General features: G+C 39.2%; 1 protein-coding gene across 1 annotated transcript; it reads left to right on the top strand.

The window, feature by feature from the left end:
* Positions 1-61,468: 61,468 nt before the first annotated feature.
* Positions 61,469-136,884, top strand: TRPC6 (transient receptor potential cation channel subfamily C member 6). The gene is made up of 13 exons (XM_083361476.1): positions 61,469-61,678; positions 62,159-62,222; positions 106,230-107,004; positions 110,477-110,656; positions 112,868-113,032; positions 117,595-117,811; positions 122,288-122,521; positions 124,029-124,293; positions 127,305-127,500; positions 128,773-128,976; positions 130,904-130,981; positions 132,057-132,132; positions 136,510-136,884. Exons 1-13 carry the CDS (start codon positions 61,573-61,575, stop codon positions 136,659-136,661), a joined length of 2,712 nt encoding a protein of 903 aa, XP_083217602.1. The 5' UTR covers positions 61,469-61,572; the 3' UTR covers positions 136,662-136,884.
* The last annotated feature ends 7,295 nt before the right edge of the window (positions 136,885-144,179 follow it).

Genomic DNA, 144,179 nt, shown 5'->3' with positions numbered 1-144,179 from the left:
TAAGTTGTGTCTGATTTTATAACCTTTTTGCCATATTAAATGAATCACTGTAGTTGTTAACTGAATCATACAGTTGTTAAGGGACTCTGCCTTTCCCCATTGACTTGTCAAAAGCAGGTTGTAGGTACAGGCCAGTAACCAAGCACCCAAATTTTGATCAATAATCATGGGGATGCTGCAATGGTTGCAATATGAGGACTGGCCTGTCAGTCGTTTTGCAATTTTGAATGGTCACTAAAATGAATGGTTCTACCTGTTGCCTTATTTTATCGTATTTTGATCCAGGGTAGTCTGAGGAATTTTGTATAACAACCTAAGCCAGGCATGTCAAACTGTCGGCCCGTGGGCTGGATGTGTCACTTCGAAACTGCACACACCCCATTGCCAGCAATGGGGAAAGTCGTGCAATGTCACATGACGTTGCGAGTTTGACATGCCTGACCTAAGCTGCTTGTCTTTCTTGTTGCTCCCAGCCCTTCCTGAAGCCAACTCAAGAAACTTCAATCCAGACTGCAGTGATGTGTCAATGGATAAGATTGGTGCTCAGTCCTCTGTGCATCTTGATTGTTCATTTCCCTACTTCTTATTCATGTCATCCATGCCAGGAAGGCAAACCCTGTTGTCTGGCCCATGTATGAATGGTCTCCCATTGTCTTCCTTTTCTCTTTTCCTTCCACATTGGTCCCTTTTCTTTGCTTACCAAGATGTTTGCACACATAAATGTCATTATAAGCCTTTCTGACATTTTCTCCTCCCTCCCTCCCTTCCTTCCTTCCTCCCTCCCTCTTTCTTTCTTTTCCTTCCTTCCTTCCTTCCTTCCTTCCTTCCTTCCTTCCTTCCTTCCTTCCTTCCTTCCTTCCTTCCTTCCTTCCTCTTTATTTTTCTATGTTTGCTTAGTGAAAAAACAAATATCAATTATGTGGGGTCCTTGATGCTTTCTGAGCTTGGTGGTTTTCTTGCAGACATTTCATTATCAAAGTAGGCAACACCATCAGTGCTAGAAGAGAGTGCAGTTTTTATTATTAAATGCTAGTGGCCTGCCCTGTCAGTGTTGGTGGAAGTGTTCTTGATGGTTCATTGATTATTGTAACTTTGTTTATCTGCATTGGTCATTTCTTGACTGGGGTATTGTTTACTTCTTGATTGTTGGTCTAGTGTTAATCTTGCTGTTAATTTCTGCTCATATGGGTGCTGATTGAGAGTGACATGGTGGCTTAGTGGTGAAGATGCTCATCTCCCGCTTGAAAGGCTGAGAGTTCAATTCTAGGTAGTGGCAGATATTTCTCTCTCAGAGTGCAAAGAGAAAATATCTGCTGTGAACTTGGCATAGGCATCAGGAAGGGCATCTGGTCAGTAAATGCTCAGCTCCATTCAGTTGCCCCAACTGGACCTCGAATTAAGAGATTAGAGGGTCATTAAAAATACGAGTGATGGGGAGGTATTTTGTTTTTTTATTTCCTTCCTTCACTCTACTGTAGGTCTATAGAAACTTTGTAGCAATCAAGAACTGATGGTTGAGGTTCATAGGAAAAAAGTAGCATTTATTCAAACTTCATTCCAACACGCAGAGAGAAGGAGAGAGAGATACAGGGACAGAGAGACACACACACACAGAGGTGAAAAGGGAAAAGCAACCATTGCAGTACATAGGGCACAAAGTTGATGGTGGGAAAAGAGAGAATTTATTCATCCAGCCTGAGGAAAACTGGACATAATGGTCTTTATGAGCCCTTATTGGATTAATTGGAAGGAAAAAAAGAGAAGATGGTGACACCAGTTGAAAACAAACAGGAGTCCAGGATGAAATGGCTGTAGAAGGCAGCAACCAGCCACAGGAGGGGAAAAGTCACACCAGGAACTCTAGCCAATTGGAGTTGGGAATATTGGTAGAATGGTAGGTCAAAGGCCAATAGCTTGCAAGATGGTTTTGGATAGAAAACAATACTTTTCAAACAGAGCTTCAAAACATGGGTTGGGATGCACTTGCTGGGGGGATGAAAATGAATGGAGGATGTTATTCATTCCTACACGCAGGGAATTATATAAAAGGCTTGTTCTGGCAGTGGAGCAAAGCAGAAAATGAACCTCTGTTTTATTCCCATTCTCCCCTTGCCCAGGTTTTTTTCTTCAACATTAACACTCAGTGTTCTGGGATCTGAACATTTAAACCATCAAGGAAACCAGGAAATTTGGGGGAAAGGTAGTCTGGATGGACATTGACTGTAGAGCAATCCGAATCATAGTTTTGCACATTCTTTCATTTCAACACAGAGAGAAAATTACATCTTGTGCATAAATGGCAGCTTATTAGCAAAGATCTTCTGATCAATTGTATATGTAGCAGTAACAGACTCTGAAGGATTCTTCATTGACTCTCAGGTAACATATACTTTGGTGACATGCTGGATCATTTACAGATACTTTATTTTTCCTGAGAACTGATACTCAACCAACTGCTGAGAATCATAATAATTATGCAGATGATGGCTTGAACATTTACCTCAAGAGATTTTTAAAAAATGCCACACTCCAGTTAACTCTATCCTTAGAACACGATACCCACATATATGTAAACCAAAGGGTTTTCAAAGGATGAAATGCTAGATCCAATTCTTTTTAAATGCTATCCCTTTTACACACTTATTGGCTAGGCAATATTTAAAAACCTGATGATGAAATATGGCTACTTGATTTTACAAATAATGAATGAAATCACAGCATGTTATGGGTTTCCTTTCAGTTTAGTTGTGGGTGATTTAATTAAACCACAGCTGCTTGTTTAATGGCAAGAAATGTCATTGCCAGTACATAAAATCAGATTTATTGTCTTGTATATTATCTCATAGACCATCAGAACTACACTTACAACATTTATACTGCAAACTTCAGAGAACAACAGGACAGTGAAGACCGATCTTAAGATTTATGTTCCTTATACTGAGCTGTTCTCCCCCCCCCTATTTTTCACCTCTTTTATTCTTTCCATATTTTCTCTGCAAGTGCCAAGAGGATTTAAAGAAAGAACTTAAAGTTTTTTTCTTTACACAGATGAGAAAGTAATGGTTATGCATTGATTATGCAGAAAGTAATCTTAAGACATACATGATGGGAGAATAAAAATCTTTTTTTCTGAGACTGTCTGTATCTGGCCAGTTAAATCAGTAAGTTAGAATGAGGCTATTTAAAGCAACGATCCTGGAAGATCTGGTGTCCATTCTCCAATTTGGGGACCCATCAGAATAACAGAGTTCGAAAGGATCTTGGAGGTCTCTAGTTCAACCCTCTGCTCATGCAGGAAACCCCATACCATTTCAGATAAACGGTTGCCCAATCTGTTCTTAAAAGCTCCCACAACTTCTGGAGGCAAGTTGTTCCACTAATTAATTGTTCTAACTGTCAGGAAATTTCTCCTTAGTTCTAGGTTACTTCTCTCTTTGATTAGTTTCTTGTGCGACCTTCAGGTGCTTTGGAGAATAGGTTGGCCCCTCTTTTTTGTGGCAGCCCCATAGATATTGGAACACTGCTATCATGTCAATCCTAGTCTTTCTTTTTATTGAACTAGACATATCCACTTCCTGCAACTATTATTCATACGTTTTAGCTTCCAGTCCCCTAATCATCCACAATCTCTAAAATGTTGGAAAGTTTGGCAAGATTTCTTTGTCAGCATATATGAATACTGTTAACTCAATGACAATGTTAATAGAAGACTGCAAATACCCATTCCTTGTATCGGGCAATATATATATTATGAACATGAGTTTAATTCAGGATTGTTTATTTTAAGACGGATGCCTATATAATTCTACTTAGATATTTGAGACAATCATGAAGCCACTGAGGATATTTTTATGGGACATTTAAAGCTCTAGATTCTTTTCAAATGTAGACTCTGAAATGAAAATAGGAGTTTTAATTTTCCAGATGTTCAATTGTACTCTTGAGCATATATAATATTTTCAATATCTTGTTTGTTTTTGGAATGTAAATGAATGTGAATATTAACTACTCTAATAGTTTATTATTTGGAAAATCTGTGGAAATCATATCAAGTGCTTGCTTCTAATTTTAGTTGGAATTTAGATGTTTTTTCAGCATTAAAGTCAACAAGATATATTTGGATGTTATTCGGAAGAAAATTTAAGTTTCATCCTTGTTCTTATGAGAAATTAAATCTCTGGGATAATTCTTATTTATAAATAATGTGTAAAGTGTTTTTGTTTTTATCTGGGTTAAAATGGGGTTAATAATTTAGAAATGCTTATTGCTAATAACAATTTAAAAAATTTGATCAGTCACCAAAAATAACCTGCCTAATACTGTTAAAACTAAATTAATGACAACATGTAGAACAACCAGCCTTAGAATTTACAGTAAAGACATTGAAATGGTGGACAGTTCCTGCTTTTTAGCATTAACCATCAACAATAAAAGAATAAGCAGTCAAGAAATATGCCACTGATGTGCACTTGATAGAGCAGTTATGAAGGCCTTGAAAAAGATATTCAAAAGTTGGGCTGTGTTTACAACCTCTAAAACAGCATTCCCCAACTTTTCCGGGTTTGCAGCCTGTAGCGGGAGGAAGGGGGCAAAGAGGGGATGGTTTCGCATGAATGGCAGGTGCATGGCCTATTTGCAGTCAGGCCACGTGACTGGTGGGGTAGCACTTGTGCATGTGCACACGGTGGGTGCTGGCACTTACAACCCCACACAACCCCACCGCTCGCAGCCGCACTCACATGAGCAGTGACTACTGGTGCTCATAGCCCCACTTGAGCAAGTGGAACTGCAAGCACTGGCCCCTGCTGCTTGCGTGAGTGGGGTTGTGAACACCGATGCCTGCCGCATGCACAAACAAATGTGCCGGTCCTCTGTTCACGTGACCCAACTGCAAATAGGCCATGGCCTGGTAGTGGGCTGTGGCCCCACAGATTGGGGACCCCTGCTCTAAAGAACAGAATCATGCAAGCCTTGGTACTCCCTGGGACATATATGAAAACAAAAATTGAGCTTTGGAGAAGCAGGACAGGTATTGATTTCCTTTATACAAATGTTTGAGGTATTTTATTGTGTTTTTATCCCCAATTTATATTTGGCATGTTTTTTCCCCTCGTTCTAATTTCCTTGCCTGCTGTCTGCCTTTTGTTTTCATTTGTTCTGGATTAAATAAATAAGAGCCAGTTTGTTAATGGTTAAGGCACCAGCCTAGAAACTGGGTGGCATGAATTCTAGTCCTGCCTTAGGTATGAAAGCTGTCTAGAAGACTTTGGACCAGTCACTCTTTCTCAGCCCCAGAATTATTGTTGTGGTGAAAATAGAAGGACGAAGGAGTTCACTACCTTAAATTATTTACAAATGTAACGAAAGCAAGATTTTTAAAAAAATATAAAAATTTTTAAAAAGTAAAAATTAAAAAAAATGAATTCAAAAATATTTTCAAAATAAAAACTTAGGCACCTAATGGTATCCTCATGAAGTAAGCTAGCATGAGAGCAAGTGAATGGTCTTTCTAGACTGAAGACTGAGAATTCAAATGTGCTATTTCCTTATTGATTTAGGATGGGATCAGAATAGAATGGCATGCTACTTTTTTTCAGTGTACTGAATCTGCCTTAAATACCCCAATTCTTTTTCACACTTTTATAGTCAGCATTTTAGTGATTGTTGTTTGAAACAACACAGCAGTGAAGCCTCTTTTCTATTCATGCAGTTAGGCCCAGGAGTGCAAGACAGATAACAACAGCCTTAGACTTATATACCACCCTGCAGTGCTTTACAGCACTCTCTGGATAGTTTACAGTATCAGCATATTGCACCCAACAATCTGTATCCTCATTTTACTGACCTTGGAAGGATGGAAGGCTGAGTCAACCTTGAGCCCCGTCAGGATCAAACTCCAGACTGTGGGCAGAATTTGCTTGCAATACTGCACTTTACCCACTGTGCAACAACAACAAAAACTCAGTAAAGTCTTGGTGAGAAAGTTTGAAGAATCATATGTATTTGATCTGGAGAAGAGAAGATTGAGCTATAAACAAGATGCATTTCATCAAATATTAGAAGTGTATAATTCAGCTGGAGTGTCATGAAGACCAGTGGTGGTCAAGGTGTTATGTGCTTGCTACAACAGAGAAATTCAGTTAAAGGATGGAAGATTTGAGTTGAAGATTAGGAAAAAAAATAGTTGAAGGAAAGAACTTGTGAGGATATTGAATTTAGTAGCTGGAACAGTAAAGTGTACAATAGGCCAGAACATGCAATTGCAGTTGATTAGGTAGAGACCATGCATGAGGCAATCTATGCTACGATTGGTTGCTGTAAATATAAAGGGAAAGTTTCCCTTTCTTCCCTCCTTTTTCTTCTGTGTGCTCTCTATACTGTTTTAGATTTACCTCATGATATTCCTGTGTTCCTGACTATCTTGTGTTTTTCCTTTTCTGGATGATGGCACAGATTGCTGTAAATTTTAATATTAAATATATTTATATGAGGGACTGCAGGTTTGTGTTAGTGTCCCCAACTTCATCTGGACAGCTGCTGTGCAATTCCTTGACAGAACTGGCTGCATACCTAAGATGGCGGCGCCTGGAATAGCTGCGGCTGCATTGGCTCTTGAAGGCGAATAGTTTTTAAGGGCTAGTATAGGCCACATGATCAGGAAGATTTTAATGTGTTTGAGCAACATGGTGGAACTAAGGTAACATACGACATACAACCAACAATCTTTGCTGGCATGGCGAGTTTCTAGTTGTTTTGGAACTGTTGGTGAGACCGTTAAAAGTCGTTGGCACTGTTTGAATTTGTTCTACCAGCAGCAAGATCTGACTGCTGGCCCAGTGATGGATTCTACTGCAAATCAGGGCTGTTTCCAGAGGAGGCAGAGGAGGAGAGGACCTGGAGCTTATGGAGCGAAGGAACTGGATGAGGCTGTCAGCAGGCCCAGAGGAAGAGAGAGAGGCTTTTGGAGGAGTTGGTGGCGGCGGCAGCAGCATGCTCCAGGGGCGAAAAGAAGCAAGGCCTCTTAAAGGAAAAGGTGGAAGAGTCAGGATCAGAAAAAGGAAAGAAGGTGAGGTTGTCAGAATACAAGCTAACCTGAGGGCTAATCCACATGGAGCCCCATTTCCATCTGTCCTGTTTGCCATCGTTCACTCCCTAGAGACTAGGGGGGCTTTTGCCCAGGTTCGCCTGGTGCGCCAGTTGCGGCCCTATCTGGACCGGGAGGCCTTGTGTACGGTCACTCATGCGCTCGTGACCTCTCGCCTAGACTACTGTAATGCTCTCTACATGGGGCTTCCCTTGAAGACTACTCGGAGACTCCAACTGGTACAGAATGCAGCCGCGAGAGTTGTCTTGGGAGTTTCCCGGTACTCCCATGTTACACCTTTGCTCCGTGAGCTGCATTGGTTACCAGTTGTCTTCCAGGTAAGGTTCAAGGTCTTGGTTATGATCTTTAAGTCCCTACATGGCATGGGTCCGCGATACCTCGAGGACCACCTGCTGCCGGCGTCAACTCCCCTCCGCCCTGTGCGTGCCCACAGAGAGGGCCTCCTCAGGGTGCCTCCGGTCAAGGAATGTCGACTGGTGGCCCCCAGGGGTAGGGCCTTCTCTGTGGATGCTCCGGCATTATGGAACCAACTGCCGGTTGAGCTCTGGATGGCATCGGACCTCCGATCCTTCCGCCGCGGGTTGAAGACCCATTTATTTGAATTAGTGGGTCTGGCCTGATGGGGGGTATATGGGTTTTTTATAGGTTTTTATTATTTTATCATTCTTGTATTTTAATTGGGCATTGGTTTAATTTTCTTTTAATTTTTGTACTGTTATTTATATATGCCCTGTGAACCGCCCTGAGTCCCTTAGGGAGAAGGGCGGTATAGAAATCTCAATAAATTAAATTAATTAAATTAAATTAAATTAAAATGGACAATGTGAAATTTGAGCGGGCCACGAACAAGGAGTATATATTGGAGGTGGTGACCCTTTGAGAGCTGTATGCAACGAAATTTCATTTTGATGTATGCCGATTGGTGTACATTCAAAGTGACAATAAAGTTATCATCATCATACAACAGCAATTCCAAAAAATAATCTATAGAGTACTTTATCAACGCTCAAAAGCCCTCTTTGATCAGTACCAATCTCTAACAGCAAAGCTGGCCAACAGAAGAGCTTTTTAACAGCTGTGTTTAATTTATATTCTGTCATACTATTCATCATGAGGAAATACTTGGCTAGAGCATAGGCATAATGAACCTAATAATCACAATCCAAAATGAACATATAGTTTTCTGTTAAGGAATGGCTATATTGTTTCAAATATAAGCAGGCAGAAGAGTAGTTGAAACTGGCACAGGATAAGTCTATGGACAAATGAAGCTATTTACTGTATCTGAATGAAATAATTCATTTATTGCCTATTTCTTTCTTTTTCATTAGAGCCAATGTCCACTGTTCTACTGCATTCTACAGCGACTCATAGAGACTGAATTCACATAAGGGCGAGAAGATGACAAACTGGCACTATCCAGAGAAATGCAGATTTGATTCATGGCAGCTGGCATCAGAGGGAGCAGATTTAACAAATTTAACCTTTATTTTCTCCCATAGGAGCAAGTGGTTTCTATAGAGCCTTTCTCAGTTGTGATATACAGTATTGCTGTGGCAATATATACGCTGTCTGCATTGGTGATGTATTGTCCCCAGGATGACTGGGTAAACAGCTCATACCTCAAATTGGCCCATTTGGGGAAATTTTCTGCTGGGACCAAATGTTGTATTCCACTGAGAGAAAACTAATAACATTTGTTAGTCTGAAAAACTGCTACTAGATGACTCCTGATTTATTTATTTTTGGCCACTGTAACTAAAAGGTCTTCTCTTATATAATAGCATATCTGAGGTGTAGACGGGCCTCTATATATGTGTGCGTTTGCATACATATTGCAGGTACTCAATTGAGGACTGGTCATTTAGCAACTGTTTGAAATTATGACAACCCCCATGTTATGTTTCGGGTTCAGACGAGCAGGAAAGACGCCAGGCAGATGAGTACAGAAGAATACTTGCTTTATTCATAACTATAACTGTACTGAGGGTTAGGGGTATCCATGCAGTCTTTATATAGTCTCTCATAGTCTTAACAACCAATCAGATTGAACCCATCATTCCCGCCAAGTTAACTGCAGCCTGGACTGGAAAGTCCTATCTGTGTTGCTGGAGAACCGTTAGCTTTCCAGCGTACACGTGATAAGGTATTCCCAAAAGCTCAATACATAACACCCCACTCCAAAGATATTTATGACCCAGTCATAATTTCAAAAGCCAGCTCCTCTCTTGCAGTCCTATGACTGTATCTGGTTGTTTGGCAACCAGGCTGATTTACAGCTGTTTGCAGTGCCCCATGGTTACATGACTGCAATTTATACAGTTTTTGCCAAAAACCAGCATTTACTTCCAGTTTTTGGGCAAAAAGGCCCCATAGTCAACAATGGATTCACTTAACAACCACAGTGATTCTCTTAATGATCACCACAAAAAAGATAGGAAAATCAGATCGGTCATATGATGACTCACTTTACAACAGTCATGAATTTCAGTCATAATGGCAGGCAGCCTTATAGTCATGAGGACTAACGTATACAGATATGCTGTCAGTGTTAAATTGTTTATAGAGCAGACTTCTTTAGCCTGGAGGCCTTTCATATATGTGGATTGTAACTCCAAGAATTTTGGCTGAGTTGGAATTGCCAAAATGTATGTGGAGTGCTAGACTATAATAGCTGTACAGTTACTTTTTAAAACTTAATTCTACAACATTCATATTCCCAAAGTTTTATTGCAGTGCTTCAACTTTTGGTGTGGAAGAATGTTAACATATTCTTTCCTTGCTATTTTCCCAATGATAAACACACCAAGTTTCTTCAATCGCTTCTTTTTAGTCTAGTTTTCTGAGGGGTATGTGTGTGTCTCTGGAAGAGTTTAGGGTTAGAGTTAAATAGATTAAATAAAAAGTCAAAATAGCATACACAGGTAATAAAGATTTAAAAAAACTGAGCCAGTTTGGTCTAGTGCAGGGGTAGGCAACCTCGGCTCCTTTATGACTCGTGGACTTCAACTCCCAGAATTCCTGAGCCAGCCATAAAAGAGCCAAGGTTGCCTACCCCTGGTCTAGTGGCTAAGGCATCAGGCTAGCAACAGGTTACCATGATTTCAAATCCCTCCTTAGCCATAAAATTAAACTGGTGACTTTGGGCCAGTCACTCTCTCTCAGCCCAGCCTACCTCACAAGATTGTTGGGATGAGGAAAACAGGAGGAGGAAGTGCTGGATATGTTCACTGCCTTGAGACGTTTGTAAAAATAATCAAGGCAGGATACAAATAAATAAACAAATAAATAAGGGGCAAAAGGTCTATCACATGTTTGTGGCTTCCATACTGAGTGTTTTAGTCCTTCTTCCTCATGTAGATGTCCCTGACCCCAAGCTTTGTATTTTTGTGCTATATACAGGAGATTTTATTTATTTCCTTTTTTCCAAGTTAAAAAAAAAGTTATATTCATTTCAGATCTATATATTATGTTTGGGGCCTTTTCTGTAACGTATCAAATTCATGATGAATTTTGCTTCTGTCTCCTCAGATATTAGCTGAAATTGTGCCATCTGAAGAATTGTTCAATATTATCTCTACTTTATCAACCAAGTCTTTTAAATACTTTGGGAAGAACCCAAAGGTTAAGATAATGAGATTTATCATTCAGTTAATAATGTCCTAATACTCTTATTCCAGAGAAGATTGCACCCCTGACATAATATTTCTAAACAAAGGAATAGAAAAAAAAGAACATGCTTAATATATTAAATTAGTAGAACATCATAGGAAAATGGCTGGTATTTTAATGTTGACAGTTGCAATTAATGGTTTATACAAATTTAGATTTCCTCCCATTTTTATAGTATAGATATAACACTAATAGAATGTGAACTGTGACACTGTACTTATTTTAGTGGAAAAATAGGTATTTATTCTAATACTTTATATTTAAATTGCAGGATAATCTTAGATGTATTAAAAATAATAATGGATAAATATAATTTGTCAACCTAACCTTTCTTTGCTTGGAAAGGGAGATAATGTTAAATACAGAATCACTTATCTTTTGGGTAAATATAGAATCTACCAATAACTGGTCTTCACTGGGATATAAAGATATACATTTGCTATATTTAAACTGATTTATTTCACATCTTGAACTCAATTAAGATTATACAGTCTGTTTTAGAAGTTATTTCCTAATAACCCTTAACATGGTTTTTAAATATTGGATTGTTTGCAATGATATGACAGGTTGATTGAACTGAATTTCAAAAAAGGTTTTTGTGGCATTATCATGACATCTCCTTTCTTATCCCCTGTCAATTCAGACCTCAAAACTAAATAAGGATTCCCCACCTCCAGGGTATATCATGCTCTACCTATATACACAGATTTTCTCATTCCTTCCTCCCAGCAATAACCAGGCTGGCTGGGTTACTCTGAGAAGCAAAGTCTGCACATCTGGAAACAGCCAGAATGAGCCTCAAGTTGGTTCTGTAGGCAAAATATTTGCTGAATAGGTATGGGTGTTAAAATGAAAATAATTGATTATTTGCTATGGCAATATTGAAGATTAAAAACAGATTACAAATAGTTCTCAATTTCCACCCATTCTTTTAGTGAAATGAAGTTACAATGGCACTGAAAAAGAGTGATATATAACTCTTCCTTGCACTTATGGCTATCATAGTTATCACATAGTCATGTGATCAGAATTTGAGGGCTTGGCAACTGGCATGTATTTATGACAATTGTAGTATTCCAAGGTCATGTGATTGCCATTTGCAACCTTCCCAGCTGATTTACAACAAGCAGAGGTAATAGGGGAAGCTGGATTCACTTAACAACTGCAGTGATTCACTTAACAACTGCAGTGATTCACTTAACCATAGCAAAACAGTTAGTAAAATTAGGCACAACTCATGTAACCACCTTGGTTAGCAATGGCCATTCTGATCCCAATTGTGCTTGTCGGTTGAGAGGTACCTGTATGCAATCCATATATTATGTTGTTTTTATTTGTGGTTAACTGGTGGAGCCAAAGGAATCAAGTGATGAAATGAACATGATACAAAAGTCCACCTATTTTGTAGACACATCATGAAAAATATCGCATTTCATAGATGCCCCTGTTTCTGTTATGGTAATGGACATAATATATTAATGTGTCTTCCAAGAGAGTGGGGAGGCTCACATGGTTAGGACACTGGGCTGATGATTGGTAGACTTGTGTGTGAGACCTGGTTGCTGCTTTGGAAGGGGTTGAGCTCCTGCCATGTGATCCAGCTGCTGCCAACCCAGCAGTTGGAAAACGGGTGACCGCAGTAGATAAATGGGTACCACTTTGGTGGGCAACTTAATGAGGATGTGAAAGGAGCTCCAATTGGGCATCCCCTGGTCAATCATTCGATCCTTTCAACCCCGAAGTGCTTTGACACTTCTGAAATGACTGTAGTAATAGTAGTAGTAGTAGTAGTAATGTGTCTTCCACAATTGGGTTCCTTTTTAATGTTAATATGTCAGACATTCTGTAAATGTCTGGCTAACAATATGTAACTATTTATTAGTTGTTAAAAGGTAACTTTGCTTGAAAATTAAGAAATTGAGTGAAATGAAATGAAATTTAAAACAAAATGGCATTATAGTAAAACTAAAGATATCATAAGACCGGAACAATGATTTTATTTTAAAAAAATAGAAGGGACAATTAGACAAAGTATCAGTCATCTGGCCAGCAAGATTTTGATTGAGTTGTGCAATCAACCATAATAATTATTATAATAGGAAGCGAGTCAGGTGAATCAATAGTAAGATCTAAGGACTCATTCTTGGAAACCTTCACTAAATGAATAAATACAGTGAACATATTGTACCCATTTCTCAATTCCTCCAGTATTATATGTAAAGCAGAACTTGCAATTTTTGCACAATAGAACAGAACAGAACAGAACAGAACAGAGTAGAACAGAATTCTTTATTGGCCAATGTGATTGGATATACAATCTTTCATAGTCCAGAATTTTCTTGTAAAATGGGCAACCAGACCTCTGACTTCTCTGTGAAATAGGTAATTGTATAAATCTGCATTAATTTATAATAATAAATGGATTGAGTCTGCCAGTCCCCCATGACAATGAAGTTATTGATATACAAAAGTTTATAAGATGAAATTTAATTTCCAGTTTCTATCCTCAGCTGTCCTTTCACTGAACTTATCTTCATCTATTGGAGAAATACAGATTCTTGGAATGGATATGATCTCATTTTTATAGTTGACAATGAAGCCAGAGATGGATGTGTCCTCCAAGAACAGCATATTAACCTCAAACTTCTGAAATAGATTGGGGAGCTATGTCAAGTGCCAAGATACGGTTGTCAAACCTCTCTGCTTACAATGGCTTTCCATGTCACAGTTTATGAACTATAGCAAGATGGAAGGCCTAGGTTTACAAACACATAAAATGAAGATGCTGTATAAGATGCAGCATACCACTCTCTCTATGCCATCTGGATGCATTCAGAATTGCATAATGAAATAATTCATAAGCATTAGCGAATACAAGAACTTTATATATCTTGTTCTTTATTTTTTTAAAAAAAATCCATTCCCCTTTTCTATATTTTTACAGAAAGACTTTCTTTACTATATTTTTAAACAAAATGAATGAAGCCACATGGGCTTCCTGTATGTTTCTACTTGTCAGTGTGTTTCTATTCCTGATTCCATAGATATAGGATGAAATTTAGCTAAGTCTCTTTGGTTGGCTGACAACTGAGTAATCCACAAATGTCGCTACTTATTCCCAGGAACACAGGTTTAGGTCTGACTGGATCAGCAGCTAAAGATGTGAACTTAGCAAACTTTTGTACATGGTATATTTTTTTATTAATATTGCAGCAGTTTAAGCCTGTGTTTGGGGTTAAAACCAGAATTTCCATTGCAATTGTTCAATTGGTCACGCCAGATTTTATAACTTTTTTTTTGCCATGGTTGTTAAGCAAATCACTGCAGTTGTTAAGTGAATCCAGTTTCTCCCATTGATTTTGCTTGCTGGAAGCCAGCTGGAGAGGTTGCAAATGGCGATCACGTGACCTTGGGATACTGCAACCATTATAAATACATACCAGTTGTCAAGTGCCCAGATTTTTTTCATGTGACTGTGAGGGTGCTGCCACAGTTATTAAGTGTGAGGACTGGCCATGTCTCTTTTTTCAGTGCTATTGTAACTTTGAAAGGTCTCTAAACAAGTAGTTGTAAGTCAATGAGTAGCTGTAGGAGGGCACCCTGAAAAACAATCAGCATAGTTCTTAATAGGTCTACAAAATATTCATTATTAGTCAATAATATTCATTATTATTCTACAGTTATACTCTAAGCACAGCTTCTATAAGCTAATAGCATACAATAATCATTAAATTTCCCTTCCTATATTCGGTCTCCGTTTTATCTAATCTCTGCACTTGGAGGAATCTTCTTCTTTATCAGAGCAAGTCATAACATTGAAGCCATTATCTCTCTTCTCACCTTTCAGTCAAGTTACATGTCTTGATCAAGCTAAGGAAACATCCACAACACAAGCTAAAAGATATTTCAGAGTATGCAGGACATCAGTATAGCACTTGTCTGAAACTCCTAGAGCCAAATATGTATTTTGCCCACATCTTGCAACAATAGCATCCATATGATTCCAGGAAAAGTGGCTGATGTTTTCAGGAGTTCCAGGAAGTGCTACGTTCGCCACACAATCCTTTTTGCCTTCAACTCTGAATAGCTCCCAACTCTGCATTTATACAGATTTATTTATTTAAATCTTATGTATATCAGCCTCTCATTAAAAAGATCAGAGCAATTTATAATGAGTTAATATGATTATTTAATAGAGTTAAAACAATATACTTGCTCTCTACATGGGGCTTCCCTTGAGGCTCCAACTGGTACAGAATGCAGCTGCAAGAGTTGTGTTGGGAGTCTCCCGATACTCCCATGTCACACCTCTGCTCCGCGAGCTGCATTGGTTGCCAGTTGTCTTCCGGGTGAGATTCAAGGTACTAGTAATGGTGTTTAAAGCCCTACATGGCAGGGGTCCGGAGTACCTTAGGGAACACCTGCTGCCGGCATCAACCTCCCTCCGCCCTGTGCGTTCCCACAGAGAGGGCCTCCTCAGGGTGCCACCGATCAGAGAGTGTCGATTGGTGGCCCCCAGGGGGAGATCTTTCTCTGTGGGCGCCCCGGAACTATGGAACCAGCTACCAGTTGAGCTCTGGACGGCGCCCGATCTTCGCTCCTTTCGCCGTGATCTAAAAACACACTTGTTCGAACAAGCTGGCCTGGCCTGAGGGGGGATTGGTGGGGTTTTTACTGTCATTTTATTGGGGGTTTTTATTATGTATTAACTGTTTTTTTAATGGGCATGTATTTAATTACTTTTTAACTTTTGTAATTCTGTATTTTTATTCTTGCCCTGTACACCGCCCTGAGTCCTTCGGGAGAAGGGCGGTATAGAAATATTAATAAATTAAATTAAATTAAATTAAATTACTTGGACAAGGTCTGTAATAAAATCCATTCATTCATTCATTCATTCATTCATTCATTCATTCATGTAAAATATACCAAACACAAACCCAATAAAATAACTTAGAGATTAATATGTGCGTTAAGAGATAGAAAATATAATGGCAAAAAGTACAATTATGGGATTTCTTTCCATCAAAAGCTGCATGGACTAGGATCTACTGTATAAAGATACAATAACACTTGGAATGTCTGCAGAAGAGACAATAAATAATCAACATTACTGTTTTGATGGCAAGGTTATGGCTACTGTCTGGACTATTTTTATCTAGTCTGCAGATGCCCCTGATGTTATGCAACATCCATTCCTTGTGATATCAGGTGAAAAATAATTTAGGAACAATTAATAGACTTCTAGGTAAATCCATCTTCACGTAACATAAAACACACATAAGGTAAATTGGAGAGCCCAGGAGAAAGAAGTAAAAGTGGCAAGTCAGACTTGCCAGTAGACTTTAAAATCTTCGGTCTATCACAATTCTTCCAGTCATAATATTGTTTTTTCTTGAGCACAAAGAAAAAGGGAGTTAAAAATCCGATTGGTCTATTCAGTTCAAAAATTGCAAGGTCTCTTCAAGCAGGTATCCAGAGTGATTGGAAGATAAACATTCTCTATGGGCCTCCATAAACCAATTTTCTGCACTGAGATCTTTTGTAGAAGAAATACATTAACTGTCAGGGCTGATTAATAAAATTAAATCTCCAGTGAATTCTCTCTTGCTTTCTTCATTTCTGATGTCCCTTGCTTGGATAAAAATGGTATCTGCTGCCTTTATTGCGCAAGTTCCTGTATTTTTGGCCACAGCAGAACCCCAATCACCGGAAGTGAAGTGATGCCAAATGTGTGAATACAACCCACATCCCTATTTTTCCTTTAATTATAGCCATGCAGAATTCATTTTTCAGAAAATGCATGTGTATGTGTACATTGCCTCCTGTATAAATAATTGTAATTCTAAAACATGTTTGGGGAGCAAATCATTATTAGGGCAGAAAGAACTATATAAAGATTTTTTTTTAAAAAAACCAGTTGTTGTGAATTTATATATGTGAATTTTGATGCTTTAACTTTATGAATTTAATTATATGTAAATGTATGTATGAGAGCCAGTTTGGTGTAGTAATGAAGGCATTAGGTTAGAAAATGGGACACTGTGGATTTTGGACTTGCCTTAGGCAGAAAGCCAGCCAGATGATCTTGGGCCAGTTACTTTCGGGAAGAAGAGACAGAACCTGGGGGCAGAGTCAAGATAGGACTCAGCCTAGAATCATTACATGTCTACAAATGCTCCAAGTCCTTCCCCCCTTTGAATTCTGCTGGAGATGTTGGCTGGAGAATTTTGAGAATTGAAGTCCACACGTCTTAAACTTACCAAGGTTGGGAAACACTGGCCTAGAAGCTCTGTGCACCATTTCCTGAGTCAAGACTGATGGAATTCGGTCAAATAAGCTTCATCATGTAAATTGTTATTTGCACTATGATAAAGTAGATTTCTAGGTTCCTAGAAATTTATAGAAATATGGGTTTATTTCTTTCCAATGTAGGTAGGTAAGGATTTTAGGGAGGGGGAGTGATAGAGAGGAAGTTCAGTGTCTGTATTTGGAAAGAACTCTTACCTCTGCCTTCTACTCAGTTCCTGACTTCAGGTCATTTCAGAAAAATGTTATTTTCATGGCTTGCTAAGAAGCTTCCAATATTATAGAGTAAAAGAAAGGAGGTGAAATTGACACAAATTTTGTCAATTTCTTTTTTGACACATATTTTGTCAATTTCTTTTTTTGGGGGGGGTTGCAATCAAATAGATTTCCTTCCTTCCTTCCTTCCTTCCTTCCTTCCTTCCTTCCTTCCTTCCTTCCTTCCTTCCTTCCTTCCTTCCTTGAAGAAGGGATGGGGTTTCTTCGCTGCAGGAGGTGCAAAACAACAAAAAACAACACAACAATTGTGCATTTTTGTTCCTTATTCTCAGCATTTCAAGTTGGCAGAACTGAAACCTTAGGGATGCCTTTCAACCCACACCTTAGGCTTTCATGAATGAAAATGGTGGCATCATGGATCTTGTTATTTCAACTACTGTGAATTTTGAATCCAAAAGTCATTTTACATATAAATAGATCTTTCTTATACATAGTTCTAGCTCTAGAGAACTTTTAACATCCCACAGAATGGAAGAAATGGGTTGAACCAGCATTTGAATCCCAGTGCAGGAGTGCACAATTCTTTCTGAAATTCCTTGGCAACACCTCCCACACGACACATTTTGAAATGGGCATATGTAACAGCTATCCAGGAGCTTTATCAAAAAAAAGTGCTCCATCTCCCATTTTTCTGAGGTAAATAAACTTCTACTTAAGCCTGCTGAGAAAATAATAGGCTTTCCTGCTCTGATGTGCAACACCGTTTTAAGGCATTAAAGCAGCCCAGGGATCCTTCCTCTCAAAGTGTTGCCTTTTGTGGTAAATTGGTAATTGCTCTATTACTTAAGGGAGTTTATATATTGGATTTTGATGGTGATAAAAAGGAAAGTTGATAAAGCATAGCCCCAAAAATGCGGAGGGCAGAGGAATCATTTGGGGAGAATGAGGAGGAAAATATGATTGAATCTTGCCATATAATCAACTCTGTTTTATTTATTTATAATTATATGTACTTTATAACAAAGGAAAGAGGCTTATGTCCCTGAGCTTACTTTTTCTGCTGGAAAACATAAAGTAGTAATAAAGGATCCCAAATATAGCGCCCAATTATAGAAACTATTGTGCTATAAATCCTGAGTGATTATTTTTTTCAAGGCTAAGTAAATATGTAGCCCATGATTATCACACATACACGTATTCTGCACAAGTGACCTTTCAGCCTTTTTTTTTAATATAAAGGCATTACAAATTCATATGGGGAAGGTTAAAAAGAAAACAAATCTTATTCTTTTCATCCAACAAAGGGGGCTAGAAATATGAAAGATTTAAAGAAAATGCTACATTCTAGACAATTTGTTTTCTTAAAACAATTAGGAATATAACCTGGATTTCTCACTGTTCTTTGTACAAATGAATTTGTACAATTCCATGCACATGTCTTCACAACCTTAATACAGCAAAAAAAGCCTCCATAATACCAAATTTCAGTGTTGCCAAATATTTTCATTTGTAGATTATGGAATATACTGTATTCTATTACCTGGAATATAGTACCCAACTCTGCCATCTAAAATTAGATGTGATTGCTGGGAATTATTAGGAATAGACAAGAATACTGTGTTTACATGAGACAATGAATATTTGTAATCCCCAAATAATACAAATTGAGGATGAGAAAGTAGGAAAAGGACTCAGGATTTCTCCCTGCCCTGTCACACTTTGCTTCACTTATGGCTTCTGAAATTTGTCTTTCCACCCAGTCAATGTGTTATGTATGGGGGTTTAAGAGATACAGTAAGCCGCGGCATAGCCGATACCACCAGGTGGTGCTGTACCGAAACTGCTGTGGCCAGTTAGTTTTCGGCGGGAAACTAAGGTTTAAACTGATTGGCTGAGGGCGTACCTGGCCAGGTATATAAAGGTACAGGCAACGCCTATTTCCCCAGTACAGTTTCTACTACCAATAAAGAACCCCTATGCTGTACTCATCGGCCTGGCATCTTTCCTGCATTCCAGAACCCACTACACAATACAATGTGATACGCAGCCTTCCTAAAAGGCCACTGTGTACCATTCTGGAAGCACGTGCCATTTTCTTGATCTCTCACTAGGATGCGATTTTCCATAGTGTTCTCTGTTGCAGTTGTCTTGAAGGAAGAAACTAATTTGAAGAAACAATGCAGTACCCAATTCTGCTATCAAAAATAAGATGCGATTGCTGGGGATTATTAGGGATAGACAAAATGCTTTCATTATTGTTTCATCTCCCTGCATCATCTTTAGTTTGCCTGATGGTGAGTCTGATCTTGCTTAGGTCTACCAGATCTCGGCTGCAAAACACCACTTGATGTATGTTGCATTTTTGTTGTTGCTATCTAGTAGTTGTCTAGATTTTAATAGTCCATTGCTTCATGCAGCAGAAAAATCAGCGAACTCAGGGGTTGGTGAGGTCTCCTTGAATAGCATAATACATATGTGATAAAGTGGTAAAAGGTAAAGGTAAAGGTTCCCCCGCACATGCATGCTAGTCGTCTCCAACTCTAGGGGCCGGTGCTCATCTCCGTTTCAAAGCCGAAGAGCCAGCGCTTGTCCGAGGATGTCTCCATGGTCACGTGGCCGGCATGACTAGACGCCAAAGATGCACGGAACGCTGTTACCTTCCCACCGTAGTGGTCCCTATTTTTCTACTTGCATTTTTACGTGCTTTCGAACTGCTAGGTTGGCAGAAGCTGGGACGAGTAACAGGCGCTCACTCTGCTACGTGGCACTTGGGATTCGACCCGCCAAACTGCCGACCTTCTGATCGACAAGCTCAGCGTCCTAACACACTGAGCCACCGCGTCCCTGATGTGATAAAGTGACCCTTGCCCAAATATAGTCTGGGGAGCCTTAATGGAAGTACTTGATATAAGAGAGAGCCTTTTTTTCATAATGAAAATCAGTACTACTCTTCAGTAAAAATAATGAAGGCTTAGAGAAAGAGGCCTCAGCTAAGAATGACCTTGACAAATATAGTATTTCATAATGAGGGCTTATGGAGGTCTCACCTCAAAGAACATGAAGATGGAATCAAAGCCATATATTCTTCCTGGCCTTGATGTTAAACTCTGTTTCTAATAATGAAGTATTAATACTTCAACACCCCCTAGCAAATAGTATGGGATCAATGAAATCAAGTATCCAAGAGGTTAAATATTCTTAAGTATAGGAAAGTCCTTATGTTAGCTAGGCTCAGCTACAAAGAATGTTCAAGGTATGACATTCATGAATTTTTCTGTTCCTGAGCTGAGGGACATTTTATCCCATACATATCAAGTATTGAATTTATGCAAGGAGAAGAAATTAGAGTCAGCTTTAAGGAAATCTTAGAATGAATGAACTGGAGTTTTTATCTCAGGAAATAACAGAAATGAGACTGTGATGTTTGCAAACCACCTATTTGTTTCTGAACCAAATTGCAGTGTGGGAGGTAATTTCGGGAACAGATTTGCAGGTGGGGAAGAATCCATTTGGCCCCAGTGGGAAGAATGCTGCTACTTAACTCATATAAGCTGCCCAACAGTAGCACATTAGAAAAAGCAAGAGACCATTTCCCCACCAAGATTAAAAGGTTGAACAGAGATTGTTGTTGCCCTGTGTACCAGCTTTTCCTATGGTCTTGAGATGAGAGCAACTCCATTTTCTTCTGTATGGATTTTTAAAAAACAACAACCCTGCAAACACCACAGTTCCACAATCCTGCAAACTCCAAACACCTGCAAACTCCATTTTAGCAACTTTATTTATTGTTTCAGTTTCTAAGGCATCTGCTTGGCAATGACTCTGGGTGGCTTATAGAGGATTAAGACAATGAAAAAGACTAGAATAAGAATAATGAATATAAAGTGGTCACAGCAGTGTAGAAAATAAACACAGTAAATCACTTCTATTTCAAAAATCATTCCTACGTTGTTCTGGTGCAGTACCTGTGGAAAGAGCCAATTCTTTAATGCTCTCTTAAAGCAGGGTTGGAGCCATGCAGACCTGTTGGGAAGATGCAACATTCTCTGGACATTTTTATTTATTCACTAGGGTTTTTATATGTGCTAAAATCATATAATAAACTCTCTGAACCTTTGTGCATGGTTTTCCCTAATGTATACAGTGTAGTAATAGCAATAGCACTTAGTCTTATATACCATTTCATTATGCTTTACAGCCCTCTCTAAGCAGTTTACAGGGTCAGCATATTGTCCTCATTTTACTGACTTCAGAAGGCTGAGTCAACCTTGAGCCGGTCAGGCTGAACTCCTGGCAGTGGAATGCAAAGTTAGCTGCAATACTGCATTCTAATCACCGCACCAAAAACTTAGAGCAAGTGCTGACCGATTAAACAGAATAGAGTGGAAGGTCAGGACTATCAGCTAGACCAGAAAATTAAAAAAAAAACTTTTGAAGAAATTAATGACAAGTCATTTCCATAGTATTATCAAGATGACTACATGAATGTGTCTATGGACCTATCAGGAGCCGAGTCTGATTTGATGAGGTGAATAGAATTGAGCTGGAAGGGACCTTGGAGGTCTTCTAGTCCAGCCCCCTGCTCAAGCAGGAGAACCTATACCATCTCAGACAAGTGAATGTCTAGCCTCTTCTTAAAAATATCCAGTGATGGAGTGCCCATGGTTTCTGGAGGCAAGCTGTTCCACTGGTTAATTGTTCTCACTGTCTGCCCTCTGGTGCTTTGGTGAATAATGTGACCCCCTCTTCTTTGTGGCAGCCCCTGAAATACTGGAATACTGCTATCATGTGTCCCCTATTTCTTCTTTTCTTTGGACTAGCCAGACCCAAGTCCTGCAGCCGTTCTTCCTATGTTTTAGTCTCCAGGCCTTTGATCATCTTAGTTGCTCTTGTCTGAATTTTTCCAAACTCTCAACATCTTTTTTGTGATATGGTGACCAAAATTGGTGCAGTATTCAAGGTGTGGTCTTACTAGGGTTTTATAAAGGGGTACTAATACCTTGCATGATCTTGATTCTCTGCCTCTGTTTATACAACGCAGGATTGTATTGGCTTTTTTGGCTACTGCTGCCCATTGCTGGCTCATGGTTAAGTAATCGTCTACTAGGACTCCAAAGTCCCTCCCACAGTTACTGTTTTTAAGCCAGGTCTTGCCCAATCTGTACTTGTACCTTTGATTTTTCCTGCCTAAATGTAAAGCTTAGCTTTTCTCCACATTGAAACTCATTTTGTTGGATAGGGCCCATTGTTCAAGTTTGTTAAGATCTCTTTCGGATTTCTAGGTTCTCTCTGAGTTTGTTAAAGTCAGCTCTTTTGAAGTTCAAGACCCTGGTTGGATTGTTTTCTGTTGCAAGTGTTTACGTTATATTAAATTGCAGCATGATGTGGTCACTTTTGCCCAAGGTTCTGGCAACTTCAACTCCCTCTATCACTTCTTCTCTGTTAGTTACACTTAAGCCCAGTATGGCTTTACATCTAATTCCCTCCTCCACCTTTTGGATGACAAAGTTGTCAGCTAGGTTGGTTAGGAATCTGTTTGATCTCCCTCTCGTTACAGAGTTTGTCTCCCAGTTGATATCTGGTTAGTTCAAATCTCCCATTACTACTCTGGCATGCTTCCTACATACCTTTGTTAACTGGTTGGCAAAGAGTTCATCTATTTCTTCTGATTGGTTGGGTGCCCGGTAATATACACCTATGGTAATGTCACTTTTTTCTCTCTTTTATATTGACCCATATACATTCTGGATAGATTTTATCTTGGATCATGTGCATGTCTGTAGATATGTAGTGTTCTCTTACATATACAGTAGTGCAACTCCCCCTCCTCTTTTTGTAGACCTGTTTCTTTTGAACACTTTGTATTCATCCATCAGTTCATTCCATTTGTGGGTTTTGTCCCACCAGGTTTCTGTAATGTCAACTATGTCATACCCTCCCTCATGTACTATTGCTTCTACTTTGCCCTGTTTGTTCCCCATTGAGCATTTGTATATAAGACTGCAAAGAATATAAATCCGTCATTCCCCACCAGTCAGTAAGAAGAAGCTTCTTGGATGAGAAGAATGTTTTCAAAGAAAAAAACTCAAGAAAGTCCAGTTGCCTTTTGGAAAAAGCATCTTTGGGACAACCAGGATCTGGATGATTGAGAATATCCATAGACATTCCTTCTAGGAAGATGTTTCTTCCTGAAGTATTTCCCCTTAGCCCTGGCTTGTATCTTATAGAAAAACAGTAAGAGAAAAATATACAAGGATAAAATGGAAATAAATTATATAAGCACCTCCTTACAATGTAACATTGACGTATGCAACTAGGGAAAACAGTTCCCTCTCGTGAAATCAAGTGCACAAATAAAATCAACCTTGATTTTTTAAAAAGGAAAAGAAAAAAAAAGATTGTTCATGTTTAATTTTAAGCAGTCACATGCAAAATATACATTGGCGGAGTAGAAAAAAAATTAGAGAACTATTCAAATTACAGAGAATGTCTTACAAGAACCACCACTACAAAAATATAGGGGAAGATTATAAGCAATATTGGCCTGTCAGCTAAGACACATAATCACTGGGCTAGCATAACAATAGAAAGCATTAGCTAGCACAGGGGTAGGCAACCTTGGCTCTTTTATGACTCATGAACTTCAACTCCCGGAATTCAGGAATTCCGGGAGTTGAAGTCCATGAGTCATAAAAGAGCCAAGGTTGCCTACCCCTGGGCTAGCAGATCCAAAAGAGGAGGCAAACTTAGTGTAGTTCTTAGCTAATTAGAGAATATATTACCTTTGCAAGAGTTTAACACATGTCCATACCCAGCATGTTCCTTTAGAAATTAGGGACCAGGTATACTGTAGTTCCAAATTAAATTTCAAAGCAAGGGCTTTTCTTCCACAAGGTGTATTGCAATGATACAGGATGTCACTAGAGGGAGAATATGCTGATTTTATTGTCTTTGTTTGCTAATGAAAAGGTCATTTATTTAATCAGATTTGTATAGCTGCCCATATCATATAATGACTCTGGATGGGCATACATAATAAAACAGTCAACATACATTAAAAAAATCATTAAAACAACCAATTTAAATTAAAGTAAAACAAGATAAAACAAAAACAGAATGACAACAAAGCAGTGTATGCCACTAACTGTCATATTGTCAGGTGCAAACAACCAAACCCACACTTTGCAGAGTTGAAACAAGCTACTTTATTGTTTTATGCCTATTTCACAGGAATCTCCCCAGACTGGTAGCTTTCACCTGGAAAGACAAAATAAGACTCAGAGGCATTCTGGGAGGGGACCTGTCAGATCTAGCCCTCTTGTGTTTACATAATTGTTATATACTGGGTTCGTTGCTTGATTGACGAGACGAGGCGAGTGAGTTCAGCAAGAATCATTCTTTATTTGCTTACAGGAACTGAACTGAGAAACAGGGCTGCAAATGCAGCTATTTATACCCTGGCCTCTAGGTGGCGGCCAATAGGTTTAAAGCAACCTATTGCCGCCCTAGAAGCAGCCAATGGCAGTGCTGGAGACAGGTTGTCTGAGGAGCTGGGGAGCTGGCTTCCCTGCTTAAACAACCTTCCTGCAATTAACCCCACGTGATACTCTTCAGTAAGACAAAACCCAATACATTACAATAATTATTCTAAACTAATTTCCCAGTTGAATCCTCCTCCCGACTGGGATAGTTGCTTTCCAACATCTACAGTCATCTAGCAGGCTCCATCCTGTCATAGGATGCTCAAGGTTGTTGGCAGAACCATGTTTTATGGTACTTCTGGAAGACCAATAAGGTTGTGATGTCAGGCTCAAGAAACCAAGAATGACATGAGGAGTTACTCAGAGTATTTTCTTTATTGTTGCTTGCCTACATGCAGGAATCTTGCCAGACTAATGCACAAATCTACATAATTATAGATATACCCTTCTATCTGTCTTCCTGCATACCAAGGATTCCAGGTCATTTGTCTCTTAGTGCCTTGGGAAAGACCTTTCTGCAACTCTGTACTATATTTTGCCATAGGAGGCCAGTCTCACCGTGTGGGAAATGATATTCTGCAAAGTGGAGGCCAGGGCAGAAAAGGTTTTCTTCCAATGTCCTCCTTGGCTGATGAAACCTGTAACATGCATCTTTTGCTGCAGCTGGTGGGACAAGTAGATGTAACTGGGAGAGGCAATCTCTCAAATATCCCAGTCCCGTGCCATGTAGAGCATTTATTTATTTATTAAAAAGTGTAAAAGAATTGCACTGCTATAACTTGGTAGTTTGTAACTATAGCTTCAAGGAGATTCAGGACACTGCAAAAGAAAAAAAAAAAACAAATAAAAAACCCCACCAACCCACATGTAGGAGTTGCCCTCGTACAAATTTTTCTCCTAACTTTCTGTCATCAGGTCTTGTACTCAGCTATGATTGCAAAGAGATGAACCAGAGTATTTCACATGATTGGCAGCCCAATTAAAGTGAAAGAGATTTTCATGCCCATGATTCACGTTTTAATTTTGCAAACTGAGTCATACATTCTTGAAACAAATGCCCATGTTTAAAAAGAGGGAATCAATCAGATACTCATTACTAAAACCCAAACCAACCATCCTAAAATCTAATCAGCCAAACTCAACCTGTTGAATAGTATAAAGCATGGTTTGGTTTCTTCTAGATAACCTACACAGAATGAACATTTCTTTGTTCTTCACATAAATATGTATTTACTTATTTATTACATTTATATGCCACCCATCTCGCTATCGCAGGGGTGTCAAACTCAATTTCCTTGAGGGCCACATCAGCATTGCAGTTGCCCTCGGGGAGCTGGGTGGGTGTGGCCAGGGTGGGTGTGGCCTACTGGGTGGGCGTGGCTGGAGTGCATGTGGCCTACTGGGTGGGCATGGCCAGCTCTACATTCTTCACGTCAAGGGTACCTATGGGGGCCTGGGCAGGAGTGGGGCAGATCTGAGGGTCTCTGGCAGAAGGAGATGGGACTGGGGCAAGTGCCAAGCCATGGTCCACTGGAGGAGCCTCACTGTTCCTCTTAGGCCATGTGGGGGGGGGAGCTGGACGGTGGTGCAGAGGTCAAATGCCCAGCCCAGCCCTCAAGCACCCGTGGCACTAAGCCCAGCCCCACTTCCCCGAGGGGGCACCCAGCTGCACTGCTGCTGCTGCTGTGCTTGCTCTCCTTAGCCAGGTTGCTCATGATGGGTACGAGGACAAAGTCAAGAGGGAGGCCCACTCCCTCTCCATGTGAGGAGACCTGGCTTTGTATCCAAAGCTTCCTTAGCAATAGGATGGGAGACCAGGATAGGCCAGGAGGAGGGGGCAAGGGGATGGTGAAAGGGCAGCAGGGAAGGACTAAGGCAGGACTTTCCTCAGACCCTTCCTTCCTTCCTTCCTTCCTTCCTTCCTTCCTTCCTTCCTTCCTTCCTTCCTTCCTTCCTTCCTTCTTTCCTTGAGTGGTGGGAAAATATTTGAGATGAGGGAGGGAGAAAAGCAGGCAAGAAACGCAGCTGGGGAAGTGTCATCCTTCATGAAGAATGAAGAAATGCACCATCGCCTGGTAGTGGCCAGCACATGGCCCTTGCCTACTTCACATATCCAACGGTGTCCTCTGGTGGAGGGAATGCCATGAGCAGCATGAGAGTCGATGTTACCTGCGCAATGCTGCCCAGTCCCCAGCCTGCCCGGTTTTGGCAGGCAGCGGGGCACTCTCCTCACAGTGCCAAGAGGCTGAGCCGGGTGGCACGAATCTGAAGAGAAGCGGAACACTGCCCAGCCCCTAGCCTGCCCGAAGTAGACAGGGCCATGTGCTGGCCACTTCCAGGCGATGGTGCATTTCTTCATTTCTCACAAAGGGTGATCCCTCCCCAGCGTGCACCCAGGGGGCAGTGCCGACATGGCACGGACCGGTCCCTCACTGTTTTCAGATGGCCTTGTGGAAGTAAGACTGAATGCGTTTCAGCATAGAGGGCCACCATGAAATTGTACATTGGCTCCAGGCCTCCCTGGGCCAGGGCCAAGGCAGCGGGGGCCGTTCCCTCACTGTTTCCAGGATGGGTTGGCGGGCCACATGAAACCACTTTGCGGGCCACATCCGGCCCCCGGGCCTTGTGTTTGACATGTCTGCGCTATCCAAAGCAATGTATGAAGATGATATGACTTAATTTTCAGAAATGCTTTGCTTAAGGAATGATGTCCTGGTTTCTGATAAGCCTTAACCTAGTGGTCTTAAATCAGGCTTAGGATAATGTCCAAACCATCACACAGGGATTCAACAAATCAGTTTTGGTTTATATAGTTAATTTCTGTTTTCAGGTTTGTGCTTTCCAAAAAGTCAGCTACGCTCAAGAAAAAATATATGCCACAGATAGGGGCCTTGAAGTATACAGGCAGCTTGTAATGATAATATGGATAATTTAGAAATAAATACGGTATTAAAATTCTTTCCTCTTTCTTTTCCCAGGCTTTCACAATTGATGCTCTAAAGGCAGCCTATTAAGTCTGCAGACATATTACCGAATATTCCATTATGGGCCAATTTTGTTGTTAAACTTAAATCTAATCAACATCCTACATTTACTATTAAAAGAAATGACTGCACACACATATTCTGTAGAACAGATACACAAAGCATAGTATTTTAAAAGGCACTTCATGAAATTTTTGCTAGAGGAAAGGAAATAATTGATTTTCTTCTTTAACTGTAATAAATGACTTGAATTTTTTGTTTGATCAAACCAGCACCATATGCTATGCTCAATTTTATCTACAGCATGGGATACATTGCTACTGTGGCATCTGTGCCGCTTTATTATTAGTTATACAAAGTCGACTGAAGAGATTATTTTTCAATTTAGATATAGAAAGTCCTTCTTCCTGTAAGAAACACTTTTCTCTGCAGCAACCAACTTTGGGCTAATAAATAGAAGATGTTGATTAGAAATGTTCATTGGCCAGAGTGCATAAATGTTTGCATATCCACTCAGGCTCATTCTCAAACAGGAAACCATGTAGATTAAGTTGATGGATAAATTCAACAAATTCTTAATTTACAAACACAAATGGGACTGCAATTTCTGTTGTAAGTCAGTGTGGTCATAACATGAGCATTCATGTTACCAAAACCGGTTTCGCAACAATTTTATTTATTTATTTAGATTTATATACCGCCCTTTCCCGAAGGACTCAGGGAGGTTTACAGGGTATTTAAAAGAAAATCAATACAAAAGTTAAAACAAATTAAAAAAGATTAAATGAAACCCTGAGAAAAAATAAAAACCCAGTTAAAATTAAAAATTAAAAAATTCTCAGCCTGGGCCAGAGAGCTCAAAGAACCAGGTCTTCAGGTCCCGGTGGAATGAACGGAGGTCGGGGGCAGTCCTAAGCTCTGCGGGCAGCTGGTTCCAGAGGGCAGGCGCGCCCACTGAGAAAGCCCTACCCCTGGGTGTTACCCGCCGGCAATCTTTAACCGGCGGCACCCTGAGAAGACCCTCCCTGTGGGAGCGCACTGGACGAAGGGAGCTTGATGCTGGCAGCAGGTGTTCCCTCAAATATCCTGGACCCTCGCCATTTAGGGCTTTATACGTCATCACCAGCACCTTGAATTTTCACTGCAGTCGTTAAGTGAATCATCCTGTTGTTAAGCAAATCCACCTTCTTCAGCTGGGAAAGTTGCAAATCATGATCCTGTGGCCGTAAGACACTAGAACCGTCATAAGTGCAAGACGTTTGCAGGCACGTGAGTGTAGGGGTGACGTGACAGTCATAACTTCTAGGACAGGCTGCAAGTCACTTTTTCTGAGGCCATCGTAAATTCAAACCATCTTTCAATAAATGGTCGTACGTTGAGGACTATTTTTTTGTTGTTAGTTGCAAAGTCGTGTCCGACCCATCACGACCCCGTGGACAACGTTCCTCCAGGCCTTCCTGTCCTCTACCATCTTCTGGAGTCCATTTAAGCTCACGCCTACTGCTTCAGTGACTCCATCCAGCCACCTCATTCTCTGTTGACCCCTTCTTCTCTTGCTCTCAACCTTTCCCAGCATTAGACTCTTCTCCAGTGAGTCCTTCCTCCTCATTAGGTGGTCAAAGCATTTGAGTTTCATCTTCAGGATCTGGCCTTCTAAAGAGCAGTCAGGGTTGATCTCCTCTAGGACTGACCGGTTTGATCGCCTTGCAGTCCAAGGGACTCGTAGGAGTCTTCTCCAGCACCATGAGGACCATTAGTAGTTCATTAAATTAGAGTTGAGCTGGTAAGTAAATCTGTTGCAAAATGGTAAGACTTGGACTGCCAAGAGAAATAAGAAAATTAAGAAATAAGAAAATGAATACTAAGGAGATTAGAGATTAGGCAACTATGGCCACATGAGCTAATTCTACTTTATTTAAAGGTATGTGTGTGCTTCCATTCAATCGTATTCAGTTCTTAGAGACTGCCTGGATAAGTCCATGCACATCTCCTGGCAAGAGTTTTTAGAAGTGACTTTATTTTTTAATTTTTTTTATTTTAATTCCATTTATATCCCGCCCTTCTCCGAAGACTCAGGGCAGCTTACAAGCTTAGCAGTAGCCTTCATTCTATGTATATGCCTGCTTATTAGGGCTTTCGCCCCCCCCCAGTGGCATTTTACAAAATCAGCTTATTGCCCCCAACAATCTGGGTCCTCATTTTACCTACCTCGGAAGGATGGAAGGCTGAGTCAACCTTGAGCCTGGTGGGACTCGAACCTGCACTAATTGCAGGCAGCTGGTGTTACTTACTTAAGGAGGCATTAGCCCACTGCTCCACCAAGGCTCATATACCATTGCCTCCTTCCAAAGACTGGGAAAGAGTGACTAGCCCAAGGTCACCCTGCTGGCTTTGGGTGTAAGGGACGACCAGAACTCACAATCTCCCAGCTTCTACCTGGTACCTTAACTCCTACACCAAACTCACTCTCAAGTCTGAAAGTATGATTAACATAAAAACGACTAAATAATGAAAGTATTGAATTGACAGCCACATCTAACAATAATAAGCACCATAAATAATGGTGGAGTAGTTAAGCATCACCGGAAACAAAACTGAACAATTCAGTTTTGAACCTTCTTTTTTTTATTGAAAAGTTTTTCAATACATTTTATCTTTAACAATCCCTCCCCCCCTTCCCCCACCCACCCCTTCCTAACCCTCCCTAACCCTCCCCCCACCCCTTCCCCCCTCCCCCCTCCCCGACTTCCCAGAGCTAAATACAAGGTATAAAGATAAAAACAATCATAAACAACCATATGTTAACAACAATAAACTATTAAGTCTATCGCACTCTAGCTCATATAAAATGACTACAAGCAATGCTAATATCACATCAAAACTTATGCAAACACTAAATGAAACTTTTTAGTCCCATATTTGTTCTGGATGTAATCAATCCACTTTTTCCACTCCATAATATAACGTTGTTGCGAATGGTCTTTCAAGTACGCCGATATCTTTGCCATTTCCGCCAGGTCAGAAACCTTTAGAGTCCATTCTTCTATAGTCGGCAGTTCCTCCTTCTTCCAATATTGACCTATTAAGAGTCTTGCTGCCGTGATTAAATTCAACATCAGCTTAGTGTCCACAACAGTAGTATCAGTAATTATGCCCAATAAAAACAATTGCGGACAAAACTTTATCCTTTTCTTAAAGATCTTCTGCATATTCCACCATTTTTTTAATCCAAAAAGCCTTAACCTTTTTGCAGGTCCACCATATATGAAAATACGTTGCGTCTTCGCCACCACATCTCCAGCATTTAGGTTGGTAGTTCGGATACATACTTGCAAGCTTTTTAGGATCTAAATGCCATCTATAAAACATTTTGTAAAAGTTCTCTCTTAGGTTTTGGGCTTGCGTAAATTTTACATTCCTCACCCAGATCTTTTCCCAAGTGTCCATTGTAATAACTTCTTGAATATTCTGAGCCCACTTTATCATGCAATCTTTAACAAGTTCTGTTTCTGAGTCAATATCTATCAATGCAAGATATATCCGTTTGATATGTGCTGGACCCTGATTTCTAATTTGCTTTACCAAATTTTCATCAGTCATTGAGAAACCAGTTTTCTGGTCTTCTTTCCACCTGGCCCGTAATTGACCATATTGAAACCAGGTTTGAACAATCTTCTCTTCTCGTAAAAAATTGTACAGCTTCAAGCACCATACGTTCCTCTCCAAACTTAAGATTTCCTTGTACGTAGTCACATCATGTTTGAACCCAACGTTTATATTTTCTATTGCATGTTTCGGTATTGCCCATAAAGGTATCTTGTAATTTAGCTTATGTCTATACTTTTTCCAAACTCTCAGCAATGCCTGTCTTAAAATATGCACTTTAAACACATTATTTACCTTCTTATCATACAATAAATATGCATGCCAGCCAAATAACAAGTCATGGCCTTCAAGATTTAATAATCTCCCTTGTGTTAGATTAATCCAATCACTTATCGCTGACAACGCAGCAGCTTCATAATATAATTTAAAGTTGGGCATTTTAAGACCACCTCTTTCACGCGTATCCTGCATAATCTTAAATTTAACTCGTGGCCTTTTCCCTGCCCATACAAATTTATTGATACCCTGTTGCCATTCCTCCAAATTTGAGTCTTTTTTAAGGATAGGTATCATTTGGAATAAAAATAGAAATTTAGGCAAAACATTCATTTTCACTGCTGCAATTCTTCCCAGTAAAGACAATTGCAATTTTTTCCAACTCTCCAATTCTTTTTGAATTTTTCCCCATAACTTTTCATAATTATTTTTATATAGCTTTGCATTTGAGGGTGACAAATACACCCCCAAATATTTAACCCTTTTAACAATCTCAAATCCAGTTAATCCTTCTAAAAGGGCCTTTTGCGATACTGTCATATTTTTGGCTAGTATTTTAGTTTTTTGTACATTAACCTTAAATCCAGAAACCTTCCCATATTGCGTTATTATCTCCATCAGGTCCACAACAGAATTTTCTGGCTGGGTCACTGTAACAACCAGATTGTCTGCAAACGCCCTCAGTCTATAATCCTGATCTCTAATTTGGATTCCCTTAATTTTTTCCAAATTCCGTATTTTAATCAATAATATCTCCAATGTTAAAATAAATAATAAAGGTGATAATGGACACCCTTGTCTTGTGCCCTTTTCAATATTACATACTTCAGTCAAACTATTATTTACTATTATTCGGGCTGTTTGTTTTTGATATAATGCCCTAATTGGTTGTAAGAATTTATCCCCAAAGTTCATTTTATCTAAAACTTTCATCAAAAATTGCCAATCCAGTTGATCAAAGGCTTTTTCGGCGTCTAAAAAGATCAGCGCCGCAGGGATCTGGTTGTTCCTTTCCAAAAATTCCAACAAGTCTACTATATGCCTCACATTATTTTTCATTTGTCTACCACTAATGAACCCAGTTTGGTCCCCATGAATCATCTGTTGCAAAACCCTCATCAATCTCAGTTTTGAACCTTCTGATTGCTATCAAGGAAGGGGTTAGCCTGATCTCCAGCACCCCCCCCATCCCCTTTCAGAAATGTAAAGCCATTTCTTCCCAAAGAAATATAAGGAATTTATTTGCAAATGTCCTAGTTACGTAGGGACTGATGTAGATTGAAAAAAGTGATTCTGCAGGTATCAACCAATGAAGGGCTTTATAGGTTAAAAAATGGCACTTTAAATTGTACCTGGAAATGAACTGGTAATGAGGGAGAACTTGTAATACGCGGTGGCTCAGTGGGTTAGGACGCTGAGCTTGTCAATCAGAAGGTTGGCAGTTTGGCGGGTCGAATCCCGAGTGCCGCGTAACAGAGTGAGTGCCTGTTACTCGTCCCAGCTTCTGCCAACCTAGCAGTTCGAAAGCACGTAAAAATGCAAGTAGAAAAATAGGGACCACTACGGTGGGAAGGTAACAGCGTTCCATGCGCCTTTGACATCTAGTCATGTCGGCCACATGACCACGGAGACATCCTTGGACAAGCACTGGCTCTTTGGCTTTGAAACGGAGATGAGCACCGGCCCCTAGAGTCGGAAACGACTAGCACACATGTGCGGGGGAACCTTTACCTTTACCTTTAGTATCAGGAGCTAGATGTGTTCTGGAGCATTTGTAATTCCTGAGTAGCCTTGTAAAGCACATTGCAGTACAGGTAGTCCTTGACCTAGGCCCACAGTTGAGCCCAAAATTTCCATTGCTAAGCAAGACAGTTATTAAGTGAGTTTTGCCCCATTTTACAACCTTTCTCGCCACAGTTGTTAAGTAAGTCACTGCGCTTGTTAAGTTAGTAACAAGGTTGTTCAGCAACCTTGACTTTGACTTTGCTTGTCAGAAGGCTGCAAAAGATGAACACATGATGCTGGGATACTGCAACAGTCATAATTACATACCAGTTGCCAAGCATCTGAATTTTGATCATGTGACAATGGGGATGGCTGCAACAGTCGTAAGTGTGAAAAAACGGTCATAAGTCACTTTTTCCAGTGCTATTGTAATTTTGAATGGTCACTAAGTGAATGGCTGTAAGTAAAGGACTTCCTGTAATCTATCCAGGTGACAATAAGGACATAAATAATTCTAGCAAGGTCCTCTTGCAAAGGTAAGACCATATTTCGTGTGGCTTATCAAAGCAGGGCATAGTTTTCTCCTGTTGTTCGAACAGGGACCATGCATCCAGGAGGACTCCCGAATTGTGAACCTGCTTTTTCACACTTGATATTCGCCCATCCAGAGATAAACTTGGAATCCATAAGAACCCCGAAATACAAGCATTGCTTGTAAAATTAACATTTATTAGAAAACCAGCAGAATCCAGGAAAAAAGCCTCTACCCCAAAACTTATACCATTATTTAAAATTTTTGTACCATCAGTTTCAGAATAAGAACACATCATGTGTACAATTTTATGTGTTGTAGCTTTTTCGTTATAGAGTTTTTCTACTTATTTTAAGGAGGGAAAGCGATTTAGTCTAATTTCCTCAAGATTTGTTTCCTTCTATTATATCATTAGACTAGGAAACAATCCTTTGAAAACAGGATGAAGCACAGGTACGGATGATTAAATAGAAAATACTACTGTTAAATGGTACCCACCAGGTGCTAAGGAATTACTTAATTCACTGAATTCAAATAAATTCATAGTTCCATTATGTCTGCTGAAATGGTCTCTGATGTTTGCAATCATTGTCTTTGATTTGTTTCTTGATGAGTTACATCTGTAAAATGACAGGATAGTCATTAAAAAAGATAAGTTTCAAATAGATTACTGGCATAAGGTTTAATATTCCATTGTTAATTGAATCTGCATAAAATCCCCTTTCCTGTGTTTTAACACCAAAAACACCCTTTCATGGAACAGATTTTCAAACGAGTTGTTTTGCTGCTCATGCTACTCCTCTTTACTTTGAGAAGCAAAAGGTGCATTTCCAACACTTCAATCAACAGAGAGAGGAAAAAAGATCTTATTTAACTCCATTAATCCAGCACAAACACTGACTTATAAAGTGGTGTGGCTAACAGCACAGTAATGAGAAAAGGAAGTGGAATTTTAGGTAGCACCTAAAGTTTTGTTCAGTAATGGATGGTGAAAGTATCCAGATTCAGGTAACTCATTTTGAGAGAAGGGCCAAGTCAAGATATTTTGCTAACTCAAGATAGGAGAAGAAGATGTGCCAAAAACAAAAGTACAGTTATCAGTAAAATCTTCGCATTGCCCAAACCGAGAAACAAACTGTCTCACACATCACAGCACAGGAACATTTTGGTTCTCTTTGCATTCCAGCCTGTCAGTCTGCCAATGCATGTATGGGAGCTCAGAAATACTGGGACACAGTTTAGTGAGTATGGCTTGATAAAATGCGGGTATTAAGCAAAGTTGTGTAAAAATAAAAACAAAGAATGCACAAAGTCAACAGGGTGAGTTGGAGGCAATTTCTCATTCTCCCAGCTCCAAGCAGGAAACAAGGGCGTGCCACTTCTGACAAACTGGCCAAAAAACTGCAGGGACTTGTCCAAAGAGTCACCAGGAGTCAAGATTGACTCAAAGGCACAAATATACTGCATACTAAATAAACAGTAAATCAGGATGAGGTCATTCAACAGCAAAGGATGACTTGGGTCTATAACAGAGACCTGGCTGGAAAAGGTTGGGATTAGATTGAGATTTCTGTAAATTTCTTACTTGCCCACTGTTTGATGGACTTGCTGCCTGAGATCTGGTCTCAGACTGGCGTGCAATAGAGACCCACTGGGAGATCTCACCATTTTAGATCTGGTGTATCTTGAAGGGGTCATGAGTTTGTAGCAGACATAAAAACTACAGTATAGTCCAATTCCAGTTGATTCAATGCATGATGCAGGTTACAACTTGATTTGCCATTTGTTCAGAGTAAGCAGATGTTTCATGGCTGAGGACACCCTAGTTTTACCCACTGGCATTAGTAGAGTGGAAGTTAAGTTTGGATTAGTGGTCTCTGAGAGGATAGTGCATTTAGGATGATGTCCATTCTAAAAGAGCCTTGGTGGAGCAGTGGGCTAATGCCTCCTTAAGTAACACCAGCTGCCTGCAATTAGTGCAGGTTCGAGTCCCACCAGGCTCAAGGTTGACTCAGCCTTCCATCCTTCCGAGGTAGGTAAAATGAGGACCCAGATTGTTGGGGGCAATAAGCTGACTTTGTAATAATGCTGCTTGGGGGGGGGGAAAGCCCTAATAAGCAGGCATATACATAGAATGAAGGCTATTGCTAAGCACATTGATTTGTGCTTTAGATTGTAAGCCGCCCTGAGTCTTCGAAGAAGGGCGGGATATAAATGGGATTTTAAAAAAAAGGCTGTACAATCAAAGTTATTGTTGGATCCAGTTTGGATTACGAAAGACTTGAAATGATTTAAGGTTGGATCTGCCAATGATTCCATTTATTCTAGTGATCCTCTGGCTGGCTCCTACTACAGCAAGCAATTGCTTGTAAGTGGCCTTTCCAACCTGTTTTAAAGATAATCTTGGATAAATTAATTGTGATAGCTGAAGAGACAAAGTAGATAAGGCACAGTATATATTCCATTTGAAAGCCAATGCTGTCTCAGTAACTGAAGAAAAAAAATAATGTGTGGTTGTTGATGTTTGGGGGTGGTATTGTGTAGTGGGTTGTGGACTGCATGGCAATGAGGAGCCAGATGAGTACCGCATGTCAGCTCTTTATTTGTGGTAAACGCATACTGGACAAAGGGGATTACCTGGACCCCTTATATACATAGCCAGGTGATGCTCTGGCCAATCTACCCATCCATATCTCCCGCCGAAACCATTTTCAGCCAATCCAGCCACAGCACAGCGCCCTCTGGTGGTACCTTCAGAGCTGCTCACAACCCATACATAATGGGGGGGGTGTTGTGGGTTTTTTCTTTTTTATATATGACATTTCTCAATTCATAGTTGGCTGAGTTGTTTTCGGTCGTGAAGGGGCATTTTTCTCCTCTCTCATTTTTGCTACAGAGCCTTCACAAGCTTGTTATAACACCTTGAATTAGTTTTTTGCAGCTGAAATCTTTCATATTCAGGTTGATCTGGGTGTCAACTTTGAAGTAGAGTCAACTCTGGGGTGTATTTAGTAACTCCTCTTATATAACTAGACTGGAAGAATTCAATTTGTGATATTCAAGAATGTGAACAAGATGCTCGGAGCAATGTATCCTATCAATTGTCTCCTACATCAGCCTGATGTATAACTTCTAGAAGGGCGGTTATTAAAGATGCCTTAGTTAACTAGTTCAGCCCTGTGTGAAATATTTCAATGGCTGAAAATCCATTATACCTCTGTTTACATGCCTCCATATAGTCCTGTGTTCGGAATCTGCTATCATAGTGGCCGGTGCTGCAACTGCTAAATAACTGTGGTTTCTATACTTGTGTCATTGACTTCTCAATGGTAGAAGAAGGTCATATCAATGCAAAGAAGTAGTTAAGGGTTTGGTGTAAGATATTTAGATTCATGTCTACTTCAGACTGGAAGCTTACTGATTAATCTGTATTGCTGATTATCTTTCAGCCCAGTTAAACTCACAGGATTTTTGTAATGGGTGGAAAGTTAAAGTAACTTCTGTGTACAATATCCCTATTGAGCTTCTTGAGCAGAGTTCCCCAATGTTTCTGGCTTTGCAGACCAGCCGCGGGGGAGAGGGTGGTTTGTACAAATGGCTGACAAGTGCTTGAGCACAGCTCCATTTGCACAAGCAGCACACATGCATGCCTGCTACTCATGCAAATGAAGAGCGTGTGCATGTGCTCACCTGCTACTCGTGCAAGTGAGGATGTGTGTGCGTTCATACTCACCAGCCGTTTGCAAGGTCCCTGTTCTAGAGAAAGAGCAGAATTAGCATCTTACAAACCAACTAACCAACCAACCAACCAACCAACCAACCAACCAACCAACCAACCAAACAACCAACTAACCAACCAACCAACCAACCAACTAACTAACTGAGAGCCAGTTTGGTGTTGTAATTAAGTGAACAGGCTAGAAACCAGGTGGTCATGAGTTCTAATCCTGATTTGGGCACAATGCCAGGTGGGTAATCTTGGGCTAGTTACATTCTCTCATTCTTAGGAACGAGGCAATGGCAACCACTTTTGAAATCTTGCCAAGAAAATAGCGAGGATTTGTTCAGACAGTTAATTAAATGCACATATGAGCAGCCAGAATAAAAAATAACCATAAGCCAAGAAAATAAAAGGCCAGATTGCCAGAGATTGTCAAATAGAATAAATTCACGTTATATAAGGCTGAAGGATAGATGGTTGTATAACTCACTATTTGTTTACAATCCAATTCTCAATTTATTAATTCCTAAACATGTCTATCTGCAATCAGTAGGTTTTATTCATTAACCAGTGGACTCAGAGCTACAATCTTCAGTTGTTCAAAAGAAACAATTTATCAGAAAAAGGCACTATTTGAAAGAAAATATTTTTTTGAAAAATGTTTTGTTTGATTAAAGGTAAAGGTAGGTAAAGGTTCCCTCGCACATGTGTGCTAGTTGTTTCCAACTCTAGGGGCCGGTGCTCATCTCCGTTTCAAAGCTGAAGAGCCAGCGTTTGTCCGAGGACGTCTCTGTGGTCATGTGGCCAGCATGACTAGACGCCAAAGGTGCACGGAACGCTGTTACCTTCCCACCGTAGTGGTCCCTATTCTTCTACTTGCATTTTTACATGCTTTCGAACTGCTAGGTTGGCAGAAGCTGGGACGAGTAACAGGCACTAACTCTGCTATGCGGCACTCGGGATTCGACCCGCCAAACTGCCAATCTTCTGATCGACAAGCTCAGCATCCTAACCCACTGAGTCCCTCTTGATTTTCTGATTACTCTCAACTAAATAATACACAGTGCAAAGACTTGAAGTGAAGAGTAATTTATGATGATGATAACTTTATTGTCACTTTGAATGTACACCAATCGGCATACATCAAAATGAAATTTCGTTGCATACAGCTCTCAAAGGGTCACCACCTCCAATATATACTCCTTGTTCGTGGCCCGCTCAAATTTCACATTGTCCATTTTAGTCTCTAGGGATTGAATGATGGCAAACAGGACAGATGGAAATGTGGATTAGCCCTCAAATTCGCTTGTATTCCGACAACCTCACCTTCTTTCCTTTTTCTGATCCTGACTCTTCCACCCTTTCCTTAAAGAGGCCTTGCTTCTTTTCGCCCCTGGAGCACGCTGCTGCCACCGCCACCAACTCCTCCAAAAGCCTCTTTCTCTTCCTCTGGGCCTGCCGACAGCCTCATCCAGTTCCTTCGCTCCATAAGCTCCAGGTCCTCTCCCCCTCTGCCTCCTCTGGAAACAGCCCTGATTTGCAGTAGAATCCATCACTGGGCCAGCAGTCAGATCTTGCTGCTGGTAGAACAAATTCAAACAGCGCCAACGACTTTTAATGGTCTCACCAACAGTTCCAAAACAACTAGAAACTCGCCAGGCCAGCAAAGATTGTCGGTCGTATGTCGTATGTTACCTTAGTTCCACCATGTTGCTCAAACACATTACAATCTTCCTGATCATGTCGCCTATAGCCCTTACTATCCCTCCCAAAACTATTCGCCTTCAAGAGCCAATGCAGCCGCAGCCATTCCAGGCGCCGCCATCTTAGAATGCCCTATTCCCGGCTTTGATTACATTAGATTTCCACTTAACTATGATCTGTTACGAGGAACTTAATTTTTGTGTCTATTATGAGGTTTTAATGTTATAATCTTAAAAGTAAAGCATGCAACAATAAAATCATTGCTTTCCCTTCCTCTTGAACAGAATAGGTCTCATTACATCATTTACCTGAATGGTGTCTGACGTTTGAATGTTAAACAGTGAATAATTCAGCCTATACTTTAGGAATATGGGTATATATAAAAAGAAAGTGAAGATTTGCCAATAATAGCCAATAAGGACTATTATTCTGTGTCTCCATAATGACTAATATTTCCTAGCAAATAGAGGTGGAGGACAAAAGAAGGGTTGGTGATTAACTGGCTCTAATAGCAACTAATTAGGTTTAATTAGGAACAAGACCTAATTAGACAAAGAAAGAAGTCAGTTGGTGGTTTTAGGCCTCTCTCCAGCTTTCTATATCTGCTCTTTGTCAATTACAGAAATCATGAATTGCATCAACCTTCCCAATTGGATTTCATTACGGAAATAAGGTTTCTCATTTCTTCTTCTCTATAGGAATCTCCACTTAAAGATTTAGAGCAGTGGTGGCGAACCTATGGCACGCGTGCCAGAGGTGGCACTCAGAACCCTCACTGTTGGCACGTGTGCCACTGCCACCAGCCGCAGGTCCATCAGGCCACCACCACTGCCTGGAGCAGAAGCCCCACCCAGCACAAAGGAGGCAAAGCGGCCAACTTGCAAGCTCGAGCAGAGGTGGTAGAGCAGAGGTCACCAACCATTGTCGATTGATGGACTGGGAGGGGGAAGCATTTTACATGCATGCATGTGTGCACAGGGCTGCGAGCACACACATGCTGCAAATGGGGTGGGGTTAGTGCCTACGTGATACTCACTAGCCCTGCCCCGTTCTTCCATGGTGCAGCATCTTGTATCTGCACTCCGCAGTGCTGCAGTTTTTGTGCCTTGCAGCACAGTGGCCCATTTTTGTGCCCCCAAGTTTTGCGTGCCTGAGACGGCACTCAGAGGCGCCTCCATGCCCCCCCCTGAGGGCACCACAATGTTGATGCGGCCCTGGCACTTTGTGATAAATACGTGGGTTTGGGGTTGCGGTTTGGGCACTCGGTCTCTAAAAGGTTTGCTATCATTGATTTAGAGAGTGACTTGGACAAGGTTGAGAGGTTTCTACTGTCACATGCCCAGGCTAGCCTCTTTCCCTGATTTCTGGTCCTATGATCCAATGTTCTCTCTATATACACAAAAAATTGTTCCCTTTTCCCTTCTCGTGCATTTTATGAGCAATGGAAAGAAGATGCTCATCTGTATTGGTGATATTATTTCAATTCATATCTTTCCCACATGGCAATCTACACAAGGATGTGCATTCATGCAATCCCCACAAAAAACACTCTTTAACCTGGGAAGGAGGGGGAGAAATAATTCAGTGCTTAAAAGTGCTGAGTTTGTCAGCTGGAAAGATCCCACAGCCGTGTGATGGGGTGAGTTCCCATCATTTGCCCGAGCTCTAACCCACCTAACAGATCAAAACTATGCAAATGTAAGTAGATAAACAGGTACCACTTGGGTGGGAAGGTAACAGCATTCTGTGCCAGTCTTGCTGGCCAGATGACCACAGAAGCATCTTTGGACAACGCTGGCTCCCTCAGCTAAGAAATGGAGATGAGCACCACCCCTTAGAGTCAGACATGACTAGACTGGGGGAACCTTTACCTTCACCTTTAAACTAGAGTGGGCTCAGAGATCGTGACAGTTCCAAAATTATTAATTGAGCTTCATGGCAAAGTCTTTTAGCTGGGTCTCCTCCAGCTTCAACCCAACATATTAACCATTACACCAAATTGTGCTGCTGAGTAGAAGTAGATGTAATTCTCCCTAACAAGATGCTTTGGGGAATTTGGATCAAAACATGGATTTATCATCTGTGGAATAATCAAGGGATAGCCTGCCCCTCTGAAACCAACATGAGGATTCTAGGAGATGTTGGCCAAACATACTTGGAAGATACTAGATTGGAGAAAGCTGCTGTACATTATGACATTTAATATGCACCAGAAACACTGTAAGTTAGCAATTGCATACTTTGCATATTCCAGTATCTTGGTCTTTATTTCTCATAAGCCAGTTCTGATCTGTTTTTCATTCCTGTGCTGTAGGTATTTCCAGCCCACTTAACTTCTAACCTGAAAAAATATGACAAGTAGTTAACTCAGTAGGTTTAGTGTGTTTATTCAAAAAATCTGCTAATAAATGACAATGTTAAGTTCCCAGGCTGAGCATGAGATATTTTATGGGTGACTGCAAAAAGTGATTATTCAAACGTAAAGTTTGAGAAAACCACCATACTTTAACTGGTTGGTGTGTTATTCCTCCATCCTCTTCCCATATCCTACAATCATTTTGCATGACTTGCTTTTGAAAACATCGAATTTACATGCCCGTAAGCATATATGCAATGAAGAGGCTAATCAGTGCAAAATAAGCAGGTAAGTGTAGAAGACTGGTATGATTATGATCATTATGAGCAAAGAACATCACCAGAGATAGGGAGTTCCCTTCCAAATATAGTCATGCATTGCTAGCTGTGCAATTGGAAGCAAATATTACTCAGTGTTAATATTGGCTACAGGTTTTTTTTTAGGGGGCTTAGTATCTCATGCGAACTTACTCTGTTTGAGTAGTTTATCATGCAATATATTTTATGTTAAGGGACGTGGTGGCTCAGTGGGTTAGGATGCTGAGCTTGTCGATCAGAAGGTTGGCAGTTTGGCGGGTCGAATCCCGAGTGCCACGTAACAGAGTGAGCGCCTGTTACTCGTCCCAGCTTCTGCCAACCTAGCAGTTCTAAAGCACGTAAAAATGCAAGTAGAAAAATAGGGACCACTACGGTGGGAAGGTAACAGTGTTCCGTGCGCCTTTGGCGTCTAGTCATGGCAGCCACGTGACCACAGAGACGTCTTCGGACAAACGATGGCTCTTCGGCTTTGAAACGGAGATGAGCACCGGCCCCTAGAGTTGGAAACGACTAGCACGCATGTGTGGGGGAACCTTTACCTTTACCTTTATATTGTATGTTAATACAATACATTAAGCATAATGAATTAATCCAGCCTAGAGAAGACTGTCTGCTCGGAGCTAATACCTTGCATAAAATATAATTCTGAGACTTATATTGGTGCCAGGACACAGAGGTACAGATTCATTGTCTTGCAACCTCACTCAGAGACACTAAGATTTTACAAGACTTTGACATGTTCTTCTGAAATGTCACAAAATTTGCTATGAGAACATTAACCTATCACAAATTTCAGCAATTTTTTTTACTAGCAAAACTGATTTGGGGGTTCCACAGATATCATTTGACAAAGTAGAAATATCCGACTCCCAACATGTACATAAATGAATAAATAGGTGGGTTTTACAAATGTTAAATCTGAATATATACTGTATAAGAAGCAATCACAGTATTTTAGCTGGATTAGGTAGTCATATGTATTGCTCGGAATTAAGAGCATTGATATTAAGTAAATTGATAACAGTAAAGCTGTAAATTAAGTTGAACTCTCTGATTGTTGCAAAAGCACCGACAACAATCTGACCATATGGCTTATTTTACAGAAGACAGTCCTCTACCTGAAGGCATCATCTATTTAAGCACTGTTTAATTTCATGTTATGGGAAATATTCTAAGAATGTAGGAATGTTTGAATAGAGTATGCAAACTATGGTACAATATCCAGACATTTCATACTTTGCCTAAAAAGTCATGCATTCTATAGATTTCCTATTCTACCCAATGCCAGCTTTTCATACATTGCTGGTGACATATGTAATATTAAAGGAACCTGGACGATGAGTATAATTTTAAACTGCTGTAATGTTTCTATACTTGCAAAGATCAGATTGCGCAAGGAGAAGTATTTCCTCTGATACTCCATAGAAGCAAAAAAACTGGACTTTGAAGAAGCATGATAAATGAGATTTATTTATTTATAGAACTTATGGGCCACCCATCTTACCTCAAGGTAATTCTGGGAGTTTTATAATGAATACTTGTAAACACCACGAACTGCCAAGAAACAAACAAAAGGACCATCAAATAAAATCAACCCAGAGTTCTCATTTGACGGGCTCAAATTATCCTACTTCAGACATCTTATGACCTAGCACTCTGAAAAGGCTATAATGCTGGGAAAAATGGAAGGACAGAGAAGAAGAGGACAAGTAGCAGCAAGGTGGATGGATTCAGCTTAATGATGATATGTACCCAGGGCTTTTTTTCTCATTGAACGCTCAGAACGGAGTTCCGGTACCTTTTTTGGATGGAACCTTGTAGGGTAGGGCAAGGCGAGTTGTATAACATGTGTGAGTTCCGGCACCTTTTTCTTTTGCAAAAAAAGCATGGTATGTACCTAACATGAAGAACCATGTTAGGGATATATGATCAGAATGGAGAAAATCTTTCTATGTTGTTGTTAAGAATCAACATCAACAATCAGCCAGCTCTCGGCATACTTTGTCCTAAGGACAGCATAACAGAAAATATATATGAATGACTTTTATATCCTAAAGTTTTATCATGGTGCAATACTATAGTTCTAAATGTATAAACAAAAGAAAACATGACTGATTTTATTATGTATTTTTCCTAGGATAATTATTAGCTTATGGTACTTGGGTGGTTCTGTGACCATTTAATCAGACCATAAGTTCTACTCTTTTTCCCAAATACTGCAAAAGGATTTTAGCAACATTATCACATTTTGCAAAAAGCTTCTTGGAATTGATTTTTCTTCCTTTTCTTTTTTCTTTTTAGGACAAGCTGTGTAAAGGCAGCTCAAGGCAAACAAAAAAAAATCTCAAGTGTTTGGGTTAATGTGTAAAACAATATATTAAGATACACATTAAAAAGCACAGGTAACCAAAACAGCGGAATTCTAAGCGAAATCTGTGAAAATTGTCCTGCTCAGAGCCTATAGCAACTGCATAGAAGCAGATTTTCGTTTAAAAGGGGAAAAAATGCAAGTGGTACAATGAAAAAGTGGTAATAAAAAGGTGGGGCTAAACATTTAGGAAGTGAGATGCCAAGAACTCCTATGATTCCAGATTATACATCAGTGACTCAAAAGAAGTCAGGTGTTCGTTATATAATGCCTTAGAAAAATATCATTTAAGGACAGTTTTCCAATTTGCAGAAATTGGCATATCATGTACACTAAGTGAAGTACATTTATATGTAATTCCAATTTTTGCCCATTTCAACAAGAGCCTGGAGTGATTTTTGAAATGCAAGCATATTCTTTAGAGCAATTGGGAGTAACATTCTGGAATGAAGGGAGAGTCCACAGTGGGTGAAGCACTCATGCAAAGTGGATTGGATGAAGGTGACACCTATGTGACGGAGTGAGGAGTATGTTGTGTTTTTTCCCACAGAGGGGGTTGAAAAACATCTTTGAAAAAAATTCTCAGGCTGTTGTTTGCTTAAGAGTGACATCAAAATCAACAGCATCATTATCACTATTATCTGATTATCATATTACCTAATGTCTTGTCCTGTAGAGAAATTCTGTAAAACGTAGGCTGGCAAACCTTTCATGGAAAGCTGAGTGACTTTTTTTTTAATCATGGTTCCATATTCTAAGGCCATGTTTTTCAATGTTGGCAACTTTAAGATGGATGGACATCAACTCCCAGAATTCCCCAGTCAGCATGGCTGGCTGAGGAATTCTGGGAGTTGAAGTTCACCCATCTTAGAGTTGCTAATAGCAAGAAACTCTGCTCTAAGTTAAGCTTTCCCAATCTGCCCTCCAAATGACTTATACTCCTGGAATTATTAGCAATGGCCCTGCTGAAAGTGGACTTCTGAGAATTAAATTCAAAGTGTAATGGTTTGTGAGAATAACTTTGGGAAACCAGAGGAAGAGACACAGCCTAGACAGCCATAATTTAAAAGATATCTCAGAGCACAGAAGAAAGGCAATGTTGGAAGCATCTTAGAAGGGGCCTCTCCTAGTTTTCTGGAAAATAAAAGAGGGAAGAAGTGCTTTCAGCCATGCAATATTCTGTTACTGTAACTTTATAATAAGGCTAATATTAGTACTCATGGTTTGTGGGATTTTCATGGACTACCTTGAACAGCTGACAGAAAGGAACTCAAGTTAGGAAAGACTGTTGTAAAGGAATAATTTGTTGAGTGGGTTGATACAAGTGTTGGGCATAACTAAAAGGGGTGGGACTACTTATTCCCTTTTTTTTGCACCCTTGATCTCTGTTTGAAAATTGCTTTTTCCCTCCCTTTTTGCTGAATCTGGCAAGCTCAAAGACTTCAAGGAGACTTAAAGCTAGTCAACATAAAAACATAATCTTAATGTGTGGAAAAGTAAATTTCCAGGCAGATTTACAGCAAGTCAATTAAGGCTTAGAAGTGTCCTCTTCCTATAGCCCCCAACTCTCTGATGAGCTGGTTCTTCTCAGACCTACTGGATTCCCCCTTTGCCTGGTTTCCATAGTCCCTCACATCGATAGAGGTGGAACTGACCAATGGAGGTAAAGAAGTAGACACAAGGAGACAAGAAAAGTAAGCTGATCCAAGCTTCCTGCTTGTCCCATCACAAGGATGGATAACAGACCATTTTGGGAGGGGAGAAATGGATGACATCATTCTGAGCCCTTCCCTAACTTCTGAACAGAGATCTGAGTTTTCTCACTCTGCATCCAAAGCAGTGTTTCTCACCTTTTACTAGTGTAAGTAGGGCAGTCTGGATTGCCAGCTATACTTCAATCTGTCTTCTACAAACATTTTCATTGCAATTTACTGTTATGAGATCCGACAGATATACCACCCAACCAATCCCTCTCCTCGCAGTTGATGGCTATTTCAAATTGACCTGCCTACCATGAAACATTAGATGTATTATTATTATTATTTTTAAAAAAGGTATAGTATAATACTGGAGTGCTGAAATGCTATCCATGCCATATTTTATTATTTTTTAAAACTGGAAAAAATCTGCAAGAGTTCTGCCCAGTATCTCCTTCTAGCCCAAGGGATAGGAGGAATTGTAAAGCTTAGTTGCTATGATGCATTTATATCTACAAAGATCAGAATTGTGCAAGGATTTGGTATTCCCTATGGTGTTATATGGAAGTAAAAAATTGGGGAGGAGTATTGATGTAATTTTTGGCAATCTCCAAACCCTTCCTTCACCACAGTTGTCAAAAAATAAATAAATCAATATTACAGTTTCCAGCCAATTTGAGTCAATTTCCAGGCAGGCAATAAAGAAAATTGTTAGTACATATATGCTAACAAAAGAATCTTAATGTAGTTAAAAGGCCTAAAAGAAAAAAAGCCCTAATTAATTAATTAATTAATTCTCTCTCCCACCCAGAAAATTAAAGAAAATTTTAATCTTGATCAGTTTGTCACTCAACCTACCTTTTTTATCTTCACTGATGCTTTATTTAAACTAAATTTGTGTATCAGTAACTGCGTGACCTCTGTAGATGCCATGTGCTATATAAATAATATAATAACCCATTTTCATCTTTGCCCAATCGACTTTGGCCTTCCCCCTTCTCCAGAATATTAAATGTTCTTCACAGCCACCCAAAGTTTATTACTTCTCTATAAGAACCTCTTTAGATGGCCTTGTGATAAAGACTCTTTCTTTTTCTTCTTGACTGCTTCCAAAGGGGACCTGAGAATGCATAAATAAATACAATGCACTGTAAGGTATTGAAGGTAACATTCGAACTATTTTTAAAAGAATACTTTTGGCTTTCATAGAAATGGCAGTATTTTCCCCCTTATGAAATTCTATTTTATTCATATCTTTCACTGATAATTCCTCATGCATGAAATGAAAATTCATCTTCTTTCAGTCCATAGCTCACAAAAGTTTGATCTGATTTCTCCCCACCCACCCACCATTTTAAAGATCTGCTCTTAATAGTGAGTCATGAGAGAATGAAGCAAGATTAAGCTTATACCAGAATATAGCTTACTGATATTTATGAAGTACCAGTTGGATATCATTTTGCACTATAACATAGCTTAGGGATATAGAAAAGGAGCTACTGTATGTGGTGTAGTTTCTTCCAGATAAAATCCTTATATTTAGATATATGCATTAAAAAACTTTTCTTGCTTCCTCTTGGGCAGTGTTCAATGTTATTAGGGCAGGCTTCTCACATAATATAATTTGGATTTATTGTGATGTCTGATCCTAGCAGTTATTAAAGTATAATGTTTTCTGGGATGTCTAATCATAGCCATAGATAAAATATATCTTGGTTTGGTCTTTGTAGACTTTTTTTTTAAAAATCTCATTTATATCCCCCGCCCTTCTCCGAAGACTCAGGGCGGCTTACAATCTAAGAAGCACAAATCAATGTGCTTAGCAATAGCCTTCATTCTATGTATATGCCTGCTTATTAGGGCTTTTGGCCCCCCCAAGAGCCATTTTTACAAAGTCAGCTTATTGCCCCCAACAATCTGGGTCCTCATTTTACCTACCTCAGAAGGATGGAAGGCTGAGTCAACCTTGAGCCTGGTGGGACTCGAACCTGCACTAATTGCAGGCAGCTGGTGTTACTTAAGGAGGCATTAGTCCACTGCTCCACCAAGACTTCGATTATTTCCCCAACAATTTCCCCATTGTCTCCCTTGCCTTTGTTAATGGCAAGTAAGAAGCATGTCTGGAGGACTTGATCCAAGGTGATAATGCCAACGTGGTATGAACTATGGATATCTGGTTGGGTAAGGTGAGCATTACCATCTGAACTCAGATTATCCCACCACGTTTCTGTGTTCTGGAACAAAGGCATGAGTGAGCTGGGAGAGAAAGTGGTCTCAAAAGATTTATTTATTCCCTTTTCCCAAACTCAGGGAGAGATCAGTGTGTATTTCACAGGAACCGGGTGAGTAGAACAAGTTGGGGATCTTGCTGGTGTACAAGGCATTTACTACTAAACAATTTCCCTACCTGAAGTACTGTATAAAGTTGGAATTGCATTTCATATTGAAAGTTCCTAGGCTGTAAGTCTTGAGGTACTTCAACAGTCATGCTAAGGCATGACTCTCAGTAATGGCTCAGCATTTCATAGCTTTAATAATTTCCACAGGCCAGTTGTGATTGATATGTGTTCCCATTCATCAGCAGAACACACACTGGACCAAGATTGAGATTAGACTTTTGTTATGGACAGATTGCTACCAGGCTAGTGTTGTCTCTCTCTCATAGTAATCTGGAGTATTTGGGGGTCCCTACTTCTAAGATAGCCTCTGGATTTATTGGAACTTTAGTTTGCCACGATACTCTAACCTTAATCCTTCAGTCAAGATCTTGGTGAAGGCTTGGAATTACCAACTGTTTAGCATCTAAGCATTGTCCAACTGCCTTCTGAGATTGTAGAAGTCCATAGATTTTTGGGAAGACACAGATAATTCAGTGGACAGGTAGACAGAGTGGAGGTGATGGTAACTCAAAAGTGAATAGGAATGAGCCACTTACTCTCAGTGACATAAAAGTGACAAAACAAACAAAATAAACTGCATTGAAATGACAGGAAGTTTATGGGGGAATATTTTTTCCCCCTTCGTAGTACAGAATATCAGTTAATGGAGCTGTTCTGGATGGTACTAATGTTGACAAAGCCTGTAAATGTTGTAGGTTTCCTTGTAACTTTGGCAATATACTGTGAGGTTTATTAATTAATTTTATTATATTTTTCTTAACTAAATTGGTTCATAACTGTGGGAAGATTGGAGTAAAGATAACAGGGAAGAGGCCAATGGTCCTGTTTTTCCACTTTTATTGGATCAAATTATACTTGTAGATGGGATGCTTAGATGGGCCCAATGTACTCTTTATTTGTTAGAAACTGTCTCGGTTAGTATTGTGCAGATAGAGATTTGACGAAGGAAATATTACGTTTTATTACTAATACCATAGATAGAGAAAGATGCAGCCTACCTGAAGAATCATGGTACGCCCGTTAAAAAAAATCTTTAAATATCTTTAGATTTCTGCCTCCCTCTTGAGAACTATAGACCAATCTCTACTTCAAAGGACTGTGAGAACATAGCCTAATAAAATCCTTCAGGTCTTCAGATTCAGAAGAAATTGTGCCATTCTGAATTGACTTACACAAGAACATGCTTTAAGATGCTTTTGTTCTTATCGTTTCTTTTAATCCCATATCTTCATATCAAGCAATTACACATATACACCCACAGGCCATTATCTTTTCTGATCCTTTAAAAGACATGCTGCAGAAGTACTCAAAAATATATTGAGAAACCTGACTAATAATTCTAATGACCAAACGAGCAATAGTAACCATTAATTTATAAAAAGCATAAAATTCTTTTCTCAAGGAGAAAGAATAGCAAATCTACATAAAGAATGGGAAAAGAACAGAAGCTTTTCTTCAATGATTTACAGAGGAAAAAAACTGCTGAATTAAAAGTATCTTAGAGAGCTTAGTGCAATACAGAATATTTGATTATGTCAGTGTAGAAATGAGAGGTGATATATATATATATATATATATATATATATATATATATATATAGAGAGAGAGAGAGAGAGAGAGAGAGAGAGAGAGAGAGAGAGAGAGAGAGAGAGAGAGAGAGAGAGAGAAAGGGAAAGAAAGAAAGAAAGAAAGAGAGAGAGAGAGAGAGAGAGAGAAAGGGAAAGAAAGAAAGAAAGAAAGAGAGAGAGAGAGAGAGAGAAGGAAAGAGAGAGAGAGAGAGAGAGAGAGAGAGAGAGAGAGAGAGAGAATGATTTAATTATATTTAGTACACAGCAACTGGTAAATTTTGTCAGGCAGAACTGCCAGCACTCAAAGAGAAGATATATGCTGTTCTCCCTAGTCATTTTGAAAAACATTCTCCTCCTCCCTAAAAGACTTCTGCTTGATGTATTCCATAATTACTCTTTTAATCAATACTCATTATATTCATTTCCTGCTTAGTAATACTATTTAACAATGTTTACCAATTTTTTGTCCTCTGCATATGTTGAGATAAAAAAATACCAGGATTCTACAATGATATGGTCAACAGCTAAGCTAAGTTATGGTCCTCCAACATCTAGAGAGCGCCAAATTAGGGAATCTGTGTAACAATTCCATACCAAACTCTGAGTTTGACAGATCATGCTTGGGCCACGAATTGTAGTTTAATCCAGAATTGGACTTACATTAGTAGCAATAGGCAACAATAGAAAAGCATCTACCCATGGAAATATATTACTAAATAAAGGAAATACCCTTATATTATAAATCCCAAAGTGATTCATGCAGTAATGATGTCATTTCATACTTATGTAAGATGTTGGAGATTTTGAAACACATGTACAAGTTCAGTATAAATAGAGCTTTTGCAGTAACCGTATGTAATCATAACTGTTGGTTATCACAATATACGTTGATAGTTTGGACAGAGGTGATCTTATGGAAAGACCAGTAAGAGGAAGTATAGACAAGACCAAGATTTATTTATAAAAAGGGTTATAAAATGTTAATCTTCAGTAGAAGGTCATGTTGACAAAAGGAACTTCTCTGAAGAAGATTCTGGAGGATTTGGAGAAACTACTTCTCACCTTATTCTGTTGCTAATCTACTTAGTCATCTTGTCCATCTCTCTCTTGAACAATTTCCACTACAAATTCTGTTGTCACCAGCCTTGACTTTCACATTCTTTTCCACAGCAACCAACTCTAAACTAATTGTGGCAGTCAGGCACAAAGCTTTTATATTATAACTAAAGCACTTTTCTATGACTAAACGTTACCTCTAAGTTACTGCTTTTAATTCAGCCTTCACATTTAGCTCCTGCATCTTTGTATGTAAATGCAGATACAAATCTATAGAACATCTGCTACGTTTATGAATCTGATCTTGAATATTTTTTTCTTTTCCCATAAGAAGAAAAGTTTATTTGCAATAATATGAATCAAACTGAATAATTTTTTTCCCCTGGGAAGAAACGTAGAATCCTAATTTAGTGATTCCCAACCTGTGGTCCATGGACCACTGGGGGTGGGTGGGTGGGTCGTGATGTAATCCCAGGGGGCCACAAAAGCTTGAAGTAATGTTATGATTTAAATCTTGAGTTAAGCCTGGTTGGTCCATGGCCACAAAAGGTATTTAAAGGGGGTCCATGGTGAAGAAAAGGTTGAGAACCACTATGCTACGTACTGTGTCTTTTGCTCTGTGTTTATACTTATAAGCTACTGAATGAAAATCTTTTTTTGCTTTGCTTGCACTATGTAGAAGACTTGATAGGGCCTTTAAAAATCAACAAATATCACACTGATGACATCACCACATTTTCACAATAAAAAAAACATCACAATGTTTTATTTAGGGGGCTTGAAATAAGATTCCATCTTCATTAGCAGAGTCTAGGCCAGGGATAGGCAACCTTGGCTCTTTTATGACTCATGGACTTTTTTTAACTCCCAGAATTCCTGAGCCAGCCATAATTTTCAGTCATTGCAATTAAAAAGGGTAGTTATATGTTATAGAAAAATCAATACATTTACATTATAGCTACCCCTGTAAAAAGGGTAGTTATAAATGCATTTAAATTGCACTTAAATATTTAATGTCCTACTTCTGAATACAGAGACACATGAGTACGCAGAGTATACATTCCAACATATATTATGAGGAAATCTTGAATATTATTCAGCAAAAACTAATAAGTGGCATTTCTTGATAGATGTAATCCTTCTGAACATTTCATACTCATATAGCCTCAGCTTTTAATTGGTAACTATCGTATTTAGTTCTCATTCCAGTAAAATGTGGTAACAGTTTATTAACAATCTTCCCATTTTCTTCAGAATACAGAATAATTTGTCATAAATGACCATTTATTTATAAGTTATGAGGATGAACACTGATTACATTCAAAAAGTCTAACATGTAATAAAGCTTGTAAGCAATAATGTTCAAGTGTGTTTATACAAATTTAACTTTAGTCATAACTGTGCTACAGAAGCCTATCATTTTAATAAACCATGATCCTTCCAAAACAAAGTTATAAATAGTATTTACCTTATTAGATCTTATGTTATGAATTTCAATGGGAAGTTCAGCATTCCATTCAAGAAATCAGATTCCACTAAACATCCTATTTTCTACCTTTTCCTCTTTAAAACTACACTTAGTGAATTTCCATTTTCTCCCAGTGCAGCTATATTATACAAATTATTTTTCCTGCCTTATGAACAGCAAAAAATGAATACAAACAAATGAAACCTGGGACTAGAACTTTGCCAGTGGCCTCAACTGTTGACTAAAATATTGGTCAGGATCCAAGTACTGGATCTCATAACGGTAGTAGTTCTATGGGTCTCAAATCCTTCTTGCTCCCCACAACTTTCTTCCAATTGCTTAAGAAGACAAAAATATGAACACAAGATAGATAACTGAAGAAATACGAAAGAGAATAGAAGTTTGATATTGTTCATGACAAATAATGGTAATGACTTATAAAGGATTAGTAGTTGACTGCAAACTGAATATGAATTAGTAGTGTGATGTTGCTACAAGAAAGGCATCTGCAGTTTTAGGTTGCATCCATAATATAGTTCTGAGCAGTACATTCAGAGAAACTAGAACAGGTTTAGCAAAGTGTGACTTGGGAAGAAGAAATCAAATCCTATGAATGGAGACAGAAAGAAATTGGAGTGTATTGAGAAGACTGAGCAGAATTATGATGTTGTTGTTGTTGTTGTTGTTAGCTGCGAAGTCGTGTCCGACCCATCGCGACCCTATGGACAACGTTCCTCCAGGCCTTCCTGTCCTCTACCATCTTCTGGAGTCCATTTAAGCTCATGCCTACTGCTTCAGTGACTCCATCCAGCCACCTCATTCTCGGTCATCCCCTTCTTCTATTGCCCTCGATCTTTCCCAGCATTAGGCTCTTCTCCAGTGAGTCCTTCCTTCTCATTAGGTGGCCAAAGTATTTGAGTTTTAGCTTCAGGATCTGGCCTTCTAAAGAGCAGTCAGGATTGATCTCCTCTAGGACTGACCGGTTTGATCGCCTTGCAGTCCAAGTGACTCGCAGGAGTCTTCTCCAGCACCATAGTTCAAAGGCCTCAATTCTTTGGCGCTCAGCCTTTCTTATGGTCCAACTTTCACTGCCATATATTGCAACTGGGAAGACCATAGCCTTGACTATACGCACTTTTGTTGACAGGGTGATGTCTCTGCTTTTTAGTGTGCTGTCTAGATTTGCCATGGCTTTTCTCCCCAGGAGCAAGCGTCTTTTAATTTCTTGGCTACAGTCCCCATCTGCAGTGATCTTGGAGCCCAGGAAAATAAAATCTGTCACTACTTCCATTTCTTCCCCATCTATTTGCCAGGAATTGAGAGGGCCAGATGCCATGATCTTGGTTTTCTTAATGTTAAGTTTCAACCCAAGTTTTGCACTCTCCTTCTTCACCCGCAACAAGAGGCTCTTTAGTTCTTCTTCACTTTCTGCCATTAGAGTGGTATCATCTGCGTATCTTAGGTTGTTGATATTTCTTCCGGCAATCTTAATTCCAGCTTTTGATTCATCTAGCCCTGCCTTTCTCATGATGTGCTCTGCATATAAGTTAAATAGGCAGGGCGACAGTATACAGCCTTGCCGGACTCCTTTCCCAATTTTGAACCAATCAGTGGTTCCGTGTCCAGTTCTCACTGTTGCTTCTTGACCCGCATATAGGTTTCTCAAGAGACAAATAAGATGGTCTGGTACTCCCATCTCTTTAAGAACTTGCCACAGTTTGTTATGATCCACACAATCAAAGGCTTTAGCATAGTCAATGAAGCAGAAGTAGATGTTTTTCTGGAACTCCCTAGCTTTCTCCATGATCCAGCGTATGTTGGCAATTTGATCTCTAGTTCCTCTGCCTCTTCGAAATCCTGCCTGTACTTCTGGTAGTTCTCGATCCACATACTGCTGGAGTCTAGCTTGTAGGATTTTAAGCATGACTTTACTAGCATGAGAAATGAGTGCAATGGTGCGATAGTTTGAACATTCTTTGGCACTGCCTTTCTTTGGAATTGGAATGTAAACTGATCTTTTCCAATCCTGTGGCCACTGTTGAGTTTTCCAAATTTGCTGGCAAATTGAGTGTAGCACTTTTACTGCACTGTCTTTTAAGATTTTGAATAGCTCAGCTGGAATACTGTCACCTCCACTAGCTTTGTTGTTGCTCAGCTTTTCTAAGGCCCACTTCACTTCACATTCTAGGATGTCTGGCTCGAGGTCAGTGACCACCTCATTGTGATTATCAGGGACGTTAAGCTCATTCTTGTATAGTTCTTCTGTGTAATTTTGCCACCTCTTCTTAATCTCTTCTGCCTCTGTTAGGTCCCTGCCATTTTGGTCCTTTATCATGCCCAAAAGGCTGTCACACTGATTCCAGAGGGCAGGATGTGAAATAATGGCTACAAGCCACAGTAAGGCAGATTCCAATTAAAGAATAGTAAAGGTTCCCCCACACATGCGTGCTAGTCGTTTCCAACTCTAGGGGCCGGTGCTCATCTCTGTTTCAAAGCCGAAGAGCCAGCGCTTGTCCGAGGACGTCTCTGTGGTCATGTGGCCGGCATAACTAGACACCAAAGGCGCATGGAAAGCTATTACCTTCCCACTGTAGTGGTCCCTATTTTTCTACTTGCATTTTTACGTGCTTTTGAACTGCTAGGTTGGCAGAAGCTGGGATGAGTAACAGGCGCTCACTCTGTTACGGAACACTCGGGTTTCGACCCGCCAAACTGCCGACCTTCTGATCGACAAGCTCAGCGTCCTAACCCACTGAGCCACCACATCCTGGGTTAATTAAAGAATACTTTCTAACAGTAGCAGGAGAGTGAACCCAATACTGAGTGAAAATAATTGGGCTTCCCATCAATGGATATGGTGAAATGGAGGTTGGAAAACCATCTGTCTTGGATGCTAAAACTTGGATTCTTGCACTGAACAGAGGACTTGATGGTCTAGATGATTTATTCTAATTCCATGAGTCTAGTTATTATCTTGTTATTTTTTTCTTGTAATCATGATAATTATTCTTCCAACTGCATGGTTATCATTTTCTGAACAATTGGCCTCATAGTGATACAAGTGAACGGATGTAGAAGGTTTGAGAAGTTCTGCCTTAGAACACACCCAGCTCAATTCTGCAGTGTTGGCAGATATGGTGGCAGTAGAAGTCAGCTGTGGTATTGGACCAGTGCTCTTCAATATCTTCATAAATGATCTAGATGAGGGGATAGAAGGAGAGTTCATCAAATTTGCAGATGACCCCAAGTTTGGGGAAATTGCTAACACTTTGGAGAATAAGCTCAAGATTGAGAAGGATCTTGACAGATGAACATTGGGCCCTAGCTAATAAGATGCAGCAGTGAGAAAAATAAGATCCTACATCTAGGCAGGAAAAAACAAATGCACAGGCATAGAATAGGCATACTGGCTTAACAGTAGTAACTATGAGAGGGATTAGGGATCTGCAGGATAAATTGTACAAGGAATGTTTAAGGAACTAGGTAAGTCTAAGCCTAACAAAGAGAAGAATTGGAGGTAACATTGTCTTCCACTCATAAGGGGCTACCAGGGAGAGATGAACATATTCTCCAAAGTTCCTGAACTTTTTAAACAGCGATTCAACTTGAAAATGAAGGAGAAAGTTACTGAAACTGAGAACAATTATTTATTTATTTATTTATTTATTTATTTATTTATTTATTTATTTATTTATTTATTTAATTATATTTTTATACCGCCCTTCTCCCGAAGGACTCAGGGCGGTGTACAGGGCAATAAATATACCAATGGAATAGCTTGACTCCCAAAGTTGAGGGTGCGTCATCACTGGAGGTTTTCAGGAAAAGATTGGACAACCATTTGTCCAGGATGATATAAGTTGTCCTGCCATGGACAAAGGGTCAGACTAGAAGACCTCCATGGTCCCATACAGCCCTATGATTCTGCTGCTAGGCTGCTAGTCTTAGGATCTTGCTTTTGGAAAGTAAATCCATCAGTTATCTATCCTGACTTGATTGCATTTTCTAATCCAGATACTTATGCCATGCCAGAAATAGGGGTGTGTGTGTGTGTGTGTGTGTGTGTGTGTGTGTGTATGTGTGTGTGTGAAGCTCAACTACTAGAGACTGTGCACTTCTTAGTGAATAATAAGGGAGTGGTTTATTGATGTGTGACCATTGTCAACCTTGCTTAGGTGTATTTAAGATGAAAAGCCAGTGATATTAACTCAGTTCATCCTAAACAAAGCCAGAAATAGAAAGTGACAAGTTAAATAATTAAGAAACAAAAGTCTTCATTTGTTATTGCTATTGTTGTGATGAATAAAATACAGGTTAACAATAAAAAATATGTATTTAAGAATTGGGTTTGGTTGTGCAAGGCTACTATGAAATAGGCTTATTAAAATAGTAAATGTATACATTTCTGTTCTATTGCATATGTTTGCTTTCTCTTGTTTATATGTTTAAAATATTAATTTTACCACTATATAGTAGAAAGATACATTATTATTATTGGTGCTATACAATATTTTTCTGAAGAATCATTCTAGTAAACAATGATTAATAAATTTTGATGAAAACTCTGCTCACTATGCATTGGGCAGTATATTACTGCCATAAAATGTCACCTTACAGAGTTGAAAGAGTTTTAGATCTTTGTGTAGGTTCTGTATTTGAGATATTCTTTATCATATTTTTATTATATGATTTATCATATCATGTTTATCACATCAAATATGATAAAGCATAGGTTCTGTATTTGAGATATTCTTTATCATATTTTTATTATATGATTTATCATATCATGTTTATCACATCAAATATGATAAAGCATCTACACAAAGATCTAAAACTTTTCATTTGCAATGAAAATGAATTCAGGTTTCTTACTCTCATTGAGGGGTAAAACACTCACAGGATCATAACATTGTGAAAAAAACTGTCTGAACATGTTCTGAAAGACTGCAGCAGAATGCACAACAATTAGGGAGAAATTTACAACTTTATTCTGAAGTGTGGGGAAATTAAAAGCAACAACAAACAAATACGCAATACAGATACTCCTCGACTTACGACCACAACTGAGCCCAAATTTTTTGTTGCTAAGTGAGACATTTGTTAAGTGAATCTTGCCCCATTTTACAATCTTCCTTGCCACAGTTTTTAAGTGAATCACTGCAACTGTTAAGTTCGTAACATGATTGTTAAGTGAATCTGGCTTCCCCATTGACTTTTCTTGTCAGAAAGTAACAAAAGATGATCACATGACCCCGGGATACTGCAACCTTCATAAATATGAGTCAGTGGCCAAGCGTCTGAATTTTGACCACATGACCATGGGGATACTGCAACAGTCATAAGTGTGAAGAACGATCCTAACTCACTTTTTTCAGTGCTGTTGTAACTTCAAAAGGTCACTAAATGAACTGTTGTAAGTCGAGGACCCCCTGCATTTTATAGTACCTACAGCTGCTAGAAATTCTGCAAATACAATCAGCCACAATAATTCAAGGTAAAAACAATAGAATATTTGATTTGAAAGTTTAAATTCTGGTTCTTTTTTGCATCAATATCACTGTATACAGTGCTCCTGAAATGCCCCAGTTAAAAGAATAGAAAATCCTGTTAACATTTTCAAAAAAGATCATATGAAGTAATGGAATATGAAAACAAGGAAGACAACTTTATTTATTTATTTATTTATTATTTAAACTTGTATACCGCCCTATTCCCGTAGGACTCAGGGCGGTTTACAGGGAAAAATTAAAAATACATACATACAAAGTTAAAATCGATTAAAACGAAAATTAAATTAAGTCCCTGAATTTAAACTAAAACTCCATTAATAAATAATTAAAACCCCTCAGTCTGGGCCAGACAGCTCAAAAAACTATAAATGTGTCTTTCTAAAAATCAGTGCTTTGGAACAGATCCGAGGATGGAGTGATTTTAATTCTTTCTGAATTGCAGACGCACCTTTAATGGAGAGCTCTACTGCAGGGCTTTTTCAACCAGTGGTACGGGTACCACCTGTGGTACATTGGCACCTGGCGGGTGGTACGCAACCATCCTAGAGAAGTGGTAGCGGGGGAGGGGAATGAGCTGAACCGGCGGCAGCACCGCACAAGCCTGAGGGAAAGATGGCTGGAGTTGCAGGACTGTCAGGGCTCAGCAGGAGCGCCAGGATCAGCGCTTCTTCGGGGCTGTCGGGGCTCAGCGGAAGCACCAGGATCAGCGCCAGGCTCCAGCTGGAGCTCGGCGCTGATCCTGGCGCTTCTGCTGAGCCCAGAAGAAGCAGCGATCAGCTGGAATGTGATTTACATTCAGATGCTTCGCAACTGATTCATATTTATGATGGTCAGTGTCCCAGGGTCATGTGAAGTGACCAAAACCTGCTGCAACCACCCAGCAGAGGGGGGAGAATAAAAACCAAACACCACCCCCACCCCACCCCTGCTGCTAATCCTCAACAGAAATGCTCTCAACAATGATAACCTCGGACAGGAGAAAGAGCACCGCCAGGCGGGCAGGCAGGCGTCTTGCTCGGCTGTGGCTTGGGGGGCGCTTTTTTCAGTGCCATTGTAACTTCGAACCAGTAACTAAGCAAACTGTTGTAAGTCGAGGACTACCTGTACTTCATCACTTTTTTCCTTTTTTTTTTTTGGTCATCAAATTTTTGACACCTTGGGGGGTGACTGGTGGTACTCGGATGTTGCCATATCCTAAAAGTGGTACAATGGGTGAAAAGGTTGAAAAGCCCTGCTCTACTGGACAAGAAGCAGAAATCACTTTTTTTCCTATTTTCTATTATTTTTCATCTTATAGCATTGAGTTTAGCCTGAAACTGTTGACAGCTGGTCTCTTACAATAATAATTTTTCTTCCATCTTATGGACATTTAGAATGTCCTAACCTTCATGCAAACACACCAGCCAAGTTGTTGTAAGGCTTTAAAATAATTTTGGAGCCATTTTTCAGGTTAAAAAAAAAATCTGTGGATGAGAAGTATAGCTAGAACAGACACTCACTAGGTGCTGATTGCAGAACCCAAACAACTCCAATTCTAAAGCGTCCAATACCGTTTCTAGTTTACCCATCCGCAGGAGAGCGCAATAAATTTTCATTACTTTAGTTGTCCAACCTGTTCACAGTAACCAAAACCCTGTTGCAGTGATTCTCCCTTTTCTTTAATAATAATAATAATAATAATAATAATAATAATAATAATAATAATAATAATAATAATAATAATAATAATAATAATAAAGTTGGAAGGGACCTTGGAGGTCATCTAGTCCAACCCCCTGCTCAGGCAGGAAACCTTATACCATTTCAGGCAAATGGCTGTCCAGTCTCTTCTTAAAAACCTCCAGTGTTGGAGCATTCACCACCTCTGGAGGCAGGTTGTTCCACTGGCTAATTGTTCTAACTGTCAGGAAGTTTCTCCTTAGTTCTAGGTTGCTTCTCTCCTTGACTAGTTTCCATCCGTTGCTTCTTGTCCTGCCTTTCAGGAGCTTTGGAGAATAGCTTGACTCCCTCTTCTTTGTGGCAGCCCCTGAGATAGTAGAAGGCTGCTATCATGTCACCCCTCACCCTTCTCTTCATTAAACTAGACATACCCAATTCCAGCAACCCTTCCTTATATGTTTTAGCCTCCAGACCTCTAATCATCTTTGTTGCTCTTCTCTGTACCCTTTCTAGAGCCTCGACATCTTTTTTACATCGTGGTGACCAAAACTGGATGCAGTATTCCAGGTGTGGAACATTAAGATTTTCTTAACTACTGAATATCAACGCAGCAGATTTATCAAATGTGTTTCATAACTACTGGGTACCCAGCCCTGAGAATACGCCCCTAAAAAGCAAATAAACTTGAGAGAAGCAGACAGGTACTTCATCTGCTAAGCTTGTAAGCCGCCCTGAGTCTTCGGCGAAGGGCGGGATATAAATGGAATTAAAGTAAAAATTAAAAAAATAAATAAATCTGACTTCTCTAGCCTTCGTAATTCAAAAGTGAGGTCGGGGCAGCGCTGGATTACCCTGAATTAGAGAAGGCCGGCGGCAAGATCTTTCATTCAATGAGAAACCGAGGCAAAAGCAGCAGGAAACTTGACAAGACGAAGTGACCCACACGAGAGACTCTTTCGTCGAACCAAGTAGTGAGAAACCCATCTCTTTATTCACACGACCGCCCGAGATGACGCGAAAGATCCGAAGGGGGCAGATGAAAAACGTGGGAAGGGGGCCCGGCGGCGATTACGTCGAGGCTGCTTTCTCCGGCGTTTCGCCATTGGACCTGTGGACCCCCCCCCTCCAGCGCCCCACGCTTCGCTTCTGGCCGGCGGCGCTCGCGTAAACTTTTGAAGGCTCTCTCTCTCCCCGCCTTTCCCCTGGTTTATTTTTTCCGTGGTGGCTTTTGCAAAGGCTGGTTGGAGCCACTCCGGGGACGGATGGCTCTCAGAGAAAGGGGGGGGGGGAGATAGGACCGGTTGACATAGTAACTCCGCTCTTTTCCCCCCCTCCCTCCCTCCCTCCCTCGGTGGCTATCCGGAGGCTCGGGCGCGGAGGCGACGGCGGCGAAGCTGCCTGCCTGCCTGCCTGCACTAGCGGCTGAGGTGGGAGGGCAGGAAGCGACCCCCCCCCCCGGCGCGGGAGAGAACCGCCAGGGCTCGCCTTTTTTGGTTTTACCCCCCCCAGGCAGAAGCCACCTTCTTCCAGAACCTCTTTTAAAATGGGGACGCTGCGCCACAGGTAGCCAGAGAACAGAAGGCGAGCGCTTCGAGCTCCCCCCCCCGTTTTTTTTTTTAAATATTGCTTTTGAAGAAAGAACGCCGAGCGAGCGCGCGCGCGCCTGTTTTTTTTTTTTTTTGTTTTTTTTTGCGGGAGAGAGAGAGGGGTTCCCCGAGGGTGCCCCTTTTGAGGGGGGGACGGCGGCGGGGCTGGGAGCCTCCTGAAGAAGAGGGGCTTTTTTTTTTCGGGACACCCCCCACCCCGTTTCCCCCACCCCCACCCCCGCCTCAGAGGAAGCGCCATGAGTCACAACCAGCAGCTCTACGCGCCGCGGGGGAACAGCTCGCCGGTCGGCGGAGCCCCCAGGAACGACAGCCAGGACTATTTGCTGATGGATTCCGAAGCGTGTGAAGAGAACTGCCTGGCGCCTTACGCTTACTACCCCATGTGAGTGGGTTTCCCGCTAAAAAGAGAGAGAGAGAGAGAGAGAGAGAGAGGCTGGCGGGGCAGATGGTGGGGCGTCGGGGTGAGCTGAGTAGCTTGAGGGGGGGGGAGGTTGGCGCCACGTGCTTAACCTGGCTACTAAATTACCCCTGTCTACTAAAATTGCGTACTTTGCCCACGACTCCTGAAACCATTGCTGATGGATTCCGAAGCGTGTGAAGAGAACTGCCTGGCGCCTTACGCTTACTACCCCATGTGAGTGGGTTTCCCGCTAAAAAGAGAGAGAGAGAGAGAGAGAGAGAGAGGCTGGCGGGGCAGATGGTGGGGCGTCGGGGTGAGCTGAGTAGCTTGAGGGGGGGGGAGGTTGGCGCCACGTGCTTAACCTGGCTACTAAATTACCCCTGTCTACTAAAATTGCGTACTTTGCCCACGACTCCTGAAACCATTGCTGATGGATTCCGAAGCGTGTGAAGAGAACTGCCTGGCGCCTTACGCTTACTACCCCATGTGAGTGGGTTTCCCGCTTAAAAGAAAAAAATGAGAGAGAGAGAGGCTGGCGGGGCAGATGGTGGGGCGTCGGGGTGAGCTGGGTAGCTTGAGGGGGGGGGGAGGTTGGCGCCACGTGCTTAACCTGGCTACTAAATTACCCGTGTCTGCTAAATTGCGTACTTTGCCCACGACTCCTGAAACCTTCCTGCGTTCACACAGCACGCTAAAGCCCTTTCCGCCCACCCACCCCCCCACCAACACTGCCAACCAAGAACTAAACAAGCCTGTTGCACAAACGCAGCGGTTAGAAGGCCAAGCTGGCTGTGGGAACGCAGTCCCGACCTCCTGGGGCGGTGTTGGCGAGCCCTATCCCACACCTGTAGAGCGTCGCGGGAAAGGAAGTGCCGGAGTTTAAGCGAGCCGCGCTTTTCTGGAAAGGGGAAAGGATGGTTCATCGAGATGGGGGTGGGTGGGGGGGTGAGGTGGGGTGGGGTAAGCGCTGAGTGGGATGCAATGAATATAGGACTGGGTTTGCCTTTCTTTGCTCCTCAAAGCGGGTCTGGGCCTCTGACAGCTGTCGAGTGGGCAGAAGTGGCCGGTGAAGCTCTTTTTTCCGAGAGGCACCTGTTGCATTTCCACCTCTTTAAAAAGTGGCTTTTGGCAGCAGTCGGGAGAAATTGCAGAAAACTTAAAAGAGGCGAGAGAACCTTTGCTGCAAAGAAACATAGGGAAGGCGAAAGCATGCATTTATGGTGGCTGACTGAATGCATGGCAAAAAAATATATAGATGCGTGGGTGATAGTAGTTTTGTGTGTGTGTGTGTTTGTGAATGTCCGAGCCTTTAAAAAAGAGACTTGAGGGGGGGCCTGGTGGGAAGCAGAATGCTCACTGGACACACACTCCGTTTTCTTCTCCCTCCATTCCAGCTCTGCATTTTTCTCTCTGTTATTGTTTTTGTCCCTTAAAGTCAATGGTGCAGGAAATAGGAGCATGTGGGAAAACCTGAGACATACTAAAATAACTCTTGAGAGTTTGGACTGATTAGTTTTACTGCTTCTCCAGGCGTAAAAGGCTGAAGCAAATTATGGATGGTCCTTCGGTGATAAACCCTCAGCAATAGGCCATATGTAATGAGGCAGAGAAGAGGTCCTTCTTTCCATAAAAGTGCTTATTTGTGATAAGAATGGGTGGTGAAGGTGGTCTTCCGTTAGGTTGTGAGGCAGTGCTCTGCACAGCTCTCTCCGGATGTGGAGAGAGTGGGGTCATTGTAGAATAAAAATTGCCAACCTTTTGCGTTCATGGCACTGACAACGCATAATGTCTATCTCCCCATGGCACAGATGAAATGAGAGTTGGACTTGGGGGGGGGCAAGTAGAAGATCAGCTTTAATTGCTGATTTAATTGCTATAATTGCTGATATAACATTTTTCTTCCTATGGCCCATTGTGCTTATTCTCAGATAAGACATATCATCAACTAAATGCCACTGCAAATAAGACCATTAAATCCAGGCTCCAAAAGTAATGCAATAAAGGACCAAATGATTTTGAAAGTAAATAAAGGCGTTGATTTGCCCACTTCTATTGCTATATGGATGGTAAAGCCATCCCACAATGCTGGGATTTTTTTCATTATTATACTAACGTTAGGGTGAAGTGGTTCATGTAACCCATTTCTGCTCCAGTTGGTCTACAGTACTTTTGGAGCCTGGATTTAATGTTTTATCTGTGGTTTGGGTAAATTTGTTGTAAGATGCTTTATCTGTGAAAAGCAGTATTTGTTTATGTATTAGTGGAAAAACAAGATGTGAAGTAGAGAACTAGAGAATTTCTATGCTTTAACTGTAGATCAGGGACATATTAGAGGCAAATGACCTGTTAGACAAAACCAATGTTTACGTCCTTGCTGACAAAACTGCAGCAGGTTGTTGAAAGTGAATGAGTACAATGAAGGGGACAAATACAAAACAAGAAATAGTATTTGACAGGGAAGAGAGAGAGAGAGAGAGAGACAGAGACAGAGAGAGTCTTAATAATCACAAATTGCTTGGAAGTATCTCTCTTTCTCCCTCCCTCCGTCTCCCCCCTCTCAAATTTAGACACCACCCATCATCACCCTGTCCAATCTGGGATTTGGGGCAAGACTGCAAGTAGGCAAGACTTGGAGGTGTGCTGAAGGATATGGCACAGGAGTTTCTGCTAGCTTAATGCTGAAAAAACATTCTAGTTATGCTGCTAGAAGCATGCCTACTTTCTTACTGAAGACATCATGTCACAGAAAATTTGGATCAGCACTGTTCTGATTCAAACTGATTCAAATGTCCTTTCCCCATCTTACAATTGTCTTTCATCCAATATATCATCACAACGTTTGCTGATCAGGATACAGAGATTCCTTTTTTAGGTCAATGCTAATGGCACTATTCACTTACTCTTCCATTACTCTTTTTAGAGGTCCTCATTTAGTGACCACAGAACCAGTTGTTAAGCAAAGCAATTACTAAGTGTAACCACAACTCTGCTTGTGATCTTATTTCAGCTTTCCTTTCCTTTACAGAGCTCAAAGATTGTAAATACAAGGATTGGTTGTAAAGTTATTTTTTCATCACCTTTGTAATTGCAAATTGTGGCTAAACAAGGCAGCCACTCAACAAGGACTACACATTCTTGTTACATTTCTATTTCCCAAATTATCCAAGATAAGGAAAGGAAAATGGGCATGTGGAAGTGGAAGAGAGGATACTTCTTGATATACAAGGATTCTCATTGAGCCCAGTTCTGAAAAAAAAGCCTAATGGGGCAAAATGAACTTGAGTGAACAATTGGATGCAAAGTGTGTTTAATTCTAAGGTGTCGGCATCTGCTCAACCTTGTCTAAGCTCAGAAGCTAAACAGGTTTGGTTCTGGTTGTTTCTGCAGAGAATATAAGGACTGCAAGGTACAGTGAGGACTACAAAAAAACCTTCAGAAAGTAATAGTAAACTACTTCTATATTACTGCCAAGAACATTGTAAGGGCATATTTATAAAATCACTACAAGTCAGGTTTGACTTGAAGTGGACTACTTTTTCAGAATGGGAAGTGAACATATTTCTGTATCAAAATGATTCTCTGTGTAAAGATATTGAAATTCAGAAGTTTTGACAAGTTTGATACCTCTTTGACATATTCCTTTCTTTTGTGGAAGTAACTATCTTGCGTACCATTATAAAAATGGCAGATGTTATAACAAAGTGATCATCCTTAATATATATACTACTGCAGGGCTTTTCAACCTTTTCACCCATTGCACCACTTTTAGGATATGGCAACATCCAAGTACCACCAGTCGCCTAGCAAGGTGTCAAAAACTTCATGACCCAAAAAAGGGAAAAAAGTGATGAAGTCCAGGTAGTCCTCGCCTTATATCAGTTCGCTTAGTGACTGTTCGAAGTTACAATGGCACTGAAAAAAGTGCCCCCCAAGCCACAGCCGAGCAAGATACCTGCCTGTCTGCTTGCCTGCCCGGCGGCTCTCTTCCTCCTGTCCGAGGTTTTCATTGTTGTGAGCATTTCTGTTGAGGATTGGCAGCAGGGGTGGGGTGGGGGGTGTTTGTTTTTTATTCTCCCCCCTCCCCTCTGCTGGGTGGTTGCAGCAGGTTTTGGTCACTTCACATGACCCTGGGGCACTGTGACTGTCATAAATGTGAATCAGTTGCCAAGCATCTGAATGTAAATCACAAGACCCTGGAGATGCTGCAACATTCCAGCTGATCGCCGCTTCTTCTGGGCTCAGCAGATATGCCGGGATCAGTGGCGAGCTCCAGCTGGAGCCTGGTGCTGATCCTGGCGCTTCCGCTGAGCCCTGACAGCCCTGCAGCTCCAGCCGTCCCTCACTCAGGCTTGTGTAGTGTTGCTTCGGGTTCAGCTCATTCCCCTCCCCAGCTAAAACTTTTCTAGGATGGTCGCGTAACACCTGCCAGGTGCCAATGTACCACAGGTGGTACCCGAACCACTGGTTGAAAAGCCCTGGACTCCTGTACTAAACCTCTTGTTGTCATGTCCCTAAACTGGGTGAAATGATGCAGCACAGGGCAATAATTTTTTGAATCAAGGTACCTCAAATGGGCTTCCTTACAGAATGTATCTAAAATCTGGGACATGACTCCTGACAGAATGAAATTTGGGGAAATTGTGGCTGCTTCAGTGTTACGGGCCACTGCTGCACTGCTGGGCTGTGCTTGTGGTTACATGATCTTTATTTTCAATATTGTGTGACAATTTCCCAGCCAGTCTCAAAATCCCTCACTCCCTCCCCCACTCAGCAGCAGCCTTTTACCTGCCCTCTGGAAAGGAAAGAGAAGGGAGATTTCTGATGCTCCCTGCCAGATTCCTACAAAGAAACTTAATGCTCTTGCTCCCATTCTTTTTTTGCCTGCCCTTGGTCATTCTGTTTTTCTGTTTAGGTAAAGGAACATATATGAAACTATGAGCCAATGGGGCACGGGTTGTCTAGTGCAGCGTTTCCCAACCTTAGGAACTTGAAGATGCGTGGACTTCAACTCCCAGAATTCCCCAGCCAGGAATTCTGGGAGTTGAAGTCCACGCATCTTCAAGTTCCTAAGGTTGGGAAACGCTGGTCTAGTGCATCTTTAAAATTGCTGAAAACTCAGGTTTGGTCAGAAGTATTATAACTTATAAATCTCTTTATAATAATAGTTCACAATGAGGAACAACCAATCAAAAGAAGAAAAAAAAGTTAATGTAAACATTCCACCAAAATGTAGACTGGGAAAGTAGGAGGAAAATCTTGAGAATATATTTCTGGGAAGGGATAAAAAATATGCATGGGAGGTAGCACCTTGTTGCTTGACTCCTAATTATGGTTTGTGGGATGAGAAAGATGACATTTGTAGAATTAGTGAATCCATATTTTGTTATATTAATCACATATCTGGCTTACTTCATATATCCAGTGTAAAAATAGTTATATGAATATTTGGAAATTAAAAAAAACACATCTAATCAAGCCCAATTGTAATGAATTAACACGGCTTTCTTCAATGCTTCAATCAGAAATGTAGGAAAGGAAGAAATCCATTCAGAAACAGGTTAGGATCTGTTTGCTATTGTTAAGTAAAGGAAAGATTGTTTGTAAAACTTGAATCTGGGAATTTTAGGATTAAAAGGGATCAATGGTAACACCCCCCCCCCCTAGTCAAAAACAAATTAAAGCATTCCTGAGAGACAGGTGACTAGTTATTCATTACTTACAAAGGAGAATATTCTCCTTTATATTGAATATTATACTAACAGGGCAAGGCACTACAATATAAAGCTGACAGCAAACCGCACTCCTTATTATCACTGATGATGTTACTTACTGTAGTTTGGGTAATGAAACGTCTGCAAGAAAACAAGCAAGCTAAGAGAGCACCAAGGACCCCTTATTCATTACTTGATGACCCATCACTACCAGGATCATTGGTTTTACTATGGGACAACTCTTGTTAAGTTTGTTTTGGGCTGAAATCTGTCTTCTTGACCTATACTCTAGAATCATAGAGAACAGGTCTGAACCTTATGAGTGACACATTATAGTATATTTAAAGAATATTATCATATTCCCTGTCTCTTTCTCAAGGTAAGTATATCCAACTCTTATCAATATCTGTTCGTACTTTTAGTCCCCTATTTATCCTCAGTGCCCTTCCCCAAATCCAGTTTATCTGATTCCTTTTTAGAGTGTAGTGCCCCAGATTGGATATAATTCTAAGAGGAGTCTGACCAAGATAGAATACAGGGCAATAGTTATTCCCTGGGAATTGCAAACTGTGCAGCCCCCAAGTGCATTTGTCTTTTTTTATAGCCACATCCCATGTTGAACCAAACTGAGATTACAGTCGTATTTCTAAAAGAGTTAAATCTGCAATGTACAGATATCTATAAGAGTAAAGGGTAAATGTATGTAATGAAATTTTAATGATTTCATCTTGGCTGTTCTTAGCACAATCTCCAACTCAAGTGTAAAGATATAACAAAAATGAAGTGCAGATGGTTTTAATTGTCTGTAATAAACTTTGATTCTGTGTCTAGCTTCCACTGTCTGCAGTACAAGGTGCAAAATATTGACAGTTTAGGATGTAGGTCACCATCATCTCAGTACTTTTCATGTAAAAACAGAAATCTTGGCACAATATCTCACTTTCCTATTTATTTCACTGCTGAACTAGTGCTCTTCTGGGTTCTGAAGTATATCTCAATAAATATATTCTCTTCTACTGGAACAGTACTTGATTGGAATTCCTAGCTTGAATAATTTTTAAACTGGGTAACCCAGAAAAATAATTCTTTAAAAATATGAATTTTAGGAATAAAAATCAATCAAAAATATTTTAGGATTTAGAGAACTTTCATGAAATGATATACAACTTTTTTTTAAGCTGAGAGGTGCCTTTGGTTGTGCTTAAGAAGTTGGTAGAACTAGAGCAGGGATGTCAAACTGCCGGCCCGCGGGCCGGATGCATCACGACGAAACCGTGCCCTCCCCATTGCTGGCAATGGGGAAAAAGTCGCGATACGTCACATGACATTGCAAGTTTGACATGCCTGAACTAGAGTCAAGAAAAGGTGACATCAAATAAAATAATAATAATATTTAAATGTAATAAATTGATCAAATAAATTAATATAATAGTCCCTCGTGTAGTTATTAATTGTTCCCTACAATCATGTAAAAAACTAAATTTGGTTGCAGTTTGGACGTTCACATGTGGCTCTAAGATTTGATAGTGCACACTTTTGAAATCTATGAACTTTCAATAAAACCAGATAAACATCATGGCTTCCAGTTTATCTTAATTTAATCACATCGTCTTGCATACAATAATCTTCCCTAGTGAACAAGAAATAATTATATCAGAAAGCATGACAAGAATCCAGAATATTCAGAGATGGCTGTAGGAGACATGTTTTCTATCTCACTAATAGTCTAACTTTGTATTTTAACTTCTTAATGTGAGTCATTTTGTTATTCACCACCTCTGATTTATACAAGTTAAACTTGCCAAAATATATTAATATAACCTGGCACAGTTTTGGAGTGCTGGTATGAGGAGGCAGCAGATTAAGATAATGAAGTTTAAGGTTATAAGAATAGATACTCAGAATAACAGCACTGGAAGAGGCCACTAAATTCAAACTCCTGTTTAGTAGAGGATTTCAGATCAGATCATCACATAGACATAGGTATGTATGTCTGGCCTACATCTGAACACAACCTCAGGATAACACAGCCCTTCTCACCCTCCAAAGAAATAATGAACAGTTGTTTAATTCTGTTAAATATTATGCAAATGTTCAAATACTACATGCAAGACACTCGCTTTGAGACCATCTGAAGAATAATTACCAGTGGGTTTAATAACATTGAAGAAATGATAATTTTATTGGTTCAGTTCGTTTGAAAGTTTATTTGATGGACCTTGCAAAAGATGGAAATAAATTAGAGAAGTTGGAATCAGATAGGAGACAGGATGAATGTCACTATGGTTGAGTATCAGCTTTCTCAGTTTGGGCTTATTCTTGATGCATTGGATTGCAACCCAACAACACGTCAGGTGTTAGCTGGAAGTGATGAGAATTGTAAGAACCATCATAGTACACTGGGAGAGGGAATGGAAAAAAGGCTTTTTTGAAATTGTTCTCTGCTTTTGGAATACTCTATGTAGAAAGCTTGCTTCGTGATTGGAAAGCTTTGCAAATCCTAGGAAATCTTTTCTATTTTTGAAAGTGTTTATTCTGTTTATATCTCTTATCTCAAGTGATCTTCAAAAAAGTTCTTTGTGGATTTAGTCTGTATTTTATTTTGTTTGTGTGTGGATAAATAGATGATAGATGAATAGACAGACAGATACAATTTAATAAAGACTATTAATTGAGTCTTACAGATTTGTTTGTTTTGCACTAATATGGATATTGTTTGGCATTGGCTTCCTCTGTTCCCCCCCCCCCATCTCCCAGTATAATTTGTAATCCTGGGATTCTTCATACCAGAAATAAACAGGTCCAACTCTTCCCTGCATGTGGCAAAGTTCTACCACACTTCATTTCAAATCTTGTTCATATTTCCTCAAAAGCTCATTGGATATACTTGCATTGAAAAATTAATGAAAGGATTGTATAACAGTTATATAGCAGGCACTTTGGCTACTTAGTATTTAGTGCATCATACTAAGTTACCTAAACATGGTTTGATACATAATCTGTGCTTAAATTGTAAGCTGCCCTGAGTCTTCGGAGAAGGGCGGGATATAAATGGGATTAAAAAAACCCATAATAAACCCAAAGTCCAAACAAAAGCATATATGTTGTGTCAAATTAACCTTTTTAAAAAACTTTTCTGTCTTTTCTCTGGTAACAATAATAAAGCAATTGTGAAAGTCAATCAGTGTGAAAAAGACAGTAATAAGAACATGTAAAAATCACTGCTGCTCCACTGCTAATCATCATCATCATCATCATCATCATGATAATGACAAGACACTTTTAGATGTGAATTCAGGTTTCTTGGTCCAAAGCCAACATTCTAGTCCTAAATCACACAGATAAAGCATCCTGGATTATAAAAATAAGCAAATATGATAACGTATCTTTTTGCTCATGTGCTTCAAAACCACTGATTTCTGTCTGATCGTGATGAAAGAATGCAGAGAAAACATTTTGCTTGACTAATGTAACACACCCTGCATTGCACCCAATATATTTTTGAAGACCTTCCAGAAGCTTCAGATGGTCCAAGAATACAATGACATGCAGAGTTATGGGCACACCTGCAGGGTTGGAGTGCTCTGGGTTTATTCTCTGTTGCAGCATCTGCCTTCTGGAATGAGGTTCCCTCTGAGATCTGGGAGACCTCATCCTTCAGGTGTCAGAATGGGACCGTGTGCCACAGCCAACTTGCTATGGCCAATTTGCTGTGGCCAACTCGCTACGGGCAACTCACCAAGGGCCAACTCACTACAGGATAATTCAGCAATTCAACTTATCTTATTATTTAATTATTTTTTTCATTCACATTTCACTTTGTCCCTTCTTTTGCATCCCTTCCTTAATGAATCTATTCCACCATTTCTTCAATATTAGTGTAATTCTTGTCCCGCTGCTAGTTGTCCCGAAGTGAGTTGTCTGTAGCAAATTGGCTGCAGCAAGTTGGCCGTGGCAAGTTAGCTGTCTAACTTGGCTCTTTGTCCACATATCTGGTTAGGATTTGTGTAATCTCCAAGAAGTAAGTATATTTTGTTGTTGTTTTTTTTCTTTTTGTTATTTTTTGTTCCTTGTTTTTTACCATAGCATTTATATTGGGCAGTATACCTAAATAAATAAATAATAATAAAAAATAAGCATATGAATGCTGTCATCAAGTCCATAGTAAAACCTGATTATAAATGTATTGAATAAAAATAAATAATAGATGAAAGTGGAAAACTTATTAAAACAGCTTGGATCTCCATTGAGTCATTGCCTACTTATTTGATTGGTTTCAGTGGTCTTGTCAAGTTTCCGTCTATGGGTTTTTCAAGTGACTCTGAGGCATTGTTTACCTTAAAAGTCCTTTATTTAGCCTAATACACCAGCAAATGCTTGCTCAAAGGAAGCTGGAATCTGAAATCTCTGCCCCTTGCACAATATATTAAAACACAATTCTCTACCTTTCTCATTTTGTCATTCATCATATTCTCCAATTAATTTAAAGAATCAGTGTCCCTTCCATTAGAAAACGAGCCAAGTTCTTGTCTTCTTTGATTTCAGATGGCCTTGAAGGTACAATCCTCCTCTTCCCCCCTCCCAACCTTAATCCAATCTCTTAAAGCAATACACAAGTTTAACATATGAAATGGCTACTTCTTCATCTCTTGTCAAGCAATAACATTTGATGTTAGCTCTGTTGTGAGAATTTCTAGTTCAGAATCTAATTTAATAAAAAGAAGTAAGCCAGGCATTAGGATCCTACAAAGTTCTGTACTGGAAAGAAGATGATAATGTTAAGAACTGGAACAGGAGAGCAAAAGTGTGAGCAGGGAAGGCTGAAATGGAGGAGGAGGAGGAGATACAATTAGTGCAGGTGAAATTCTGAAATGGAGAAAACCTAAAAAAGTGAAGTGGGATGGAAAGAAAATAGATATGCTGGAGGTGAAAAAAAAATCTTACATAGAATCAGAGCAATGTTCTAAATCAATAAACCTAAGAAGGAGGAGGAGGAAGAGGAGGAGGAATGATTGTAGCATTGAGCCAGCTGGTTTGAACAAAATATTCCAATACTCTGTAGATCTGGCAAGTAGGAAGGTGAGAAAACAGAATGTAAGAGCATAGATAAAATACCACACATTAGCTCTAATATCTGAAGCAGTATAGAGGTAGTCCTCAACGTTTAGACTACTGCAACGCTCTCTACATGGGGCTGCCCTTGAGGACCACTCGGAGGCTTCAGCTGGTGCAGAATGCGGCCGCGCGAGTTGTGATGGGGGTTTCCCGATACTCCCATGTAACACCTCTACTCCGCGAGCTGCATTGGCTTCCGGTTGCCCTCCGGGTGAGATTCAAGGTGCTGGTGATGACCTATAAAGCCCTAAATGGCTTGGGTCCGGGATATCTGAGGGAACACCTGCTGCTGGCATCAAGTTCCCTTCGTCCAGTGCGCTCCCACAGGGAGGGCCTTCTCAGGGTCCCACCGGTAAGAGATTGCCGGCGGGTAACACCCAGGGATGGGGCCTTCTCAGTGGGGGCGCCTGCCCTTTGGAACCAGCTGCCAGTGGAGCTGAGGACTGCCCCCGACCTCCGTTCATTCTGCCGGGGCCTGAAGACCTGGCTCTTCGAGCTCTCTGGCCCAGGCTGAGGATTAATCTTATTTTAACTGGGGTTTTATTTATGCAGGGACAAATATATATTTTTTTTAAAATTTGTTTTTAACTTTTGTATCTTGGTTTTTTTTAATCACCCTGTAAACCGCCCTGAGTCCTTCGGGAAAGGGCGGTATATAAATGTAATAAAATAAATAAATAAATAAATAAACTTACAATCGCAATTGGGACCAGAATTTTGGTTGTAAATTATTGGGGTCATAAATTAAGGCACTATGTGACTGCACCTATTTTTTATGACAGTTGTAAAGTGAGTCACCATGGTCGTTAAGCAAATCCACTCTCCTCAGTGAGCTTTTTTTTTTTTTTTTGCTGGTAACAGTCTGAAATGGGCAGCTAGAGTGAACAGAAGAAATGCCTTGAAGGACAGGAGGAACAATGTCTACCAAGGCAATGGTTAGATAAAAGGGCCCTGTGCCCAGGCCAAAAAACTGACTTGAGAAAGGATCCAATCTCGGGTGGTCACTGAGGTTTAGCCTTCTGAGCCTTTGGACTTGTGCTGGAGCCCCCATCCTCAGGGAACTTCTCTCTAGCAGCATGAGTCTGAAAGCTTGGAAGACTAAACTTCTGGTCCCTGTGACCAACCCAGATTGGATCCTGCAACATTATCCTGGGACAGTGATGGTGAACCTTTTAGAACCCACTTATGTATCGTCGGGTGTTGGGCGGGCGTGGCCCATTGGGTGGGCATGGCTGCGGTGGGAACGGCAGACTGGGTGGGACTAAAAAGTTCAATCCATCAATTCCAACTTTGCGAGATCTTTTTTTCTCCCCGCAAGAAGTTGAAATTGACTGATTGAACTTTTTTTTCCCCACAGGGTGGTGGAGGCCTAAAGCAAAAAGGTTTTATAAAACCCAGTTGAAGGCCTAGGGCTGGGGCGATGGCACGCATGCCCACAGAGAGAGCTCTGTGTGCCACGGGTTCACCACCACGGTCCTGGGATATGTATATTTGCTTTCATCAGTAGCTTGGGAAAGCTTTTCAGACAAGCCCCTTCTTAGTTCACACGCAGATAGAGAGAGGGAGGAAGGGAGGGAAAGCATATTTAGACTTGCAAGATGGATGTCAGCCCTCCTAAGTAGACCAGACTAAAAAACTAATGCAATTTAGATCAAAATTACTTGTATTGTTACAGTTGTAGTAACAAATCTTGCAAGTCTGAATGGGTTTCTCCCTCCCCCCAGGATAATTCCTCTTTTCCCATTTTGTGAACTTTGGATGGCCAATTTGGAGAGAAATGTTGAATTAGATAAGCCTTTGGTTTGATCCAGCATGGCAGTTTTTATATTGTTTCCTGCAACTGCTGATTAGAATGTCAGAAACACAGAAAACCTCACATTCTTTTGGGAGCAGCATACTTCAGATCATGACAAGTCAAAGGTCCTGGATATTTACTGTAATAGATAAATATATGGAGTAATCCTGCTTACCTTTTTAAGAAATATTTACAATTTCTTTTATTTCAATCGAAGAATGTAAGTACCGTATGCAGTTCCATTTTATCAGCTGAACTTGATATAAATTAAATTAATATGTGCAACTTAAAATGGAATCTCTTATATATTCACTGATCACATTCATCTTATCATATCCCTTTGCAATTTTCCAATGAAAACACAAGCTATCTTATTCTTTTTTGGAGAAATGTCATGATTGGTGCTTCCCATACCATGCTCATTTTGGTTTTAAGTAATGTGTAATAAAGATAGTGTGAGCGCCTGTTACTCGTCCCAGCTTCTGCCAACCTAGCAGTTCAAAAGCAAGTAAAAATGCAAGTAGAAAAATAGGGACCACTATGGTGGGAAGGTAACAGTGTTCCGTGCGCCTTTGGCATCTAGTCATGCCGGCCACATGACTACGGAGACGTCCTCGGACAAGCGCTGGCTCTTAGGCTTTGAAACAGAGATGAGCACCGGCCCCTAGAGTCGGGAACGACTAGCACGCATGTGTGGGGGAACCTTTACCTTTACCTTTAAGGTTTAATTTAAATATCTTAGCTTCCAGTTTTCATAATAGCACTAGTGGGATTTAAAAAATATGTTGGGAGTCAGAATGATGAAACTGTCTTTATAAAAAAGAATGCAAAGATGTGAATTATTTAGCATTTATTTCATCAATGAAAACCATCTGCCAATTACAGTACTTAAGTATTTGATTCCAAATATTTTTTCTCAGGTAGATTGCCAGATAGATAGATAGATAGTTAGATAGATAGTTAGATAGATAGATAGACAGACAGGCAGATAATCTTATTTAGAAAGTGGTTACAAGTTATTACATGTTTACCACGAGATTCTTCTTTAATAGCTAAAACCATGGTTTAGCTTTAGTAAGGAATGGCTTAAATATCTTTTTTAAAAAATATCTGTACCCACTGGGAAAAATGGTAGTTATTATAGTAAATGATTGCTTTTTAAATATATTGTATGAATTGTTCTGCTAGTTAGGTTACTTACTGAGAAGATGACATTAATTTAATAGCAGACTTACATACCGTACTCCTTTTCTGTACATTTAATGGAATTGATGCATTGAAATGAAATAATTACCATAATTTTTCAGGTAACCATTATCTATTATGTTCGTTTGCTTTTATGCTATTTACAGAGAGAAATATACATGGTTCTTTTTTTTTCTTTCTTTCATCTGTATCTTTACAGATGATGTTATACCAATGGTGATAAATATTTTGCATACTTACATATTACATTTCAAATGTCTAAATCATACTTAAATTCTCCCCAGTGTTTATGAAGCTGTTATGAAGGTTTCTCATTCTTGTAATCCCATTGGTATGAGTTTTATTATTATTCTCATAGTACAGTTGGGGGCAAGGCTTAAAAACAAGTGCCTTCTTGAAACTACCCAGTTTCTAAAGTGATATACAGTTTCATTGCCATAGAAAGATGTCTTAGATTATTATATTTACAATTTAAAATTATGTTGCTGTACTTTTGAATCCAATAGATACAGTATATCCAGAGAAAAATGCTATAGCAGTCTTTCCTGTTCACCAAGATTCTTAACTACCACAAGTTATTGTGTTCTGTCACTAGTAATACTATTATGATTACACAGGGCTAATAGAAGATGGATATCATTTAGTATAGGGGACATTAATAAGAAATGAAGGCATTTGAATATGTTAAGTTATTCATTTTAGTCTTTTGTAAAGAGTCATTTCTTTCCTCAACATGGGGATTAAGTTGAAATCTCCATATATAATCCCAAGAGAAGGGGCTGTCCCTAACCATTTACTAAAACAAATCTCAGTTATAAATTCTTGCCTAAGAAAATCAGTAGTAAGTGAAATGTGCTGCTTGACTTTTGCAATTAACATGCCTAATCTGTAACTTCTCCTCTCTAAATAATACACTTGTAACTCTGAAGCTTTAATGGATAAATGGTTTCCAACAAAATTTGAGAAATATGTCTGTAGCAAAGAGTAACCATATTTTTGCACTGCTCATTTTTATTTCTTCATAAATGTTTAAATAATGAATCAACTTTGAACAAAAAAGCAGTATATTTATTTAGAAAATATGTTCAATATTTTTTTTTCTGTTATTACAGAGTGAATGGCTCATGTCTTCTCCCCACTGTTTTTTTATTACCGGTATTTTGCATTTCAATCCCAGGCTATAATAATGCACAATTCCTATTCATTTCAAAGTGGCTTGGACAACAGACGTGAGATCTGCAGAGTTTTATTTGTTTTAGTAATATGAAGCAATTGATCAAAATCAGTCATTTCCTCCTTCTAAAGATGTAATTTAGCAAAGAATTTTGGAAACATAAGTGATGTTTTAGAAGGAAACATTTAGAAGTACAATTTTTACAATTTTACTACACTCATTCTTCTGCCTTACTTTCCAGAATCACAAATTTCCATGCTTCTTCACCAATCTAAAGAAATTTAATTTATTGATCAATTTCATTATAAGCTTGTATTGTTTACCTAGAAAATAATGTCTTCCTTATTTTCCATTACCCAATAACCTAGGGGTTTTCAGGCAATATACATTTGAACAGTGTTTAAATGGTTTACAATAAGAATAATGCAAAGCATAAACAGGTATTCCATATTAATTGTAAAAATAAAAATCTTACATCAAACAGTGTCTCCATCCCAGTTTGGCATCTCCACGTGTATGTGGACTGAAGTTTTCCGAATTTTTATACTTTTATTATTCTACCAGGAAATACTGAAAGATACAGTATTTATATAATCACAAGTTGAGAGAAGATTGATTCCATCCATCCATTATTTATACATCATAAATCATAGTGCGCAAATCACATGATCAAGATCATGCACTAAACTAAGCCAATACCAAGCAAACCACAGAGTTACTTAATATGATGTATTGATCATGCCATTGTCATTGTTTTGTAATTGTCTAGGTTGGCCCAGACCAAAAATCTGTTCATAAGAGACAAGATAGGAGTCTTCCTCTTCTATTTAGTTCAGCATGAAGCATTCAGAATTATACCATAGTTGCCGTGGTTTTAATCATTATGCAGATCAGAAAATTTTGTCAGGTGAAGTTTCTCAAGCTTAGAAGCTGTGTTGGGTGAAATTTGATACAACTATTAAAGCCATTGAAATGAGTTTCATTGCTATGTTGCAACTATTTTTTCCCCTCTTATCATACAGTGGTCTTCCTAAACTACCCAGTAATCAAGTTACATTTTCTCTTTCTGATATGGGCCACACTGTGTTTTCATTATATACCTCCACTAAAAAGGCAGACAACTATTAGTGCTATGCAGTGATCCCTTACTCATTTTTTAAAAAGTATTGGGTCTATTATTGTGTTATTCTGGAGTGGACTATTAAATAAAGTCTTAGATACTTTCCCTAGTATGTGGTTCTTGGATCTTGTGTACCAGTTTCAATATAGCATTTTTTTAATTGTTCTTTTCTTTTGGAAAGCATAGTAAATGACTTTGGGAAAAATGTACAGTATTTGCAGTATAATCCATTTCTGTAGCCTTTGATTGAACAGTTTCATAGAGACCATTTCAGGAAACATTTAAAAGCATTGTGGAAACTAATAGGGTTAGTTCTGTGGAAAAATGCAAAACAAATGAACAGTGTCTAGAGAAAAAATTACAATGGTGTAATAGCAACAACAAAAAGAGAATAAAGTATTTTTAGTAATTGGAAGCATGTTAGTTTACAAAGATCTGAGCAAATATAAGACCTGAATGAAAAGAGTCTTGGAATTGCTTTGGGTGCAAAGATGGTAGAAAATACTTACAATCATTTTATAGTACTTCCATATCAAAATTATAGACTTCTGAGAAGATAACTACTATCCTCTAATTCTTAGAAGAGATGCTATTAGTATGTCTTGATGTGTATTTTTCAATGTTATCACTGAATTGCAAATCTAATACACAATGAGAGCACATTTACAGAATGGAAATGTAAAAACAAACTTACATTGTAATGTGAAACTAATATTTATCCCATTAAATTAATTTCTATGCTACTTGTAGAAATCTCTGCTTGGGTAGTTTTGAAAATTATTTTAATATAATATGTGCATTAGAACCATATTACTTAACCTAATAATGTTCATTTTGTCTCTACATTTGTAAACTTCTGGGATTTTTTAAAATGCATTAGCTGCATTTGTCTGGCAGCAGGAAAACAAGACATAGCAGTTAATGAACTTTCTTTGTTCCCATTCATGGACAAAATAAATCTAACAGAATTGTAGAATCTATTTGGGACACTGAATTGGATCCCTGTTCAATGCATGGATTCAAAATAAAGTTTGCCAGTTATTTGCCTATCCAAACTTTACTTTGTCCCCAAGTAGATGCCCTGAATTCTCAAGGTACCATGATTATTGATTACATCAATGATAATTAAAATCACACAGGCTAGGAATTCTAAAATTCACTAAAACAAAACAGTAACATGTTGGGGAAGGGCAATGAATTACTTCAGAAACTTTCCTCTTAATTTCTTTTATAAATTAATTAAATTATAAGGGTAAACAAATATTGTGAGTGGTCTGATTTTTTACGCTAACAACATGGAACCAATATAAAAGAGAAAATGATACAGTATTTTAGGTGATTTGGAAAAGTATGCAAATGTTGGGAAGTATCAGTACCTACAAAAACCAAAATAATGCAGGCCGTGTTTTTCCCTATGATATTTTATGGAAATGAAAGTTGAGCCTTGAAGAAGAAGGATATTGACCATTTTGGAAGTTCGAAGAAGACTCCTGAGCATACCAAAGGTAGCCAAGAAAGCATACAATTGGACCATTCAATAAATCAGAGTTGAGGCAGAAATGACCTGGCTCAAATGATCTTACTTTGCATATTATGCATAAATTCAATTTTACTAAGAAATCCATAATTTTGCGAAGGAAAGAAGGGAATAACCAGTAGCAGGGTGGACAGAATCAATTAAGTGGCAATAGGTGCACCATTGGAAGAGTAAATTTGGGACAGATCCTCTAGGAGAAATCTATGTGCTGGCTAAGAGTCAACACTGATGATGGTACATAATCAATGAATCTGAGTGAATGGTGACTTAGGATCTTTTGGACATCACTAGTCTCCTTTGTGTCAAGTAAATCATATCTCCGTGATAGCAGTGTCACAAATGAAAACATTTCATCAAAGTCATTGCAGAAATCATTTCTGATTTCCCAGAGGAAATTTTTTTTATTTAAGTTTGTCATTAGGCTGCAAGAAGAGAAGAATATGTCTGCAATTATGGGTAGCAGTTCTTCCGTTTCATCCTGTGTTGGTGATACTTCAAGTCATGTTTCCAGTTCTGGATATTCTTTAATAATAATAATCTGGAAACAGTTTCAGACTAGAACAAGGAAGATGATTGGAGGACCAGAGGAAATTAAGTTTTGTGAAGAAAGGTAATAGGAACTGAGAACATTTAGTTCTGAGAAGTGAAAACTGGATGGTGGATTTGATAATCTGAAATAATTGTTCTAGCAGGCATTTCATAGAATAATGGATTTATGCTATAGAAGGCAGATTTTCTCTCCCTCTATTAGGAAAATTTTCCTAATGGTGAAAGCAATTTCAATAGTGTAGTTGTTTACCTAAAGGCTAGACATCCATATATTTGGGGTGCTTTAATATGGTTTACTGCACTGAGCACTCAGTGGCCCAAAGCTTTAATTTTAGCTCCAGATCTAATCAGAGCAGAGTTTAAAAGTCCAGCAGGGAATCACACATTGGTGGAACCAAATGGGCAATCTATGAGCACATGGAAACTAGTCAAGGAGAGAAGCAACCTAGAACTAAGGAGAAACTTCCTGACAGTTAGAACAATTACGTAACCAGTGGAACAACCTGCCTCTAGAGGCGGTGAATGCTCCAACACTGGAAGTTTTTAAGAAGAGACTGGACAGCCATTTGTCTGAAATGGTATAAGGTTTCCTGCCTGAGCAGGGGGTTGGACTAGATGACCTCCAAGGTCCCTTCCAACTTTATTATTATTATTATTATTATTATTATTATTATTATTATTATTATTATTATTATTCAGCTTACTTAAATTATAAGTTTTAAAATAGGAATTTGGTGATGGGGTCAGTGGTGCCTTTTGTCTTCCTCCTCTAACTGCAAATCTCCCCCAGGAAAGCAGACTAGCTGGTTTACACGATGCTGGCAATACTATAATGGCTTGGGAGCCAGAGAGCTTCTCAATACTGGTAGTAACCAAGTTTAATATCCCTTGGACGGTAAACTTGGCAGCAGGGGACATAAAGCTTGACAGCTGTCCAGGGTCAATCATGGCCAAATGGCTGCTTAATTCCCAGATGTTCACTGTGCTGATAAAGTAGGAGAGGAAGAGAGAGGATTACAAAGTGTTATGTGTGCATGTAGAAAAAGCATAAAACTACCCCACATTTTATATATTAAAACTACATGCCGGCCCAAATCTTTACGGTGGCCTGGTTCTGCTATAGTATTAAACATTAATTTTTGTTTACTATTGACTTAATGTGATTAAGGGTACTTTCTCATTATGACTTTGTGCAAGCATATGCCTTTTTAGATTATTGGTCATATATAAGAATTTTGAAATGAAGCTCTGATCACTCCCAGAAAATGGTTGCCATTGTATTTTGTTGTAATTCTTTTCCAGCATTAAAGCCAGGGCTTTTTTTCTCAGAACGCTCAGAACAGCGTTCTGGCACCTTTTTTTTTGCAAAAAAAAAAAAAAAAGCTGCCTCTATTGGCTTTGGAAAGCCTATTGCAATCTTGGCTCTTTTTTAAGACTCGTGGACTTCAACTCCCAGAAATCCTGAGCCAGCCACACTGTGGGGAAAGAGAGAGGTTTCCAAGCTGAGCCATGCTGGCTCAGGAATTCTGGGAGTTGAAGTCCTTGAGTCATAAAAGAGCCAAGTTTGCCTACCCTGCACTAGACGACATTAAAAATATTTACAAGGTTACTTCTTTAGGAACTAAACTTTTAGAATCTAAAACAGCTAATTCAAAAAAGCCAACAGAAAAGAATCTCACATTTTTCATCTGCTTCTGTCTTTTGGAAGGTAAAATTAAATAACAAAATAATCTATTTCCTATGTTAACATCTCTTCAATGAAATCAATAAATCAATAAGGAAAGAAATGAGAAACATTTTTGTCAAATGTAATATTTCTAATTTAGCTGATGCTAGAAAAAATAGTATCTTTTGTAAATACTCTTTTGAATCTATAACCATCTATTACAACTAAACCACTTTAAACAATTCTTAAGAATGAAATATTCATAATTTGGACTTTACTTTTACTGTTTGGACTGTTGTGTGTTTTGAAAAATAGATTAGTTATCTAGTTATCTAGTTATGTTGCACTTCAGTCTTTAAATAATTAACCTAGTATATACATAACAATATATGATGTTTTCCATGGTGAGATTAACATCAATAACATTTATTAAAAAGGCTAAAATAATTTCTGGTGGTATTATCTGTACATTAAAATTTTGTTTATTCACAATCTTTCACTTTTCACATTCTAGGCAAGCAGTAGTCATGTATCCTAACAAAAGATGTTACGTATGTGCATAAGCATAGTCAGTAGCATTTGCCTTTTTAAAAATATCAAACATGCAAAAGAAACAAAAATAAGTCCAAAATATCTGTATTACATGCAGAAATGCAAACTTTGCAACCAATATTTCTATCCATAACTATGGCACCCTAAGGATACCTGCATACATGCAAATTTTTTATTTTTATTTTTTATTTTTATTCCATTTATATCCCGCCCTTCTCCGAAGACTCAGGGTGGCTTACAAGCTTAGCAGTAGCCTTCATTCTATGTATATGCCTGCTTATTAGGGCTTTCACACACACACACACAAGTGGCATTATTACAAAGTCAACTTAATTGCCCCCAACAATCTGGGTCCTCATTTTACCTACCTCGGAAGGATGGAAGGCTGAGTCAACCTTGAGCCTGGTGGGATGTGAACCTGCACTAATTGCAGGCAGCTGGTGTTACTTAAGGAGGCATTAGCCCACTGCTCCACCAAGGCTCTTTTAGATGCTTCTCTGGGATCAGTAACGCAGCAGGGATTGCTTTTTCCTTCCAGTAACATATACCTAAAACCAGTTTATTGCATTTGGCAATTGTACTAAAATAAAATCTCATTGTCAACCAATATAATTCATTTAATTTGAAATCAAGTGAAAATTTGATTTAAATTATTTTATTAAAACAAATTAATGGCAATTCTTTTATAAGAAGTTGCCTCAAACAAAATGAGTTTGACATGCCTGCTCTAGATAGCTGAATGCTCCAAAATAAATTCTAGACCAGGCCTGTACATGCAGCCTACCAAGCACTCTTGGACAGAGCACAGACTTCTTTTTTTAAAGTAATAAAATCACCACCACTGCCCTGAAAGTCATGTTGCCTAGTGCCTCCATGGCTTACCATGACCACAAGCTCCAACATTGTAGATGCTTCTCTAGTCACCAAATCATTGATTAGCCCACCAGCATTCTTTTGCAGACCACAAAGATTTTTAATTTATCAGTGTGGGCCTTTCCCTTTTACAAGTTGCACAGATCTCTACTAGATTTTCCTCTTGCCTTTCCAAGTTAACTCCTTGGTCTGTCATTGAGCAAGAATTGACTTTGTAGGGAAGCATATTATCATTTGATGTATATTTAACATATGTTCTACCTTTATTTACAGATTATATAATATTTGTATGCAATCCACATGGCGAGGTTTGAGGCAACTTACAATAGAAAAAAATATATATTTAAAATCATAAGATTAAAACATAAAAGCAGGGCTTTTTTCTCATAGAATGCTCAGAATGGCGTTCCAGCACCTTTTTTGCACACACACAAAAAGCTTTTGCACAAGCTATGTGTTTGGTCCAGACAGACGAATGACTCAGTGAGGGTTAACAGCAATAAGGTTTATTAATACACATATGTCAACTGCCAACTGTCAAAATAACTCCGGCTTATATACTCGAGCTGTTTGAACTGTATCCAATCCCCAGCCCGGGTTTTCCCGCCTTTACAACATTAGCCAATAATTGCAGCCAAAACTCCCGCTTCAAAGGAACCTTAATTGCAACAAAGCTACTGACATAACACCCCTTCCCCCCCAGTTGATGTTATTTGTTAACGTAATCTCTTAAGTATTTTGGTGGCCTATGGACCCTAGATGGGTATCTATTGGGTTGGCTACTATTGTCATTGTTAACTGACTGTCTGATTGACTGGCTGATATTTATAGTTCTGGAATTTTTGGTTACAGGCTCTGACAATTCGCTACTGACTGATTGTGATTGCTGTTGTGTCTGTTGTTGTTGCTCAGGTACTGCTGGCCTGTTCATAGGGGACAGCTCCCAATCAATTTGACAATTTTGTGGGTTTGCAGCAGCCACACTGGTTTGAGTTTCCACATCTCCACTAACTGGCAAGTTGTTTTGATTAGGACAAGATGCAGTAATGCCCCCATGAACGTTTTGACCCCCATCGACTGGCATACTTCCGGCAACCCTTTTCCTTAATTGATCAATGTGTCTTTTACTTACTCTATTCCCTTCCCCCTCAATGGTGTAAGACAACGGCCCCATTATGTCAGTGACTACCCCAGGAACCCATTTGTCCCCCTGTCCATAGTTTCTGGCCCAAACTAAGTCTCCAATGTTGAAGGACCTGTTCGGGATGTCAGGTTCAGCACTTGAGGGTAGTTTGTCAGGATGTAACCTGTCCAGTTTAGTGGTTAGCCGTTTGCCCCACCTCATTTCCGCCGGGCTTTTCCCGGTAGCCGTGCAAGGGGTTGTGTGTTGAGTCAGCAAAAAGTCTGCAAGTCTTTGGTGCCAGTCGCCACGGATGATTCGCTTCAAGGCGTCTTTGGTGGTTCTCACGTTGCGTTCAGCCAAGCCATTGGTGGACGGGTGGAAAGGTGCTGATGTTGCGTGTCTAATCGAGTTGGCCTTGAGGAAATCCTGAAATTCAGCAGAGGTGAATTGGGGCCCATTATCAGATACAATCACATCAGGTAACCCATGAGTGGCAAAGAGGCCCCTTAAAACCTGTATTGTTCTACCAGATGACATTGAATTAACAGGCACTACCTCCAGCCACCGAGAGAAGCTGTCCACTACAACTAGGAATGTAAGGCCTTGAAATGGCCCTGCAAAATCAATGTGAATCCTAGACCAAGGATTCCTGGCCAGTTCCCACTTATGTGTGTGTGCATGTGCCAGCTCTGGTCTAGATCGCTGACACAGGTAACACCCTGAAACGCATTCTTCAATATCTTTATCAAGCCCTGGCCACCACAAATGACTTCTGGCTAATGCCTTCATTCGAACAATTCCAGGGTGACCTTCATGTAATTCAGTTAAAACGGTATTCCTGTGAAGTTCAGGAATAACAACACGGTTACCCCACAATATACACCCCAAATGGGATGATAGTTCATTCTTCCTCCTAAAGAATGGAATGTACTTGGCATCAGGGTTAGTGCTTGGCCAGCCCCCAAGTATCCAGGTCATAATCCTATTGAGAATATGGTCTTTCTTTGTAGCCTCAGCTATTTCTCTAGCTGTTACGGGGCATTCAGGAATGTCATGTAATGACATAATTTGTCCAACTGGGGCAGGGTCCTCCTCGGTGTTGGTTAAAGGCAGTCTGCTAAGGGCATCCGCATGGCCCATTTCTTTACCGGGTCTATGTTGCAGTGAAAATGAATATGCTGAGAGGAAAATTGACCACCTCAGCATTCTGGGAGACATTATTTGGGGTGTCTGTTTATCCGTGGTAAACAGTCCCAATAATGGTTTGTGGTCAGTGAGTATGGTAAAGTTCCTACCATAAAGGTAATCATGGAACTTTTTTACTCCTGCCACAATAGCTAATGCTTCTCTATCAATTTGTGCATAATTACGTTCAGCTTTAGTAAGCGTCCTGGAATAGTATGCAATTGGCTTTTGAATGCCCTGACTATCCATGTGGCTGATAACAGCCCCCACACCATAAGGTGAAGCATCACAAGCTAAATAGATCGGTTTGTTCTCAATAAAATGAGTAACTGTGGATTGGCTTGATAGAATATCTTTTAAGGTTTGAAAACTGACTCTATGTTTTTCTTGCCACTGCCATGGGGTTTTTCTATCTAATAGTCTGTGTAATGGTTCCGCGATGGCAGCTTTATGTGGCAAGAATGTATGATAGAAATTAACTAATCCTAAAAAGGCTTGTAATTCAGCCTTGTTTTTTGGTTCTGGTGCCAATTTAATTGCCTTAATTTTATCAGCTGTAGGGTGAATTCCATTTTTATCTATTCTAAATCCTAAGAATTCTGTGGATTTAACTCCTATACAGCATTTTTCCCTTTTTAATTTAAGTCCAGCCTTCCTAAATCTTCCCAATACCTGTTCCAGACGCTCAGCTAAAATTTCTTCGTTTCTTCCAGCTATTAGGACATCATCAAAGTAAGGGCATACACCAGGTATGCCCTTTAAGGTCCTCTCCATCACCTCCTGGAAGATGCCTGGAGCTGCTGCAATACCGAATTGCAGTCTGTGGACTCGGAACACCCCCTTGTGGGTAACAATAGTTTGAGCTTCAGCAGCTTCTCTGGAAACAGTAAGTTGCAAATACGCCTGCGCCAAGTCTAACTTGGCAAATATGGCGCCGTCCTGTATCGTGGCGAGGACCTGCTTCACCGTCGGGACCGGGTAAGCATGTTTTTTCATTCCGAGGTTCAGGGTGGCTTTGTAGTCAGCGCAAATCCTCACATCCCCATTTGGTTTAAGGGGTGTGACGATTGGCGTCTCCCACAAGCCACCCTCGACCGGTTTTAGAACGCCTTGGCCTACAAGCTTATCGAGCTCGGCCTCGATTTTTTGCTTAAGGGCGAAAGGCACCCATCGGGCCTTAAGCCTGATGGGTTTAACTGCTGGGTCTAAGTTAAAATTAATTGGGGGCCCTTTATATTTACCCAAAGACCCATCAAATACGTCTGCGAATTCATCGCAGACAGATTTGGGGGTCTTATTATTATTAATGGTGTTTATTCCCCCGACCCAAATTCCCAGGGCAGGAAACCAGTTAAGGCCTATTAAACTAGTTCTATGGCCTTCTGTTACTATTAAGTCTAAGAATCCATTAAACCCCTTATATTTAACTTTAAGGGTAACTTTTCCCTTAATTTTTATTGGGGTTTTTTGGAAATCAGCCAATTGAATTTTGGTTGAACTAAGTGGAATTTTACGACCACTTTTAAGTTCAATCTGTTTAAGGGTCTCGCTAGAAATTATGGACACTGAGGCCCCAGAATCAATTTCCATTTTGCAAGGAATTCCTTGCAACTGGACGGAGATTTTTAATTTGGGTCCCAAAATGTGGTTTATTTTTCCTTTCCCTACGTGATTGACTCGCGCCACCTCCCCACAGTTGGGGTATTGTGCCCAAGGTCTAGGGGTCTCCTTGCCACTATAGTAAGGGGTTACCTAACCTTCGGCCCAAACGTCGATTTCGTGTAGACGATTGTCGCGTGCACGACCCCTGCAAATGGCTTGAATGTGGCCAGTCTTTCCACACAATCTGCATCTAGCAGAGCGGAATCTGCATGTTGCTCGGGGATGGTTGCCCCCGCAGCTACCACATCTGTTGTCGCTGTCGCGCTGTCTTGTTGGAATATCTCTCGGTTGTCATTGTGGTGTTGTTGGTTGTCGTTGTGGTGTTGTTGCTTGGAATCGGCGACTCGGTTCTGGTCCTTCGCTGCGGGATGGTTTTGCCGCCATTTTTCCAAACCTTCTGGTGACTTCGGCTATGTCGGCTTCCCATTGTTGGTCCACCTCCCCACTGTCCACAAGGCTTTCTTGGTTAATTTCGGAAGAAGCAGCCATGCTATTGCGGGGGGGGGGGTCACGATACCCAGTGGATTCATATGTTAAAAGTTCGTCAAGGACTTCTTGCAAGTCGCCGGTGGGTTTAGCGATAATTCTATTTTGTAACTGCTCGTCTCGCAAGCCCAGCACCACTCTGTCCCGGATCCTTATTTCTAAATTGTCATATTTACAACGTACCGCTGCTTCTCTGACTGCCGCAACGAATTTTGTTATTGACTCGCCCGGTCTCTGATTTCGTTTTTCGAAAATGCACCGCCAAAAGAGTTCTGATCTTTTTGGCGTAAAATGTACCTTTAATTTGGCCAGTAAATCGGCATAAGAAACGCTTGATACCGGCAATGGTTGACAAAGTCCCACAGCAACCCGGTACACAGGTGTGCCACAAATAGTTAGTAAGGCAGCCGCCTTTTTCCGGTCATCAGTTATGCCGTTCATGAGCAAAAACCCTTCGACCTGTCCCACATATTCTTCCCAGTCCTCTGGGTAGTTTGGATCAAATTCTTTTAAAGAGCCAATTTGCGCCATTCGGAGGTTTGTGGATTCCGTCGTGGCCGCTTGCAGTTGACCGTGTATTTTTAAATTTACCGCCTTACGCGCAGCTGTTAGTCGCCGGTCCTTCACTGGTCCGCCGTCTATCCCATCCTCATCGCCAGTTGTTTGGTCCAGACAGACGAATGACTCAGTGAGGGTTAACAGCAATAAGGTTTATTAATACACATATGTCAACTGCCAACTGTCAAAATAACTCCGGCTTATATACTCGAGCTGTTTGAACTGTATCCAATCCCCAGCCCGGGTTTTCCCGCCTTTACAACATTAGCCAATAATTGCAGCCAAAGCTCCCGCTTCAAAGGAACCTTAATTGCAACAAAGCTACTGATATAACACTATGCTACTCACTCTATTGGCTTTTGAAAGCCTATTGGCTTTCGAAAGCCAATAGGAATTGCTGCTGAGCACTCCAAAAGACCTGGCCGGCAAACTTTGCACCGGCAAGTTGTCTGCAGCGAAGGCGAGTTGGCAGGAACTTTGCATCCCTCCCTGCTGCCCATCTACACCATCTTAACTAGGTAAGTAAGAGACGACAAGGAGTGGGAGGTGGATTCTGTGGAGTCCATGTGCACTCCTTCCTTGTGCTCACCAATGTCAGCCAGGCTGGTGGCCTACCCAGTGCTGGACCTGTGCCACCATCGCCTCACCCTGCGCGCCTAAGTGGCCGCCCTGCATCGTATGGCCCGCACCGCCTCTGCCGCACACCCCGCGCATCCCTGCCATATAGAGCAGGCCCCGCTACTCCCACAGCACCAGCCGCGCCGGCTCTGGCCCTGGGGGGCAGCCCACCGCCAACACCCCTTGCACCCATGACTGCAGCAGCGCCCCCCCCCCCACATCCTGCGCCTGCCAAGATGAGAGTTTCGGCACCTTTTTTTTTTTTTTTTAGAAAAAAAGCCCTGATAAAGCTATATTAAATAATTAAAATGTTAAGCTTGAGAGCTTGTAAGTGCCAAGAAAAATGTTAATGATGCAATTATCACCTTGAGTGTTTGGATTAATCTCCCTCATCCACCAATTGTATGTGTGTGTCTCTGTGTGTGCATATATAACTTGTATTGCATGCTTAAGAGAACCAGCTTAGTGTAATGGTTAAGGCACCAGGCTAAAAACCAAGAGACTGTGAGTTCTAGTTCTGCCTTAGGCACAAGGCCAACTGGATGACCTTGGACAATCCCTCTCTGTTAACCTTAGGAAAGAAGCTCTAGCAAAAACATTTCTAAAAATACTGCCAAGAAAACTTCAGGAACCAGTCATACAGTTGCCAGGGGTGAATGCTAATGCCTAAAGTATTCTGATACCAATAAAATAAAGGAGAGCTTTCTTCGATATTTAACAAATACAGACACTTAATATTAAAATAAAGCTATTATTGTATTAAAAAACAAATAGTTTTTAAATGATAGGAAGTGGTATTGGACTCCTTTTCCCAAACCAACTTTTGTACATTTTTCCTGTTTGACTTATGCAAAATGCAAAGCTATTCACCTGTTTTAACTCTACATTTGTGTCTGTTTGTCCTGATAAATCTTTTACTTCTTGCATACTTTTTACAACTGTTCGAGCAGTTGTAAAATAGTCCAGAGGTGCAGTGTGGTCCATTTAATCCCACATCCTTTCATGTCTGAAACAATCCAACTTTCTTTCTGGAGAGAAAATTTCCTTCTATGGCTATTACTTACTTCACTGGGTGTTAGCCAGTTCTCTCTGGTAACTCTGCTAAGTCTTCTCTTATTTGCCACATACACAACATATTTTCTGCCATTCTAAGTGTATGCATCATTCTAATGCGTATCTGTGATTCCATGAAATCAAAACAGATACAAATTTATATCAGGAAGAAGAGAAAATCAGAATTCTTGTGGTTTTTGTGCCTGGGCTTTGCTAAGCAGCATGGGGGAATGCATGAAATGGAATTGAATGGCGCAAAGCCAAGCATTTGGCCAGCTACTTCAAAGCTTTAGTTTTGCTTGCTCTCAAGCTTTTCAAGTTACTGTCCATTTCATTTTGTTCTTGTTTTTCCTAGAGTTTTCATCTTTCCTGCAGCAAACTATACATAACATTCAAAAAGATGAATGGCAATAATTTTAAACAAAGGAAAGCAAAAAAAATTTAAAGGGGTAAAGCAGAAATACAGTACGCGAAGATCTGGTGCTAGGAAATAGTGAGGAATTTTGTCATCCCATAGTGTGTTATTAGCTCTCAACAGGATTAGGAGTCATCTTCTGCTAGTTAGATTTTTATGGAATGTATTAGAGAGAAACGGAAGGCACTTAGTAGCAACTAGACGCTTGCTGTTTCTCCAAAACTTCATATAATGTCAGAGAAAACTTCATTCTTGCCTTAGGCTTTGCCAAGTCCAAAACGAAGAGTTTGCAATATTTTCCTGTGTGTTTGCAGGCAGGATATTGAGCTGAATGTCCTGCCTATAAACACTTCCCTTTCCCTCGTAACCACAAACCATTGTTTGACATTACAGACAAAATGGCAGTACTATTGTGTGTTAATAAGAGAACAAATGCAAAAGTCTGAACCTGCACATTTTCCCTTGATCTATAGCCTGATAACTTCTAAACATGGTTTGATATTGCATCCATCTCAAAGGAAACCATTATTGTTAACTTTTCAGCAGAAATCAATGATATGTTGTACTGCTCAGCTAATACCTGAGAAACAAATGTTTTCTTTCTTCCTCCTCCCCAATCATATGTAAAGGTAAAGGTTCCCCCGCACATGCGTGCTAGTCATTTCCAAGTCTAGGGTCCGGTGCTCATCTCCGTTTCAAAGCCGAAGAGCTAGCGCTTGTCCGAGGACGTCTCCATGGTCATGTGGCTGGAATGACTAGACGCCAAAGGCACACAGAACGCTGTTACCTTCCCAGCGTAGTGGTCCCTATTTTTCTACTTGCATTTTTACATGCTTTCAAACTGCTAGGTTGGCAGAAGCTGGGATGAGTAACAGGCACTCACTCTGTAATGATGAGTAACAGGCACTCACTTTGTAATAATGCCGCTTGGGGGCCCCCCAAAAGCCCTAATAAGCAGGCATATACATAGAATGAAGGCTATTGCTAAGCACATTGGTTTGTGCTTAAATTGTAAGCCACCCTGAGTCTTCGGAGAAGGGCGGGATATAAATGGAATTAAAATTAAATTAAATTAAATTATGCGGCACTCGGGATTCGACCCGCCAAACTGCCGACTTTCTTATCAACAAGCTCAGCATCCTAACCCACTGAGCCACTGTGTCCTTCATATATATGTATGTATGTATGTATGTATGTATGTCTTGGCGTATTTGGGTCTTTTCCCATGTAAGATTGATAGTGTCTTGGCGACATTTCGACGAGGTCCCACTCATCATCTTCAGGCTGGTGTCTTCGGCACGGGAAAAGACCCAAATACGCCAAGACATACATACCTGTACCCGTGAAAATCTACAAATATCTATCTATCTATCTATCTATCTATCTATCTATCTATCTATCTATCTATCTATCTATCATCTATCTGTATCTATCTATATCTATCTATGTATCTATTTATAATGGTAAGATATAATACAGACTAAATTTAAAGAAAGAGAAGAGAAAGAAAGAATAATAAATGCAAAGAAAAAAAAGAACAAAGAAAGAAAGAAAAAGAAAGAAAGAAGGAAAGAACAGGAATATCATATAGAAGTCTGTGTGACTTCCAGACTTCATCACAAGTGGGAACCAACTTGGCCCTTCACCCCTCTAAAGTTACAAACTTTTATCTCTTCATTCCGTATCTCAACTCTTATCTAAACAAATCTAAAAAATAATCAACTTTTCAGTTCTATGTCAGCAGAAACCCATAAAAGGCTGCCAGAAGTAACAATATATCTTGTAATATATCTTGCATATCTCCTGGGCTTTTCCACATCACAGAAACGAAAGCATTAAAGTAATTTGCAGAGATGTAATGCAAGTAATTACCCAACCTTTATATTTGTGATCAGCTAAAAGTTTTACTAAAAGTACTAGATAATTGCTGAAATATTACTGATGAATGGATATATAAACAAGGATATTAAGGAAGCTCACTCTGCATTTCACACTGTCTTTTGTGGCATATCTATCAACATTTCTTTGGTTTATTAATGTTTGAAAGAAAAGTCAGTGAAATCAAGGCTTTTAGCATGGATTTTCTCCACATTCAGTTGTGCCACAACTACACTATGTAAATAATTCCATACCTTTAATAATGTTTTTTTTTCAACTTTTAAGTGAAAAAACATAAATGCCCATTTTTTTCAATGGATGACAACCACTAGGGAGCTTGTTAAGAGATACTTTTAACACATATATGGCTGCTAATGGTCCAAGTACAGAACCATTTCTGCTTGTTGGCTGCTTTTAACGTCCTTTTCCATCAAGTAAACTTTATCACCACATAATAATTCTGGGATCCAAGATGAAATAAACTGCAGTTTTTGACCCACAGTATCAAATAGGAATCTCAATTTCAGTCAGCATAAAGTGAAATACAGCTACCATTCTACATAGGGATAATCTGCATTCTGACCTTATTTGGGAATGGGAAAGAGAAAAAAACACAACAACTTTACTGTAATTAAAGCACTGCACATTTTTAAACTTAGCACCCATTTTGTGCCAGTTTTAAAAGAAACAATTCAAATGTTTAGGTTCTGATTTTAGTTTATTTATTTATTTAATAGACTTATATGGCTGCCTATCTTAAAACACAACTCTGGGCAGTTGCCATAACAGTAAAACCTCAAACTATAGAAACCATAAAACATAAAACCATAAAATAAGAAAAAAACCCAGCCCCTTGGTTATCCCTTTGGGATTCTCCAAGAAGCAACCTAAAATATTCTCACTCTGCACCAGTAAAAAAAAAAGGTCCTGATGATGTTCTGGAAGGCTAAAAGAATAGAGACATAATAATAAGTCTTACAGCTTTATGTAAAGCTCATTCATGAAATTATTGGGAGCAAAGGAACCAAAACCTTGGGAACTACTCTCTAGGTCAGTGTTTCTCAACCTTGACAACTTTAAAGGTGTGTTGACCTCAACTCCCAGAATTCCCCAGCCAATATGGAGTTGAAATCCACCCCAACTTAATGTCACCAAGGTTGAAAAACACTGCTCTAGGTTGTAATAGAAAAATATCACAGGGAAACCCACTTGTGCAAAGGTTTCCATAACAGTAGTCAGCAGTAACAGAGATCCATGCATTTTATTATTGTTGGATACATCATCCCATCCATCAGACTGATTCCTTCATGATGCAGAATACACGAGGGATCACTTGGTGTCCTGTGTTCCATCTCTACTCTTCTGTAGATACATAAATGGATTAAACCCAGGAGTCAGATTGTTGGGGGCAATATGCAAATAATGCTTACATTGTAAGTCGCCCATAGAGTGCTGTAGAGCAGTCGCCCCCAACCTTTTGGGCATCAGGGACCACTTCCGTGGAGAAAGGTTCTTCCATGGACCGGAGGGGGCTTTGCTTGTTTGCGTGGCCCAGTTGCTGGCATGCCATGGCCTATTGCTGGTCCACTGACCAGAGGTTGGGGATCCCTGCGGTAAAGTGCTATGGGGCAGTAATATAAGCTTAAATGCTATTGCTTTGCTAAACTGGAATAACCAAAGTCCTCTCCCTTTTGTGTCTCTCCATGCTAATTACTCATAATATTGTTTCCAAGTGGTTCTGAAAGTTCTATGCCTTTAAATATAGACAGATGTTCATAATGTAGATTGTAAATATTAAGCCCCCTATTCTTTTTATCTGGTAATTATGTCTCTTTCCTTGCTTTGCATGCCTTTAGCCCCTTTTTGCCAGTTAAATGTTTTTTTGTTGTTTGTTGATGCTTAATTAAAAAACCATCAAGCTATAATGTTATGAGCTGAACTGAGCGGTATATATGCCTGCTCTAACATGCATACAGGCTGTCCTTGACTTACAACCTTCTGCTTAGTGACTGTTTGAAATTCACTTTAACAATCATGCAAAAAAAAGGTTGCAGAATTGAGTGTGACTCACTTAGCAACTACTTGGTTTAGCAATGGAAATACTGGCCCCAGTTGTTGTAAGTTGAGGACTACCTATATAGAGATTGATTAAGAGAAAATAAGTATCAACCGAACTGGAAGATACTCTCAGTAATTTTCCAACAATTATCAATATATAAATGTTAGGAAAATACTGTAGCTGATTTACCTATATTAGAAACCTCAGAAAGAGCCTTGAGGAATGATTTGTTTCCTTAAAATAACGTGTTAAAACTTTTCAGAAATGTTAAATGCAGAACAATTGAAGAAGGTTGTTTTCAGACTAATATTAGTAAATAAAAATAGCAAATGTGTTGAATCATAAACTGGTCCTTCATGAATTCTAAATAATGGGACAAGATGAAAAAGTTATGTAAAGCATAAAAAAAACTGTACAGCTGTATCCCACAGATGGTAACAAATCATAGTGTTAATATCAAAACCACAAGCCAAAGCAAGTGAACTACAATATGGCTTATGTTGGTGGAATCATTTGTATAGCATAGGTAAAGGTAAAGGTTCCCCCGCACGTGCATGCTAGTCGTTTCCGACTCTAGGGGCCGGTGCTCATCTCCGTTTCAAAGCTGAAGAGCCAGCGCTTGTCCGAGGACGTCTCCGTGGTCATGTGGCCGGCATGACTAGACGCCAAAGGCGCACGGAACGCTGTTACCTTCCCACCGCAGTGGTCCCTATTTTTCTACTTGCATTTTTACGTGCTTTCGAACTGCTAGGTTGGCAGAAGCTGGGACGAGTAACAGGCGCTCACTCTGCTACGCGGCACTCGGGATTCGACCCGCCAAACTGCCGACCTTCCGATTGACAAGCTCAGCGTCCTAACCCACTGAGCCACCGCGTCCCTTTGAGCCACCGCGTCCCTTTTGTATAGCATACCAGCATATTAATGCTTATTGTTTAGCATGTGTATGAACTTAGCCACCATCTCATCTTATGATGAACAAGACTTTGAATTCTTAAATTGTATTAAATATTGAATATGTAGAGTTAAATAATGTATTGGTCTCTAGCCTATATGTCTTGATATTCGCTAAAGAATGTTTTAAGATAAAAAAAATGAAAAGTATTCCTAGGATTCCTATACCAAATAGGATAGGTTTCCTATAACAAATCTTCTGTTAGGACAGAATTAATATTGCAGTCCACACAAAATTGTAGCTATATGCCTTGCTTTAAAAAAAACACATTGTGAGAGATAGAATATCAGCAGGCAGCCAGATAGCTCTGTGGTACTGAACATAATGAAATGCAGTTAGATGGGTATTTCTTCTGACATTATCCAACTATTGGTTACTGTTCTCCAAGGATTGCCTTAGCTCTTAGCATCTTGCAGTTATCACTTTGCTATTCCCACTGGCAATAGCATATGTTGATACACTTATCAACTCCGGAGTGCATAGTTCACCGCTCCTTTAATTGGTCTGCCTTCTTCCAGGGAGGCTGGATAAATACTCCATTCCTCTTGCGATGGTCCTTCTTAAAGAGCTACTGACTGATGCTGAAGCAATGTTTAAGAACATCTCTGCTTATAATGACTGATGTTGATGCTCTGCCTTCAGTTTCTAATCCTTGGATTATCTCATGCCTTCCTACAGCTAATAACTAAACTCCATCCATTCTGAGATTAAAGGTATGCTCTACTGTCCTAGTATTTCTGCTGAGCTATATCTCCCATCTACAACAGAGATGAGTCTTTAGGTTTTAAAAATTATCTCGGTGGGCGGGTCTGTAGGATGATGCTGAGAAGTGCATGCCTTTTGTTCAGAAGTTGTTCTGAGCATCTCTGGTTAAAAGATAGCCTAGGAAAACTAAGCAAAGCCACAGAGAGGAGCTGCCAATCCAAGCAGACAATAAATAGGTTAGTTGAAGAAATAGTTCAATAGATTAATAGCTTTGTGTTTAAGTTTAATGAACCATCCTATTTTCCTCAACCCTTAAAGCAAGAATTAAGCATCACTAATGGATAGCTTAAAAAATAGGGATTAATTGGAAAAATAGGGCGATATGACCAAAATGAATTAGTGTGCGTTTTTAAAAAGTAGATTGTAAGAAGGTTCTCCTGGAAGACTGAGCAGCATTATATACCCAGACATCTTTCCTGCTGTTTTGTTTTTATCAGTGGATGTTATGAATCTCTGTGAGGTCTTGTTTCTGTGTTTTGGATTGTCAATGTTCACTTAAGCATGATATACGCATGATAACATATGCCTTTATTTTTGTACGATATAAGTCTTTTAGGGAAGGTATCTTGTAGAAACCTGTGGCTTAAAGCAAAATAACCACCCCTAAAAACCAAATAAGGAATTCTGCTCCTGCATTTCTTTTGCTTTGTTAAAATAATGGAAGTCTCAGCAATGAAAAGCCCTGTAGCACAATGGACTTTATGTATCTGTGCCTTCTTTGAGTTCTGTGTTGTGATCTGATTTATAGTAGATGGTACAAAATTTACTGTAAACCTCAGCTTGGTGCTAAAGAAAATTTAATAGTTTTTTCTGTTTTAGGAGTGAAATCTTGGTGCAGCTGAAATCAGTGGCAAGTTGCATGAGACACCATTATTATTTCTTGGCGTACATTGTTTGGGAAATAACAAAATTAACACTACAATCTTATGCATGTCTACCCAGAAGTAAGTCCTTCTTGTGGGTCCAATTCTACCTTTATTGGTTGTATAAATACATAATGTAGAACGATGCATCCAGATGAAGTGGGTAAGAAACAAATACTACAAGAAATAATTTTCATTTAATTCCTGGTGAGTTTTTAAACAAATAGCTTATAATACTGCCTATAACATAGGAAAAATAGCATTTCTGTATTCCATGGACTTAAGGTTGGTAAAAGTCTTTTTCATATAATTTCTCATGTTTATTTATCATAGTTTACTGAATTTAGTTAAAAGAAAGAAAGAGAAAACCTTGAACTATGGTAACTGACAGAATATGTTCCAGAAAATGCTTCAGAATGGAATTTACAGCCAACATGCAAAGATCTAGATTTCCTGTTTGCCCATCTTTGCACTAGATCCAATCAAGGATAAGGGTTTGAATACTATATTATCTAAGCATTGTTTTCCTTTAGCTTTAATAACATAGTCTTCCAAGTCTGATTATATTCTACGTTGTCCCCCTTCTTATGCTCCTCTGAATTAGGGCTCCTTCCTAATATTATCTGGATATTCTGGACTTAAAAATGTTTTAACCTTTTTGCTTAGGCAACTCTTCCTGTCAAGGTCATCTTCCTTATTCTACAAGGAGTTATTGATACAGGTGGCAATACAGATTCTATTTTTTAAAAAAAACAAAACATGATTAAATCTTGGGAAGTCTTACAACCTTTGCACAATTTCATTCAATTCACATAGGTTTTTAGGATTCTTGCTAAATTTTAGACAGGAACACCAAAATATCATGAGATTTAGTGATTTCCTAAGATTTTGGCTATTTTATTCATGTATTCATTTCTGTTAAAATTCACTTTCACATCATGTTTATGTCCATTTGGAAGGGGGCACATGTACTGCTAATAGTTTAGAACAGGGGTGTCAAACTCAATTTCATTGAGGGCCGCATCAGCATTGCGGTTGCCCTCAGGGGGCCGGGTGGGTGTGGCCTGGGTGGGCGTGGCCTACTGGGTGGGCATGGCTAAAGTCCATATGGCCTACTTGGTGGGCGTGGCCAGCTCTACATGGTTCGCATCAAGGGTGCCTATGGGGGTCTGGGCAGGAGTGGGACAGATCTGAGGGTCTCTGGCAGAAGGAGGGTCTCTGGGCCAGGGCCAAGGCAGTGGGGGCCGTTCCCTCCCTGTTTCCAGGATGGCTTCGCGGGCCGCATGAAGCCACTTCGCGGGCCGGATCTGGCCCCCGGGCCTTGTGTTTGACATGTCTGGTTTAGAACTTTCAGTGTGCTTGTTTTATTTATTCATTTATTGGATTTTTTCCCCTGCCTCTGTTATTTTTATAAATAACTCAAGGCAACAAACATACATCATAGTCTTTTCTTCTATTTTCCCCCACAACAACAATCCTGTGAAGTGAGTTGGACTGAAAAAAAGTGATTGGCACAAAGCCACCCAACTGACTTTCAGGTCTAAGATGGGACTAGAACTCACAGTCTCCTGGTTTGTAGCCTGATACTTCAACTGGCTTTCCACATAAAGTTGTTGTGGTTCATATAAAGGAAAAGGATGGGAATTACTCTCTTAGGAGATCTCCATGTGATTTCCCCCCCAACTATATATGTTGTTACAGTGAGAAAGTTGCTGATCTTTAGTTTATTAAAACCGTATTAAATTACAAAGTTCATTTCTTAAAGTTATAATGTTAACTTCTGGATCTGAGTATTGTTTAAAAACATTGTAATTTTTGTACCTGAAATCTCCAGGATTTTTGCTTAGTTGGGTACTACCACTCTTCTACACATTTTGATACAGATTTAATTGGTAACTCCATTTGAAAGAATTTACAAAGAAGCATTTCAGTCCATTTAGAACTGATCTCTAATGCACTTATAATTGTGGAATAAATGGGACTTTTCAGCAAAATGCCTTATTTACAAAATAAATGCATTTGAATAAGTCTATTAAATTGTAATGAAAGGTCCATTAGTATGACTTATGTTGTTTAGTCCAAGAAAACAGTGGCATTGTGTCACAACGTTCAGAAACCTTATTCACGATTGGATTAATGCAGCTGCTCTTAAAGGTGGAGTTGCTACATTTTTCTCACTACTGGTCCTGCTTGGTTGCAGGGTCCACTTATTTTGCATTGTAGTTGACAGTTCATACAGCAAAGGCATCAAGGCATCATGTCAAAAAGGTTTGTTTTACAACCAACTATATACAGAACCTGACATTGATTGGGACGAGTGGCCCAAGGTCATCTAGCTGGTTTCTGTGCCTAAGGAAGGACTATAGGTAGTTTGCTACTTACGACAAGTCACATAATCACTATTGGAAATTACAACAGGCTTGAAAGTTAGTTACAATCTCTCTTAAAGTAATGACTGCCACACTACCTCCACAGTTACATAATCATATTTCAACCACTTGCCAGCCGGCTTGATTTACAACTGGTTGCAACATTACTCAGTCAAATGACCATGTTTTTTTTTTATATTTTTGCATTTCCTAGCAAAAAACAGCAAAAAGCACCCACTGGATAAGCTGGATTTACAACCACAGGATTCACTTAACAACTGTGATGACTTGCTTAACAACCATTGTAAAAATGGTCATAAATTTGAGTCTGGTCACATGATGACTGGAGTTATAACCTCAGTGACTTACAAACAAAATTCCAGGCTCAATTGTGGCAATAAGTCAAGGACTTTCTGTACAACAAGGGTCTTCCCAGTTGAACACATCAACCACTACACCAAAATGTCCTCTTGTCCTCTTTCTGTAGCTTTAGTGCAAAACATGTCCTCCTTCTCAAGGATTGCTTTTTTTAATCTGTGGGACAAAATATGTGAAATTCCTGACATCATGTTTAATTTTATATTCAAGATTCCATTTTTCAAGATTCTGATCTTAAATTTTGTTGCCCCAGTCATTTTCCTATCTCTGATTTCTCAACTCTATGGCTACTTGGATTCCTGCTATTCTGCATCTTCTGACCACAGATACTTGAGTTTCTTCTGTCTCCTAATAATACCAGTGTATTCAAAGTAATTATCATCTGGAATTGATATAATTATGAATTATGGTTGGTCACACAGTCAGCCAGATGTTTAGACTGGATTTGGTATTTTTATCCAGCTATTGAGTCCTTCCCAAGGACCTGGGATAGGCAAATATTGATGTTTGATGCTGTTAGAGGTAATATTACAGGATGTAGACTGTTCACAGCAAAGCAGACTTTTGCAATTGACCGATGCTGATTTTCTCAACTAATGCTCCAGCTGTTTTGGGATTGCACTCAAAATATTACCATTAGTACTTCCTTTGCTTTCTTTTGCCACAGTTATTTTATTTCTTTTGCAGGTCTTTGTATTTTGTGACGATGATGGTGGTGGTGATGATGATTTATTACTTTAAAGCGGTTGCTGATCATTATCATCAATTTATTACCAAGTTCCTAAGTACATTATCACTGATTTCTTTTGGCAGTGTGTTTCCTAAAAGACAAATGAAATAGGAAGGACTGTTTGCATTTGTGTTTGTGATAGGATCCTTTGATAAGCTGTAGCACTGTATTTTCCTTCCTGCTAAATTTAAAACCCACAATCAATATCAGGACTTGAATAATTGTAAGCTAAGTATCTCCTCAGATAAATATGCAGTGAAAAGAATTGGTGGGGTTTTCCTTTCCACCATTGCAAATATTTTGATATTTTTGGCTTTTTAAAAAAAAAAGAAAATGAGCAGGTTGTGAGTAAAGAGCACATTTTGCCTCTATTTTCCTCAAAGAGAGTGATAGACTCATATATCTGGGGGAAGAAAATGATATTTACTCCAAAACAAAGATTGTGGTGAAGAAGGGTTATTTCTACAGAGAAAAATCTCATTGTCTGAAATAAGCAACATGATTGTTTTTAACCATTCATATTCTGGATTACAAATTTATGACACTAATGTAATAATTTACATGGGATAAAATAATAAAAAACACCTCTTCATATGGCCCAGACTTCAATAACTTCTATAAGATGTGTTCATGGCTACTAATTTAGATGGATTTTGAAGGCTCAGGAATTCTGGGAGTTGAAGTCCACGAGTCATAAAAGAGCCAAGGTTGCCTACCCCTGGACTAGACAAATACAGGAGATAAAGACTAGGGATTAACTGTGGACAATTCTGCTTTGTGGATTTTCTGGTTAGTTCCTATACAAAAAAAAAATGGTTGTGGAAGATGGAATTTTGACTTAATCTACTAAGATGTTCATATATTATAGAATTATGTTCTCCAATCTGATGCCTTCCAAATGTATTCTGCCACAATTCCCAGCTAGAGAGGTTAAAAAAATGCAGCCAAAAATTTAAAAAAAGTTAAATTCAGCATAACTGGAAGGCACTATATAGCAGAACTGACCGGAGTAACTGTAAACCTTGAATTCAATTTGGATACAACTGCCTGGTTTTTTTTTTAGCTTTGATGATGACAGTGCTAAAGTTTTAGAGGATTGGACATAGCTGAATATAATATTGGGGTTAGGTGTGTCTGCCTGTGTACAGATAGTCCTTGCTTAGAGACTACAATTGGGACTCGCACTGTGGTTTCTAAGCAATGTGATGTTGTTTCCCATTTGGTGATTAAGTTAACCATCATGGTTGTTAAATTAGACTGCAATTTGCAAATGTTTACTTTCATGTCTTCCATGAACTCTGCTTATAACTTTGAATGTTTGCTAAATGAGGCAGTCAGTAAGTGAAGACTTATCTGTATTAAAATGCATGCACCATTTCTAGAAAGCAAATTACAGAGCTATTATAAACTTTTGCACAGTTTCATGCATTCCCAGACAATGCTGAATTGGGAAGCTTTTTTAAAAAAGTGCAGAATATTTAAAACAGATTAGAATGGAACTGCATAGGCGAATGTCCAGTTGAATCTGCTGTGGGACCACAATTCATTAAAGCTTCTTTAAAAAAAGAAGCATTAGCATACTTAGTCCTTTGTGACCACTACATAGCAATCCCTTTATAATTTAACAAAGTATAGGTATGTAATTGCAAAATAGGGATCACATTTTGAATAAATCACCAGAATTTATTTACACACCTGTCTTTTAACATGTTTTAGAAACACATTCATTGTAAGAGAATCTCAGCTGCTAATATACTTTTTTGCTACTGAAAGAACATGCAGGTTATATATTCAACAGATCTCTGACACACCCAATTTTTCTTTCATGATTATAGGTAGGTGTTTTATTGAATTTTAGATCAAAAGTTTAATGTATTTTATATCTGCAAACTGTATTGAAGAAAATTGGAAACTTAAAAAAAGGACCTGCAGCTTATTCTACCCAGATTGTACATTTTATCACTGACATTTCAAGCAGAGATAAATGGTTTCACTACCTTGTATTTTTTGCTATGTGGTGTCGGAACTGCGTTGGTTCACCAAGAATGAAAAACAAAGAAAAATAAGCTCAGTGAAAATCTTTAAACATACTCAGCGCAGAACCACCTCTGCTTGGAGGGGGAAAAACGAGTATTGTTCAAATCCACACATCTTCAAGTTGCCAAGATTGAGAAACACTGGTATATACAGTACAATCTCCTGAATCAGAGTGAATGCCTTAAATTGTTTCTAGAGAGTGATGCTATTAGAAGACTGTCCATGCTTATGAGCTCCCTGAATGCCTCCAAACTGCTCGCTCTCTCTGACATAGAATGCTGGATTATTTATTTTATTTATTTATTTTAATTCCATTTATATCCCGCCCTTCTCCGAAGACTCAGGGCGGCTTACAAACATAGCAGTAGCCTTCATTCTATGTATATGCCTGCTTATTAGGGCTTTCACACACACACCCAAGCGGCATTATTACAAAGTCAGCTTAATTGCCCCCAACAATCTGGGTCCTCATTTTACCTACCTCGGAAGGATGGAAGGCTGAGTCAACCTTGAGCCTGGTGGGATGCAAACCTGCACTAATTGCAGGCAGCTGGTGTTACTTAAGGAGGCATTAGCCCACTGCTCCACCAAGGCTGTTTAGATAGGATTGACTTTCCTTGTATTCTTAATTGGTCAAATTTGTTTGGTATCCTAGTATTATTAGTATTAGCATTATTAGTATTATCCTAGTATTCATATCAGTTTTATTTCTGTCAGATGTTGATTACTCTTCTATTTCTGCAAAAGTTGTAATAAATACACATCAGAGATATTTTCTCTAGCAAGAATACCTTTGAACAAAATTGAATAAGCATGTCAATTGGTCTACTTCCACATGATTGCAATGTTTCAATGATAACCCTTCCATGACTGTCCTCAGGATTTTTGCATTCCATGTGGGTCATGTGCTTTATTTGTTAAAATTTCACAAATTTGTCTGCTTCAGACAAATTCTCTTTATTTTCTTAATAAGTCTGGATAGGAAGTGAATTTTCTTGTATGTGGGGAATCAGGTGACTTAGACTGCTTTTTTGCAGGAAAATGTCTACAATTCTAAGCTCGGGTTTTATTTCAAAGCAAGGTAATTCAGTTTAGGAATTTGATTCTAAAAATGTTCTTCAGATTTTTTTTTAATTTGAAAAGATTGTCTTGCAAGTATACTTCACAGTGCATATATTATAATATTTAAAAGTTCTGGGGAATGATAGTGAGCAAAGTAAATTGAAATTGAAGCTATTGGAGAAAACATAAGCAAATCTTCATCATTTGTAATTAACTTTACTGTAATGATTACTAGGCAGTTAAAATATAAAGCTAACCCAACGTTTCGTGAACTTTAATTTATGAACAAAATGTCCAGATCTGACAGCCTTTTCAAAACTGAACAATTCAAAAAGATTTTCCAATTTTCATCTAAGTTTCTGGTGCTAATCTGATATGATATTAGAGCTGCTAATATATTATTACACATATATTTTTACAGTTTCAAGAAAATGCAGAGTTTTGAAAGTCACTGATTAGATATGGATCAGGTTTTGAAAGAATTATTCTGTTAACCCTCCTTATGTTCTTTGTATGTCTGGAAAAAATAATTTTCAAAGAAAAACCGTGTAATTGCAATCAGGTGAAGAGATAATTACAATGACATTGATTTAAGTGGAAATTAAATGCAAATGAGTACATAGGATGAATCAGTAGCAAAGATTATTTTCAACAGTTCTCTTTCTTATTTAAGGTATTATTTTAGTTCTACTGCATGTAAAAAATTAACACTCGAATTCCTATAGGCGCTGATCTAGTACATATTACTTAGAATCTAGAGGGACGCACTTATTAGAGCTTAAACAGAGAGAATCATTTTAGTCCCAATGTTGCAAAGCTGCTCTCAACAATTAAAATGTGATCAAAGTAGGCATTTAAATATGCATTTTAAGAAAAAAGGTAAAAAGTTAAACATATAATTGTATAAATACACAGTTCGAAAATAGATTATTGTAAAAGAACCAATATCAAGAGTGAAAACAGTGCGAAGATAATATGGACTAGAGATAAATTCAGTCATTTTTACTGGTTATTAGAGGAAACCATTTGAATACATAAAATTTTAACTCTTTTACTATTGTTTGCACCCTTTTCCAGGCTTTCTGGGGTCCTTGGTGCTCTCCTAACTTGATTGGTTTTTATGTAGACATTTCATTATCCAACTAGTTAATGTTGTCCTACCAGCAAACAAAGGCCAAACCATGGTGATCATGAACAGATCACAATATATACTAAAAGCCAAAGAATTACTGGAAGACAAAAGTCGAGCACTGATGATCTCACCTGGCTGGGTAATGAAATGTCTGCAAGAAATCAGTCAAGCTCAGAGAGCACCAAGGATCCCACGGTTCAACGCTCGTGACCTCTCGTCTGGACTACTGCAACGCTCTCTACATGGGGCTACCCTTGAAGACCACTCGGAGGCTCCAACTGGTATAGAATGCAGCCACGAGAGTTGTGTTGGGAGTTTCCCGACACTCCCATGTCACACCTCTGCTCCGCGAGCTGCATTGGCTTCCAGTTGTCTTCCGGGTGAGGTTCAAGGTGTTAGTAATGACCTACAAAGCCCTACGTGGCATGGGTCCGGAATACCTTGGGGAGCACCTGCGGCCGGCGTCAACTTCCTTCCGCCCAGTACGCTCCCATAGAGAGGGCCTCTTCAGGGTGCCACCAGTCAAAGAATGCCGACTGGTGGCCCCCAGGGGGAGGGTGTTCTCTTTGGGTGCACCGGATTTATGGAACCATCTTCCGGTCGAGCTCCGGATGGCGCCTGATCTCCGCTTCTTCCGGCGCGATCTTAAAACCTACCTTTTTGAACAAGCTGGCCTGGCCTGATGGGATGGGGTTGGGTTTTATAAATTGGTTTTAACTTTTAATCTGTACTAATTTATTACGGGCATTGCTGTTTAATTACTTTTTAATTTTTGTATCTTGTTTTTATTATGTATTGCCCTGTTCATCGCCCTGAGTCCTTCGGGAGAAGGGCGGTATACAAATTAAATAAATAAATAAATAAATAAACTCTGAGCTACAAGTATTCTTTTCTGAGCTTGTTTATACTCTATGGAGGCCGACATATAGTATAATGGGGACTATATGCCAAAAACTGGTTAAAAGATAAAACTGGATAAGGTAAAGAACTGGGCATTGGGAAGGAAAAAATTAAACTGGATTTAATTTTAATATAACATTAAGTAGGCTTAAATATAAATAATTCAAGATTAATTTAATTAATATGATCACTCCTATATATCTAAACAATTATATTTCCTAAAACATTAAACATTACAATATAGTAAAATACTTTGAGCGTTCAGCAGTTCACATCCAAGCAGATAGTGAAAGGACTACAGGATATGCACTGTTTTCATATATTAATTTTATCTTGTTGGTCTATATAGAGAAGTTGTAAGAGACCTAGTTGAAGATCTAGCTTAATATTGCATTGAGCCTGAGGTAACATTCCACAAATGGTCCTAAAAATATTGTGGAATTTCGAGGTGAGTTGAGGGGAAGAATGAAGAAGCTGGCTAACCTTGAGTCACTGATGGGAAGAAAGCAGCTGAAAGGAGATCAATGTATATCTAGTAGTTTTGTGTGTGTGTTGGGGGAGAGAGATTTAGTGTTATGTATGGGGTTTAAGCAGCACCTCAGCAAATACCACCAGGTGGCGCTGTACTGTTACCGTATTGGCTGATTAGCTTTCGGCGGGAGATTCAGATGAATGGATTGGCCGAGAGCGTACCTGGCAAGGTATATAAGAGGTACAGGTAACCCCCTTTGTCCAGTACAGTCTTACCCACAATAAAGAGCTGTTGCTGTACTCATCTGCCTGCTGTCTTCCATGCAGTCCAGAACCCACTACACAATATTTAGTGTGGCCAGATTCCTGTCTATAGATGAGTAACAGGAAACATACTATTCTGTTCAGCTCCTTGTGTCTCTCCTTGTTCCTTGCACCTGACAAATATATCCTTAAAAAAGGAAGATGGCCAAAGCATTAATCCTCTCTTTCTTTTTAGTAGAGGTGCTGAGAACCGGCATGGCTTTCGCCAACAGACTGTAGTTAGAGAGAAAGGCAGGAGATCTGCCATTCGAGGCCCAGCATATATGTTTAATGATCATTCAACCAGCCTTTCTATTGAGGAAGAGCGTTTTTTGGAAGCAGCAGAATATGGCAATATCCCTGTAGTCCGTAAAATGCTGGAGGAATGTACTTCGCTCAATGTGAACTGTGTGGATTACATGGGCCAGAATGCATTACAACTGGCTGTAGCAAATGAACATCTGGAAATCACAGAGCTGTTACTTAAGAGGCAAAATTTGTCACGCGTTGGAGATGCGCTACTCTTAGCCATTAGCAAAGGCTACATCCGAATAGTTGAAGCCATTTTGAACCATCCCGCATTTGCAGAAGGGAAGAGGCTGGCCACGAGCCCTAGTCAATCGGAGTTGCAACATGATGACTTTTATGCCTACGATGAGGATGGAACTCGCTTCTCCCATGACGTGACCCCTATTATTCTCGCTGCCCACTGCCATGAGTATGAAATTGTGCATATCCTGCTGAGGAAAGGAGCGCGGATTGAGAGGCCTCATGATTATTTCTGCAAATGCAGTGAATGCAACAAGAAGCAAAAGCATGACTCTTTCAGCCATTCTAGATCCAGGATCAATGCTTACAAAGGTCTAGCAAGTCCAGCTTATCTGTCTTTGTCAAGTGAGGACCCAGTCATGACTGCCTTAGAACTCAGCAATGAGTTGGCTGTGCTTGCAAACATTGAGAAAGAATTCAAGGTAAGATTTTAATGAATGAACTGTCATTACATAATCTCTTTTGGAACAGAGTAAATCTCTTAAATTCTTTCCCATTAGCCATTACCATAACAAAACATATAAACCATAAAAAAAGATTTTAAGAAAATCTTAAAGTAGACTTTGAGGGACTGGAGACTAAAACATATAAGGAACGGCTGCTGGAATTGGGTATGTCTAGTTTAATGAAGAGAAGGATGAGGGGGGACATGATAGCAATGTTCCAATACCTCAGGGGTTGCTACAAAGAAGAGGGAGTCAGGCTGTTCTCCAAAGCTCCCAAAGGCAAGACAAGAAGCAACGGATGGAAACTAATCATGGAGAGAAGCAACCTAGAACTAAGGAGAAAGTTCCTGACAGTTATAACAATTAATCAGTGGAACAACCTGCCTCCAGAAGGGGTGAATGCTCCAACACTGGAAGCTTTTAAGAAGAGACTGGACAGCCATTTGTCCGAAATGGTATGGGGTTATAGGGTTTCCTGCCTGAGCAGGGGGTTGGACTAGATTACCTCCAAGGTCCCTTCCAACATTATTATTATTATTATTATTATTATTATTATTATTATTATTATTATTATTATTATTATTATTATTATTCATTCTAAGTTAGATGTGAAAAGAAATTCAGTCACATATATCAAGACGGTTTGCAAAGTTAAAACTAATATTAGTATTAATTACTAATACTTTTCTGGGGGCATGATGGCTTAATAGTTAAAGACTCTAAACTTGTCAGCTGGAAAGCTGACAGTTTAGGTTTGAGACCCGAGCATTGAACAATATGATTCATAGAAAATCATAAATCACAGAATATGAACTTACTTTCCTTGTAATTCTTAGAGAAACTTACATGCTTACATACTTACATACTTTTAGAATAGTGAATTTTTTAGTCTGTTCAGGACAGTCTCTCATTTTTACTATCGCATAAATTAAAATGTGTTGAATTAAAGCCTATGTGCTCTGTCTGCCTTTTATGTAAAACACTTGAACCACAATTTAAGGAAAAACAACTATACTTTATTCACAAAACAGAAGATCAAAAGCAAAGCATGTTCAAAGTAGCTTACAGTAGTTTATAGGGTTTTTTTATCCTGCAAGCTAAAACTTGATAATAGCACTGCAATAAAATCTGGATCAGATCCAAAGAATGTGTTGATCAGAGTGACCTTTTCTATTCTCCGGGCAGGGGAGAGAAAAAAAACACAGAACTGCAGAACCATATTCCTATGTTGGGTTTCCTACTATATATCACCCATAACTTACTTCTCTTATTAAGTTTGTAATTGACCATAAAATCCAGTGCTTCTGTTTCTTGATTGTTCATTACCTGATCATTCAATTATGCTTTAATCATATTATTTTTTATTAGATTCCATCTTCCTTACACAAGCATCATTGGGTTTTTTTTGTAAGATCTGCAGAAGCCTTCCATTCCTTCTTCCTAGTTTTCAGAAAATCAGCAAACTCTGTGGATGATGAATTTGCCTTATAGACAATTGATCTGTGATTTTTACACTAAATGATTTTATTTTTAAAATCTGATTACTCATCTCTCTGATTTGATTCATGGACATGAGGAGTCATACAGCACTCAGCAGATGAGATCAACCTATAAGTCCTGCAAATATCTATTTAGTAAACACATTCACCTAATCCCTTTTTGATGTAGTCAGAATTGCTCAAAATGGAACCTATGTTTTATTATCTTGACCACTGCCCAACATTATTTCAAATTGTGCAGTATAGAAAATATGTTTTGAAGGCCAAAAATCTATCTGTCCATCCATCCATCTGTCCGTCCGTCCATCCATCCATCCATCCATCCAGCTATCTATATCATTATCATCTATACCTCTATCCAGTGCTTTTTTTGTAAAAGGAAAAGGTGCCGGAACTCACACATGTCATACAACCCGCCTTGCCTACACTACAAGGTTCTATCCAAAAAAGGTACCGGAACTCCATTCTGAGCATTCTATGACAAAAAAAGCCCTGCCTCTATCTATCTATCTATCTATCTATCTATCTATCTATCTATCTATCTATCTATCTATCTATCTACCTGAGGTGACTCGAGATGGTTGATAGACATTCAGTTAAAATGTACTCTAAAACATTAAAACAATAAATAAGGATCATAAAATTAATTGAAAATTATTAAGGATTTTCTATACTTTACTTTTATACCATTTTTATAATGAACTACTAATTGTGTGAGATTAGGGGAAAGTGAGGATGAGATATTTGAAGGTTTATTTCAGAAGCATCTCAGTCCTTATCGGCTGAGAGATATGACAAAAAGCATTTAGAAGAGATTCTGCCTTAATTAATTCACTGTAAAAGAAGTTGCATTTCACCCAACATCAAATATACCTTCCTGAAATTTTAGCATTTCTTGCCTCTTTGATCTTTCTTACTAGCTGAGGCTTAATACTAGTTTTGCCTGACAATCACCTGTTATTTCTGAATGCTGAATTTTTGTCTATTGCTTAAAAATGTTAGTTAAATATTTTATTAGTCTTGGCACATGTATTTATTTGTTAAAATGTATATAGCCACCCATCTACCAGAGTACTTCTGAGTGGCAAGAGAAAAAAGAAATTAGAATTTAGAAAACCATTAAAAAATTTAAAACTCTACATTGAAGCTCCCCAAAGTTTCATTACTAACATGTCAGCACAGCCACACCAATGCCCAAATTCTATTCACATCCTCACCCTAGCCTAGGACATGGGAGGGGGGGAAGCCAAGTCTTCACAGCCTTCTGGAAGGTTACTAGGACCAAGTCTGTCTGTATCTTGGTAGAAACTTCCACAGGTAGGCAACGGGACAGAGAAGGCACTCACCAAATAATGTTACTTCACTAATGGGACCTGAAGCACACCACTCTGCCCAATGCAATGCAATGAATAGAAACAATTGGAAGAGACAGTCCCACAAGTATCCTAGCCCCATCTCATGAAAGGCATATACAAAAGGGCTGTCAAATCAAGGGCTGGGGAAATCAAAAGATCCAGGCAGTTCAAATGGGTATAAAGATTTTTTTGCAAGCTTAAGCTCTCTGCAAGAATCTGAATTACTAACAGGCAAGAGTCAGTCTTGATTCCCTTCACTCAGTCTGGTCACTTCCCACAAAGGCTGCCATATAGTTCCTAAGAATTGCATTGCTATATTTAACATTGCATACCAAATACTTCACTCCATTATTTCACAGTCATCTTTAATTTCTTGGAAGTCAGTGTCCCATTGTTCATTGGTAAACTTCCATAACATTCACTAATCTACACCCAGTGGGGAGCAGAAAATTCCACAGCTAGATCAAAAGTAGAACACAATCTGTAGTAGAGCCCTTGTACTTCCAACAGCCTACTAAGAGAGTTCCCGTGTACTCTGTCTTACTGGGAATGGAGAGATTGTTTATTTACTCATCAACTTCTTTTCCTTCAAAGAACGATTACAAAAAATTGTCAATGCAGTGCAAGGACTTTGTAGTTGGACTTCTTGATTTGTGCAGAAACACAGAAGAAGTGGAAGCTATCCTCAATGGAGATGTTGAACTGAATCATGGGGAGCACGGACGTCCAAGCCTGAGCCGCTTAAAACGGGCTATAAAATATGAAGTCAAAAAAGTGAGTTGTGAAATTCTTAGCAAGAGGGCTGAGGGATTTTCAGTTAAGCCCTTCACAATTTTCAATACTGTTAGCATGGAACACCAAAAATAGTCTTAAGTAGTGTGATATCCTTGTCTCAAAGTATCAGAAAGCAAACATCCTGTATCATTTAAATTTTTGATATTCATATATCCACCAATTAGCAGTGATTGGTGCTGATCAGTCTATATAATATACTTGTTAAGTTGATGGCATTTCTTGTAGGCTTTCCTTGCTTTCAAGGAATTACCCACAACTCTTTGATCCCCTGTTATCAACAAGTCCCACTTTTTGACAGCCATTAAAAATCATGCTGCCAAATCTCGGTGGACCATACAAAAAAAAATTAGATATATAATTTCCTAGTATGTTTAACTCCAGAAAATTAAAATAATTAGTTGAGTCCATCATTACTTTAAATGTAAACATACTAAAATATACTCTCAGTTCCAAAAAAATGTAATAAATCTATACCAGAAATAATAAATCCTAATTGTGGATTCCCTTCTTTTGCAAATCCACAACTGATTGTACATGATCTATGGCTATGAAATGTTTCTCTCATTTGTCTTTTTTTGTCCTTTAAACCAGTATTGATAATTGCATTCAGTTTTCATCCTTGATTACCACCTAGAGATTCATTAATACATGGCTGTTCCTATACAATGCAAATTCAGCCAAATGTGAGCAACTACAGGCTGCAAACTGTGGAATCTGGTGTTCTCTGAGCTTGGTTGTTTGCTTGCAAACATTTCATTTCTCAACTAGGTAACATCATCAGTTCTAGTGAGCATGGAGTTTATTCCCTGTTTATATACAGTAGTTTGCTCTGCCAGTGTTGGTAGAGTGTGATAGTTCCTTGATTAGGGTACTGTTTTCTGCTTGAGCGTTGTGTGGTGTTAATCCCTATTTGTCTGGAGGGAAGGGGGCTATTCTGGTCTTTTTGTTTCCTTCTTAGCTTTTTTTTATTCTCTCTTTTGAATTGTGTGAAATGTGGTTTATCTCTGTGTCTATTGATGGCTGATTTGTTGAATGCCAAGCTTCCAGGAATTCCCTAGCATTTTTTTTAGATTTAGTTTTTCTAGGTGGTTCACAGTTTATCACAGTTTCAAACAACTGAGCAGAAAACAGTACCCAGATCAAGGGACCACCAAGGGAAAAAACCTCACTCTCAACAATACTGGCAGGGCCAGCTGATATACATAAACAGGGAGCAACTCTACACTTACTAGCAGAGATGTTAGGTATCTAGTTAGGTAATGAAGCATTTGCAAGGAAACTAGAGCACCAAGGATACCAAAGTTCAGCCCAGAGCTACAGATACTCTCTCTTCTATTAGGACTGCAAATTATATGCAGCCCCATAGTAACCAAGATCAGCTGCTAAAATTCAGGATAAATATACCAAGATGGTGCATATATTATTGTAATGTATATATTAGTGTTTTAAATCTGCAGTAGATTTAGCAATATATATTTATTAACACCTCTAAAATTCCAAAACAAGCAAATAAAAGCTCTCTTTAAAATTTTTAGAAACCCCTCCTCCTCTCCCTGCAGTCTCATAAAGATTGAACATTTGAGGTCCAACTTCATGTAAGCAGAGAAGTGAAAAGAGTAGTAAAACTCTTTAATGCTCTTGGATACTGGCCATAGAGGTGGTATTCAAATATGGCTACTAAAATATCCAAAAACTCATTTTTCATTTTCAAAAACAATAGCTTCTGTACTTCTTTTATGAGATGCTGTAATATCATAAAAGGGAATGGTTCCTGTCATCAGATTCATGTTGCAAAAATCCCGAAGATATTATTAAAGTAATATCTTAACAGGATATAGTAATATATACCATTGACGTGACTCAGTCTGGCCCATTTTACGCTCTTATTTGTAGTGGTAGTCACCTGGGGACATTTGTTGGAAGGAAAATCGTTTTAAAAAGCAATATTGCTGAAAACTAAATTCAGGGTGTCTTCTGGTTAACTAATCAAAATTCTCTACTTTAGAAAAAGACATAAGGCACATAAAGAGGTTTCCCCCCAATTTAAGTGTCATGCTTCCTTTGTGACTGTGGTGGTGAAGTTTATTTAGGTTTTTTTTCTGTTTTAATATTTTTTTTAACATCCTACTTTTGAGGTGAGTGGCAGATTATGGCTAACATTTCAGATTTTTTTTCTTTCTTTCTTTGCAGTTTGTTGCTCATCCAAACTGCCAGCAGCAGCTTCTCTCAATCTGGTACGAGAATCTGTCGGGTTTACGACAACAGACCATGGCAGTGAAGTTTTTAGTGGTTCTTGCTGTAGCTGTTGGATTACCATTCCTTTCAATGGCTTATTGGATTGCTCCATGTAGTAAGGTAGGAGTTGGTGCTCAGATGGGCCTTACTTTTTAATAACGTTGGGGCTTGGTTTGCATGTTGGAAAGAATAAATGATGTAATGGAATGTGTGGATGACCTTGGAGATGAAGGCAACAGATGCAGCCAGGGAAGCCATCAGAGAAGAAAATCAAGGAGCCCCTAGTGCAGGGTTAGGCAACCTTGGCTCTTTTATGACTCGTGGACTTCAACTCCCAGAATTCCTGAGCCAGCAAGGCTGGCTCAGGAATTCTGGGAGTTGAAGTCCACGAGTCATAAAAGAGCCAAGGTTGCCTACCCCTGCCCTAGTGTCTCAACAGTCAGAGAAAGAATCTTAGCAAGGATTTGTCTTAATGGATTAGACAATTAAAAGTAGCAATGAGAAGTTTGTATCTTCAGACTTGCAAAAATTCTGTTAACTCAGTCTTACAATAAAGTAGAATTAGCTCATCTAGTTGTTTTTCCTGTCTGATTTATTGGAGATCATAGATAGATGTAAACACAGAGGGGTGTGTGTGTGGGGGGGGGGGGGGGGTTTGGATCAATATCAACTGCACTAAAATAAATCACATACACTCCAACACTGGGAAACTGTTAAGTTCTAGCTAAATGTTTTCAAGGAAAAAACCAAGAAAGTCCAGTTCCCTTTTGGAAAAACACCTTGGGTCTTGCTTTGAATCTGTAGTTCTTTCATTGTGATCAGGAGATTGCAGCAACCCACTTCCAAAGTTAAAATATTTCAAATCTGGAACATTTTACTCATGCCTACTTTAAGCCATGAACTGGTCATACTTGAGCACATTAAATACATGTAAAGGACTTAACTTATAGGCACTCATTTTGATTGGAAGGAAGGGAGCTGGTGAAGGACAATCAATCTTAGATTGCTCGAAATCAAACAGATATGACATTTTATATAAAGACTGCAAGCAAATTTGCTCATGCGGTATATCAACTAAAGATGCAGAAGAGTAGGTGGTCAGTATGACTAAATTTTGATTGGTCTTTCTGATAAAATTCAGATTATCAGGCCCAAGAATTCAGCCCAAGATCTTCCATGTGCAATCCCTATGCTTTGCTACTAGACTATTTGTGATTATATAAACTTCCATGTGTAAGTTTCAAATGAATAAAAATGAATGACATTTCCCATGCTGATAAAATTAGTCAGGACAGGGGGAGAAGAAAGAGTTATTTCTCATACTAATAATGATGATTATCTAATGAGTGAACAGATGTAGACTATAAAAAAGCAAGCTTCCAGACACTGGCATAAAAACTGGTCCCTGCAGTTTTCTTGGCAAAATCTCAGAATTGGCCTGGAGGAACGTGCTGGCTCCTGGTTTCCAGCCTGGTGCCTTAACAATTATCAAACTTTCTGTCTGTCTGTCTCTGTCTGTATTTGTCTGTTTCCTATTTAAAAAAATGCCTTTATTTTAGCATAAATATTGTGGTTACTGAAGTATAGCATCTTAGCTGGATAGAGCCATTTGCAGATTTCTTCATTTACATGATTGAAACTAATATTTCAATCTGGAATACCTTTCTGCCATCAATCATCCCTTCTATTAACAATGCTTCCTATCTTAATGATCAGAGGATACTTAATCCAATCTTTCATATATTTGAACTGCTTGAAGGAGTAGGTTTGCAGCAGTTTCCTAATTAATAGCAGAATTTAGGATATTTCAGCTCAGCCATGGACGGGATTATCACAACTGAATTTCCCATTGTAAGATTTTCTTAATAAGCACTTTTTGAGATTTACTACAGTGGGTTAAAGATATGGGGCTATGGGTCAATTTCCTGTCTAAATTTCTTTTTTTAAAAAAAATGCATATTCATAATTTTTCCTTTATGAAGCACTAAGGGGTATTTCTGGGTTTTTGCAGTGTGAGTTACATTGGGAAAATGTTGTAGAATGGAAAGAGTTAATTTCTAACTATAACCACACATACCACTGTGAGGTTTGCTCTCCCTGATTTCATGTTGTCATCTGTTCATGCAAAGCAGTTTTATTTCCTTGCACCCACCCATGAAGGATATATAGGGGCAACATATTGTCTACTTCAGAAACGTGATGACTTACATCTCAACACAATACAGTAAATATACTTAAGGTGCCACAATGCTCTCTTGATTATTTAAATCAGGGATCTTCAGACTTGGCCCTTTTATGACTCATGGACTTCAACTCTTAGAATTCGTCAGCCAGGCATGCTGGCTGAGGATTTCTGGGAGTTGAAGTCCAAGAGTCATAAAAGGGCCGAGTTTGAAGACCCCTGTTTTAAATCATGACGCATCTGGGTGTTTTAGATTATAATTCCCATAAACCCATTAAAAAACTTCTTCCCATCCAATCCTCTGGCGATAGTGATTGATAGAAGGTGGATACTGTAATCCAATATATAAAAAAATATCATGTAGTGATATTTACTAAAGGTGATGCAAATTATTCCTTCTCTAACTATTCTGCTATTACCTTGTTTTACTCTGATAATTCCTTTCCATATTGATGCTTCATTCCCCCTGCTTTACTTTTGCCTTCAAATTTATACAGATTTAAATATAGATATAATCAATTTAAAAAACCATAGCCAAGTGTTTTTTGTTGATCATTTATAAAGTGTAGTTTAATCATCAAAGTCTTCAACTGTCCTTTTAATTTAGAAGCTTTAACAAAAACTTTGTCAAGGTCATTAATCAGAATGATTAGGAACTGTGGCCATCTGGCCATGGAAGAGAGCTGTTTATTTTTCAGAAGAAATGCAAAACCTATTTTAGGTAGGCCTCTGAGCAAACATAAATCTTATGAAATGCAGTGAGTCTTGCTTTGGAATGAATGCACAGCATTGGACTTAATGTGACTAGTTGGTTTGGGAAATTTATACATCAGTTCCACACACTGCTTGCACCTACCCACGAAGGGGGAAACATTCACTGTGTACTTCAGAAATGTGATGACACACATCTCTGAAACAGCATGCTATAGTAAATGTACTTAAGGTGCCATAATATTGTCTTGGTTGTTTTAGATCAGGGGTGTCAAACTGCCAGCCTGTGGGCTGGATGCATCATAGCGAAACTGTGCCCACCCCATTGAGAGCAATGGAAAAAAGTTGCAATACATCACAACACATTACTTGATGTTACAAGTTTGACACCCCTGTTTTAGATCATGATACATCTAGATGTGCTATCCCACTCACTCACACACACAGACACACACATACAACAGTAGTTTAATGGGTTTATTAATATTCCCCAGCAAGTCCCTTTACCAAAAACCTAGAAGTATCCCAATTAGGTCCAGCCAAAAGCAGACCAATGCTAGTTCACAGAGCTATAACCAATGAGTCCACAAGATACTTGAAAGTTTCCCAAACAAGATAAACCCTGGAAGCAGGCTTATGAGAAGTCCAGAGTTCACAAGTACAATCCAAGTCAAGGCACAGTATCAATTCAAAGTAAGGCAAGAATCACAAGAACCAGAAAACACACAGCTAGGAAATGAACATATTGTTACCAGCATCACCTCTATCTGTCTGCTGTGCTAAATAGCCAGCTTCTGGTATAGCCCATCAAGAAGGGGTGAGCCTGCCTCCTCACAAGTAATTGGGCTGACCTTTGTTGCTCCTGCCTTTTCTCTGCCCTACGTATTCTCGAATCAGGTGTAGAAGGCAGGTCCTCTTCCTCATCACTGACTGGCTGCAGCTGTGTGCTTTTACCACCTGAAGCCCCAGGGCTGTACTGCTGCAGCTGTGCTTCAGCCAAATCCCTCTCATTTCTCGGAGCCATTGACCAACATCTCCTCCAAGCTGATATCTGGAGAGGTATCTGGGCACTGGGGGAGTCATCACACTAGGTGTGTTAGTTTGCAATTCCCATAATCCCAGTTAAGCAACTTCTCCCCATTGAACCCTATGGCTATGGGGATTGGTAGAAAATGGAAATTGCGATCTAGCATATACCAAACTATCGGGTAGTAGGTGACGATGCCCTTCAACCCTCCAAATACAGGTAGTGTTCTCAATATACAACGGTTCATTTAGTTTGAAGTTACCAGCGTTGAAAAAAAGGGACTGACGTCCGTTTTTCATACTAATGACCCTTGCAACCTTCCCATGGTCACATGATCAAAATTCAAATGGTTAGCAACTGAATCATACTTAGGGCGGTTGCAGTGTCCCAGGGTCATGTGATCCCCTTTTGCATCCTTCTGACAAAGTCAATGGGGAACCCAGATTCACTTAACAACTATGTTACTAATTCAACAACTGCAGTGATTCACTTAACAACCGTGGTAAGGAAGGTCATAAAAGGGGGCAAAACTCACTTAAGAAATGTCTCACTTAGCAACAGAAATTTTGGGCTCAGTTGTGGGTTGTACATCAAGGATTACCTGTGTGCTAAATAATGGTCGCTGGCTATGACAATGTGGCTTACAATATCTCATCATTTTCCTAGTTGGGCTCACTCATTTCTGTTACTTTTCCCATTAGCTACCTGTTTCCTCTAAATCTAATCTGAAAGAAGTTTTCTTTTTTTTAACTTGTTTTGCAGTTGGGTAGAATAATGCGTGGACCCTTTATGAAATTTGTGGCACATGCAGCCTCTTTCACCATTTTCCTTGGGCTCCTAGTCATGAATGCAGCCGACAGATTTGATGGCATCAAACTAAAGCCTAATGAAACCGTGACAGATAGTGCAAAGCAGCTGTTTCGAATGAAAACATCTTGCTTCTCCTGGATGGAAATGCTGATCATCTCGTGGGTAATAGGTAAAAATATTCCTGAAAGTTCTGTTTAAAGATGCATTACAGGTAGTCCTCTGTTCTGGGACCAGCATTACCATTGCTAAGTGTGAAAGCCCTAATAAGCAGGCATATACATAGAATGAAGGCTACTGCTAAGCTTGTAAGCCGCCCTGAGTCTTCGGAGAAGGGCGGGATATAAATGGGATTAAAATAAAATAAATAAATAAATAAAAGTGCAATTCACAATTGCAGTTCAATGGCAGTTCTGGAAGTCCTCAGTTACCATAATTAAGCAAGGACTGTGCGGGTTGTTAAATGAGAATCTCATGTGATCACGACTTCCTTCCAGGTTCCCCATTGATTTTGCTTGTGGGAAGCCAGCAGGGAAGATCACAAATAATGATTAGCTTTGATGGTCAGAATTCTGGGCCAGATGCCAAGTACCCTGGTCATCTTGTGTCTGAGACGCTGTTAGAACCGGTCATAACTACCATTCATTCAGCATAATTACAAGTTTGAATGGTTGCTGCAGTATCACAATATTGAAATACAATATTGAAATACAAACTAAAGGAATTTACAATTATGTATTACAAGTCCCAAACCAGGAAAAAGACCATGCATAGAATTCATTGCTTATTCATTCCAAGTACCATTTTTGGAGTCGGATTCATTAGAGCTGGACCAATTAAACTGAGCTCAATGTCTATATGTTATACATTCACCCCAGATAATACATTTCATAGGTGCATTAAAAATAGCTTGCAGCTAACATGTTATTAATGCCATTGCAATTTGTGTTTCACAATCCTAGGAAGAAGAATTCAAGTTTTAATATACTTCCTAACCATCTGCTTATTGTATTTTAGCTGTATGCTTTGAAAAACAAGGTCATACATTATCATGAAAGCACTACAGAACTATTCATCTGTACAATTAACAATATACATCAACTGAAAACAACATTATTAAATTTTTGGCTATAATATCTATGTACATATATAGATATTTTATAACAATGTTTTTAAAAAAGAATTTGTTGTTGACATGACACGACATTAATAAGCATATGAAATACTTTTAGTGAATTCTAGTTCTATGTAGCCGAAGAGCCAGCACTTGTCCTAGGACATCTCCGTGGTCATGTGGCCAGCATGACTAGACGCCAAAGGCTCATGGAACGCTGTTACTTTCCTACCGTAGTGGTCCCTATCGGAGATGAGCACCGACCCCTAGAGTTGGAAACGACTAGCACGCATTTACCTTTTTTAGTTCTATGTAGCACAAGAGAGAATCAACTTGATGAAACCTGGCATTCCAGATAATTAAGTACAATTCTTGAGAAGTGAATATAATATTAAATATTAACAAATATTAAGTGTAATGAAAGTAAATAAATTAAGAACTTAAGGGTAAATGAATGAGTGGGCTTCCATGAAATTGTTTCTTTTACTTCATATTTTTTCACATATAAAAAACTGGAATGTGAACACTTTTATCCTAAAGTACTCAAATCTGGCATAAGCAAAGTTATTCATAACAGAGGCCTGTTTTTTTTCAGTCCTCTGTATGACTGTGAAAAATGATGTAGCTGCTTTAAGCAGTTGACTTGAATAATTCACAACAGTGAAAAAGTAGGGTTGCTTGAATGAATACAAGAAAATTACTTTGCTTGCTTGTGATCTAATGTTTTCTTCTGAATCATTTTCAAAGCATACATAGACCCATGAAATGACAAGTCTGTTATACAGTAATATATGTTCATTGAAAATGCCAACTTGAACTCAAGATACCAAATAACAGCTATACTTTAATACTTCCCAGTGCAGAAAAAGCTAAGCCATAGCTTGTTCTTTATCTGGGTTTTTTTTCCTTTTGACAATTCCTTTGTTTGCAGCAAATCATAATGGTTCCACAAGGAACACAGTTCAAAGCAGTTCTACTTTAGATTAAATATTCAGGTCCAATAAATCTCAACTATGCACAAAGAGAAAGTTTGTGACTTTTGTAATAAAACAGAACTGACATTCAGATCTTGATCTATTCAGTCTGTTCTTTGTCTCACCCATTTCCCTCCCTTTTTTTTCCCCTTCCCTACATTACAACTCAACTAATTTGGCTGTTCTCAATAGACCCTAAGAAAAAATGTTTTATGGGTTCTGCATAAACAGTTGCACCTCATTGCTTTCTGAATAAACATTTGTACCTCCTTGCTTGCTAAAGCAGTTTTGTTTAGGTTTTTTTGGAGGGAGATGCACTAAGATCACACCATTAGAACGTATTAGGAAGCCACATCATAAGGCCATGGAACAAAATAGGTCATAATAGGTAAATAATTGGTGAAGGAATACCTAGCTGTTTTGAATGAATTCCAGAGGGCTAAGGAGCTGATGGATGTGATCTTAGAAGTTTTGACTGTTCTGTTAAATACAGTGGAAGTATTGGAAGATTAGTGAAGAATGAATATTTTTCTTATCTTCAAAAAAGGCAAAGTGGACTCAGGAAACTATAAACTGGTCAATCTCATGCCACTACCTGACAAAATCCTAGAAAAAGATAAGCAAGCAGTGCAAACACTTAGTATGAAATATTGCTAGAAGCCAGTATAGGCTTGTTAAAAATATTAACCATGCCATACTAAATTTACTGCTTTGGGGTTTCTTGATGTTGTTGTTGTTCTGTTTTTTGCTGGCAGAAGGCTTAAAAGAATCTTGATAGAATTAACCATTGGGCCCTTTACATCAAAATTCAAACATGTATCCTAATTTACAGTCTAAATGTTGGAGATGTGGTAGTTTAGAAGCTACCTATTTTCACATGTGGTGGACTTGTAGAAATATAAAAGCTTTTTGGATCAAAATTTGGTGGAACATTCAAAAGATTTTTAAGAGAAAGATAAAGTTTTCTCCGCAATTGTTTTTATTGGGTATTGTTGTAGATTGTGATGTTAAAGAAACTAATTTGATGTTGAATATGATAACAGCAGCATGGTTACTGGTGGGACAATATTGGAAGAAGGATAGTTTGCCTACTATAGAAGAATGGGTGTTTAAAGTTTCGAATCTTGCAGAAATGTCTAAGATTTCTGCTTATTTGAAAGATCATTCACAGGAAAGATATATTTCAGTTTGGAGGAGATGGATAGATTATATTCAGAACAAATATGGGACTAAAAAGTTTCATTTAGCTTATGAGTAGATTTTAGTGGGATATTGTTATTGGTACTTTGTAGCTATGTTAAAGGGGAGTTAAAGCACATTATGAATTTGGTTAATTGTATATTATGCATAATTTTTATTTAGAATATGATTACTATAACTATAATCCTGTATTTAGCTCTGGGAAGTGGGGGGGAGTGGGCAGGTTGGGGTGGGGGGGATTTGGGGATATATTGTAAAACTTTGTTTTTGTAAAACTCTTTAATAAAAAAATTCAAACCAGTTGTGAAAAAAATGTAGCGTTCAGGACTTACATAGGAAAAACTTGATGTACAGGTACAAAATGGATTATGTTTGTCTCAGAAATGGTATTTGTGAGAAGGTTATGGGTAACCTGGTAGACCACAGGTTAAGCATCAGCCAGAATTGTGCTGCAGTTGTCAAACTAATTAATGTCCCCTATGTGCTTTTCCAAAAGGAAACTGGCTTTCTTGGCTTTTTTCTGTGAAAATGTTTAGCTTGTCATCCAAGAAGCTTCTTCAATTCATTGAAGATCAGTTCATTGAACTGAAGAAGCTTCTTGAATGAGAAGCAAAACATTTTCATGGAAGAAAAAGACAAGAATGTCTGGTTGCCTTTTGGAAAGCACTTTTGGGACAACTATGACACAGGATGATTGAGAATCTCCATAGCAGTCTTGAGTTGTATCAACAGAGGTAGAATGGTGATGTAAGGGGAAATGATAGTTCTGCTATATGCTAGTCAGATCACCCGTGTGTCCAGTTCCAGAGCTTGAGGAACTGGGAAGAATACAGAGAAAACCAATTAACATGTTGATGGTTCTATGAAAAGTAATGAAAGGAACTTAGGTATGTTTGGCCTAAAGGAGAGAAGGTTAAGGAGAGAGATGATAACAGCTTTCAAATCCTTGAAGTTCTGTCACAGACTGCAGATATTTGTTCTCTATAACTCCTAGAGATAGGACAATTAATTATGAATGAAGAGAATTTTTCTGACTGTAAGAACCATCAATACCCCTCACAATGACCATTCTGTGACCATTCAAAGTCACAACAGCACTGAACATATGTTACTTATGTTCAGTCCTCAAAGTTATGGCTATTGCAGGGTCCCCACTGTTATGTGATCAAAGTTTGGGTGCTTGTCAGTCAGTCTGGTGACAAGTACAGACCATGCTTCAATTATCCCCCACACACACAACTGCCTATCCGCCCCCATCTTTGCTCTTTTGACCGCTGTGCACCATGTTCAGAGTCTTTCTGAGGTAAGGAGAGGCATGAAGTCTAAAGCTAATGTCCTATTTTCTTCTTCCTTCTTTTAGGTATGATATGGGCTGAATGTAAAGAAATTTGGTCCCAAGGTCCCAAGGAATACCTGTTTGAGTTATGGAATATGCTAGATTTTGGTATGTTGGCTATTTTTGCAGCCTCATTCATCGCAAGGTTCATGGCCTTCTGGCATGCTTCTAGAGCCCAGAATATTGTTGACGCTGATACAGAAATGAAGGACTTGTCAACTGCAACACTGGATCCCAGCATAAAGTACTACACTTTGGGTGAGCAGCTCATATTTATATTATAGAGCTAAACTAATGTTTTAATTACTTTCAAATATACATTCATATTATTCAGTCCTGAAGTATACCTTATATACTTATGTATAGGTCTGTTCAGAAATAAGCCAAGCCTCAATTTTTTAACCAAACTTATCTTAGATATGGAACAGGATAGCACCATATAAATGTGTCATTTTCCTTCTAAAGTAAAAGAGGTTTACTGAATAGTCATGAAAGTAAATAATACTGTATGCTGTAAAGTAAATATCAGCTAGACATTATAAACAAGGAAATATTTCCAGGAAATATTCAGCAGTTTTTGTAACATTTTTTCAAAATATGATGACACCTTCTGGATCTGATGAGACGGCGACTCTCAAAATTCTAGCTTTCTTGTCCTTCACTGGTTGGGAGTTGCAAAAAAGTTGCAGTCCCAATTTACATCAAAAAGCAGCAGGTTATAAAAGGTCAGTTTAACTCTACTTATGAGATGCCATAATTTATTCACCAATTTTATCAGCAATTGTCTGCTGGAAAAATGAAGTGTTCATTGCACACCTTAATGTAACTGTACTACCCCATTTTATGATCTTTCTTAACCACAGTTATAATAATAATAATAATAATAATAATAATAATAATAATAATAATAATAATAATAATAATAATAAGTTGGAAGGGACCTTGGAGGTCATCTAGCCCAACCCCCTGCTCAGGCAGGAAACCTTATACCATTTCAGCCAAATGGCTGTCCAGTCTCTTCTTAAAAACCTCCAGTGTTGGAGCATTCACCACCTCTGGAGGCAGGTTTTTCCACTGGTTAATTGTTCTAACTGTTAGGAAGTTTCTCCTTAGTTCTAGGTTGCTTCTCTCCTTGACTAGTTTCCATCCATTGCTTCTTGTCCTGCTTTCAGGTGCTTTGGAGAATAGCTTGGCTCCCTCTTCTTTGTGGTAGCCCCTGAGATATTGGAACACTGCTATCATGTCACCCCTCACTCTTCTCTTCGTTAAACTACACATACCCAATTCCAGCAACCGTTCCCTATATGTTTTGGCCTCTGGCCCCCTAATCATCTTTGTTGCTCTTCTCTGTACCCTTTCTAGAGTCTCGACATCTTTTTTACATCGTGGTGACCAAAACTGGATGCAGTATTCCAGGTGTGGCCTTACCAAAGCAAGTGAATCATTGCAGGTTAAGTTAGTCATAGCTGTTAAGTGACTGGCTTCCCCATTGACCCTGGGACGCTGCAACCGTCATAAATATGAGTCAGTTGCCAAGCATCTGAATTTCGATCACGTGACCATGGAGATGCTGCAGTGGTCATAAGTGTGAAAAATGGCCATAAGTTACGTTTTCAGTGCCATTATAATTTCAAACAGTCACTAAAGGAATTGTTGTGAGTCAAGGACTACCTGTACTGTGTTTGGCCTAATGTTTTGAGCAGGCAAGTATGAAGACTAAAGCCCAACGTATTAAACTAAAACTCTTGTTTTTTTTTCTTTTTAGCAAGAATAGACTGGGATCCATCTGACCCTCAAATCATATCTGAAGGCCTGTATGCAATTGCTGTGGTTTTAAGTTTCTCACGAATCGCCTATATTTTGCCAGCCAATGAAAGCTTTGGACCCTTGCAGATATCACTTGGTAGAACTGTGAAAGACATATTCAAGTTCATGGTCATATTTATCATGGTTTTTGTGGCCTTCATGATAGGAATGTTTAATCTCTATTCCTATTACTTGGGAGCAAAGCAGAATGAAGCATTTACTACGTAAGTTAATGCTTGTGAATTCTATGAATGATCGTATTGGAAGATCCTTGGTTTAGACTTTGTAACTCCTTTGTCATAGTTAGTAATGGTTGCTAACCCTGAAGCATTTATTTGTTATACCAGTTTTTATGCTTTTAATATCGATGCCTTCAAATCTGTGAAATCAGATTAGGCAAACGTTTTCATGAATGGACTGAGGAAGGATTACTGCTTTTAATCAGTGTGATTTCCCCCCCCCCATGCTACTGTATCTTGTTTGAACGCCAGAAAATGGATTGACAAGATTATTAGAGAAAGCAGAGCTATGGTGCCTGTACATTTTCGCAAGAAGAGATATTACACAAAAAACTTGATGAAATAGTTTTCATATTCTTTAGTACATTGAACATTCAGTATTCTGATGCAGATGTGTTGAGTATGCATTTAGTTTGTTTATTTGTATCCTGCCTTTATTATTTTTACAAACAACCCAAGGCAGTGAACATATCCAGCACATTTTCCTCCTCCTGTTTTCCCCACAACAGCAACTTTGTGAGGTGGGTTGGACTGAGAGAGTGAGTGACTGGCCTCAAATCAGCCAGCCAGCTTTCATGGCTAGGATGGGATTTGAGCTCACAGTCTCCTACTTTCTAGCCTGGTGCCTTAACTACTATCTGTTACTATACATTACACCATGTATTACTTCATGTGTTACTAGTATAATACCCGTATTTATTTTTTATTTTTTGCCTCCAAAAGAGGCACCAGGTCTTATTTTTAGGGGGGGAAATATCTTTTATAGTCACCTCTGGCACCGACAGCCTCACCCAGCTGGTCCTCTTCTTCTGGGGCGGACGGAACAGCTTCATTTTGCAGCTGCATTCCGGCCTGCATTTTGCAGTCAGGCCTTTCCAGAAGGCATTTACAACCAAATACTGAGCTATGGATTCAATCCATAGCTCAGTCCTCGGCTGCAGAGGTCTTGCAGAACCGAGCTATGGATTGAATTCATAGCTCAGTTCTCAGCTGCAGTGGCTTTCCAGAAAGGCCTGTGACTGAGAAATGCAGATCTGGCTGCAGAAGACATCACAGAAGAAGTGGGCCAGCGAGGAGAGGCTGGCTGCCAGGTAAGTGGGTGTGGGGCGCGTTGGACAAATCCCCACCCCTGCCTTAGCTTGATTTTTAGGTGTGTGCCTTGCCCCAAAACTAGGACTTATTTTGGGGGGGGGGTAGGGCTTATATTAGGCCCACCCCCAAATTTCGGCATAAGGCTTACTTTTGGGGAAGTGGGTAGTATTCAACTTATGGCTGGTCACTTAGCAACTCTTTCCCTGATATATTGTTTTCCTTTCTCCATCCAGCATTTTATGCTGACTAACCAACTTCAGTTCTAATTGTGTTATTTTGTTTCTGTTTATATTCTTTCTGTCCCATTTTGGTGTTATTGAAGCATTAGGGTTTTCCCAATCCAGTACTGATTTTTTGTGTGGGGAGAGTATTGTTGTGGTTTCATCAGAACCAACACTCAAAAAAAAAAAGATTGCTGTTATTATGTAAAAGGATATTAAGAAAATATCCAATCAGATCATTAAAGAACATAGCCATTTCTTTCAAATGTGCTAAGAAAATTTAATTTAATAATTTTAATAATTTAATTTGTATACCGCCCTTCTCCCGAAGGACTCAGGGCGGTGAACAGGGCAATACATAATAAAAAACAGAATACAAAAATTAAAAAGTGATTAAACCATTATGCCCGTAATAATTAATACATATTAAAAATTAAAACTAATTATAAAAAACCCAACCCCATCCCGTCAGACCAGGCCAGCTTGTTCAAAAAAGAAGGTTTTGAGATCGCGCCGGAAGGAGCGAAGGTCGGGGGCCATCCGGAGCTCGACCGGTAAGCGGTTCCAAAGGTCTGGCGCGCCCACAGAGAACGCCCTCCCCCTGGGGGCCACCAATCGGCATTCTTTGATAGGAGGCACCCTGAGGAGGCCCTCTCTGTGGGAGCGCACTGGACGGAGGGAAGTTGACGCCGGCCGCAAATGTAAATTGGTAGAAAAAAAAGGAAGGCAATAATATTTAAAAGAAGAAAAAAACAAAGATTTCTCGATCAGACTAGTGATATATGACACGACTGGAAACATTTCTACTTTTGACTTGCCAAAGTGACTGCATTTTTCCTATCTTTTTTTCTAGCAACATCTGATAATGTCTCACTTAAAATTTTAAAATTATTGATGTTTATGTTATTGTAATTTTTTATTGTTGTGATCCACCCAGAATCATTGAGGCCTAGAAGTGTAATATAATAATGTGTTTTTATTGTGACATGTTTGTGTATTCACCAAGAAGAGTCAAAATATGCGGGATGATAAATGTGATGTCACATACTTTTTGGATGTTGGTACGGTTTTCATATACTGTAGGGTAGAAACTGGTGGGTTTTAGATTGTGACAATGCACCTTTATTTTCCAATTTTTTGATATACAGTAGTCCTTGATTTACAACAGTTCATTTAGTGACCATTTGAAGTTACAATGGCACTGAAAAAAGTGACTTATGACCTTTTTCACACTTATGACCACTGAAGTGTCCCCATGGTCATGTAAACAAAATTCAGGCACTTGGCAACTGGCTCATATTTATGACAGTCGCAGTGTCCCAGGGTCATGTGATCACCTTTTGCAACCTTCTGACAAGCAAAGTCAGTGGGGAAGCCAGATTCACTTAACCCTGTTACAACGGCAGTTATTCACTTAACTGTAGCAAGAAAAGTTGTAAAATAGAGCAAAACTCACTTAACAAATGCCTCACTTAGCAACAGAAATTTTGGGCTTATTTGTGGTCATAAGTCGAGGACTACCTATACAAATATACAACACATATCCTGTAAATACCACTCATGACATACTGTATTATATTTGCAAGTACTGTTAAGATAGGCAGGTTGCTGCTAACACAGTTCAGTTTTTCTTGATCTTTTGCAAGATTTGTTCATGCTTCTATTTATTTATTTATTTTTCAGAGTGGAAGAAAGCTTCAAGACATTGTTCTGGGCAATATTTGGACTTTCCGAAGTAAAATCTGTGGTCATAAATTATAACCACAAATTTATTGAAAATATTGGTTATGTCCTTTATGGTGTTTATAATGTCACCATGGTTATTGTTTTGTTGAATATGCTTATCGCAATGATTAATAGTTCCTTCCAGGAAATTGAGGTAATATTCTTATTAAACTGATATGGGCTTTCCTCATAAAATGTAAAATGTTGTACATATTCTTAATTAGGAACTACCGGTATAACCATGCTAGTAAACAAACACAGGAAACGTAGCATAGAAGCAGTCTTTGAACTAATAGAGCTTTTCTTTAAAATTATTACTGTTCATTAAAATTGTATCAACTACTCTGCTGATAGTTAAATATGAGTATTCAGCAATACAACTATATTTGCATCAGTCTTCTGTTTTGACCAAGGCCTGTTCTAGAAGATTGTCATGAGGGCTATGACTTTTCTGAATGCTTCTGGGCGTTGCTTTCTTGGGACATAATTAAATCCAGCAAGACTTTTCTGATAATTTTATGCCTAGTTTTCAAGACTGTAATTTAAGAAAGATGTTGACAGGCTAGAACATGTCCAGAAGAAGACAAAAGAGATGGTACAAAGCTTGCACAGTAAGGCTTGTGAAGAAATGTTGTAGGTTGTTAGCTTGGGGAAGAGGCTATTTAAAATGGTGTAATACCCACCTTCGGAAGCCATAACTAGATAGTTCTCTGCCATTATAAGACATAAAAGAGCAGGATAAAATAAAAAAGAGATTTTGATTAAGTGCCAGAAGGAATCACCTGGCAAAATAAGCTAATAGACTGTGGAAAAAGAAAAGTATTTCCTAGCACTGAGCAAAAGACATTTGTTTGAATCAATCAGTGTGCTGATTTTTTAACATCTTGCTGTTTAAAAATTTGCATTCAGGCTGCTGCTTTTATTTTATTGTTTTAGTGTTGTGCTTTTTAATAACTGTAGTTAATTATATATTTAATGTATTTGCATTTCATGTATTTATTTAACAAATATATATAGTCAGCTCCAAAAAAATGACAAAATGTTGATTTAAAAGAATGACATCTATCTATTTCTTTTTACGATCCTGTAATCCCTTGAATTGGGGTGGAGCTAATTGTTTACTGGGTGGTTGCCCTTCCTGACGCCAATGAGGGGTTCGCAGCAGAAATTTTTTCTTTGCGCCCAGAGACAGAGACAGAAATATCTGCTGCTACCTAGGATTATATATATGGCACTGAAAAAGTAACACATATATATTAGAAAGTGTATCTCTGTGTGAGTGTATGTGAGAGAGAGAGACAGAGAGACTGCATTTGTAGGCCTGTGGACAAATCTGCAGCTCTTTAAAACAAGTGCATCTTCTCTTTTAGGTCTATGTCCCACTGCCTCAGGTAATCATTGATAGACTTTTTTGTCTGCCTTCCAGGATGATGCTGATGTAGAATGGAAGTTTGCAAGAGCGAAACTCTGGTTTTCTTATTTTGAGGAAGGCAGAACACTTCCTGTCCCTTTCAATCTGGTGCCCAGCCCCAAATCTCTGCTGTACTTTTCCCTCAGAATAAAGACGTGGATTTTTAAACTACTGTTTTGCCATAAGAAAGGTTTCCAGGAGGATGCTGAGATGAATCAGGTAACCAGCTGCCACTTCTAGAGTTACATATTTTTCATAGTTTAAGTTGGAGGAGGAAATACATGCTATTCCTACACCATTCAATACAATGGCTACCTTAGGATGTGTGCTTTCAGCAAGTAAAATCAGCGGCTATTACAGTGCTACCCTACTGTTTCAGGAAACGAGGTAGCATATTTAGCATTGTTTAAAGTCAGCTTTTAGACTATTAGACAATTGAAAAGTGTACAGACTTTGTGCATTCTGCCACCACGTGTTCACAGACTGTAATGCAATGAAATTTCACTTGGGCCTTTTAAAATTTAACAGCCAGTCTTGAAATACTACTATATTGAAACAATTTAATGTAAGTACCTAATAAAATCTGCCTTCTGCTTTTATATCTTATTTTCACAGGAACTGAGAATTATTTCTGACTTAGTAGTGGTTTTGAGCGTTATTGTAGGAGGTCCTTGCTATTGCTGGTGGTCCTGATCTTTCCATCATCTTGAAATCTCCTGACTTTTTCAATTAGAAACATTTCCATGGATGATGTTCCTTTATTATGACTTCTTAATGGAAGTATGAGAAATCAGAAGTATAGATTGCTGAAGAGATGATTTTATGTGAAAAATAGGAATTGATGCATAGCTTGTTGACGTTAGAACTAAACAGCTGCAAATACTCCAGACTTCAATCAAAATTGAGCTGGAAGGGACCTTGGAGGTCTTCTAATTCAACCGTATAACATTTCAGACAGGTGGCTGTCCGGTCTTTTTTGAAACAAATTTAAATCTCTTTCATAAGAGAGAGTTAGAAATGAAAAAATACAGCATAATCTTTCTGTGTAACACTAAAAATAACTACTCCTATGGATAATTTGTTCAGAGAGAATGTTAGTGAGAACATGAAGGATATTTCTTTCTGTGAGATTTTGCTTCCTGAAAACTGTGCTTCCAAAAACTGAATTTCTAAAAGAAAAAAAATCATACTTGTTGCATGGATGAAAAAAGTTTTAAATGGAATTGCAGTAATTATGTGGTAGTGGAGGGGAAAATGAAGGCAATTCTGGTTGAAATTCTTGGTCTATTCATCAGAACTTATTTGTATCAGGAAGTATATCTTCAGGTAGAATTAAGCTAATTAAGATAATTTATAAATGGAGATCCAGTGGGATGAATCAAGTTTATTAAGGAATACCCCAATAACCAACTTACATGTTTAAGCTTTCTATCCTTAAAGTAAGGAAAATAAGGAGATACCAAGCTATTTCTTCCTACAATCTTCCGTTTAGGGGAATGCAGAGGAAACAGGAGTGAAGAGGGAGGGGCTTATTTTTTTCAATTCTAAAGCTCCTATGGATTAATTAATAAATAAAATGATTAATGTTTTGGAGCTCATGTCTAATAGTTATTATCCTCAATATGACAGCTTCTTCTTCCTTTATCACATTTGTAGCTAAAGCTGCAGTCACTTGGGGAAATAAGAAATTCCAGCAAATATGAAATGCGATTTGGTTTTGAAAATGCGTTGGTCCGTGTGGACATGGTCCTCAACATGAGCTGCTTATGAAAATGTAGCTATGTTAATTTAATGAAGCAGAGTCTGGATCCTCAAAAACTATCATCAAGTTCCTAGATAAAAAAATAGTACAGAAAACTGGATACAAAAGGCAATGAAATGAGAGGGAAATAAATAGGAATGATATATGTATACAGAATCCAGTTGTTAGTTGGTGACAATTAATATTGGATAAAATATTGGATAAAATATTAATATAAAATATTAATATTGGATAAAATAGTACAACTAAGTAAAAATATTTACCTATTCTTCCTTGGCTTATATTTTGGATTCCCTGCTTCTTGAAAAATCCAGCAAGTAGAAAAAAGGAAGAAAAATAAGTTGGAATTATTTAAGAAAACTTCTTAGCATTTCTTATTTTCAGGTGGAGCATAATAAGATACCATGTATAAGAAGCACAGATGATATCGACAGCTCTAATAATCCACAGAGAAAGTATCAGGTAAGTATCAACTTTTCATTTTATGCTCAACTAGATCAGTTAAAGACACAATTGTGGCATTTGCACAAGAACCTAGCCAGGTTTAACCTGTGCTTTGTGTGTGTGTGTGTGTGAGAATTATTTTGTCATATAGAGTACCAGATCTGGATTGCAGAATTTAGGATGGCCTTTATACAAAAGCAAAAGGCTAGATTTTTTAAAATTATACCTCATAACTCAACCTGTTTGGTTAGTTATGGTTTGGTGTATTCTGTAGATCTGGAAAAGAAAAAATGGGTTAATTCAGTAAATTACAAATCAAGTGTGAATCCAGCCAATTGGAACCATCTGGGAAATTTAATGGACAAAATTCTGCAGAATTTTAGTATAATGTGTAAGACATAATCAGTCTTACATGAAGAAGTCACAAAGTAACTTATGAGAAGACTCAAGTATAAAAAATGCCATAAAGGAATTACCTCAGGAATTGCCATGATTCAGTTGAATCACATTAACGTATGAATTAACATAGAGTTTCCACTAGACCACGGTGTCCAATTCCCTGCTCTCTTCAAAAAAATCCAAATTAAACCATCTGAGATTGTTGGCTTTCTAAGTCTCTGTTTCAGTGCATCTAGTGAAGGAATCCCACCACCTTTTTGAACAGCCAGTTCTAACTGTTAATAAGCTTTTCCTAACTTTCAAGATGGAACCTCTCTCTATATAATTGATCTCTATTATTCCATGCCTTTTCCTTTGGGATAGTAGACAACATATCTTGACCTCCTCTTAATAGATTACGGTTAAGTAAATCTCTTAATGGATTGTTGTTAACATGGATCACCTGGATCGCATTCAGTTTGGATCAATGAAAAAATATAGGGAAATTGTTATGATGCAATAAATCCTATGCAGTTCAACGGGACTTCAGAGTTAATATAGTTAACATACGTGACATGGCAGTACTTCAGTAGGCATCAGTTTGGTCATAGGAAGACGCTGCATACTTTTTGCGAGCAATCCATGCCTTAATTAGCCTGTAGGATTGGGATCCTTTCATCAAGTTAAATATATATTTTATGCTTCTCTTTTCCAGAAGATCATGAAACGTCTTATTAAACGATATGTACTGAAAGCTCAAGTAGACAGGGAGAGTGACGAAGTCAATGAAGGTGAGATTGTGGAATGGCTATAATTCTAATATTAGACAACAGAGATTTCTCATTTGTTTCTGTCACCAAGACTTTAGTTGTATCTTTGCTGCCAAACGAGTATTTTTAGTCTATGGTCTATACTAGTCTTGTGCAATTATAGAAGTGTCTCCTCAAGATCACGCTGCCAAAGATTCATTAGCAAATTGATGAATAACAGAAGCAGAGTTTTCAGGTCATAGCTGCAGAAAACAGAAAATGTAAGGGTAAATGGGATCTTGGAGATCACTTATCCCAACCTACTTGCCCAATGCAGGAATCCATTATTACAGTAAAGTGTATCACATTGAGTCTTGGGCAGGCTTAATACACCTATAAATCCTCAACTTATGATCACAATTGAGCTCAAAATTTCTATTGCTAAGTGAAACATTTGTTAAGTGAGTTTTGTCCCATTTTACAACCTTTCTTGCCCTAGTTGTTAAGTGAATCACTGCAATTGTTAAGTTAGTCACATGATTGTTAAGTGAATCTGGCTTCCCCATTGACTTTGCTTATCAGAAGGTCACAAAAGATGATTACAGGACCTCGGGACACTGCAACCATCATAAATATGAATCAGTTGCTAAGCATCTGAATTTTGATCACATGATCATGGAGATGCTACAGTGGTCATAAGTGTGAAAAACAGTCATAAGTCATGTTTTTCAGTGCCATAATTTCAAATGGCCACTAAATGAATGTTGTAAGTCAAGGACTACCTATATCCCCAACCTTTTGGGCACCACAGACCGGTTCTGTGGAGAAAGGTTTTTCCACGGACCGGAGGGGGCATGGTTTTGTGTGCTGCCTGCATCCCACGGGTGGGGCTTTGCTTGTTTGTGCGGACCAGTTGCTGGCATGCCACAGCCCAGTACCGGTCTGTGGACCAGGGGTTGGGGACTCCGGACCTATATTATCTTTCTTCTAACACACAAACATGCATAGTCTCAAAAATAAAAATAATTCCCATTTATCACAAATGGTATCTTTTTCTTCTTGGGGACCCTAAAAAAAGATATTTATTTTTCAAAAGCTTGATCTGCTGGTATACCAAGAGGACAGCATTTCTTTGGCTAGGAAAACTAATGCTGTATTTTCCGGCGTATAAGACGAAAAATCTTGAAAATCATCTCAAAAGTTGGGGGGTCGTCTTATATGCCGGAAAATACGGTAAGTCATACGTCAGGGCAGTTCTTAAGTGGGTTACCTCATGACTTGATTCTATTTTATGGGCATTTTTACAATGGTCATAAAGCAAGTCACCAGAGTTTTAAATGAACCACATGCTCTTTAAGGAAACACAGAATATCTAATGGACATTTTTGCTATTTTCTGCTAGAAAACGGTGAAAAATATCACAAATTGCTGGTATGCAATTTGCAACTGGTTGTAAATGCAGGCTGGTTGCCAAACTACCGACATGTGGTCATTTAATTATTTATAAATTTTATTTGCTGCCCATCTTGTATCCAGCGACTGGGCAGCTCGCAACACAGAAAGACGGAAAAACATTAAAAAATCATAGATCATAAAAAATGCAGCAGATAAAATGTTTTACGACAGTTGGAACAGATTTAGACACTTTAAAGCACCCTTTTAAGGCCATCATAACTTCAAACAGTGGTTAAGCAACAGGTCATTAAGCGAGGACTATTTATGTTGTATTGCTGATGGTAGGGGAACAGATCTCTCTTTTTATAAGAGGAACAGCACTGTAGCTTCTAGGAAAGCAATTTCAAGAGATTAAAAACACTTCAGGAGGGAAAAAGAAATGCAGAGTTTCTCTTCAAATGTAAACAGGTGTTAGGACAGTTGCTAGCAGTGGTGCTTGTAATATTGATCCCCATAGCACTAAAATCTACCATCTGCAAAAAGATACTGGATAGAGAGGATGAATTCTGACCTCTTGTCACCTGTTCAAGATACTGAACCAAGGTGATATTGGGTAGGAGGGAGAGCAATGACTGGCATCATTATACCACTGCTCTGAAAATAACCATGGTATATGAATGGCCCCTGGCGGTGCAGTGGTTAAAGTACAGTATTGCAGGCAAACTCTCCCCACAGCCTGGAGTTCAATCCTGACGGGGCTCAAGGTTGACTCAGCCTTTCATCCTTCTGAGTTTGGTAAAATGAGGACCCAGATTGTTGGGGGCAATAAGTGCTTTGTAAACCAGCTCAGTGGGTTAGAACGCTGAGCTTGTCGATCAGATGGTCGGCAGTTTGGTGGGTTGAATCCCGAGTTTCGCGTAACAGAGTGAGCGCCTGTTACTCGTCCCAGCTTCTGCCAACCTAGCAGTTCGAAAGCACGTAAAAATGCAAGTAGAAAAATAGGGACCACTACGGTGGGAAGGTAACAGCGTTCCGTGCGCCTTTGGTGTCTAGTCATGCCGGCCACATGACCACGGAGACGTCCTCGGACAAGCGCTGGCTCTTCGGCTTTGAAATAGAGATGAGCACCAGCCCCTAGAGTTGGAAACAACTAGCACGCATGTGCGGGGGAACCTTTACCTTTACCTTAAACCAGCCAGAGAGTGCTGCAGTGCACTATGGGATGGTATATAATGCTATTACTATTGCTATATGTTGTGCAGGCAATGCCACCAGTGATCTTCTCATTATAGAGGAGACTGGGGAGGGCTCAAAGGTTGATGGGGAGGCCAGCGCTTTTATATATTGTATCTTTTTTTTCCTTCCTCCTGGCTGTATGTTTGAGTCTGCAGTGGATGCAGAAACCCAATCCCCGCAGTTTGTAACAGGATACAGAGTCTCAATCTGCAAGTCATAAAGTGAGCTCTGGGTAGACGTGGACAGAATAGAATTCCATCCTTGACTGAAAAACTAAAGAAATGGGCAGGTCTCTGATGTAAAAAATGTTGGAAGTTTCCAGCAGACTTGATTTTTTTCCAAAAGGAATTAATTACATGTTGGGCAGCCAGTCTGTCGCAAGGCTTTTAAATAGTGCTTTGATGCCAGAGGCAAGGCAAGATAAGATGTGAAATTGTTGGAATAACAAGGCCGGTTAGCATCTTCTCTGAACTACATAGGTGGGTTTCCCAATCTAATCCTTTCCTGAAAGTTGAGGCTAAGACTTGGGAGGCAAATACCACTCTGTGCTCTTTGGATGGAAAGCAGAACATAAAACAAACCAACAAATAAAAGCTCACCCTTTTTCTTGTGCATTATACGCAGTCATCAACCTACAACCACAAATGAAAGCAGAAGTGAGTCGTGCCCAATTTTACAATCTTTTTGACCACAGTTATTAAGGAGATCACTGCAATTGGTCGTCAAGCAAATCGAGCTTTGGATTTGACTTTGTTAGAAGCCAGCTGGGATGGTCACAAATGGCAATCACATGACCCCAGTAGGCTATAACCATTGTAAATATATTCTGATTACCAAGTGCCAGAATTCTGATCCTGTGACCTGGAGAATGTTCCAGTAGTCATAAGTGTGAAGACCAAACGTAAGTCACTTGCTTTAGTGCCGTTGTAACTTTGAATGATTGCTAAATGAGCCTTGGTGGAGCAATGGGCTAATGCCTCCTTAAGTAACACCAGCTGCCTGCAATTAGTGCAGGTTCGAGTCCCACCAGGCTCAAGGTTGACTCAGCCTTCCATCCTTCCGAGGTAGGTAAAATGAGGACCCAGATTGTTGGGGGCAATAAGCTGACTTTGTAATAATGCCGCTTGGGGGGGATGTGAAAGCCCTAATAAGCAGGCATATAGATAGAATGAAGGCTACTGCTAAGCTTGTAAGCCGCCCTGAGTCTTTGGAGAAGGGCGGGATATAAATGGAATTAAAATAAAAAAAATAAAATAAATAAATGAATGGTTGTAAGTAAGACAAGAACAAACAATCATTTTTAAGTATGACAAACCAAAGCAGAGGGCTAAAACTTCCCACTGTAAAACAAATAAAAATAGAATGTGTCTTATATCAGATAGCATTCTTGGAAAAAAAGATGATATTGGAATCTGATGCCCCAAACCTCCATTATTGGGTTAAAAATAGCTCCTGTCAGGGATCCATATGTTGTAGATGCGAAAGGCAAGGATCCTAATATCAATATAGCCAAAGATTATCAAATACTGGAGAAGCTATCCAAAATAGTGGCAGAGTTAGCTTTGCTCCAAGATCCAACATTAAACCTTATTTCTCTTACTAGTAATGATTCTCCATTCATGGGGGGGGGAATAACCCCTCTCTTGAAAAACAGATTTGTTATTAAAAGTAATAATAATGCAAAGGTATTATTACCTTCATTATTGGTGTTTTATTTATTAGCTTCCCTCTGGAAATAAGGTCCTTGATTCCTATATTCCTAAGCCTTTGATCTTTTCTCTTTTACAGGTGAACTGAAAGAAATTAAACAGGACATCTCAAGCCTTCGATATGAGCTCCTTGAAGAAAAATCACAGAACACAGAAGACCTGGCAGAACTTGTCAGAAAACTTGGAGAGAAACTGTGTATTGAACCAAAGCAGGAACAAAGCAGCAGATAGCACGAACTTTTTTTCTGAAAAGGAGAAGAAGCAGAAATTCTCCAAGCTGACAGACCCAATGAAAGCCATATCAGTGTTGCCTCCCCTTTGTTCTCCTTCAAACTTAAATGACACTTTTACGGCAGACTCACCTTGAATGGATTTTTTTATTACTATTTGTAACAGGGGAAAAACAGCATCTGACTGAGTTGTTCAATCCCATGCACCAAAGGAGAGAGAGAAAAAACCCTTCAAAAATAATCTTAAAATTTAAAAAAGACATAAAACACAGTTTCATAAACTGTATGACTTTAACTGCTGGACTCTGTTAACATCAAGTTCTTTTTCACATATACAATATGTTCAAACGCACATATCTTATATCTTACTTGTATCTGTAATCATAGTCCATTAAAATAAAGTGAGGTTACAATAAATTAGGTAGGAATAGAGTTCCGGTCTTAAAAAAAAAAAAAGAATTGAACCTCCTTTAACTAAACAGATAGAGATACGATTAAATTGTCAATTAACCAAAGAGATGAATTTCATTGTCAGTATAAAGGCTTAGGGTGGATGAAAGATAGGTTCAAAAGAATACATCTGGAAATTGTTGTGTAACTCTAAAACTACTGTACCACAATACCACAGGTATCACTATAGTTAGTCCTCAACTTATAACCATAATTGAGCCTGGAATTACAGTCATAGGTCAAGATGGTCATTAAATGGGTCATCACATGATTGCCCCTGATTTTATTTTTACAGTGGTTGTTAAGTGAATGTGTGATGATCGTAAAGTGCTGCAGTTGTTAAGCAAACATTTTGATTGCTAGCTGAATACTGTGCTTCATAAGCAAATCTTTGGTTTGCAATGGGTGCTTTGTGGTGGGAACTAGAAGTAAACACCAGTTTCTGTTCAAAAATGTCATAAATCGCAGTCACATAACTGCAGGATACTGCAAACAACCATAAACATGGTTAGGTTGCCAAGCACCCAAAATGCAAGCATATGACTGTAAGGGAGGAGGACGTTTGAATACAAGTCACGAATGCCTTTTAGGGGGTCTGTCATAACTTCAAATGGCAGCTAAGCGCCGGTCAGTTGAGGACAACCTGTATTGTAAAGTAATTTTTCTAAGGAATTTAAACAAAAGTATTTTAACTAACTTGGCCTAACGAAAATGTCTTAAGAGATCTAGTTCTCCTGTTAGAAAATTATCTTATATGGCATTGTTTGCAGAATGGGCTAAACCAGTGGTTCTCAACCTTTTCTTCACCATGGACAACCCCCCCCCCCTTTTAAATACCTTTTGTGGTCACGTACCATGGCCATGGACCTCCAAGACTTAACTCAAGATTTAAATCATAACATTTCTTCCAGCCTTAGCAAATCCCCTGTGACGACATCATGGTCTCCCAGGAGTCGGTGGACCACAGGTTGAAAATCACTGGGCTAAACCATGCCATGTAGAGATACAATAACCATCTCACACACAAAAGATTATGTTACCAAGTTTTAGAAAGCTGAATAATGTTTAATCACCTATATGTATAAATTATGGTAGGGTTACATTTATACGTTTATTATAAAGTGTATGGAGCTGTTTGCACGATGTGAAAAGCCGGATTTATTCATTATCAGGAAACACAGATTTCTCTCTGGGGCTTTGGCATACAATGAAATGAAAGTGAAGAAATAGCCTTCTAGGTATGAAAAAGGTAAGGTAAAGGTAAAGGTTCCCCCGCACATGCGTGCTAGTTGTTTCCAACTCTAGGGGCTGGTGCTCATCTCTGTTTCAAAGCCGAAGAGCCAGCGCTTGTCCGAGGACGTCTCCGTGTTTATGTGGCCGGCATGACTAGATGCCAAAGGCACACAGAACACTGTTACCTTCCCACCGTAGTGGTCCCTATTTTTCTACTTAAATTTTTACATGCTTTCGAACTGCTAGGTTGGCAGAAGCTGGGATGAGTAACAGGATGAGTAACAGGATGAGTAACTCTGCTAGGTGGCACTAGGGATTCGACCCGCCAAACTGCCGACCTTCTGATCGGCAAGCTCAGCATCCTAACCCACTGAGCCACTGCGTCCCTTCTAGGTATGAAACTTAAGGCTTATTTTGTCACATAAATGCAGTGTAGAAGCCATAAACACCTAAGGCTCAAAAGGAAAAATGATTGGGAAATACATAGTTGATTCTGAAAATCAGTGTTTCTCAAACTTGGCCATTTGAACATGGATGGACTTCAACTCCCAGAATTCCCCAGCCAGCTGTGCCAGGTCCACTCATTTTCAAGTGGCCATGGTTGAGAAACACTGCTGAAAAGCATAAAATTACTGTTTTTCAAGTGAAGTTTATATGTGAGTATTCATACATGTTCACTCTGCTCTGGCTTTTAAATAGCTATTTTCAGCATTAATATCTCGTGCTGTAGAGTGGAAGGTGTAGATTCAGTCCAAATCTTTCAGCTGGATTTATTTCTACTCAGTATTGGAGATACTGGAAAATATAAATTGATTGTCCTCCGCAACTATACTAAAATACTTACTTTAGTATGCAATCCCTCTGCAGGAACTAGAAGTCCCTTCCAACTCTAATTCTGCCATTTGCTGTTAAAAACATACAAATAACTATTAGGATTTTTCTAGGCAACTTCCCAAATACAGGCAACTTCAACTTCTAACACCCAGTTTGTGACTGGAAATTGCATTGCTAATTGAATCATCATTTGACCGTGCCTGATTTTGTGACCTTTTTTTAGCAAGATTTAAGCAAATCATGCATATTAAGAGAATTCCCATTAGTTGCTTATCAGAAGCTGGCTGGGAAGGTTGCAGATAGCAGTCACCTGACCTTGAGACTGCAACTGTCATAAATGTACACTGGTTGCCAAGCACCTGAATCGTGAACATGTGACACGGGGATGCTGCTATGGTTGTAAGTGTGAGGACTGGTCGTAAGTTACTTTTTTTCAGCGCTCTTGTATCTTCAAATTCTTGTTAAAGGAATGGTCATAAGTCAAGGGCTACCTCAATGTGCTCTGCTTCTCACATCTTTTGGTGTGAAAGTTTGAGTGGAGAACGCAAATGCTAGTAGAGCCTGTTCTCTCCTCAGTACAATCTGCTTCCATGCACTGTGCCCGTGTGTTTTCTTTGAAATGTGTGTAGGTTTCTTTTGCGTTCCTAGTTCCTGCTTATGAATCGTTATAAACAGATACCACACAACAGTCTGCAAGAAATCAAGAAGCACCCTTTCCCCACGATTGTTCTGAATGTATTTTGTAACTAAAGATGCCAGAGAAAGAACATCTGATTCCCTGCATTCGCTTTCAGTCAGCTGCCTAGGAGAACGCTAAATACCATTTATTTGTAATCATATAGGGCCGTGGTGGCGAACCTATGGCACACGTGCCACAGGTGGCACACAAAGCCCTCTCTGTGGGCACGCGTGCCTTCGCCCCAGTCCTAGGCCTTCAGCTGGGTTTTATAAAACCTTTTTGTTTTAGGCGTCCGTCGCCATGTGCAAAAAAAAAAAGGTTCAATCAATCAATTTCAACTTCTCATGGGGAAAAAAAAGATCTCGCAAAGTTGGAATTGATTGATTGAACTTTTTAGTCCCACCCAGTCTACTCTTACCACTGCGGCCACGCCCACCCAACGGGCCACGCCCACCCGGCACCTAACGATACATAAGTGGGTTTTGGGTTGCAGTTTGGGCACTCGGTCTCTAAAAGGTTTGCCATCACTGATATAGGGCAATAGGGCTACAAGAAAAGGGTTAAGTATCCCCATTCTCTCCACTAATTCTGATCTGTGGTATTAAAATGAAACAGACGAAATAACACACATCAGAATGAACTGTATTCAATTTCTGTTGGAATGGAGTTGCAACAATACACAAAACAGCTTGAGAAACAGGTAGGAAAACCTGGCAAGAGAAAACTGATCAAAAGTCCCTCTATTTTAGTCCTTGGCATAGACTTTGATCTCCAGCATCTCCGCCAGCTGTTTCCTATCTCTGTGTCATCCTCTTTGACTCATTCAGAGTAAGCAGGGGATAGATTATTTAGCTATATATTTTAAGCTCTGACCTTTTGCAAAGAGATTTCCTTACAGAGTTCTGCATGTGTTTAGCCCTGTGATATATCTTAATGGTGGGAGCAAAGACCTTGGCAGGGCCCTCGAAATGATAACTGTTTTAAATAGCCCAATGTTGTATTGAAGAGCTGTGTTATCTCTTGGTTGACCTGTGATTGAACATATATATATTTCGGGAATATAGGACCAGCAATATCTCTGAAGAGCATGTCCTGCACAGTATGCTTCCTGTAAAGAAGAACTCAAGGACCTTGACTAAGAGGTTGAGTTAAATGATCCAAGTATATTTTGCCACAAGTATTTAGAGAAAGGAGTAGTAAATTAGACATTCTGCTACCAACACTGGATCAGCAGACTGCTACTAATAGGAAGACAATCTGTTAAGATAAAGCTATATAGTCACCCCAAGACTATATAAAAAAGTATAGGTAGTCCTCGACTTACAACCACAATTGAGCCCAAAATTTCTGTTGCTAAGTGAGACAATTGACAAGTGACTTTGCCCCATTTTACCACCACAGTTGCTAAGTGAATCCCTGCAGTTGTTAAGTTAGTAGCACAATTCTTAAGTGAATCTGGTTTTTCACCATTGATTTTGCTTATCAGAACGTTACAAATGGTGATCATAGGATCCCAGGACACTGCAGCCGTCATAAATACGAGTCAGTCTGAATTTTGATCACATGGCCATGAGGACGCTGCAACGGTCACAAATGTGAAAAATGGTCATAAGTCACTTTTCTCCCCCAGGGCCGTCGTAACTCTGAATGGTCACTAAATGAACTGTTGTAAGTTGAAGACTTACCTGAACTTGAGGTGATCTCCTGTAGCCAAATATCAATAGAGATCCTCAGGTTTCAGTACTTAACTGGATGGATCATGCAAAGAAAGAGAAAGAAAATAGAAATGAAATGTAGGTGGGTCTACATGTACCTGGGTCTGAGGAACTGATTGACTGGTTGAGTGCAACCAAGTCTTGGTTGACTCTTGGTGGCCATATAGATAGATTTCTCACCACGGGTAATCTGTCCCTGAGTAAATCCTTCAGCTTTGCCCCCAGTGCATTCATTACTGATGTAACAGTTCATTCACTTTGCTGCTGGTTGCCATCTTCCTCTCTTTCCTTCCACCTTTCCCAGAATTACGGCCTTTTCCAGTTTATTCAATTATCTATGGCTAGGAATGTGCAGAGAATACCCATCAGGCAAGCAAATACATTTCCAATATGACTGGGGCTGAATCTGAACCTCTGCACTCTTTATTAAGTAAATAGGGGAAGAAGAGATCATTAGAAGCTTGGAAGGTCGGTATGAAAGTTACTAAACTGACTCCTGGAAAGGCCTGTGATTGCATGATATCAGAAGGAAAGGAAGGAATTTAAATCTAGTTTGTACTATTTACTATAGATACTTTTAGCTTTAGGTTAGGATGTATCTCAACTCCCAAGAGCAAAATAGGAAGAATCTGATCTTTTGCAGACATAAAGAAAAAATTAGAACTATATTATGTAAACTCTGTTTTGTACAACAGAAGTTTCAAGCAGGGCTTTTTCTCAGCCTGCCCTGCAAATGCAACAGACAGACTCTTAAGGTTGTAACACTGGAGAGTTGTGACACAGCAGGTTGCAATGCTGGAGAGTCTGACACAGAACTGAGTAGGTAGGATGAAGGTTGGGAAGATGCAAGAGATCATTTAGGAAATCGTATCTCTATTAAAGCATTATTGTGAAAACGCAACCACTCTTTCCACACCCTGCCTCCTCACACAGGGTTGATTTTTAGTCCGTGTGTGTGTTCGTGGGGAATTGGAATACGCTTCATAATAGTATTGCTTTCTCTTAAAGTAGTTTTGATACATAAAAGGTAACGATAGTCTCAAATCAAAAGGGTGGAACACAGGGTGTGTTTTTTAAAAAACGCAACTGAAGATCCATCTCTTTTATTTAAGTGTTTATCAAATTTAGAGACCACCCATTCATTCATCGAACAAATCTGGGTGGTGATTTGATCTTGATGTTTTTACTTTGCTTGCCAAAAAGCCACATTCAACTTCTGAGCCAAATTCAGCTTCTGCTGACTACTTGATACCACCTATCCAGTTTCCTTTAGGTGCTACAAAAATGATTTGCTACTCACTTACCTCTTTTGGATGATAATTTTCTCAGCTTCTCAGTCTTGCACCAATTACTGGGTGAATGATGAACTGTGCCTTGCTGATACATTTGCAGACATCTGTTGCAGTTTTACAGTCTCATAGTAATTGAGCTCCTTCTTATTTACTCTTCAGTCAGTGAGTGTCCCATCAAAACAATCAAAGATGCAGATAAGCACAACAAAATGTGGCTTATCAGGGTAACTGGTTCTTGGGTGAGATGTTTTGCATTCAGATGGTCAGATAAGCCCTGGCATCTCTACCTAGAGATGGAAAACTCCTTTATGAAATAGGAGCCATCAACAGTGGTAAGAATAATAGGCTAAATATACCACAATCTGACTCATTGTAAGGCATTCCCTGCAGAGAACAACATCAGGATTATGGAATGAAATAAGTGTGGGAAGTCAGCCCCACAGAGAAGGAAATGTTAAAAGGGCAGAAAAATATATTTCCTCAAAGGATCTTGATAGCCCCAGGTCTTCCTCCCCCAAGCAGAAACCAGCTCTGTAGAAATGCAGATGTAAACCATCCAGGAAGGTTGGAGGCCTCCAGCTAGAAGATTAAGAAGACAAAGACACCTAAAATCTACACACTCCACCCAAACTCTAAGACAGGACAGATGCCAAAGGGCACACCCAGACTCAGGTCAGAATACATGACACAGGAAATACAAAGTCTCAAACAGGAACAGGAAACAACTCCAAACAAAAGCCCCAGAGGGTATAAAAACCCACTCCCTATAGGTGCTCTCTCTCTTTTCTTCCAGAGCCATCTTCCTGTCTGGCTCTCCTCTTCAATAAACTGCAACCTTCTTCTTAAAGCAGTCGCCATGTTGTTTATTTGCGGCTTGGACTGAACCACAATGAAGACTTTTCCTTCAACATAAGGATTATGGAACAGTAATAGCAAAATGGTGTTCAAAATTGGTGCCTCAAAAGTAGCAGTCTCCTTTGAATCTTATTAAGTTCTGTTGACTTTGTAGACATGTCCATGTAATTTTCTTGACCACTGTTGCCTTCTTCCAGAATACTTTTAGATTTCCAATCTCAATTGCAGCCCTAGGGGTTTCTGGTGGTCTTACATCCAAGTATTAACCAGGTCTGTGCCTGTTTTATTTTACAAAATCAGCCCAAGTCAGTTAGATGTTAGTAGATTATCAAAAATAGCCTTCAAAAGGGGCAGGCAGCCAAGTTGGTAAACCAGCTGTTAATTTAAAATGCAATGTTGTCAAGGCAAATGGCATTTAACTAGCCTAAGTCTCTTAATGAATCCTGTCAGAATCCATTTAT

This window comes from Vipera ursinii, assembly GCF_947247035.1.
Source record: "Vipera ursinii genome assembly, chromosome: 4".
Lineage (NCBI taxonomy): Eukaryota > Metazoa > Chordata > Lepidosauria > Squamata > Viperidae > Vipera > Vipera ursinii.
Note: the sequence above shows the minus strand (reverse complement) of the source record. Positions and strands in the feature narration are given on the sequence as shown.

Bases quoted from the DNA above. Each gene is read 5' to 3' on its own strand.
- TRPC6 (XM_083361476.1), top strand. From the start codon at position 61,573: ATGAGTCACAACCAGCAGCTCTACGCGCCGCGGGGGAACAGCTCGCCG. The intron at 128,977-130,903 runs GTAACCAGCTGC...TCTTATTTTCAG, and splicing joins AGGATGCTGAGATGAATCAG to GTGGAGCATAATAAGATACC. The intron at 132,133-136,509 runs GTGAGATTGTGG...TCTCTTTTACAG, and splicing joins GAGTGACGAAGTCAATGAAG to GTGAACTGAAAGAAATTAAA.